This window comes from Equus caballus, chromosome 9 (assembly GCF_041296265.1).
Source record: "Equus caballus isolate H_3958 breed thoroughbred chromosome 9, TB-T2T, whole genome shotgun sequence".
NCBI lineage: Eukaryota > Metazoa > Chordata > Mammalia > Perissodactyla > Equidae > Equus > Equus caballus.
The window spans coordinates 42,341,490-42,481,501 of NC_091692.1; positions in this window are offsets into that span (position 1 = coordinate 42,341,490).

The window sequence follows — 140,012 nt, forward strand, 5'->3', positions numbered from 1 at the left end:
CGCCACATTGGCCTAGAACTGAAAGCTACAACGTGCAATCTGCTTTCCAAAGTGCGAGTTGGGCCCCAGAGCATCTTGCTTCCAGCTCTTTGGTAAGCTAAGAAACAACTCGCTCTGCACAGTGCTCTTACAGCCTACCGGGAACATCTCTTACAAAGGCCTGTGAAACGCAGTTTCTTTGCAGGCCTGATCTGGCTGAAGTAGAACTTCTGCCCTGGGTGTGCCACATTGCCCTAGAGCTGAAAGGCACAACGTGCGGGCTTCTTGACAAAGGGCGAGTTGGGCCCCAGAGCATCTTGCTTCCAGCTCTTTGGGAAGCTAAGAAACAACTCGCTCTGCACAGTGCTCTTACAGGCTACCGGGAACATCTCTTACAAAGGCCTGTGAAACGCAGTTTCTTTGCAGGCCTGATCTGGCTGAAGTAGAACTTCTGCCCTGGGTGTGCCACATTGCCCTAGAGCTGAAAGGCACAACGTGCAGGCTTCTTAACAAAGGGCGATTTGGGCCCCAGAGCATCTTGCTTCCAGCTCTTTGGGAAGCTAAGAAACAACTCGCTCTGCACAGTGCTCTTACAGCCTAAGGGGAACATCTCTTACAAAGGCCTGTGAAACGTAGTTTCTTTGCAGGCCTCATCTGGCTGAAGTAGAACTTCTGCCCTGGGTGTGCCACATTGCCCTAGAGCTGAAAGGCACAACGTGCGGGCTTCTTGACAAAGGGCGAGTTGGGCCCCAGAGCATCTTGCTTCCAGGTCTTTGGGAAGCTAAGAAACAACTCGCTCTGCACAGTGCTCTTACAGCCTACCGGGAACATCTCTTACAAAGGCCTGTGAAACACGGTTACCTTGCAGGCCTGATCTGGCTGAAGTAGAACTTCTGCCCTGGGTGTGCCACATTGCCCTAGAGCTGAAAGGCACAACGTGCAGGCTTCTTCACAAAGGGCGAGTTGGGCCCCAGAGCAGCTTGCTTCCAGCTCTTTGGGAAGCTAAGAAACAACTCGCCCTGCACAGTGCTCTTACAGCCTAAGGGGAACATCTCTTACAAATGCCTGTGAAACGCAGTTTCTTTGCAGTCCTGATCTGGCTGAAGTAGAACTTCTGCCCTGGGTGTGCCACATTGCCCTATAGCTGAAAGGCACAACGTTCAGGCTTCTTAACAAAGCGCGAGTTGGGCCGCAGAGCATCTTGCTTCCAGCTCTTTGGGAAGCTAAGAAACAACTCGCTCTGCACAGGGCTCTTACAGCGTACCGGGAACATCTCTTACAAAGGCCTGTGAAACGCAGTTTCTTTGCAGGCCTGATCAGGCTGAAGTAGAACTTCTGCCATGGGTGTGGCACATTGCCGTAGAGCTGAAAGGCACAACGTGCAGGCTTCTTAACAAAGGGCAAGTTTTGCCCCAGAGCATCTTGCTTCCAGCTCTTTGGGAAGCTAAGAAACAACTCGCTCTGCACAGTGCTCTTACAGCCTACCGGGAACATCTCTTACAAAGGCCTGTGAAACGCAGTTTCTTTGCAGGCCTGATCTGGATGAAGTAGAACTTCTGCCCTGGGTGTGGCACCTAGCCCTAGAGCGGAAAGGCACAACGTGCAGTCTGCATTCGAAAGGGCGAGTTTGGCGCCAGAGCATCTTGCTTCCAGCTCTTTGGGAACCTAAGAAACAACTCGCTCTGCACAGTGCTCTTACAGCCTACCGGGAACATCTCTTAAAAAGGCCTGTGAAACGCAGTTTCTTTGCAGGCCTGATAAGGCTGAAGTAGAACTTCTGCCCTGGGTGTGCCACATTGCCCTAGAGCTGAAAGGCACAACGTGCAGGCTTCTTAACAAAGGGCGAGTTGGGCCCCCGAGGATCTTCCTTCCAGCTCTTTGGGAAGCTAAGAAACAACTCGCTCTGCACAGTGCTCTTACAGCCTACCGGGAACATCTCTTACAAAGGCCTGTGAAACGCAGGTTCTTTGCAGGCCTGATCTGGCTGAAGTAGAACTTCTGCCCTGGGTGTGCCACATTGCCCTAGAGCTGAAAGGCACAACGTGCAGGCTTCTTAACAAAGGGCGAGTTGGCCCCAGAGCATCTTGCTTCCAGATCTTTGGGAAGCTAAGAAACAACTCGCTCTGCACAGTGCTCTTACAGCCTACCGGGAACATCTCTTACAAAGGCCTGTGAAACGCAGTTTCTTTGCAGGCCTGATCTGGCTGAAGTAGAACTTCTGCCCTGGGTGTGCCACATTGCCCTAGAGCTGAAAGGCACAACGTGCAGGTTTCTTAACAAAGGGCAAGTTTTGCCCCAGAGCATCTTGCTTCCAGCTCTTTGGGAAGCTAAGAAGCAACTCGCTCTGCACAGTGCTCTTACAGCCTACTGGGAACATCTCTTACAAAGGCCTGTGTGATACACTTTCTTTGCAGGCCTCATCTGGCTGCAGTAGAACTTCTGCTCTGGGTGTGCCACATTGCCCTAGTGCTGAAAGCTACAACGTGCCGTCTGCTTTCCAAAGGGCGAGTTGGGCCCCAGAGCATCTTGCTTCCAGCTCTTTGGGAAGCTAAGAAACAACTCGCTCTGCACAGTGCTCTTACAGCCTACCGGGAACATCTCTTACAAAGGCCTGTGAAACGCACTTTCTTTGCAGGCCTGATCAGGCTGAAGTAGAACTTCTGCCCTGGGTGTGGCACCTAGCCCCAGAGCTGAAAGGCACAACGTGCAGGCTTCTTAACAAAGGGCGAGTTGGGCCCCACAGCATCTTGCTTCCAGCTCTTTGGGAAGCTAAGAAACAACTCGCTCTGCACAGTGCTCTTACAGCCTACTGGGAACATCTCTTACAAAGGCCTGTGAAACGCAGTTTCTTTGCAGGCCTGATCTCGATGAAGTAGAACTTCTGCCCTGGGTGTGGCACCTAGCCCTAGAGCGGAAAGGCACAACGTGCAGTCTGCATTCGAAAGGGCGAGTTGGGCGCCAGAGCATCTTGCTTCCAGCTCTTTGGGAACCTAAGAAACAACTCGCTCTGCACAGTGCTCTTACAGCCTACCGGGAACATCTCTTAAAAAGGCCTGTGAAACGCAGTTTCTTTGCAGGCCTGATAAGGCTGAAGTAGAACTTCTGCCCTGGGTGTGCCACATTGCCCTAGAGCTGAAAGGCACAACGTGGAGGCTTCTTAACAAAGGGCGAGTTGGGCCCCAGAGCATCTTGCTTCCAGCTCTTTGGGAAGCTAAGAAACAACTCGCTCTGCACAGTGCTCTTACAGCCTACCGGGAACATCTCTTACAAAGGCCTGTGTGATGCAGTTTCTTTGCAGGCCTGATCTGGCTGCAGTAGAACTTCTGCTCTGGTTGCTCCACATTGCCTTAGAGCTGAAAGTCACAACGTGCAGGCTTCTTAACAAAAGGCGAGTTTGGCCCCAGAGCATCTTGCTTCCAGCTCATTGGGAAGCTAAGAAACAACTCGCTCTGCACAGTGCTCTTACAGCCTACCGGGAACATCTCTTACAAAGGCCTGTGAAACGCAGTTTCTTTGCAGGACTGATAAGGCTGAAGTAGAAGTTCTACCCTGGGTGAGCCACATTGCCCTAGAGCTGAAAGGCACAACGTGCAGGCTTCTTAACAAAGGGCGAGTTGGGCCCCAGAGCATCTTGCTTCCAGCTCTTTGGGAAGCTAAGAAACAACTCGCTCTGCACAGTGCTCTTACAGCCTACCGGGAACATCTCTTACAAAGGCCTGTGAAACGCAATTTCTTTGCAGGCCTGATCTGGCTGAAGTAGAACTTATGCGCTGGGTGTGCCACACTGCCCTAGACCTGAAAGCTACAACGTGCAGTCTCCTTTCCAATGTGCGAGTTGGGCCCCAGAGCATCTTGCTTCCAGCTCTTTGGGAAGCTAAGAAACAACTCGCTCTGCACAGTGCTCTTACAGCCTACCGGGAACATCTCTTACAAAGGCCTGTGAAACACAGTTTCCTTGCAGATCTGATCTGGCTGAAGTAGAACTTCTGCCCTGGGTGTGCCACATTGCCCTAGAGCTGAAAGGCACAACGTGCAGGCTTCCTCACAAAGGGCGAGGTGGGCCCCAGAGCTTCTTGCTTCCAGCTCTTTGGGAAGCTAAGAAACAACTCGCTCTGCACAGTGCTCTTGCAACCTACCGGGAACATCTCTTACAAAGGCCTGTGAAACGCAGTTTCTGTGCAGGCCTGATCAGGCTGAAGTAGAACTTCTGCCCTGGGTGTGGCACATTGCCCTAGAGGTGAAAGGCACAACGTGCAGGCTTCTTAACAAAGGGCACGTTGGGCCCCAGAGCATCTTGCTTCCAGCTCTTTGGGAAGCTCAGAAACAACTCCCTCTGCACAGTGCTCTTACAGCCTACCGGGAACATCTCTTACAAAGGCCTGTGAAACGCAGTTTCTGTGCAGGCCTGATCAGGCTGAGGTAGAACTTCTGCCCAGGGTGTGCCACATTGCCCTAGAGCTGAAAGGCACAACGTGCAGGCTTCTTAACAAAGGGCGAGTTGGGCCCCAGAGCATCTTGCTTCCAGCTCTTTGGGAAGCTAAGAAACAACTCGCTCTGCACAGTGCTCTTACAGCCTACCGGGAACATCTCTTACAAAGGCCTGTGAGACGCAGTTTCTTTGCAGGCCTGATCTGGCTGAAGTATAACTTCTGCTCTGGTTGCGCCACACTGGCCTAGAACTGAAAGCTACAACGTGCAATCTGCTTTCCAAAGTGCGAGTTGGGCCCCAGAGCATCTTGCTTCCAGCTCTTTGGGAAGCTAAGAAACAACTCGCTCTGCACAGTGCTCTTACAGCCTACCGGGAACATCTCTTACAAAGGCCTGTGAAACACGGTTACCTTGCAGGCCTGATCTGGCTGAAGTAGAACTTCTGCCCTGGGTGTGCCACATTGCCCTAGAGCTGAAAGGCACAACGTGCAGGCTTCTTCACAAAGGGCGAGTTGGGCCCCAGAGCAGCTTGCTTCCAGCTCTTTGGGAAGCTAAGAAACAACTCGCCCTGCACAGTGCTCTTACAGCCTAAGGGGAACATCTCTTACAAATGCCTGTGAAATGCAGTTTCTTTGCAGTCCTGATCTGGCTGAAGTAGAACTTCTGCCCTGGGTGTGCCACATTGCCCTAGAGCTGAAAGGCACAACGTTCAGGCTTCTTAACAAAGCGCGAGTTGGGCCCCAGAGCATCTTGCTTCCAGCTCTTTGGGAAGCTAAGAAACAACTCGCTCTGCACAGGGCTCTTACAGCCTACCGGGAACATCTCTTACAAAGGCCTGTGAAACGCAGTTTCTTTGCAGGCCTGATCAGGCTGAAGTAGAACTTCTGCCATGGGTGTGGCACATTGCCCTAGAGCTGAAAGGCACAACGTGCAGGCTTCTTAACAAAGGGCAAGTTTTGCCCCAGAGCATCTTGCTTCCAGGTCTTTGGGAAGCTAAGAAACAACTCGCTCTGCACAGTGCTCTTACAGCCTACCGGGAACATCTCTTACAAAGGCCTGTGAAACGCAGTTTCTTTGCAGGCCTGATCTGGATGATGTAGAACTTCTGCCCTGGGTGTGGCACCTAGCCCTAGAGCGGAAAGGCACAACGTGCAGTCTGCATTCGAAAGGGCGAGTTGGGCGCCAGAGCATCTTGCTTCCAGCTCTTTGGGAACCTAAGAAACAACTCGCTCTGCACAGTGCTCTTACAGCCTACCGGGAACATCTCTTAAAAAGGCCTGTGAAACGCAGTTTCTTTGCAGGCCTGATAAGGCTGAAGTAGAACTTCTGCCCTGGGTGTGCCACATTGCCCTAGAGCTGAAAGGCACAACGTGCAGGCTTCCTCACAAAGGGCGAGGTGGGCCCCAGAGCAGCTTGCTTCCAGCTCTTTGGGAAGCTAAGAAACAACTCGCTCTGCACAGTGCTCTTGCAACCTACCGGTAACATCTCTTACAAAGGCCTGTGAAACGCAGTTTCTGTGCAGGCCTGATCAGGCTGAAGTAGAACTTCTGCCCTGGGTGTGGCACATTGCCCTAGAGCTGAAAGGCACAACGTGCAGGCTTCGTAACAAAGGGCACGTTGTGCCCCAGAGCATCTTGCTTCCAGCTCTTTGGGAAGCTAAGAAACAACTCGCTCTGCACAGTGCTCTTACAGCCTACCGGGAACATCTCTTACAAAGGCCTGTGAAACACAGTTTCCTTGCAGGCCTGATCTGGCTGAAGTAGAACTTCTGCCCTGGGTGTGCCACATTGCCCTAGAGCTGAAAGGCACAACGTGCAGGCTTCCTCACAAAGGGCGAGGTGGGCCCCAGAGCTTCTTGCTTCCAGCTCTTTGGGAAGCTAAGAAACAACTCGCTCTGCACAGTGCTCTTGCAACCTACCGGGAACATCTCTTACAAAGGCCTGTGAAACGCAGTTTCTGTGCAGGCCGGATCAGGCTGAAGTAGAACTTCTGCCCTGGGTGTGGCACATTGCCCTAGAGCTGAAAGGCACAACGTGCAGGCTTCTTAACAAAGGGCACGTTGGGCCCCAGAGCATCTTGCTTCCAGCTCTTTGGGAAGCTCAGAAACAACTCGCTCTGCACAGTGCTCTTACAGCCTACCGGGAACATCTCTTACAAAGGCCTGTGAAACGCAGTTTCTGTGCAGGCCTGATCAGGCTGAGGTAGAACTTCTGCCCTGGGTGTGCCACATTGCCCTAGAGCTGAAAGGCACAACGTGCAGGCTTCTTAACAAAGGGCGAGTTGGGCCCCAGAGCATCTTGCTTCCAGCTCTTTGGGAAGCTAAGAAACAACTCGCTCTGCACAGTGCTCTTACAGCCTACCGGGAACATCTCTTACAAAGGCCTGTGAGACGCAGTTTCTTTGCAGGCCTGATCTGGCTGAAGTATAACTTCTGCTCTGGTTGCGCCACATTGGCCTAGAACTGAAAGCTACAACGTGCAATCTGCTTTCCAAAGTGCGAGTTGGGCCCCAGAGCATCTTGCTTCCAGCTCTTTGGTAAGCTAAGAAACAAGTCGCTCTGCACAGTGCTCTTACAGCCTACCGGGAACATCTCTTACAAAGGCCTGTGAAACGCAGTTTCTTTGCAGGCCTGATCTGGCTGAAGTAGAACTTCTGCCCTGGGTGTGCCACATTGCCCTAGAGCTGAAAGGCACAACGTGCGGGCTTCTTGACAAAGGGCGAGTTGGGCCCCAGAGCATCTTGCTTCCAGCTCTTTGGGAAGCTAAGAAACAACTCGCTCTGCACAGTGCTCTTACAGCCTACCGGGAACATCTCTTACAAAGGCCTGTGAAACACGGTTACCTTGCTGGCCTGATCTGGCTGAAGTAGAACTTCTGCCCTGGGTGTGCCACATTGCCCTAGAGCTGAAAGGCACAACGTGCAGGCTTCTTCACAAAGGGCGAGTTGGGCCCCAGAGCAGCTTGCTTCCAGCTCTTTGGGAAGCTAAGAAACAACTCGCCCTGCACAGTGCTCTTACAGCCTAAGGGGAACATCTCTTACAAATGCCTGTGAAATGCAGTTTCTTTGCAGTCCTGATCTGGCTGAAGTAGAACTTCTGCCCTGGGTGTGCCACATTGCCCTATAGCTGAAAGGCACAACGTTCAGGCTTCTTAACAAAGCGCGAGTTGGGCCCCAGAGCATCTTGCTTCCAGCTCTTTGGGAAGCTAAGAAACAACTCGCTCTGCACAGGGCTCTTACAGCCTACCGGGAACATCTCTTACAAAGGCCTGTGAAACGCAGTTTCTTTGCAGGCCTGATCAGGCTGAAGTAGAACTTCTGCCATGGGTGTGGCACATTGCCCTAGAGCTGAAAGGCACAACGTGCAGGCTTCTTAACAAAGGGCAAGTTTTGCCCCAGAGCATCTTGCTTCCAGCTCTTTGGGAAGCTAAGAAACAACTCGCTCTGCACAGTGCTCTTACAGCCTACCGGGAACATCTCTTACAAAGGCCTGTGAAACGCAGTTTCTTTGCAGGCCTGATCTGGATGAAGTAGAACTTCTGCCCTGGGTGTGGCACCTAGCCCTAGAGCGGAAAGGCACAACGTGCAGTCTGCATTCGAAAGGGCGAGTTGGGTGCCAGAGCATCTTGCTTCCAGCTCTTTGGGAACCTAAGAAACAACTCGCTCTGCACAGTGCTCTTACAGCCTACCGGGAACATCTCTTAAAAAGGCCTGTGAAACGCAGTTTCTTTGCAGGCCTGATAAGGCTGAAGTAGAACTTCTGCCCTGGGTGTGCCACATTGCCCTAGAGCTGAAAGGCACAACGTGCAGGCTTCTTAACAAAGGGCGAGTTGGGCCCGATAGGATCTTCCTTCCAGCTCTTTGGGAAGCTAAGAAACAACTCGCTCTGCACAGTGCTCTTACAGCCTACCGGGAACATCTTTTCCAAAGGCCTGTGAAACGCAGTTTCTTTGCAGGCCTGATCTGGCTGAAGTAGGACTTCTGCTCTGGGTGTGCTACTTTGCCCTAGAGCTGAAAGGCACAACGTGCAGGCTTCTTAACAAAGGGCGAGTTGGCCCCAAAGCATCTTGCTTCCAGCTCTTTGGGAAGCTAAGAAACAACTCGCTCTGCACAGTGCTCTTACAGCCTACCGGGAACATCTCTTACAAAGGCCTGTGAAACGCAGTTTCTTTGCAGGCCTGATCTGGCTGAAGTAGAACTTCTGCCCTGGGTGTGCCACATTGCCCTAGAGCTGAAAGGCACAACGTGCAGGCTTCTTAACAAAGGGCAAGTTTTGCCCCAGAGCATCTTGCTTCCAGCTCTTTGGGAAGCTAAGAAGCAACTCGCTCTGCACAGTGCTCTTACAGCCTACCGGGAACATCTCTTACAAAGGCCTGTGTGATGCACTTTCTTTGCAGGCCTCATCTGGCTGCAGTAGAACTTCTGCCCTGGGTGTGCCACATTGCCCTAGAGCTGAAAGCTACAACGTGCCGTCTGCTTTCCAAAGGGCGAGTTGGGCCCCAGAGCATCTTGCTTCCAGCTCTTTGGGAAGCTAAGAAACAACTCACTCTGCACAGTGCTCTTACAGCCTACCGGGAACATCTCTTACAAAGGCCTGTGAGACGCAGTTTCTTTGCAGGCCTGATCTGGCTGAAGTATAACTTCTGCTCTGGTTGCGCCACATTGGCCTAGAACTGAAAGCTACAACGTGCAATCTGCTTTCCAAAGTGCGAGTTGGGCCCCAGAGCATCTTGCTTCCAGCTCTTTGGTAAGCTAAGAAACAACTCGCTCTGCACAGTGCTCTTACAGCCTACCGGGAACATCTCTTACAAAGGCCTGTGAAACGCAGTTTCTTTGCAGGCCTGATCTGGCTGAAGTAGAACTTCTGCCCTGGGTGTGCCACATTGCCCTAGAGCTGAAAGGCACAACGTGCGGGCTTCTTGACAAAGGGCGAGTTGGGCCCCAGAGCATCTTGCTTCCAGCTCTTTGGGAAGCTAAGAAACAACTCGCTCTGCACAGTGCTCTTACAGGCTACCGGGAACATCTCTTACAAAGGCCTGTGAAACGCAGTTTCTTTGCAGGCCTGATCTGGCTGAAGTAGAACTTCTGCCCTGGGTGTGCCACATTGCCCTAGAGCTGAAAGGCACAACGTGCAGGCTTCTTAACAAAGGGCGATTTGGGCCCCAGAGCATCTTGCTTCCAGCTCTTTGGGAAGCTAAGAAACAACTCGCTCTGCACAGTGCTCTTACAGCCTAAGGGGAACATCTCTTACAAAGGCCTGTGAAACGTAGTTTCTTTGCAGGCCTCATCTGGCTGAAGTAGAACTTCTGCCCTGGGTGTGCCACATTGCCCTAGAGCTGAAAGGCACAACGTGCGGGCTTCTTGACAAAGGGCGAGTTGGGCCCCAGAGCATCTTGCTTCCAGGTCTTTGGGAAGCTAAGAAACAACTCGCTCTGCACAGTGCTCTTACAGCCTACCGGGAACATCTCTTACAAAGGCCTGTGAAACACGGTTACCTTGCAGGCCTGATCTGGCTGAAGTAGAACTTCTGCCCTGGGTGTGCCACATTGCCCTAGAGCTGAAAGGCACAACGTGCAGGCTTCTTCACAAAGGGCGAGTTGGGCCCCAGAGCAGCTTGCTTCCAGCTCTTTGGGAAGCTAAGAAACAACTCGCCCTGCACAGTGCTCTTACAGCCTAAGGGGAACATCTCTTACAAATGCCTGTGAAACGCAGTTTCTTTGCAGTCCTGATCTGGCTGAAGTAGAACTTCTGCCCTGGGTGTGCCACATTGCCCTATAGCTGAAAGGCACAACGTTCAGGCTTCTTAACAAAGCGCGAGTTGGGCCGCAGAGCATCTTGCTTCCAGCTCTTTGGGAAGCTAAGAAACAACTCGCTCTGCACAGGGCTCTTACAGCGTACCGGGAACATCTCTTACAAAGGCCTGTGAAACGCAGTTTCTTTGCAGGCCTGATCAGGCTGAAGTAGAACTTCTGCCATGGGTGTGGCACATTGCCGTAGAGCTGAAAGGCACAACGTGCAGGCTTCTTAACAAAGGGCAAGTTTTGCCCCAGAGCATCTTGCTTCCAGCTCTTTGGGAAGCTAAGAAACAACTCGCTCTGCACAGTGCTCTTACAGCCTACCGGGAACATCTCTTACAAAGGCCTGTGAAACGCAGTTTCTTTGCAGGCCTGATCTGGATGAAGTAGAACTTCTGCCCTGGGTGTGGCACCTAGCCCTAGAGCGGAAAGGCACAACGTGCAGTCTGCATTCGAAAGGGCGAGTTTGGCGCCAGAGCATCTTGCTTCCAGCTCTTTGGGAACCTAAGAAACAACTCGCTCTGCACAGTGCTCTTACAGCCTACCGGGAACATCTCTTAAAAAGGCCTGTGAAACGCAGTTTCTTTGCAGGCCTGATAAGGCTGAAGTAGAACTTCTGCCCTGGGTGTGCCACATTGCCCTAGAGCTGAAAGGCACAACGTGCAGGCTTCTTAACAAAGGGCGAGTTGGGCCCCCGAGGATCTTCCTTCCAGCTCTTTGGGAAGCTAAGAAACAACTCGCTCTGCACAGTGCTCTTACAGCCTACCGGGAACATCTCTTACAAAGGCCTGTGAAACGCAGGTTCTTTGCAGGCCTGATCTGGCTGAAGTAGAACTTCTGCCCTGGGTGTGCCACATTGCCCTAGAGCTGAAAGGCACAACGTGCAGGCTTCTTAACAAAGGGCGAGTTGGCCCCAGAGCATCTTGCTTCCAGATCTTTGGGAAGCTAAGAAACAACTCGCTCTGCACAGTGCTCTTACAGCCTACCGGGAACATCTCTTACAAAGGCCTGTGAAACGCAGTTTCTTTGCAGGCCTGATCTGGCTGAAGTAGAACTTCTGCCCTGGGTGTGCCACATTGCCCTAGAGCTGAAAGGCACAACGTGCAGGTTTCTTAACAAAGGGCAAGTTTTGCCCCAGAGCATCTTGCTTCCAGCTCTTTGGGAAGCTAAGAAGCAACTCGCTCTGCACAGTGCTCTTACAGCCTACTGGGAACATCTCTTACAAAGGCCTGTGTGATACACTTTCTTTGCAGGCCTCATCTGGCTGCAGTAGAACTTCTGCTCTGGGTGTGCCACATTGCCCTAGTGCTGAAAGCTACAACGTGCCGTCTGCTTTCCAAAGGGCGAGTTGGGCCCCAGAGCATCTTGCTTCCAGCTCTTTGGGAAGCTAAGAAACAACTCGCTCTGCACAGTGCTCTTACAGCCTACCGGGAACATCTCTTACAAAGGCCTGTGAAACGCACTTTCTTTGCAGGCCTGATCAGGCTGAAGTAGAACTTCTGCCCTGGGTGTGGCACCTAGCCCCAGAGCTGAAAGGCACAACGTGCAGGCTTCTTAACAAAGGGCGAGTTGGGCCCCACAGCATCTTGCTTCCAGCTCTTTGGGAAGCTAAGAAACAACTCGCTCTGCACAGTGCTCTTACAGCCTACTGGGAACATCTCTTACAAAGGCCTGTGAAACGCAGTTTCTTTGCAGGCCTGATCTCGATGAAGTAGAACTTCTGCCCTGGGTGTGGCACCTAGCCCTAGAGCGGAAAGGCACAACGTGCAGTCTGCATTCGAAAGGGCGAGTTGGGCGCCAGAGCATCTTGCTTCCAGCTCTTTGGGAACCTAAGAAACAACTCGCTCTGCACAGTGCTCTTACAGCCTACCGGGAACATCTCTTAAAAAGGCCTGTGAAACGCAGTTTCTTTGCAGGCCTGATAAGGCTGAAGTAGAACTTCTGCCCTGGGTGTGCCACATTGCCCTAGAGCTGAAAGGCACAACGTGGAGGCTTCTTAACAAAGGGCGAGTTGGGCCCCAGAGCATCTTGCTTCCAGCTCTTTGGGAAGCTAAGAAACAACTCGCTCTGCACAGTGCTCTTACAGCCTACCGGGAACATCTCTTACAAAGGCCTGTGTGATGCAGTTTCTTTGCAGGCCTGATCTGGCTGCAGTAGAACTTCTGCTCTGGTTGCTCCACATTGCCTTAGAGCTGAAAGTCACAACGTGCAGGCTTCTTAACAAAAGGCGAGTTTGGCCCCAGAGCATCTTGCTTCCAGCTCATTGGGAAGCTAAGAAACAACTCGCTCTGCACAGTGCTCTTACAGCCTACCGGGAACATCTCTTACAAAGGCCTGTGAAACGCAGTTTCTTTGCAGGACTGATAAGGCTGAAGTAGAAGTTCTACCCTGGGTGAGCCACATTGCCCTAGAGCTGAAAGGCACAACGTGCAGGCTTCTTAACAAAGGGCGAGTTGGGCCCCAGAGCATCTTGCTTCCAGCTCTTTGGGAAGCTAAGAAACAACTCGCTCTGCACAGTGCTCTTACAGCCTACCGGGAACATCTCTTACAAAGGCCTGTGAAACGCAATTTCTTTGCAGGCCTGATCTGGCTGAAGTAGAACTTATGCGCTGGGTGTGCCACACTGCCCTAGACCTGAAAGCTACAACGTGCAGTCTCCTTTCCAATGTGCGAGTTGGGCCCCAGAGCATCTTGCTTCCAGCTCTTTGGGAAGCTAAGAAACAACTCGCTCTGCACAGTGCTCTTACAGCCTACCGGGAACATCTCTTACAAAGGCCTGTGAAACACGGTTACCTTGCAGGCCTAATCTGGCTGAAGTAGAACTTCTGCCCTGGGTGTGCCACATTGCCCTAAGCTGAAAGGCACAACGTGCAGGCTTCTTCACAAAGGGCGAGTTGGGCCCCAGAGCAGCTTGCTTCCAGCTCTTTGGTAAGCTAAGAAACAACTCGCCCTGCACAGTGCTCTTACAGCCTAAGGGGAACATCTCTTACAAATGCCTGTGAAATGCAGTTTCTTTGCAGTCCTGATCTGGCTGAAGTAGAACTTCTGCCCTGGGTGTGCCACATTGCCCTATAGCTGAAAGGCACAACGTTCAGGCTTCTTAACAAAGCGCGAGTTGGGCCCCAGAGCATCTTGCTTCCAGCTCTTTGGGAAGCTAAGAAACAACTCGCTCTGCACAGGGCTCTTACAGTCTACCGGGAACATCTCTTACAAAGGCCTGTGAAACGCAGTTTCTTTGCAGGCCTGATCAGGCTGAAGTAGAACTTCTTCAGTGTGTGTGCCACATTGCCCAAGAGCTGAAAAGCACAACGTGCAGGCTTCTTAACAAAGGGCAAGTTGGGCCCCAGAGCATCTTGCTTCCAGCTCTTTGGGAAGCTAAGAAACAACTCGCTCTGCACAGTGCTCTTACAGCCTACCGGGAACATCTCTTACAAAGGCCTGTGAAACGCAGTTTCTTTGCAGGCATGATCTGGCTGAAGTAGAACTTCTGCCCTGGGTGTGCCACATTGCCCTAGAGCTGAAGGGCACAACGTGCAGGCTTCTTAACAAAGGGCGAGTTGGGCCCCAGAGCTTCTTGCTTCCAGCTCTTTGGGAAGCTAAGAAACAACTCGCTCTGCACAGTGCTCTTACAACCTACCGGGAACATCTCTTACAAAGGCCTGTGAAACGCAGTTTCTTTGCATGCCTGATCTGGCTGAAGTAGAACTTCTGCCCTGGGTGTGGCACATTGCCGAGAGCTGAAAGGCACAACGTGCAGGCTTCTTAACAAAGGGCGAGTTGGCCCCAGAGCATCTTGCTTCCAGCTCTTTGGGAAGCTAAGAAACAACTCGCTCTGCACAGTGCTCTTACAGCCTACCGGGAACATCTCTTACAAAGGCCTGTGAAACGCAGTTTCTTTGCAGGCCTGATCTGGCTGAAGTAGAACTTCTGCCCTGGGTGTGCCACATTGCCCTAGAGCTGAAAGGCACAACGTGCAGTCTTCTTAACAAAGGGAGAGTTGGGCCCCAGAGCATCTTGCTTCCAGCTCTTTGGGAAGCTAAGAAACGACTCGCTCTGCACAGTGCTCTTACAGCCTACCGGGACCATCTCTTACAAAGGCCTGTGAGACACAGTTTCTTTGCAGGCCTGATCTGGCTGAAGTAGAACTTCTGCTCTGGTTGCACCACATTGGCCTAGAACTGAAAGCTACAACGTGCAATCTGCTTTCCAAAGTGCGAGTTGGGCCCCAGAGCAACTTGCTTCCAGCTCTTTGGTAAGCTAAGAAACAACTCGCTCTGCACAGTGCTCTTACAGCCTACCGGGAACATCTCTTACAAAGGCCTGTGAAACGCAGTTTCTTTGCAGGCCTGATCTGGCTGAAGTAGAACTTCTGCCCTGGGAGTGCCACATTGCCCTAGAGCTGAAAGGCACAACGTGGGGGCTTCTTGAAAAAGGGCGAGCTGGGCCCCAGAGCATCTTGCTTCCAGCTCTTTGGGAAGCTAAGAAACAACTCGCTCTGCACAGTGCTCTTACAGCCTACCGGGAACACCTCTTACAAAGGCCTGTGAAACGCAGTTTCTTTGCAGGCCTGATCTGGCTGAAGTAGAACTTCTGCCCTGGGTGTGCCACATTGCCCTAGAGCTGAAAGGCACAAAGTGCAGGCTTCTTAACAAAGGGCGAGTTGGGCCCCAGAGCATCTTGCTTCCAGCTCTTTGGGAAGCTAAGAAACAACTCGCTCTGGACAGTGCTCTTACAGCCTACCGGGAACATCTCTTACAAAGGCCTGTGAAACGCAGTTTCTTTGCAGGCCTGATCTGGCTGTAGTAGAACTTATGCTCTGGGTGTCCCACACTGCCCTAGACCTGAAAGCTACAACGTGCAGTCTCCTTTCCAATGTGCGAGTTGGGCCCCAGAGCATTTTGCTTCCAGCTCTTTGGGAAGCTAAGAAACAACTCGCTCTGCACAGTGCTCTTACAGCCTACCGGGAACATCTCTTACAAAGGCCTGTGAAACACGGTTACCTTGCAGGCCTGATCTGGCTGAAGTAGAACTTCTGCCCTGGGTGTGCCACATTGCCCTAGAGCTGAAAGGCACAACGTGCAGGCTTCTTAACAAAGGGCAAGTGGGGCCCCAGAGCATCTTGCTTCCAGCTCTTTGGGAAGCTAATAAACAACTCGCTCTGCACAGTGCTCTTACAGCCTAGCGGGAACATCTCTTACAAAGGCCTGTGAAACGCAGTTTCTATGCAGGCCTGATTTGGCTGAAGTAGAACTTCTGCCCTGGGTGTGGCACCTAGCCCTAGAGCTGAAAGGCACAACGTGCAGTCTGCATTCGAAAGGGCGAGTTGGGAGCCAGAGCATCTTGCTTCCAGCTCTTTGGGAAGCTAAGAAACAACTCGCTCTGCACAGTGCTCTTACAGCCTACCGGGAACATCTCTTACAAAGGCCTGTGAAACACAGTTTCCTTGCAGGCCTGATCTGGCTGAAGTAGAACTTCTGCCCTGGGTTTGCCACATTGCCCTAGAGATGAAAGGCACAACGTGCAGGCTTCCTAACAAAGGGCGAGTTGGGCCCCAGAGCAGCTTGCTTCCAGCTCTTTGGGAAGCTAAGAAACAACTCGCTCTGCACAGTGCTCTTACAGCCTACCGGGAACATCTCTTACAAAGGCCTGTGAAACGCAGTTTCTTTGCAGGCCTGATCAGGCTGAAGTAGAACTTCTGCCCTGGGTGTGGCACATTGCCCTAGAGCTGAAAGGGACAACGTGCAGGCTTCCTAACAAAGGGCACGTTGGGCCCCAGAGCATCTTGCTTCCAGCTCTTTGGGAAGCTAAGAAACAACTCGCTCTGCACAGTGCTCTTACAGCCTACCGGGAACATCTCTTACAAAGGCCTGTGTGATGCAGTTTCTTTGCAGGCCTGATCTGGCTGCAGTAGAACTTCTGCTCTGGTTGCGCCACATTGCCTTGAAGATGAAAGGCACAACGTGCAGGCTTCTTAACAAAGGGCGAGTTGGGCCCCAGAGCATCTTGCTTCCAGCTCATTGGGAAGCTAAGAAACAACTCGCTCTGCACAGTGCTCTTACAGCCTACCGGAAACATCTCTTACAAAGGCCTGTGAAACGCAGTTTCTTTGCAGGCCTGATCTGGCTGAAGTAGAACTTCTGCCCTGGGTGTGCCACATTGCCCTAGAGCTGAAAGGCACAACGTGCGGGCTTCTTAACAAAGGGCGAGTTGGGCCCCAGAGCATCTTGCTTCCAGCTCTTTGGGAAGCTAAGAAACAACTCGCTCTGCACAGTGCTCTTACAGCCTACCGGGAACATCTCTTACAAAGGCCTGTGAAACGCAGTTTCTTTGCAGGCCTGATCAGGCTGTAGTAGAACTTCTGCTCTGGGTGTGCCACACTGCCCTAGACCTGAAAGCTACAAGGTGCAGTCTCCTTTCCAATGTGCGAGTTGGGCCCCAGAGCATCTTGCTTCCAGCTCTTTGGGAAGCTAAGAAACAACTCGCTCTGCACAGTGCTCTTACAGCCTACCGGGAACATCTCTTACAAAGGCCTGTGAAACGCAGGTTCTTTGCAGGCCTGATCTGGCTGAAGTAGAACTTCTGCCGTGGGTGTGCCACATTGCCCTAGAGCTGAAAGGCACAACGTGCAGGCTTCTTAACAAAGGGCGAGTTGCGCCCCAGAGCATCTTGCTTCCAGCTCTTTGGGAAGCTAAGAAACAGCTCGCTCTGCACAGTGCTCTTACAGCCTACCAGGAACATCTCTTACAAAGGCCTGTGAAACGCAGTTTCTTTGCAGGCCTGATCTAGATGAAGAAGAACTTCTGCCCTGGGTGTGGCACCTAGCCCTAGAGCTGAAAGGCACAACGTGCAGTCTGCATTCGAAAGGGCGAGTTGGGCGCCAGAGCTTCTTGCTTCCAGCTCTTTGGGAAGCTAAGAAACAACTCGCTCTGCACAGTGCTCTTACAGCCTACCGGGAACATCTCTTACAAAGGCCTGTGAAACGCAGTTTCCTTGCAGGCGTGATCTGGCTGAAGTAGAACTTCTGCCCTGGGTGTGGCACCTAGCCCTAGAGCTGAAAGGCACAACGGGCAGTCTGCATTCCAAAGGGCGAGTTGGGCGCGAGAGCATGTTGCTTCCAGCTCTTTGGGAAGCTAAGAAACAACTCGCTCTGCACAGTGCTCTTACAGCCTACCGGGAACATCTCTTAAAAAGGCCTGTGAAACACAGTTTCCTTGCAGGCCTGATCTGGCTGAAGTAGAACTTCTGCCCTGGGTGTGCCACATTGCCCTAGAGCTGAAAGGCACAACGTGCAGGCTTCCTAACAAAGGGCGAGTTGGGCCCCAGAGCAGCTTGCTTCCAGCTCTTTGGGAAGCTAAGAAACAACTCGCTCTGCACAGTGCTCTTACAGCCTACCGGGAACATCTCTTACAAAGGCTTGTGAAACGCAGTTTCTTTGCAGGCCTGATCAGGATGAAGTAGAACTTCTGCCCTGGGTGTGCCACATTGCCCTAGAGCTGAAAGGCACAACGTGCAGGCTTCTTAGAAAAGGGCGAGTTGGGCCCCAGAGCATCTTGCTTCCAGCTGTTTGGGAAGCTAAGAAACAACTCGCTCTGCACAGTGCTCTTACAGCCTACTGGGAACATCTCTTACAAAGGCCTGTGAAACGCAGTTTCTTTGCAGGCCTGATCTGGCTGAAGTAGAACTTCTGCCCTGGGTGTGCCACATTGCCCTAGAGCTGAAAGGCACAACGTGCAGGCTTCTTAACAAAGGGCGAGTTGGGCCCCAGAGCTTCTTGCTTCCAGCTCTTTGGGAAGCTAAGAAACAACTCGCTCTGCACAGTGCTCTTACAGCCTACCGGGAACATCTCTTACAAAGGCCTGTGAAACGCAGTTTCTTTGCAGGCCTGATCTGGCTGAAGTAGAACTTCTGCCCTGGGTGTGCCACATTGCCCAGAGCTGAAAGGCACAACGTGCAGTCTTCTTAACAAAGGGCGAGTTGGGCCCCAGAGCATCTTGCTTCCAGCTCTTTGGGAAGCTAAGAAACAACTCGCTCTGCACAGTGCTCTTACAGCCTACCGGGAACATCTCTTACAAAGGCCTGTGAGACGCAGTTTCTTTGCAGGCCTGATCTGGCTGAAGTAGAACTTCTGCTCTGGTTGCGCCACATTGGCCTAGAACTGAAAGCTACAACGTGCAATCTGCTTTCCAAAGTGCGAGTTGGGCCCCAGAGCATCTTGCTTCCAGCTCTTTGTGAAGCTAAGAAACAACTCGCTCTGCACAGTGCTCTTACAGCCTACCGGGAACATCTCTTACAAAGGCCTGTGAAACGCAGTTTCTTTGCAGGCCTGATCTGGCTGAAGTAGAACTTCTGCCCTGGGTGTGCCACATTGCCCTAGAGCTGAAAGGCACAACGTGGGGGCTTCTTGACAAAGGGCGAGTTGGGCCCCAGAGCATCTTGCTTCCAGCTCATTGGGAAGCTAAGAAACAACTCGCTCTGCACAGTGCTCTTACAGCCTACCGGGAACATCTCTTACAAAGGCCTGTGAAACGCAGTTTCTTTCCAGGCCTGATCTGGCTGAAGTAGAACTTATGCTCTGGGTGTGCCACACTGCCCTAGACCTGAAAGCTACAACGTGCAGTCTCCTTTCCAATGTGCGAGTTGGGCCCCAGAGCATCTTGCTTCCAGCTCTTTGGGAAGCTAAGAAACAACTCGCTCTGCACAGTGCTCTTACAGCCTACCGGGAACATCTCTTACAAAGGCCTGTGAAACACGGTTACCTTGCAGGCCTGATCTGGCTGAAGTAGTACTTCTGCCCTGGGTGTGCCACATTGCCCTAGAGCTGAAAGGCACAACGTGCAGGCTTCTTCACAAAGGGCGAGTTGGGCCCCAGAGCAGCTTGCTTCCAGCTCTTTGGTAAGCTAAGAAACAACTCGCCCTGCACAGTGCTCTTACAGCCTAAGGGGAACATCTCTTACAAATGCCTATGAAATGCAGTTTCTTTGCAGTCCTGATCTGGCTGAAGTAGAACTTCTGCCCTGGGTGTGTCACATTGCCCTATAGCTGAAAGGCACAACGTGCAGGCTTGTTAAGAAAGGGCGAGTTGGGCCCCAGAGCATCTTGCTTCCAGCTCTTTGGGAAGCTAAGAAAAAACTCGCTCTGCACAGGGCTCTTACAGCCTACCGGGAACATCTCTTACAAAGGCCTGGGAAACGCAGTTTCTTTGCATGCCTGATCAGGCTGAAGTATAACTTCTGCAGTGTGTGTGCCACATTGCACTAGAGCTGAAAGGCACAACGTGCAGGCTTCTTAACAAAGGGCAAGATGGGCCCCAGAGCATCTTGCTTCCAGCTCTTTGGGAAGCTAAGGAACAACTCGCTCTGCACAGTGCTCTTACAGCCTACCGGGAACATGTCTTACCAAGGCCTGTGAAACGCAGTTTCTTTGCAGGCCTGATCAGGCTGAAGTAGAACTTCTGCCCTGGGTGTGCCACATTGCCCTAGAGCTGAAAGGCACAACGTGCAGGCTTCTTAACAAAGGGCGAGTTGGGCCCCAGAGCATCTTGCTTACAGCTCTTTGCGAAGCTAAGAAACAACTCGCTCTGCACAGTGCTCTTACAGCCTACCGGGAACATCTCTTACAAAGGCCTGTGAAACACAGTTTCCTTGCAGGCCTGATCTGGCTGAAGTAGAACTTCTGCCCTGGGTGTGGCACCTAGCCCTAGAGCTGAAAGGCACAACGGGAAGTCTGCATTCCAAAGGGCGAGTTGGGCGCCAGAGCATCTTGCTTCCAGCTCTTTGGGAAGCTAAGAAACAACTCGCTCTGCACAGTGCTCTTACAGCCTACCGGGAACATCTCTTACAAAGGCCTGTGAAACACAGTTTCCTTGCAGGCCTGATCTGGCTGAAGTAGAACTTCTGCTCTGGTTGCGCCACATTGCCTTGGAGATGAAAGGCACAACGTGCAGGCTTCTTAACAAAGGGCGAGTTGGGCCCCAGAGCATCTTGCTTCCAGCTCATTGGGAAGCTAAGAGACAACTCGCTCTGCACAGTGCTATTACAGCCTACCGGAAACATCTCTTACAAAGGCCTGTGAAACGCAGTTTCTTTGCAGGCCTGATCTGGCTGAAGTAGAACTTCTGCCCTGGGTGTGCCACATTGCCCTAGAGCTGAAAGTCACAACATGCGGGCTTCTTAACAAAGGGCGAGTTGGGCCCCAGAGCATCTTGCTTCCAGCTCTTTGGAAAGCTAAGAAACAACTCGCTCTGCACAGTGCACTTACAGCCTACCGGGAACATCTCTTACAAAGGCCTGTGAAACGCAGTTTCTTGGTAGGCCTGATCTGGCTGAAGTAGAACTTCTGCCCTGGGTGTGCCACATTGCCCTAGAGCTGAAAGGCACAACGTGGAGGCTTCTTAACAAAGGGCGAGTTGGGCCCCAGAGCATCTTGCTTCCAGCTCTTTGGGAAGCTAAGAAACAACTCGCTCTGCACAGTGCTCTTACAGCCTACCGGGAACATCTCTTACAAAGGCCTGTGAAACGCAGTTTCTTTGCAGGCCTGATCAGGCTGAAGTAGAACTTCTGCTCTGGGTGTGCCACACTGCCCTAGACCTGAAAGCTACAAGGTGCAGTCTCCTTTCCAATGTGCGAGTTGGGCCCCAGAGCATCTTGCTTCCAGCTCTTTGGGAAGCTAAGAAACAACTCGCTCTGCACAGTGCTCTTACAGCCTACCGGGAGCATCTCTTACAAAGGCCTGTGAAACGCAGGTTCTTTGCAGGCCTGATCTGGCTGAAGTAGAACTTCTGCCGTGGGTGTGACACATTGCCCTAGAGCTGAAAGGCACAACGTGCAGGCTTCTTAACAAAGGGCGAGTAGGGCCCCAGAGCATCTTGCTTCCAGCTCTTTGGGAAGCTAAGAAACAACTCGCTCTGCACAGTGCTCTTACAGCCTACCGGGAACATCTCTTACAAAGGCCTGTGAAACGCAGTTTCTTTGCAGGCCTGATCTGGATGAAGTAGAACTTCTGCCCTGGGTGTGGCACCTAGCCCTAGAGCTGAAAGGCACAACGTGCAGTCTGCATTCGAAAGGGCGAGTTGGGCGCCAGAGTTTCTTGCTTCCAGCTCTTTGGGAAGCTAAGAAGCAACTCGCTCTGCACAGTGCTCTTACAGCCTACCGGGAACATCTCTTACAAAGGCCTGTGAAACACAGTTTCCTTGCAGGCGTGATCTGGCTGAAGTAGAACTTCTGCCCTGGGTGTGGCACCTAGCCCTAGAGCTGAAAGGCACAACGGGCAGTCTGCATTCCAAAGGGCGAGTTGGGCACGAGAGCATCTTGCTTCCAGCTCTTTGGGAAGCTAAGAAACAACTCGCTCTGCACAGTGCTCTTACAGCCTACCGGGAACATCTCTTAAAAAGGCCTGTGAAACACAGTTTCCTTGCAGGCCTGATCTGGCTGAAGTAGAACTTCTGCCCTGGGTGTGCCACATTGCCCTAGAGCTGAAAGGCACAACGTGCAGGCTTCCTAACAAAGGGCGAGTTGGGCCCCAGAGCAGCTTGCTTCCAGCTCTTTGGGAAGATAAGAAACAACTCGCTCTGCACAGTGCTCTTACAGCCTACCGGGAACATCTCTTACAAAGGCTTGTGAAACGCAGTTTCTTTGCAGGCCTGATCAGGCTGAAGTAGAACTTCTGCCCTGGGTGTGCCACATTGCCCTAGAGCTGAAAGGCACAACGTGCAGGCTTCTTAGAAAAGGGCGAGTTGGGCCCCAGAGCATCTTGCTTCCAGCTGTTTGGGAAGCTAAGAAACAACTCGCTCTGCACAGTGCTCTTACAGCCTACTGGGAACATCTCTTACAAAGGCCTGTGAAACGCAGTTTCTTTGCAGGCCTGATCTGGCTGAAGTAGAACTTCTGCCCTGGGTGTGCCACATTGCCCTAGAGCTGAAAGGCACAACGTGCAGGCTTCTTAACAAAGGGCGAGTTGGGCCCCAGAGCTTCTTGCTTCCAGCTCTTTGGGAAGCTAAGAAACAACTCGCTCTGCACAGTGCTCTTACAGCCTACCGGGAACATCTCTTACATAGGCCTGTGAAACGCAGTTTCTTTGCAGGCCTGATCTGGCTGAAGTAGAACTTCTGCCCTGGGTGTGCCACATTGCCCTAGAGCTGAAAGGCACAACGTGGGGGCTTCTTGACAAAGGGCGAGTTGGGCCCCAGAGCATCTTGCTTCCAGCTCATTGGGAAGCTAAGAAACAACTCGCTCTGCACAGTGCTCTTACAGCCTACCGGGAACATCTCTTACAAAGGCCTGTGAAACGCAGTTTCTTTCCAGGCCTGATCTGGCTGAAGTAGAACTTATGCTCTGGGTGTGCCACACTGCCCTAGACCTGAAAGCTACAACGTGCAGTCTCCTTTCCAATGTGCGAGTTGGGCCCCAGAGCATCTTGCTTCCAGCTCTTTGGGAAGCTAAGAAACAACTCGCTCTGCACAGTGCTCTTACAGCCTACCGGGAACATCTCTTACAAAGGCCTGTGAAACACGGTTACCTTGCAGGCCTGATCTGGCTGAAGTAGAACTTCTGCCCTGGGTGTGCCACATTGCCCTAGAGCTGAAAGGCACAACGTGCAGGCTTCTTCACAAAGGGCGAGTTGGGCCCCAGAGCAGCTTGCTTCCAGCTCTTTGGTAAGCTAAGAAACAACTCGCCCTGCACAGTGCTCTTACAGCCTAAGGGGAACATCTCTTACAAATGCCTGTGAAATGCAGTTTCTTTGCAGTCCTGATCTGGCTGAAGTAGAACTTCTGCCCTGGGTGTGTCACATTGCCCTATAGCTGAAAGGCACAACGTTCAGGCTTCTAAACAAAGCGCGAGTTGGGCCCCAGAGCATCTTGCTTCCAGCTCTTTGGGAAGCTAAGAAAAAACTCGCTCTGCACAGGGCTCTTACAGCCTACCGGGAACATCTCTTACAAAGGCCTGTGAAACGCAGTTTCTTTGCATGCCTGATCAGGCTGAAGTAGAACTTCTGCAGTGTGTGTACCACATTGCCCTAGAGCTGAAAGGCACAACGTGCAGGCTTCTTAACAAAGGGCAAGTTGGGCCCCAGAGCATCTTGCTTCCAGCTCTTTGGGAAGCTAAGAAACAACTCGCTCTGCACAGTGCTCTTACAGCCTACCGGGAACATGTCTTACCAAGGCCTGTGAAACGCAGTTTCTTTGCAGGCCTGATTTGGCTGAAGTAGAACTTCTGCCCTGGGTGTGCCACATTGCCCTAGAGCTGAAAGGCACAACGTGCAGGCTTCTTAACAAAGGGCGAGTTGGGCCCCAGAGCATCTTGCTTACAGCTCTTTGGGAAGCTAAGAAACAACTCGCTCTGCACAGTGCTCTTACAGCCTACCGGGAACATCTCTTAAAAAGGCCTGTGAAACACAGTTTCCTTGCAGGCCTGATCTGGCTGAAGTAGAACTTCTGCCCTGGGTGTGCCACATTGCCCTAGAGCTGAAAGGCAGAACGTGCAGGCTTCCTAACAAAGGGCGAGTTGAGCCCCAGAGCGTCTTGCTTCCAGCCCTTTGGGAAGCTAAGAAACAACTCGCTCTGCACAGTGCTCTTACAGCCTACCGGGAACATCTCTTCCAAAGGCCTGTGAAACGCAGTTTCTTTGCAGGCCTGATCTGGCTGAAGTAGAACTTATGCTCTGGGTGTGCCACACTGCCCTAGACCTGAAAGCTACAACGTGCAGTCTCCTTTCCAGTGTGCGAGTTGGGCCCCAGAGCATCTTGCTTCCAGCTCTTTGGGAAGCTAAGAAACAACTCGCTCTGCACAGTGCTCTTACAGCCTACCGGGAGCATCTCTTACAAAGGCCTGTGAAACGCAGGTTCTTTGCAGGCCTGATCTGGCTGAAGTAGAACTTCTGCCGTGGGTGTGACACATTGCCCTAGAGCTGAAAGGCACAACGTGCAGGCTTCTTAACAAAGGGCGAGTAGGGCCCCAGAGCATCTTGCTTCCAGCTCTTTGGGAAGCTAAGAAACAACTCGCTCTGCACAGTGCTCTTACAGCCTACCGGGAACATCTCTTACAAAGGCCTGTGAAACGCAGTTTCTTTGCAGGCCTGATCTGGATGAAGTAGAACTTCTGCCCTGGGTGTGGCACCTAGCCCTAGAGCTGAAAGGCACAACGTGCAGTCTGCATTCGAAAGGGCGAGTTGGGCGCCAGAGTTTCTTGCTTCCAGCTCTTTGGGAAGCTAAGAAGCAACTCGCTCTGCACAGTGCTCTTACAGCCTACCGGGAACATCTCTTACAAAGGCCTGTGAAACACAGTTTCCTTGCAGGCGTGATCTGGCTGAAGTAGAACTTCTGCCCTGGGTGTGGCACCTAGCCCTAGAGCTGAAAGGCACAACGGGCAGTCTGCATTCCAAAGGGCGAGTTGGGCACGAGAGCATCTTGCTTCCAGCTCTTTGGGAAGCTAAGAAACAACTCGCTCTGCACAGTGCTCTTACAGCCTACCGGGAACATCTCTTAAAAAGGCCTGTGAAACACAGTTTCCTTGCAGGCCTGATCTGGCTGAAGTAGAACTTCTGCCCTGGGTGTGCCACATTGCCCTAGAGCTGAAAGGCACAACGTGCAGGCTTCCTAACAAAGGGCGAGTTGGGCCCCAGAGCATCTTGCTTCCAGCTCTTTGGGAAGATAAGAAACAACTCGCTCTGCACAGTGCTCTTACAGCCTACCGGGAACATCTCTTACAAAGGCTTGTGAAACGCAGTTTCTTTGCAGGCCTGATCAGGCTGAAGTAGAACTTCTGCCCTGAGTGTGCCACATTGCCCTAGAGCTGAAAGGCACAACGTGCAGGCTTCTTAGAAAAGGGCGAGTTGGGCCCCAGAGCATCTTGCTTCCAGCTGTTTGGGAAGCTAAGAAACAACTCGCTCTGCACAGTGCTCTTACAGCCTACTGGGAACATCTCTTACAAAGGCCTGTGAAACGCAGTTTCTTTGCAGGCCTGATCTGGCTGAAGTAGAACTTCTGCCCTGGGTGTGCCACATTGCCCTAGAGCTGAAAGGCACAACGTGCAGGCTTCTTAACAAAGGGCGAGTTGGGCCCCAGAGCATCTTGCTTCCAGCTGTTTGGGAAGCTAAGAAACAACTCGCTCTGCACAGTGCTCTTACAGCCTACTGGGAACATCTCTTACAAAGGCCTGTGAAACGCAGTTTCTTTGCAGGCCTGATCTGGCTGAAGTAGAACTTCTGCCCTGGGTGTGCCACATTGCCCTAGAGCTGAAAGGCACAACGTGCAGGCTTCTTAACAAAGGGCGAGTTGGGCCCCAGAGCTTCTTGCTTCCAGCTCTTTGGGAAGCTAAGAAACAACTCGCTCTGCACAGTGCTCTTACAGCCTACCGGGAACATCTCTTACATAGGCCTGTGAAACGCAGTTTCTTTGCAGGCCTGATCTGGCTGAAGTAGAACTTCTGCCCTGGGTGTGCCACATTGCCCTAGAGCTGAAAGGCACAACGTGGGGGCTTCTTGACAAAGGGCGAGTTGGGCCCCAGAGCATCTTGCTTCCAGCTCATTGGGAAGCTAAGAAACAACTCGCTCTGCACAGTGCTCTTACAGCCTACCGGGAACATCTCTTACAAAGGCCTGTGAAACGCAGTTTCTTTCCAGGCCTGATCTGGCTGAAGTAGAACTTATGCTCTGGGTGTGCCACACTGCCCTAGACCTGAAAGCTACAACGTGCAGTCTCCTTTCCAATGTGCGAGTTGGGCCCCAGAGCATCTTGCTTCCAGCTCTTTGGGAAGCTAAGAAACAACTCGCTCTGCACAGTGCTCTTACAGCCTACCGGGAACATCTCTTACAAAGGCCTGTGAAACACGGTTACCTTGCAGGCCTGATCTGGCTGAAGTAGAACTTCTGCCCTGGGTGTGCCACATTGCCCTAGAGCTGAAAGGCACAACGTGCAGGCTTCTTCACAAAGGGCGAGTTGGGCCCCAGAGCAGCTTGCTTCCAGCTCTTTGGTAAGCTAAGAAACAACTCGCCCTGCACAGTGCTCTTACAGCCTAAGGGGAACATCTCTTACAAATGCCTGTGAAATGCAGTTTCTTTGCAGTCCTGATCTGGCTGAAGTAGAACTTCTGCCCTGGGTGTGTCACATTGCCCTATAGCTGAAAGGCACAACGTTCAGGCTTCTAAACAAAGCGCGAGTTGGGCCCCAGAGCATCTTGCTTCCAGCTCTTTGGGAAGCTAAGAAAACACTCGCTCTGCACAGGGCTCTTACAGCCTACCGGGAACATCTCTTACAAAGGCCTGTGAAACGCAGTTTCTTTGCATGCCTGATCAGGCTGAAGTAGAACTTCTGCAGTGTGTGTACCACATTGCCCTAGAGCTGAAAGGCACAACGTGCAGGCTTCTTAACAAAGGGCAAGTTGGGCCCCAGAGCATCTTGCTTCCAGCTCTTTGGGAAGCTAAGAAACAACTCGCTCTGCACAGTGCTCTTACAGCCTACCGGGAACATGTCTTACCAAGGCCTGTGAAACGCAGTTTCTTTGCAGGCCTGATTTGGCTGAAGTAGAACTTCTGCCCTGGGTGTGCCACATTGCCCTAGAGCTGAAAGGCACAACGTGCAGGCTTCTTAACAAAGGGCGAGTTGGGCCCCAGAGCATCTTGCTTACAGCTCTTTGGGAAGCTAAGAAACAACTCGCTCTGCACAGTGCTCTTACAGCCTACCGGGAACATCTCTTAAAAAGGCCTGTGAAACACAGTTTCCTTGCAGGCCTGATCTGGCTGAAGTAGAACTTCTGCCCTGGGTGTGCCACATTGCCCTAGAGCTGAAAGGCAGAACGTGCAGGCTTCCTAACAAAGGGCGAGTTGAGCCCCAGAGCATCTTGCTTCCAGCCCTTTGGGAAGCTAAGAAACAACTCGCTCTGCACAGTGCTCTTACAGCCTACCGGGAACATCTCTTCCAAAGGCCTGTGAAACGCAGTTTCTTTGCAGGCCTGATCTGGCTGAAGTAGAACTTATGCTCTGGGTGTGCCACACTGCCCTAGACCTGAAAGCTACAACGTGCAGTCTCCTTTCCAGTGTGCGAGTTGGGCCCCAGAGCATCTTGCTTCCAGCTCTTTGGGAAGCTAAGAAACAACTCGCTCTGCACAGTGCTCTTACAGCCTACCGGGAACATCTCTTACAAAGGCCTGTGAAACACGGTTACCTTGCAGGCCTGATCTGGCTGAAGTAGAACTTCTGCCCTGGGTGTGCCACATTGCCCTAGAGCTGAAAGGCACAACGTGCAGGCTTCTTCACAAAGGGCGAGTTGGGCCCCAGAGCAGCTTGCTTCCAGCTCTTTGGTAAGCTAAGAAACAACTCGCCCTGCAGAGTGCTCTTACAGCCTAAGGGGAACATCTCTTACAAATGACTGTGAAGTGCAGTTTCTTTGCAGTCCTGATCTGGCTGAAGTAGAACTTCTGCCCTGGGTGTGCCACATTGCCCTATAGCTGAAAGGCACAACGTTCAGGCTTCTTAACAAAGCGCGAGTTGGGCCCCAGAGCATCTTGCTTCCAGCTCTTTGGGAAGCTAAGAAACAACTCGCTCTGCACAGTGCTCTTACAGCCTACCGGGAACATCTCTTACAAAGGCCTGTGAAACGCAGTTTCTTTGCAGGCCTGATCAGGCTGAAGTAGAACTTCTGCCATGGGTGTGGCACATTGCCCTAGAGCTGAAAGGCACAACGTGCAGGCTTCTTAACAAAGGGCAAGTTTTGCCCCAGAGCATCTTGCTTCCAGCTCTTTGAGAAGCTAAGAAGCAACTCGCTCTGCACAGTGCTCTTACAGCCTACCGGGAACAACTCTTACAAAGGCGTGTGTGATGCACTTTCTTTGCAGGCCTCATCTGGCTGCAGTAGAACTTCTGCCCTGGGTGTGCTACTTTGCCCTCGAGCTGAAAGGCACAACGTGCAGGCTTCTTTCCAAAGGGCGAGTTCGGCCCCACAGCATCTTGCTTCCAGCTCTTTGGGAAGCTAAGAAACAACTCGCTCTGCACAGTGCTCTTACAGCCTACCGGGAACATGTCTTCCAAAGGCCTGTGAAACGCAGTTTCTTTGCAGGCCTGATCTGGCTGAAGTAGGACTTCTGCTCTGGGTGTGCTACTTTGCCCTAGAGCTGAAAGGCACAACGTGCAGACTTCTTTCCAAAGGGCGAGCTGGGCCCCACAGCATCTTGCTTCCAGCTCTTTGGGAAGCTAAGAAACAACTCGCTCTGCACAGTGCTCTTACAGCCTACCGGGAACATCTCTTCCAAAGGCCTGTGAAACGCAGTTTCTTTGCAGGCCTGATCTGGCTGAAGTAGGACTTCTGCTCTGGGTGTGCTACTTTGCCCTAGAGCTGAAAGGCACAACGTGCAGGCTTCTTTCCAAAGGGAGAGTTGGGCCCCACAGCATCTTGCTTCCAGCTCTTTGAGAAGCTAAGAAACAACTCGCTCTGCACAGTGCTCTTACAGCCTACCGGGAAATCTCTTCCAAAGGTCTGTGAAACGCACTTTCTTTGCAGTGCTGATCTGGCTGAAGTAGGACTTCTGCTCTGGGTGTGCTACTTTGCCCTAGAGCTGAAAGGCACAACGTGCAGGCTTCTTTCCAAAGGGCGAGTTGGGCCCCACAGCATCTTGCTTCCAGCTCTTTGGGAAGCTAAGAAACAACTCGCTCTGCTCAGTGCTCTTACAGCCTATTGGGAACATCTCTTACAAAGGCCTGTGAAACACGGTTACCTTGCAGGCCTGATCTGGCTGAAGTAGAACTTCTGCCCTGGGTGTGCCACATTGCCCTAGAGCTGAAAGGCACAACGTGCAGGCTTCTTCACAAAGGGCGAGTTGGGCCCCAGAGCAGCTTGCTTCCAGCTCTTTGGTAAGCTAAAAAACAACTCGCCCTGCACAGTGCTCTTACAGCCTAAGGGGAACATCTCTTACAAATGCCTGTGAAGTGCAGTTTCTTTGCAGTCCTGATCTGGCTGAAGTAGAACTTCTGCCCTGGGTGTGCCACATTGCCCTATAGCTGAAAGGCACAACGTTCAGGCTTCTTAACAAAGCGCGAGTTGGGCCCCAGAGCATCTTGCTTCCAGCTCTGTGGGAAGCTAAGAAACAACTCGCTCTGCACATGGCTCTAACAGCCTACCGGGAACATCTCTTACAAAGGCCTGTGAAACGCAGTTTCTTTGCAGGCCTGATCAGGCTGAAGTAGAACTTCTGCCATGGGTGTGGCACATTGCCCTAGAGCTGAAAGGCACAACGTGCAGGCTTCTTAACAAAGGGCAAGTTTTGCCCCAGAGCATCTTGCTCCCAGCTCTTTGGGAAGCTAAGAAACAACTCGCTCTGCACAGTGCTCTTACAGCCTACCGGGAACATCTCTTACAAAGGCCTGTGTGATGCACTTTCTTTGCAGGCCTCATCTGGCTGCAGTAGAACTTCTGCTCTGGGTGTGCCACATTGCCCTAGAGCTGAAAGCTACAACGTGCCGTCTGCTTTCCAAAGGGCGAGTTGGGCCCCAGAGCATCTTGCTTCCAGCTCTTTGGGAAGCTAAGAAACAACTCGCTCTGCACAGTGCTCTTACAGCCTACAGGGAACATCTCTTACAAAGACCTGTGAAACGCAGTTTCTTTGCAGGCCTGATCTGGATGAAGTAGAACTTCTGCCCTGGGTGTGGCACCTAGCCCTAGAGCAGAAAGGCACAACGTGCAGTCTCCATTCGAAAGGGCGAGTTGGGCGTCAGAGCATCTTGCTTCCAGCCCTTTGGGAACCTAAGAAACAACTCGCTCTGCACAGTGCTCTTACAGCCTACCGGGAACATCTCTTAAAAAGGCCTGTGAAACACAGTTTCCTTGCAGGCCTGATCTGGCTGAAGTAGAACTTCTGCCCTGGGTGTGCCACATTGCCCTAGAGCTGAAAGGCAGAACGTGCAGGCTTCCTAACAAAGGGCGAGTTTGGCCCCAGAGCATCTTGCTTCCAGCCCTTTGGGATGCTAAGAAACAACTCGCTCTGCACAGTGCTCTTACAGCCTACCGGGAACATCTCTTACAAAGGCCTGTGAAACGCAGTTTCTTTGCAGGCCTGATCTGGCTGAAGTAGAACTTATGCTCTGGGTGTGCCACACTGCCCTAGACCTGAAAGCTACAACGTGCAGTCTCCTTTCCAGTGTGCGAGTTGGGCCCCAGAGCATCTTGCTTCCAGCTCTTTGGGAAGCTAAGAAACAACTCGCTCTGCACAGTGCTCTTACAGCCTACCGGGAACATCTCTTACAAAGGCCTGTGAAACACGGTTACCTTGCAGGCCTGATCTGGCTGAAGTAGAACTTCTGCCCTGGGTGTGCCACATTGCCCTAGAGCTGAAAGGCACAACGTGCAGGCTTCTTCACAAAGGGCGAGTTGGGCCCCAGAGCAGCTTGCTTCCAGCTCTTTGGGAAGCTAAGAAACAACTCGCCCTGCACAGTGCTCTTACAGCCTAAGGGGAACATCTCTTACAAATGCCTGTGAAATGCAGTTTCTTTGCAGTCCTGATCTGGCTGAAGTAGAACTTCTGCCCTGGGTGTGCCACATTGCCCTATAGCTGAAAGGCACAACGTTCAGGCTTCTTAACAAAGCGCGAGTTGGGCCTCAGAGCATCTTGCTTCCATCTCTTTGGGAAGCTAAGAAAAAACTCGCTCTGCACCGGGCTCTTACAGCCTACCGGGAACATCTCTTACAAAGGCCTGTGAAACGCAGTTTCTTTGCAGGCCTGATCAGGCTGAAGTAGAACTTCTGCCATGGGTGTGGCACATTGCCCTAGAGCTGAAAGGCACAACGTGCAGGCTTCTTAACAAAGGGCAAGTTTTGCCCCAGAGCATCTTGCTTCCAGCTCTTTGGGAAGCTAAGAAGCAACTCGCTCTGCACAGTGCTCTTACAGCCTACCGGGAACATCTCTTACAAAGGCCTGTGTGATGCACTTTCTTTGCAGGCCTCATCTGGCTGCAGTAGAACTTCTGCCCTGGGTGTGCTACTTTGCCCTCGAGCTGAAAGGCACAACGTGCAGGCTTCTTTCCAAAGGGCGAGTTGGGCCCCACAGCATCTTGCTTCCAGCTCTTTGGGAAGCTAAGAAACAACTCGCTCTGCACAGTGCTCTTACAGCCTACCGGGATCATGTCTTCCAAAGGCCTGTGAAACGCAGTTTCTTTGCAGGCCTGATCTGGCTGAAGTAGGACTTCTGCTCTGGGTGTGCTACTTTGCCCTAGAGCTGAAAGGCACAACGTGCAGGCTTCTTTCCAAAGGGCGAGTTGGGCCCCACAGCATCTTGCTTCCAGCTCTTTGGGAAGCTAAGAAACAACTCGCTCTGCACAGTGCTCTTACAGCCTACCGGGAACATCTCTTCCAAAGGCCTGTGAAACGCAGTTTCTTTGCAGGCCTGATCTGGCTGAAGTAGGACTTCTGCTCTGGGTGTGCTACTTTGCCCTAGAGCTGAAAGGCACAACGTGCAGGCTTCTTTCCAAAGGGCGAGTTGGGCCCCACAGCATCTTGCTTCCAGCTCTTTGGGAAGCTAAGAAACAACTCGCTCTGCACAGTGCTCTTACAGCCTAGTGGGAACATCTCTTCCAAAGGCCTGTGAAACGCAGTTTCTTTGCAGGCCTGATGTAGCTGAAGTAGGACTTCTGCTCTAGGTGTGCTACTTTGCCCTAGAGCTGAAAGGCACAACGTGCAGGCTTCTTTCCAAAGGGCGAGTTGGGCCCCACAGCATCTTGCTTCCTTCTCTTTGGGAAGCTAAGAAACAACTCGCTCTGCACAGTGCTCTTACAGCCTAGTGTTAACATCTCTTCCAAAGGCCTGTGAAACGCAGTTTCTTTGCAGGCCTGATCTGGCTGAAGTAGGACTTCTGCTCTGGGTGTGCTACTTTGCCCTAGAGCTGAAAGGCACAACGTGCAGGCTTCTTTCCAAAGGGCGAGTTGGGCCCCACAGCATCTTGCTTCCAGCTCTTTGGGAAGCTAAGAAACAACTCGCTCTGCACAGTGCTCTTACAGCCTACCGGGAACATCTCTTACAAAGGCCTGTGTGATGCACTTTCTTTGCAGGCCTCATCTGGCTGCAGTAGAACTTCTGCTCTGGGTGTGCCACATTGCCCTAGAGCTGAAAGCTACAACGTGCCGTCTGCTTTCCAAAGGGCGAGTTGGGCCCCAGAGCATCTTGCTTCCAGCTCTTTGGGAAGCTAAGAAACAACTCGCTCTGCACAGTGCTCTTACAGCCTACAGGGAACATCTCTTACAAAGGCCTGTGAAACGCAGTTTCTTTGCAGGCCTGATCTGGATGAAGTAGAACTTCTGCCCTGGGTGTGGCACCTAGCCCTAGAGCAGAAAGGCACAACGTGCAGTCTCCATTCGAAAGGGCGAGTTGGGCGCCAGATCATCTTGCTTCCATCCCTTTGGGAACCTAAGAAACAACTCGCTCTGCACAGTGCTCTTACAGCCTACCGGGAACATCTCTTAAAAAGGCCTGTGAAACACAGTTTCCTTGCAGGCCTGATCTGGCTGAAGTAGAACTTCTGCCCTGGGTGTGCCACATTGCCCTAGGGCTGAAAGGCAGAACGTGCAGGCTTCCTAACAAAGGGCGAGTTGGGCCCCAGAGCATCTTGCTTCCAGCCCTTTGGGAAGCTAAGAAACAACTCGCTCTGCACAGTGCTCTTACAGCCTACCGGGAACATCTCTTACAAAGGCCTGTGAAACGCAGTTTCTTTGCAGGCCTGATCTGGCTGAAGTAGAACTTATTTTCTGGGTGTGCCACACTGCCCTAGACCTGAAAGCTACAACGTGCAGTCTCCTTTCCAGTGTGCGAGTTGGGCCCCAGAGCATCTTGCTTCCAGCTCTTTGGGAAGCTAAGAAACAACTCGCTCTGCACAGTGCTCTTACAGCCTACCGGGAACATCTCTTACAAAGGCCTGTGAAACACGGTTACCTTGCAGGCCTGATCTGGCTGAAGTAGAACTTCTGCCCTGGGTGTGCCACATTGCCCTAGAGCTGAAAGGCACAACGTGCAGGCTTCTTCACAAAGGGCGAGTTGGGCCCCAGAGCAGCTTGCTTCCAGCTCTTTGGGAAGCTAAGAAACAACTCGCCCTGCACAGTGCTCTTACAGCCTAAGGGGAACATCTCTTACAAATGCCTGTGAAATGCAGTTTCTTTGCAGTCCTGATCTGGCTGAAGTAGAACTTCTGCCCTGGGTGTGCCACATTGCCCTATAGCTGAAAGGCACAACGTTCAGGCTTCTTAACAAAGCGCGAGTTGGGCCCCAGAGCATCTTGCTTCCATCTCTTTGGGAAGCTAAGAAACAACTCGCTCTGCACCGGGCTCTTACAGCCTACCGGGAACATCTCTTACAAAGGCCTGTGAAACGCAGTTTCTTTGCAGGCCTGATCAGGCTGAAGTAGAACTTCTGCCATGGGTGTGGCACATTGCCCTAGAGCTGAAAGGCACAACGTGCAGGCTTCTTAACAAAGGGCAAGTTTTGCCCCAGAGCATCTTGCTTCCAGCTCTTTGGGAAGCTAAGAAGCAACTCGCTCTGCACAGTGCTCTTACAGCCTACCGGGAACATCTCTTACAAAGGCCTGTGTGATGCACTTTCTTTGCAGGCCTCATCTGGCTGCAGTAGAACTTCTGCCCTGGGTGTGCTACTTTGCCCTCGAGCTGAAAGGCACAACGTGCAGGCTTCTTTCCAAAGGGTGAGTTGGGCCCCACAGCATCTTGCTTCCAGCTCTTTGGGAAGCTAAGAAACAACTCGCTCTGCACAGTGCTCTTACAGCCTACCGGGAACATGTCTTCCAAAGGCCTGTGAAACGCAGTTTCTTTGCAGGCCTGATCTGGCTGAAGTAGGACTTCTGCTCTGGGTGTGCTACTTTGCCCTAGAGCTGAAAGGCACAATGTGCAGGCTTCTTTCCAAAGGGCGAGTTGGGCCCCACAGCATCTTGCTTCCAGCTCTTTGGGAAGCTAAGAAACAACTCGCTCTGCACAGTGCTCTTACAGCCTACCGGGAACATCTCTTTCAAAGGCCTGTGAAACGCAGTTTCTTTGCAGGCCTGATCTGGCTGAAGTAGGACTTCTGCTCTGGGTGTGCTACTTTGCCCTAGAGCTGAAAGGCACAACGTGCAGGCTTCTTTCCAAAGGGCGAGTTGGGCCCCACAGCATCTTGCTTCCAGCTCTTTGGGAAGCTAAGAAACAACTCGCTCTGCACAGTGCTCTTACAGCCTAGTGGGAACATCTCTTCCAAAGGCCTGTGAAACGCAGTTTCTTTGCAGGCCTGATGTAGCTGAAGTAGGACTTCTGCTCTAGGTGTGCTACTTTGCCCTAGAGCTGAAAGGCACAACGTGCAGGCTTCTTTCCAAAGGGCGAGTTGGGCCCCACAGCATCTTGCTTCCTTCTCTTTGGGAAGCTAAGAAACAACTCGCTCTGCACAGTGCTCTTACAGCCTAGTGGGAACATCTCTTCCAAAGGCCTGTGAAACGCAGTTTCTTTGCAGGCCTGATCTGGCTGAAGTAGGACTTCTGCTCTGGGTGTGCTACTTTGCCCTAGAGCTGAAAGGCACAACGTGCAGGCTTCTTTCCAAAGGGCGAGTTGGGCCCCACAGCATCTTGCTTCCAGCTCTTTGGGAAGCTAAGAAACAACTCGCTCTGCTCAGTGCTCTTACAGCCTACTGGGAACATCTCTTACAAAGGCCTGTGAAACACGGTTACCTTGCAGGCCTGATCTGGCTGAAGTAGAACTTCTGCCCTGGGTGTGCCACATTGCCCTAGAGCTGAAAGGCACAACGTGCAGGCTTCTTCACAAAGGGCGAGTTGGGCCCCAGAGCAGCTTGCTCCCAGCTCTTTGGTAAGCTAAAAAACAACTCGCCCTGCACAGTGCTCTTACAGCCTAAGGGGAACATCTCTTACAAATGCCTGTGAAGTGCAGTTTCTTTGCAGTCCTGATCTGGCTGAAGTAGAACTTCTGCCCTGGGTGTGCCACTTTGCCCTATAGCTGAAAGGCACAACGTTCAGGATTCTTAACAAAGCGCGAGTTGGGCCCCAGAGCATCTTGTTTAGAGCTCTTTGGGAAGCTAAGAAACAACTCGCTCTGCACAGTGCTCTTACAGCCTACCGGGAACATCTCTTACAAAGGCCTGTGTGATGCACTTTCTTTGCAGGCCTCATCTGGCTGCAGTAGAACTTCTGCTCTGGGTGTGCCACATTGCCCTAGAGCTGAAAGCTACAACGTGCCGTCTGCTTTCCAAAGGGCGAGTTGGGCCCCAGAGCATCTTGCTTCCAGCTCTTTGGGAAGCTAAGAAACAACTCGCTCTGCACAGTGCTCTTACAGCCTACAGGGAACATCTCTTACAAAGGCCTGTGAAACGCACTTTCTTTGCAGGCCTGATCAGGCTGAAGTAGAACTTCTGCCCTGTGTGTGCCACATTGCCCTAGAGCTGAAAGGCACAACGTGCAGGCTTCTTAACAAAGGGCGAGTTGGGCCCCACAGCATCTTGCTTCCAGCTCTTTGGGAAGCTAAGAAACAACTCGCTCTGCACAGTGCTCTTACAGCCTACCAGGAACATCTCTTACAAAGGCCTGTGAAACGCAGTTTCTTTGCAGGCCTGATCTGGATGAAGTAGAACTACTGCCCTGGGTGTGGCACCTAGCCCTAGAGCGGAAAGGCACAACGTGCAGTCTGCATTCGAAAGGGCGAGTTGGGCGCCAGAGCATCTTGCTTCCAGCTCTTTGGGAACCTAAGAAACAACTCGCTCTGCACAGTGCTCTTACAGCCTACCGGGAACATCTCTTACAAATGCCTGTGAAACGCAGTTTCTTTGCAGGCCTGATCTGGCTGAAGTAGAACTTCTGCCCTGGGTGTGCCACATTGCCCTAGAGCTGAAAGGCACAACGTGCAGGCTTCTTAACAAAGGGCGAGTTGGGCCCCAGAGCATCTTGCTTCCAGCTCTTTGGGAAGCTAAGAAACAACTCGCTCTGCACAGTGCTCTTACAGCCTACCGGGAACATCTCTTACAAAGGCCTGTGTGATGCAGTTTCTTTGCAGGCCTGATCTGGCTGCAGTAGAACTTCTGCTCTGGTTGCTCCACATTGCCTTAGAGCTGAAAGTCACAACATGCAGGCTTCTTAACAAAGCGCGAGTTGGGCCCCAGAGCATCTTGCTTCCAGCTCATTGGGAAGCTAAGAAACAACTCGCTCTGCACAGTGCTCTTACAGCCTACCGGGAACATCTCTTACAAAGGCCTGTGAAACGCAGTTTCTTTGCAGGACTGATAAGGCTGAAGTAGAAGTTCTACCCTGGGTGAGCCACATTGCCCTAGAGCTGAAAGGCACAACGTGCAGGCTTCTTAACAAAGGGCGAGTTGGGCCCCACAGCATCTTGCTTCCAGCTCTTTGGGAAGCTAAGAAACAACTCGCTCTGCGCAGTGCTCTTACAGCCTACCGGGAACATCTCTTACAAAGGCCTGTGAAACACGGTTACCTTGCAGGCCTGATCTGGCTGAAGTAGAACTTCTGCCCTGGGTGTGCCACATTGCCCTAGAGCTGAAAGGCACAACGTGCAGGCTTCTTCACAAAGGGCGAGTTGGGCCCCAGAGCAGCTTGCTTCCAGCTCTTTGGTAAGCTAAGAAACAACTCGCCCTGCACAGTGCTCTTACAGCCTAAGGGGAACATCTCTTACAAATGCCTGTGAAATGCAGTTTCTTTGCAGTCCTGATCTGGCTGAAGTAGAACTTCTGCCCTGGGTGTGCCACATTGCCCTATAGCTGAAAGGCACAACGTTCAGGCTTCTTAACAAAGCGCGAGTTGGGCCCCAGAGCATCTTGCTTCCATCTCTTTGGGAAGCTAAGAAACAACTCGCTCTGCACCGGGCTCTTACAGCCTACCGGGAACATCTCTTACAAAGGCCTGTGAAACGCAGTTTCTTTGCAGGCCTGATCTGGCTGAAGTAGAACTTCTGCCATGGGTGTGGCACATTGCCCTAGAGCTGAAAGGCACAACGTGCAGGCTTCTTAACAAAGGGCAAGTTTTGCCCCAGAGCATCTTGCTTCCAGCTCTTTGGGAAGCTAAGAAGCAACTCGCTCTGCACAGTGCTCTTACAGCCTACCGGGAACATCTCTTACAAAGGCCTGTGTGATGCACTTTCTTTGCAGGCCTCATCTGGCTGCAGTAGAACTTCTGCCCTGGGTGTGCTACTTTGCCCTCGAGCTGAAAGGCACAACGTGCAGGCTTCTTTCCAAAGGGCGAGTTGGGCCCCAGAGCATCTTGCTTCCAGCTCTTTGGGAAGCTAAGAAACAACTCGCTCTGCACAGTGCTCTTACAGCCTACCGGGAACATGTCTTCCAAAGGCCTGTGAAACGCAGTTTCTTTGCAGGCCTGATCTGGCTGAAGTAGGACTTCTGCTCTGGGTGTGCTACTTTGCCCTAGAGCTGAAAGGCACAACGTGCAGACTTCTTTCCAAAGGGCGAGTTGGGCCCCACAGCATCTTGCTTCCTTCTCTTTGGGAAGCTAAGAAACAACTCGCTCAGCACACTGCTCTTACAGCCTACCGGGAACATCTCTTCCAAAGGCCTGTGAAACGCAGTTTCTTTGCAGGCCTGATCTGGCTGAAGTAGGACTTCTGCTCTGGGTGTGCTACTTTGCCCTAGAGCTGAAAGGCACAACGTGCAGGCTTCTTTCCAAAGGGCGAGTTGGGCCCCACAGCATCTTGCTTCCAGCTCTTTGGGAAGCTAAGAAACAACTCGCTCTGCACAGTGCTCTTACAGCCTAGTGGGAACATCTCTTCCAAAGGCCTGTGAAACGCAGTATCTTTGCAGGCCTGATGTAGCTGAAGTAGGACTTCTGCTCTAGGTGTGCTACTTTGCCCTAGAGCTGAAAGGCACAACGTGCAGGCTTCTTTCCAAAGGGCGAGTTGGGCCCCACAGCATCTTGCTTCCAGCTCTTTGGGAAGCTAAGAAACAACTCGCTCTGCTCAGTGCTCTTACAGCCTACCGGGAACATCTCTTACAAAGGCCTGTGAAACACGGTTACCTTGCAGGCCTGATCTGGCTGAAGTAGAACTTCTGCCCTGGGTGTGCCACATTGCCCTAGAGCTGAAAGGCACAACGTGCAGGCTTCTTCACAAAGGGCGAGTTGGGCCCCAGAGCAGCTTGCTTCCAGCTCTTTGGTAAGCTAAAAAACAACTCGCCCTGCACAGTGCTCTTTCAGCCTAAGGGGAACATCTCTTACAAATGCCTGTGAAGTGCAGTTTCTTTGCAGTCCTGATCTGGCTGAAGTAGAACTTCTGCCCTGGGTGTGCCACATTGCCCTATAGCTGAAAGGCACAACGTTCAGGATTCTTAACAAAGCGCGAGTTGGGCCCCAGAGCATCTTGCTTCCAGCTCTTTGGGAAGCTAAGAAACAACTCGCTCTGCACATGGCTCTAACAGCCTACCGGGAACATCTCTTACAAGGGCCTGTGAAACGCAGTTTCTTTGCAGGCCTGATCAGGCTGAAGTAGAACTTCTGCCATGGGTGTGGCACATTGCCCTAGAGCTGAAAGGCACAACGTGCAGGCTTCTTAACAAAGGGCAAGTTTTGCCCCAGAGCATCTTGCTTCCAGCTCTTTGGGAAGCTAAGAAACAACTCGCTCTGCACAGTGCTCTTACAGCCTACCGGGAACATGTCTTCCAAAGGCCTGTGAAACGCAGTTTCTTTGCAGGCCTGATCTGGCTGAAGTAGGACTTCTGCTCTGGGTGTGCTACTTTGCCCTAGAGCTGAAAGGCACAACGTGCAGACTTCTTTCCAAAGGGCGAGTTGGGCCCCACAGCATCTTGCTTCCAGCTCTTTGGGAAGCTAAGAAACAACTCGCTCAGCACAGTGCTCTTACAGCCTACCGGGAACATCTCTTCCAAAGGCCTGTGAAACGCAGTTTCTTTGCAGGCCTGATCTGGCTGAAGTAGGACTTCTGCTCTGGGTGTGCTACTTTGCCCTAGAGCTGAAAGGCACAACGTGCAGGCTTCTTTCCAAAGGGCGAGTTGGGCCCCACAGCATCTTGCTTCCAGCTCTTTGGGAAGCTAAGAAACAACTCGCTCTGCACAGCGCTCTTACAGCCTAGTGGGAACATGTCTTCCATAGGCCTGTGAAACGCAGTTTCTTTGCAGGCCTGATCTGGCTGAAGTAGGACTTCTGCTCTGGGTGTGCTACTTTGCCCTAGAGCTGAAAGGCACAACGTGCAGGCTTCTTTCCAAAGGGCGAGTTGGGCCCCACAGCATCTTGCTTCCAGCTCTTTGGGAAGCTAAGAAACAACTCGCTCTGCACAGTGCTCTTACAGCCTAGTGGGAACATCTCTTCCAAAGGCCTGTGAAACGCAGTTTCTTTGCAGGCCTGATCTGGCTGAAGTAGGACTTCTGCTCTGGGTGTGCTACTTTGCCCTAGAGCTGAAAGGCACAACGTGCAGGCTTCTTTCCAAAGGGCGAGTTGGGCCCCACAGCATCTTGCTTCCAGCTCTTTGGGAAGCTAAGAAACAACTCGCTCTGCTCAGTGCTCTTACAGCCTACCGGGAACATCTCTTACAAAGGCCTGTGAAACACGGTTACCTTGCAGGCCTGATCTGGCTGAAGTAGAACTTCTGCCCTGGGTGTGCCACATTGCCCTATAGCTGAAAGGCACAACGTTCAGGATTCTTAACAAAGCGCGAGTTGGGCCCCAGAGCATCTTGCTTCCAGCTCTTTGGGAAGCTAAGAAACAACTCGATCTGCACATGGCTCTAACAGCCTACCGGGAACATCTCTTACAAAGGCCTGTGTGATGCACTTTCTTTGCAGGCCTCATCTGGCTGCAGTAGAACTTCTGCTCTGGGTGTGCCACATTGCCCTAGAGCTGAAAGCTACAACGTGCCGTCTGCTTTCCAAAGGGCGAGTTGGGCCCCAGAGCATCTTGCTTCCAGCTCTTTGGGAAGCTAAGAAACAACTCGCTCTGCACAGTGCTCTTACAGCCTACCAGGAACATCTCTTACAAAGGCCTGTGAAACGCAGTTTCTTTGCAGGCCTGATCTGGATGAAGTAGAACTACTGCCCTGGGTGTGGCACCTAGCCCTAGAGCGGAAGGCACAACGTGCAGTCTGCATTCGAAAGGGCGAGTTGGGCGCCAGAGCATCTTGCTTCCAGCTCTTTGGGAACCTAAGAAACAACTCGCTCTGCACAGTGCTCTTACAGCCTACCGGGAACATCTCTTACAAATGCCTGTGAAACGCAGTTTCTTTGCAGGCCTGATCTGGCTGAAGTAGAACTTCTGCCCTGGGTGTGCCACATTGCCCTAGAGCTGAAAGGCACAACGTGCAGGCTTCTTAACAAAGGGCAAGTTGGGCCCCAGAGCATCTTGCTTCCAGCTCTTTGGGAAGCTAAGAAACAACTCGCTCTGCACAGTGCTCTTACAGCCTACCGGGAACATCTCTTACAAAGGCCTGTGTGATGCAGTTTCTTTGCAGGCCTGATCTGGCTGCAGTAGAACTTCTGCTCTGGTTGCTCCACATTGCCTTAGAGCTGAAAGTCACAACGTGCAGGCTTCTTAACAAAAGGCGAGTTGGGCCCCAGAGCATCTTGCTTCCAGCTCATTGGGAAGCTAAGAAACAACTCGCTCTGCACAGTGCTCTTACAGCCTACCGGGAACATCTCTTACAAAGGCCTGTGAAACGCAGTTTCTTTGCAGGACTGATAAGGCTGAAGTAGAAGTTCTACCCTGGGTGAGCCACATTGCCCTAGAGCTGAAAGGCACAATGTGCAGGCTTCTTAACAAAGGGCGAGTTGGGCCCCAGAGCATCTTGCTTCCAGCTCTTTGGGAAGCTAAGAAACAACTCGCTCTGCACAGTGCTCTTACAGCCTACCGGGAACATCTCTTACAAAGGCCTGTGAAACACGGTTACCTTGCAGGCCTGATCTGGCTGAAGTAGAACTTCTGCCCTGGGTGTGCCACATTGCCCTAGAGCTGAAAGGCACAACGTGCAGGCTTCTTCACAAAGGGCGAGTTGGGCCCCAGAGCAGCTTGCTTCCAGCTCTTTGGTAAGCTAAGAAACAACTCGCCCTGCACAGTGCTCTTACAGCCTAAGGGGAACATCTCTTACAAATGCCTGTGAAATGCAGTTTCTTTGCAGTCCTGATCTGGCTGAAGTAGAACTTCTGCCCTGGGTGTGCCACATTGCCCTAGAGCTGAAAGGCACAACGTTCAGGCTTCTTAACAAAGCGCGAGTTGGGCCCCAGAGCATCTTGCTTCCATCTCTTTGGGAAGCTAAGAAACAACTCGCTCTGCACCGGGCTCTGACAGCCTACCGGGAACATCTCTTACAAAGGCCTGTGAAACGCAGTTTCTTTGCAGGCCTGATCAGGCTGAAGTAGAACTTCTGCCATGGGTGTGGCACATTGCCCTAGAGCTGAAAGGCACAACGTGCAGGCTTCTTAACAAAGGGCAAGTTTTGCCCCAGAGCATCTTGCTTCCAGCTCTTTGGGAAGCTAAGAAGCAACTCGCTCTGCACAGTGCTCTTACAGCCTACCGGGAACATCTCTTACAAAGGCCTGTGTGATGCACTTTCTTTGCAGGCCTCATCTGGCTGCAGTAGAACTTCTGCCCTGGGTGTGCTACTTTGCCCTCGAGCTGAAAGGCACAACGTGCAGGCTTCTTTCCAAAGGGCGAGTTGGGCCCCACAGCATCTTGCTTCCAGCTCTTTGGGAAGCTAAGAAACAACTCGCTCTGCACAGTGCTCTTACAGCCTAGTGGGAACATCTCTTCCAAAGGCCTGTGAAACGCAGTTTCTTTGCAGGCCTGATCTGGCTGAAGTAGGACTTCTGCTCTGGGTGTGCTACTTTGCCCTAGAGCTGAAAGGCACAACGTGCAGGCTTCTTTCCAAAGGGCGAGTTGGGCCCCACAGCATCTTGCTTCCAGCTCTTTGGGAAGCTAAGAAACAACTCGCTCTGCTCAGTGCTCTTACAGCCTACCGGGAACATCTCTTACAAAGGCCTGTGAAACACGGTTACCTTGCAGGCCTGATCTGGCTGAAGTAGAACTTCTGCCCTGGGTGTGCCACATTGCCCTAGAGCTGAAAGGCACAACGTGCAGGCTTCTTCACAAAGGGCGAGTTGGGCCCCAGAGCAGCTTGCTTCCAGCTCTTTGGTAAGCTAAAAAACAACTCGCCCTGCACAGTGCTCTTACAGCCTAAGGGGAACATCTCTTACAAATGCCTGTGAAGTGCAGTTTCTTTGCAGTCCTGATCTGGCTGAAGTAGAACTTCTGCCCTGGGTGTGCCACATTGCCCTATAGCTGAAAGGCACAACGTTCAGGATTCTTAACAAAGCGCGAGTTGGGCCCCAGAGCATCTTGCTTCCAGCTCTTTGGGAAGCTAAGAAACAACTCGCTCTGCACATGGCTCTAACAGCCTACCGGGAACATCTCTTACAAAGGCCTGTGAAACGCAGTTTCTTTGCCTTCCTGATCAGGCTGAAGTAGAACTTCTGCCATGGGTGTGGCACATTGCCCTAGAGCTGAAAGGCACAACGTGCAGGCTTCTTAACAAAGGGCAAGTTTTGCCCCAGAGCATCTTGCTTCCAGCTCTTTGGGAAGCTAAGAAACAACTCGCTCTGCACAGTGCTCTTACAGCCTACCGGGAACATCTCTTACAAAGGCCTGTGTGATGCACTTTCTTTGCAGGCCTCATCTGGCTGCAGTAGAACTTCTGCTCTGGGTGTGCCACATTGCCCTAGAGCTGAAAGCTACAACGTGCCGTCTGCTTTCCAAGGGCGAGTTGGGCCCCAGAGCATCTTGCTTCCAGCTCTTTGGGAAGCTAAGAAACAACTCGCTCTGCACAGTGCTCTTACAGCCTACAGGGAACATCTCTTACAAAGGCCTGTGAAACGCACTTTCTTTGCAGGCCTGATCAGGCTGAAGTAGAACTTCTGCCCTGGGTGTGGCACCTAGCCCTAGAGCTGAAAGGCACAACGTGCAGGCTTCTTAACAAAGGGCGAGTTGGGCCCCAGAGCATCTTGCTTCCAGCTCTTTGGGAAGCTAAGAAACAACTCGCTCTGCACAGTGCTCTTACAGCCTACCAGGAACATCTCTTACAAAGGCCTGTGAAACGCAGTTTCTTTGCAGGCCTGATCTGGATGAAGTAGAACTACTGCCCTGGGTGTGGCACCTAGCCCTAGAGCGGAAAGGCACAACGTGCAGTCTGCATTCGAAAGGGCGAGTTGGGCGCCAGAGCATCTTGCTTCCAGCTCTTTGGGAACCTAAGAAACAACTCGCTCTGCACAGTGCTCTTACAGCCTACCGGCAACATCTCTTACAAATGCCTGTGAAACGCAGTTTCTTTGCAGGCCTGATCTGGCTGAAGTAGAACTTCTGGCCTGGGTGTGCCACATTGCCCTAGAGCTGAAAGGCACAACGTGCAGGCTTCTTAACAAAGGGCGAGTTGGGCCCCAGAGCATCTTGCTTCCAGCTCTTTGGGAAGCTAAGAAACAACTCGCTCTGCACAGTGCTCTTACAGCCTACCGGGAACATCTCTTACAAAGGCCTGTGTGATGCAGTTTCTTTGCAGGCCTGATCTGGCTGCAGTAGAACTTCTGCTCTGGTTGCTCCACATTGCCTTAGAGCTGAAAGTCACAACGTGCAGGCTTCTTAACAAAAGGCGAGTTGGGCCCCAGAGCATCTTGCTTCCAGCTCATTGGGAAGCTAAGAAACAACTCGCTCTGCACAGTGCTCTTACAGCCTACCGGGAACATCTCTTACAAAGGCCTGTGAAACGCAGTTTCTTTGCAGGACTGATAAGGCTGAAGTAGAAGTTCTACCCTGGGTGAGCCACATTGCCCTAGAGCTGAAAGGCACAATGTGCAGGCTTCTTAACAAAGGGCGAGTTGGGCCCCAGAGCATCTTGCTTCCAGCTCTTTGGGAAGCTAAGAAACAACTCGCTCTGCACAGTGCTCTTACAGCCTACCGGGAACATCTCTTACAAAGGCCTGTGAAACACGGTTACCTTGCAGGCCTGATCTGGCTGAAGTAGAACTTCTGCCCTGGGTGTGCCACATTGCCCTAGAGCTGAAAGGCACAACGTGCAGGCTTCTTCACAAAGGGCGAGTTGGGCCCCAGAGCAGCTTGCTTCCAGCTCTTTGGTAAGCTAAGAAACAACTCGCCCTGCACAGTGCTCTTACAGCCTAAGGGGAACATCTCTTACAAATGCCTGTGAAATGCAGTTTCTTTGCAGGCCTGATCTGGCTGAAGTAGAACTTCTGCCCTGGGTGTGCCACATTGCCCTAGAGCTGAAAGGCACAACGTTCAGGCTTCTTAACAAAGCGCGAGTTGGGCCCCAGAGCATCTTGCTTCCATCTCTTTGGGAAGCTAAGAAACAACTCGCTCTGCACCGGGCTCTGACAGCCTACCGGGAACATCTCTTACAAAGGCCTGTGAAACGCAGTTTCTTTGCAGGCCTGATCAGGCTGAAGTAGAACTTCTGCCATGGGTGTGGCACATTGCCCTAGAGCTGAAAGGCACAACGTGCAGGCTTCTTAACAAAGGGCAAGTTTTGCCCCAGAGCATCTTGCTTCCAGCTCTTTGGGAAGCTAAGAAGCAACTCGCTCTGCACAGTGCTCTTACAGCCTACCGGGAACATCTCTTACAAAGGCCTGTGTGATGCACTTTCTTTGCAGGCCTCATCTGGCTGCAGTAGAACTTCTGCCCTGGGTGTGCTACTTTGCCCTCGAGCTGAAAGGCACAACGTGCAGGCTTCTTTCCAAAGGGCGAGTTGGGCCCCACAGCATCTTGCTTCCAGCTCTTTGGGAAGCTAAGAAACAACTCGCTCTGCACAGTGCTCTTATAGCCTAGTGGGAACATCTCTTCCAAAGGCCTGTGAAACGCAGTTTCTTTGCAGGCCTGATCTGGCTGAAGTAGGACTTCTGCTCTGGGTGTGCTACTTTGCCCTAGAGCTGAAAGGCACAACGTGCAGGCTTCTTTCCAAAGGGCGAGTTGGGCCCCACAGCATCTTGCTTCCAGCTCTTTGGGAAGCTAAGAAACAACTCGCTCTGCTCAGTGCTCTTACAGCCTACCGGGAACATCTCTTACAAAGGCCTGTGAAACACGGTTACCTTGCAGGCCTGATCTGGCTGAAGTAGAACTTCTGCCCTGGGTGTGCCACATTGCCCTAGAGCTGAAAGGCACAACGTGCAGGCTTCTTCACAAAGGGCGAGTTGGGCCCCAGAGCAGCTTGCTTCCAGCTCTTTGGTAAGCTAAAAAACAACTCGCCCTGCACAGTGCTCTTACAGCCTAAGGGGAACATCTCTTACAAATGCCTGTGAAGTGCAGTTTCTTTGCAGTCCTGATCTGGCTGAAGTAGAACTTCTGCCCTGGGTGTGCCACATTGCCCTATAGCTGAAAGGCACAACGTTCAGGATTCTTAACAAAGCGCGAGTTGGGCCCCAGAGCATCTTGCTTCCATCTCTTTGGGAAGCTAAGAAACAACTCGCTCTGCACATGGCTCTAACAGCCTACCGGGAACATCTCTTACAAAGGCCTGTGAAACGCAGTTTCTTTGCCTTCCTGATCAGGCTGAAGTAGAACTTCTGCCATGGGTGTGGCACATTGCCCTAGAGCTGAAAGGCACAACGTGCAGGCTTCTTAACAAAGGGCAAGTTTTGCCCCAGAGCATCTTGCTTCCAGCTCTTTGGGAAGCTAAGAAACAACTCGCTCTGCACAGTGCTCTTACAGCCTACCGGGAACATCTCTTACAAAGGCCTGTGTGATGCACTTTCTTTGCAGGCCTCATCTGGCTGCAGTAGAACTTCTGCTCTGGGTGTGCCACATTGCCCTAGAGCTGAAAGCTACAACGTGCCGTCTGCTTTCCAAGGGCGAGTTGGGCCCCAGAGCATCTTGCTTCCAGCTCTTTGGGAAGCTAAGAAACAACTCGCTCTGCACAGTGCTCTTACAGCCTACAGGGAACATCTCTTACAAAGGCCTGTGAAACGCACTTTCTTTGCAGGCCTGATCAGGCTGAAGTAGAACTTCTGCCCTGGGTGTGGCACCTAGCCCTAGAGCTGAAAGGCACAACGTGCGGGCTTCTTAACAAAGGGCGAGTTGGGCCCCAGAGCATCTTGCTTCCAGCTCTTTGGGAAGCTAAGAAACAACTCGCTCTGCACAGTGCTCTTACAGCCTACCAGGAACATCTCTTACAAAGGCCTGTGAAACGCAGTTTCTTTGCAGGCCTGATCTGGATGAAGTAGAACTACTGCCCTGGGTGTGGCACCTAGCCCTAGAGCGGAAAGGCACAACGTGCAGTCTGCATTCGAAAGGGCGAGTTGGGCGCCAGAGCATCTTGCTTCCAGCTCTTTGGGAACCTAAGAAACAACTCGCTCTGCACAGTGCTCTTACAGCCTACCGGCAACATCTCTTACAAATGCCTGTGAAACGCAGTTTCTTTGCAGGCCTGATCTGGCTGAAGTAGAACTTCTGGCCTGGGTGTGCCACATTGCCCTAGAGCTGAAAGGCACAACGTGCAGGCTTCTTAACAAAGGGCGAGTTGGGCCCCAGAGCATCTTGCTTCCAGCTCTTTGGGAAGCTAAGAAACAACTCGCTCTGCACAGTGCTCTTACAGCCTACCGGGAACATCTCTTACAAAGGCCTGTGTGATGCAGTTTCTTTGCAGGCCTGATCTGGCTGCAGTAGAACTTCTGCTCTGGTTGCTCCACATTGCCTTAGAGCTGAAAGTCACAACGTGCAGGATTCTTAACAAAAGGCGAGTTGGGCCCCAGAGCATCTTGCTTCCAGCTCATTGGGAAGCTAAGAAACAACTCGCTCTGCACAGTGCTCTTACAGCCTACCGGGAACATCTCTTACAAAGGCCTGTGAAACGCAGTTTCTTTGCAGGACTGATAAGGCTGAAGTAGAAGTTCTACCCTGGGTGAGCCACATTGCCCTAGAGCTGAAAGGCACAACGTGCAGGCTTCTTAACAAAGGGCGAGTTGGGCCCCACAGCATCTTGCTTCCAGCTCTTTGGGAAGCTAAGAAACAACTCGCTCTGCACAGTGCTCTTACAGCCTACCGGGAACATCTCTTAGAAAGGCCTGTGAAACACGGTTACCTTGCAGGCCTGATCTGGCTGAAGTAGAACTTCTGCCCTGGGTGTGCCACATTGCCCTATAGCTGAAAGGCACAACGTTCAGCCTTCTTAACAAAGCGCGAGTTGGGCCCCAGAGCATCTTGCTTCCATCTCTTTGGGAAGCTAAGAAACAACTCGCTCTGCACCGGGCTCTTACAGCCTACCGGGAACATCTCTTACAAAGGCCTGTGAAACGCAGTTTCTTTGCAGGCCTGATCAGGCTGAAGTAGAACTTCTGCCATGGGTGTGGCACATTGCCCTAGAGCTGAAAGGCACAACGTGCAGGCTTCTTAACAAAGGGCAAGTTTTGCCCCAGAGCATCTTGCTTCCAGCTCTTTGGGAAGCTAAGAAGCAACTCGCTCTGCACAGTGCTCTTACAGCCTACCGGGAACATCTCTTCCAAAGGCCTGTGAAACGCAGTTTCTTTGCAGGCCTGATCTGGCTGAAGTAGGACTTCTGCTCTGGGTGTGCTACTTTGCCCTAGAGCTGAAAGGCACAACGTGCAGGCTTCTTTCCAAAGGGCGAGTTGGGCCCCACAGCATCTTGCTTCCAGCTCTTTGGGAAGCTAAGAAACAACTCGCTCTGCACAGTGCTCTTACAGCCTAGTGGGAACATCTCTTCCATAGGCCTGTGAAACGCAGTTTCTTTGCAGGCCTGATCTGGCTGAAGTAGGACTTCTGCTCTGGGTGTGCTACTTTGCCCTAGAGCTGAAAGGCACAACGTGCAGGCTTCTTTCCAAAGGGCGAGTTGGGCCCCACAGCATCTTGCTTCCAGCTCTTTGGGAAGCTAAGAAACAACTCGCTCTGCACAGTGCTCTTACAGCCTACCGGGAACATGTCTTCCAAAGGCCTGTGAAACGCAGTTTCTTTGCAGGCCTGATCTGGCTGAAGTAGGACTTCTGCTCTGGGTCTGCTACTTTGCCCTAGAGCTGAAAGGCACAACGTGCAGACTTCTTTCCAAAGGGCGAGTTGGGCCCCACAGCATCTTGCTTCCAGCTCTTTGGGAAGCTAAGAAACAACTCGCTCAGCACACTGCTCTTACAGCCTACCGGGAACATCTCTTCCAAAGGCCTGTGAAACGCAGTTTCTTTGCAGGCCTGATCTGGCTGAAGTAGGACTTCTGCTCTGGGTGTGCTACTTTGCCCTAGAGCTGAAAGGCACAACGTGCAGGCTTCTTTCCAAAGGGCGAGTTGGGCCCCACAGCATCTTGCTTCCAGCTCTTTGGGAAGCTAAGAAACAACTCGCTCTGCACAGTGCTCTTACAGCCTAGTGGGAACATCTCTTCCATAGGCCTGTGAAACCCAGTTTCTTTGCAGGCCTGATCTGGCTGAAGTAGGACTTCTGCTCTGGGTGTGCTACTTTGCCCTAGAGCTGAAAGGCACAACGTGCAGGCTTCTTTCCAAAGGGCGAGTTGGGCCCCACAGCATCTTGCTTCCAGCTCTTTGGGAAGCTAAGAAACAACTCGCTCTGCACAGTGCTCTTACAGCCTACCGGGAACATCTCTTACAAAGGCCTGTGAAACGCACTTTCTTTGCAGGCCTGATCAGGCTGAAGTAGAACTTCTGCCATGGGTGTGCCACATTGCCCTAGAGCTGAAAGGCACAACGTGCAGGCTTCTTAACAAAGGGCGAGTTGGGCCCCACAGCATCTTGCTTCCAGCTCTTTGGGAAGCTAAGAAACAACTCGCTCTGCACAGTGCTCTTACAGCCTACCAGGAACATCTCTTACAAAGGCCTGTGAAACGCAGTTTCTTTGCAGGCCTGATCTGGATGAAGTAGAACTACTGCCCTGGGTGTGGCACCTAGCCCTAGAGCGGAAAGGCACAACGTGCAGTCTGCATTCGAAAGGGCGAGTTGGGCGCCAGAGCATCTTGCTTCCAGCTCTTTGGGAACCTAAGAAACAACTCGCTCTGCACAGTGCTCTTACAGCCTACCGGGAACATCTCTTACAAATGCCTGTGAAACGCAGTTTCTTTGCAGGCCTGATCTGGCTGAAGTAGAACTTCTGCCCTGGGTGTGCCACATTGCCCTAGAGCTGAAAGGCACAACGTGCAGGCTTCTTAACAAAGGGCGAGTTGGGCCCCAGAGCATCTTGCTTCCAGCTCTTTGGGAAGCTAAGAAACAACTCGCTCTGCACAGTGCTCTTACAGCCTACCGGGAACATCTCTTACAAAGGCCTGTGTGATGCAGTTTCTTTGCAGGCCTGATCTGGCTGCAGTAGAACTTCTGCTCTGGTTGCTCCACATTGCCTTAGAGCTGAAAGTCACAACGTGCAGGCTTCTTAACAAAAGGCGAGTTGGGCCCCAGAGCATCTTGCTTCCAGCTCATTGGGAAGCTAAGAAACAACTCGCTCTGCACAGTGCTCTTACAGCCTACCGGGAACATCTCTTACAAAGGCCTGTGAAACGCAGTTTCTTTGCAGGACTGATAAGGCTGAAGTAGAAGTTCTACCCTGGGTGAGCCACATTGCCCTAGAGCTGAAAGGCACAACGTGCAGGCTTCTTAACAAAGGGCGAGTTGGGCCCCACAGCATCTTGCTTCCAGCTCTTTGGGAAGCTAAGAAACAACTCGCTCTGCACAGTGCTCTTACAGCCTACCGGGAACATCTCTTACAAAGGCCTGTGAAACACGGTTACCTTGCAGGCCTGATCTGGCTGAAGTAGAACTTCTGCCCTGGGTGTGCCACATTGCCCTAGAGCTGAAAGGCACAACGTGCAGGCTTCTTCACAAAGGGCGAGTTGGGCCCCAGAGCATCTTGCTTCCAGCTCTTTGGTAAGCTAAGAAACAACTCGCCCTGCACAGTGCTCTTACAGCCTAAGGGGAACATCTCTTACAAATGCCTGTGAAATGCAGTTTCTTTGCAGTCCTGATCTGGCTGAAGTAGAACTTCTGCCCTGGGTGTGCCACATTGCCCTATAGCTGAAAGGCACAACGTTCAGGCTTCTTAACAAAGCGCGAGTTGGGCCCCAGAGCATCTTGCTTCCATCTCTTTGGGAAGCTAAGAAACAACTCGCTCTGCACCGGGCTCTTACAGCCTACCGGGAACATCTCTTACAAAGGCCTGTGAAACGCAGTTTCTTTGCAGGCCTGATCTGGCTGAAGTAGAACTTCTGCCATGGGTGTGGCACATTGCCCTAGAGCTGAAAGGCACAACGTGCAGGCTTCTTAACAAAGGGCAAGTTTTGCCCCAGAGCATCTTGCTTCCAGCTCTTTGGGAAGCTAAGAAGCAACTCGCTCTGCACAGTGCTCTTACAGCCTACCGGGAACATCTCTTACAAAGGCCTGTGTGATGCACTTTCTTTGCAGGCCTCATCTGGCTGCAGTAGAACTTCTGCCCTGGGTGTGCTACTTTGCCCTCGAGCTGAAAGGCACAACGTGCAGGCTTCTTTCCAAAGGGCGAGTTGGGCCCCACAGCATCTTGCTTCCAGCTCTTTGGGAAGCTAAGAAACAACTCGCTCTGCACAGTGCTCTTACAGCCTACCGGGAACATGTCTTCCAAAGGCCTGTGAAACGCAGTTTCTTTGCAGGCCTGATCTGGCTGAAGTAGGACTTCTGCTCTGGGTGTGCTACTTTGCCCTAGAGCTGAAAGGCACAACGTGCAGACTTCTTTCCAAAGGGCGAGTTGGGCCCCACAGCATCTTGCTTCCAGCTCTTTGGGAAGCTAAGAAACAACTCGCTCAGCACAGTGCTCTTACAGCCTACCGGGAACATCTCTTCCAAAGGCCTGTGAAACGCAGTTTCTTTGCAGGCCTGATCTGGCTGAAGTAGGACTTCTGCTCTGGGTGTGCTACTTTGCCCTAGAGCTGAAAGGCACAACGTGCAGGCTTCTTTCCAAAGGGCGAGTTGGGCCCCACAGCATCTTGCTTCCAGCTCTTTGGGAAGCTAAGAAACAACTCGCTCTGCACAGTGCTCTTACAGCCTAGTGGGAACATGTCTTCCATAGGCCTGTGAAACGCAGTTTCTTTGCAGGCCTGATCTGGCTGAAGTAGGACTTCTGCTCTGGGTGTGCTACTTTGCCCTAGAGCTGAAAGGCACAACGTGCAGGCTTCTTTCCAAAGGGCGAGTTGGGCCCCACAGCATCTTGCTTCCAGCTCTTTGGGAAGCTAAGAAACAACTCGCTCTGCACAGTGCTCTTACAGCCTAGTGGGAACATCTCTTCCAAAGGCCTGTGAAACGCAGTTTCTTTGCAGGCCTGATCTGGCTGAAGTAGGACTTCTGCTCTGGGTGTGCTACTTTGCCCTAGAGCTGAAAGGCACAACGTGCAGGCTTCTTTCCAAAGGGCGAGTTGGGCCCCACAGCATCTTGCTTCCAGCTCTTTGGGAAGCTAAGAAACAACTCGCTCTGCACAGTGCTCTTACAGCCTAGTGGGAACATCTCTTCCAAAGGCCTGTGAAACGCAGTTTCTTTGCAGGCCTGATGTAGCTGAAGTAGGACTTCTGCTCTAGGTGTGCTACTTTGCCCTAGAGCTGAAAGGCACAACGTGCAGGCTTCTTTCCAAAGGGCGAGTTGGGCCCCACAGCATCTTGCTTCCTTCTCTTTGGGAAGCTAAGAAACAACTCGCTCTGCACAGTGCTCTTACAGCCTAGTGGGAACATCTCTTCCAAAGGCCTGTGAAACGCAGTTTCTTTGCAGGCCTGATCTGGCTGAAGTAGGACTTCTGCTCTGGGTGTGCTACTTTGCCCTAGAGCTGAAAGGCACAACGTGCAGGCTTCTTTCCAAAGGGCGAGTTGGGCCCCACAGCATCTTGCTTCCAGCTCTTTGGGAAGCTAAGAAACAACTCGCTCTGCTCAGTGCTCTTACAGCCTACCGGGAACATCTCTTACAAAGGCCTGTGAAACACGGTTACCTTGCAGGCCTGATCTGGCTGAAGTAGAACTTCTGCCCTGGGTGTGCCACATTGCCCTAGAGCTGAAAGGCACAACGTGCAGGCTTCTTCACAAAGGGCGAGTTGGGCCCCAGAGCAGCTTGCTTCCAGCTCTTTGGTAAGCTAAAAAACAACTCGCCCTGCACAGTGCTCTTACAGCCTAAGGGGAACATCTCTTACAAATGCCTGTGAAGTGCAGTTTCTTTGGAGTCCTGATCTGGCTGAAGTAGAACTTCTGCCCTGGGTGTGCCACATTGCCCTATAGCTGAAAGGCACAACGTTCAGGATTCTTAACAAAGCGCGAGTTGGGCCCCAGAGCATCTTGCTTCCAGCTCTTTGGGAAGCTAAGAAACAACTCGCTCTGCACATGGCTCTAACAGCCTACCGGGAACATCTCTTACAAAGGCCTGTGTGATGCACTTTCTTTGCAGGCCTCATCTGGCTGCAGTAGAACTTCTGCTCTGGGTGTGCCACATTGCCCTAGAGCTGAAAGCTACAACGTGCCGTCTGCTTTCCAAAGGGCGAGTTGGGCCCCAGAGCATCTTGCTTCCAGCTCTTTGGGAAGCTAAGAAACAACTCGCTCTGCACAGTGCTCTTACAGCCTACCAGGAACATCTCTTACAAAGGCCTGTGAAACGCAGTTTCTTTGCAGGCCTGATCTGGATGAAGTAGAACTACTGCCCTGGGTGTGGCACCTAGCCCTAGAGCGGAAAGGCACAACGTGCAGTCTGCATTCGAAAGGGCGAGTTGGGCGCCAGAGCATCTTGCTTCCAGCTCTTTGGGAACCTAAGAAACAACTCGCTCTGCACAGTGCTCTTACAGCCTACCGGGAACATCTCTTACAAATGCCTGTGAAACGCAGTTTCTTTGCAGGCCTGATCTGGCTGAAGTAGAACTTCTGCCCTGGGTGTGCCACATTGCCCTAGAGCTGAAAGGCACAACGTGCAGGCTTCTTAACAAAGGGCGAGTTGGGCCCCAGAGCATCTTGCTTCCAGCTCTTTGGGAAGCTAAGAAACAACTCGCTCTGCACAGTGCTCTTACAGCCTACCGGGAACATCTCTTACAAAGGCCTGTGTGATGCAGTTTCTTTGCAGGCCTGATCTGGCTGCAGTAGAACTTCTGCTCTGGTTGCTCCACATTGCCTTAGAGCTGAAAGTCACAACGTGCAGGCTTCTTAACAAAAGGCGAGTTGGGCCCCAGAGCATCTTGCTTCCAGCTCATTGGGAAGCTAAGAAACAACTCGCTCTGCACAGTGCTCTTACAGCCTACCGGGAACATCTCTTACAAAGGCCTGTGAAACGCAGTTTCTTTGCAGGACTGATAAGGCTGAAGTAGAAGTTCTACCCTGGGTGAGCCACATTGCCCTAGAGCTGAAAGGCACAATGTGCAGGCTTCTTAACAAAGGGCGAGTTGGGCCCCAGAGCATCTTGCTTCCAGCTCTTTGGGAAGCTAAGAAACAACTCGCTCTGCACAGTGCTCTTACAGCCTACCGGGAACATCTCTTACAAAGGCCTGTGAAACACGGTTACCTTGCAGGCCTGATCTGGCTGAAGTAGAACTTCTGCCCTGGGTGTGCCACATTGCCCTAGAGCTGAAAGGCACAACGTGCAGGCTTCTTCACAAAGGGCGAGTTGGGCCCCAGAGCAGCTTGCTTCCAGCTCTTTGGTAAGCTAAGAAACAACTCGCCCTGCACAGTGCTCTTACAGCCTAAGGGGAACATCTCTTACAAATGCCTGTGAAATGCAGTTTCTTTGCAGGCCTGATCTGGCTGAAGTAGAACTTCTGCCCTGGGTGTGCCACATTGCCCTAGAGCTGAAAGGCACAACGTTCAGGCTTCTTAACAAAGCGCGAGTTGGGCCCCAGAGCATCTTGCTTCCATCTCTTTGGGAAGCTAAGAAACAACTCGCTCTGCACCGGGCTCTGACAGCCTACCGGGAACATCTCTTACAAAGGCCTGTGAAACGCAGTTTCTTTGCAGGCCTGATCAGGCTGAAGTAGAACTTCTGCCATGGGTGTGGCACATTGCCCTAGAGCTGAAAGGCACAACGTGCAGGCTTCTTAACAAAGGGCAAGTTTTGCCCCAGAGCATCTTGCTTCCAGCTCTTTGGGAAGCTAAGAAGCAACTCGCTCTGCACAGTGCTCTTACAGCCTACCGGGAACATCTCTTACAAAGGCCTGTGTGATGCACTTTCTTTGCAGGCCTCATCTGGCTGCAGTAGAACTTCTGCCCTGGGTGTGCTACTTTGCCCTCGAGCTGAAAGGCACAACGTGCAGGCTTCTTTCCAAAGGGCGAGTTGGGCCCCACAGCATCTTGCTTCCAGCTCTTTGGGAAGCTAAGAAACAACTCGCTCTGCACAGTGCTCTTACAGCCTAGTGGGAACATCTCTTCCAAAGGCCTGTGAAACGCAGTTTCTTTGCAGGCCTGATCTGGCTGAAGTAGGACTTCTGCTCTGGGTGTGCTACTTTGCCCTAGAGCTGAAAGGCACAACGTGCAGGCTTCTTTCCAAAGGGCGAGTTGGGCCCCACAGCATCTTGCTTCCAGCTCTTTGGGAAGCTAAGAAACAACTCGCTCTGCTCAGTGCTCTTACAGCCTACCGGGAACATCTCTTACAAAGGCCTGTGAAACACGGTTACCTTGCAGGCCTGATCTGGCTGAAGTAGAACTTCTGCCCTGGGTGTGCCACATTGCCCTAGAGCTGAAAGGCACAACGTGCAGGCTTCTTCACAAAGGGCGAGTTGGGCCCCAGAGCAGCTTGCTTCCAGCTCTTTGGTAAGCTAAAAAACAACTCGCCCTGCACAGTGCTCTTACAGCCTAAGGGGAACAACTCTTACAAATGCCTGTGAAGTGCAGTTTCTTTGCAGTCCTGATCTGGCTGAAGTAGAACTTCTGCCCTGGGTGTGCCACATTGCCCTATAGCTGAAAGGCACAACGTTCAGGATTCTTAACAAAGCGCGAGTTGGGCCCCAGAGCATCTTGCTTCCAGCTCTTTGGGAAGCTAAGAAACAACTCGCTCTGCACATGGCTCTAACAGCCTACCGGGAACATCTCTTACAAAGGCCTGTGAAACGCAGTTTCTTTGCCTTCCTGATCAGGCTGAAGTAGAACTTCTGCCATGGGTGTGGCACATTGCCCTAGAGCTGAAAGGCACAACGTGCAGGCTTCTTAACAAAGGGCAAGTTTTGCCCCAGAGCATCTTGCTTCCAGCTCTTTGGGAAGCTAAGAAACAACTCGCTCTGCACAGTGCTCTTACAGCCTACCGGGAACATCTCTTACAAAGGCCTGTGTGATGCACTTTCTTTGCAGGCCTCATCTGGCTGCAGTAGGACTTCTGCTCTGGGTGTGCCACATTGCCCTAGAGCTGAAAGCTACAACGTGCCGTCTGCTTTCCAAGCTCGAGTTGGGCCCCAGAGCATCTTGCTTCCAGCTCTTTGGGAAGCTAAGAAACAACTCGCTCTGCACAGTGCTCTTACAGCCTACAGGGAACATCTCTTACAAAGGCCTGTGAAACGCACTTTCTTTGCAGGCCTGATCAGGCTGAAGTAGAACTTCTGCCCTGGGTGTGGCACCTAGCCCTAGAGCTGAAAGGCACAACGTGCAGGCTTCTTAACAAAGGGCAAGTTGGGCCCCAGAGCATCTTGCTTCCAGCTCTTTGGGAAGCTAAGAAACAACTCGCTCTGCACAGTGCTCTTACAGCCTACCAGGAACATCTCTTACAAAGGCCTGTGAAACGCAGTTTCTTTGCAGGCCTGATCTGGATGAAGTAGAACTACTGCCCTGGGTGTGGCACCTAGCCCTAGAGCGGAAAGGCACAACGTGCAGTCTGCATTAGAAAGGGCGAGTTGGGCGCCAGAGCATCTTGCTTCCAGCTCTTTGGGAACCTAAGAAACAACTCGCTCTGCACAGTGCTCTTACAGCCTACCGGCAACATCTCTTACAAATGCCTGTGAAACGCAGTTTCTTTGCAGGCCTGATCTGGCTGAAGTAGAACTTCTGGCCTGGGTGTGCCACATTGCCCTAGAGCTGAAAGGCACAACGTGCAGGCTTCTTAACAAAGGGCGAGTTGGGCCCCAGAGCATCTTGCTTCCAGCTCTTTGGGAAGCTAAGAAACAACTCGCTCTGCACAGTGCTCTTACAGCCTACCGGGAACATCTCTTACAAAGGCCTGTGTGATGCAGTTTCTTTGCAGGCCTGATCTGGCTGCAGTAGAACTTCTGCTCTGGTTGCTCCACATTGCCTTAGAGCTGAAAGTCACAACGTGCAGGATTCTTAACAAAAGGCGAGTTGGGCCCCAGAGCATCTTGCTTCCAGCTCATTGGGAAGCTAAGAAACAACTCGCTCTGCACAGTGCTCTTACAGCCTACCGGGAACATCTCTTACAAAGGCCTGTGAAACGCAGTTTCTTTGCAGGACTGATAAGGCTGAAGTAGAAGTTCTACCCTGGGTGAGCCACATTGCCCTAGAGCTGAAAGGCACAACGTGCAGGCTTCTTAACAAAGGGCGAGTTGGGCCCCACAGCATCTTGCTTCCAGCTCTTTGGGAAGCTAAGAAACAACTCGCTCTGCACAGTGCTCTTACAGCCTACCGGGAACATCTCTTACAAAGGCCTGTGAAACACGGTTACCTTGCAGGCCTGATCTGGCTGAAGTAGAACTTCTGCCCTGGGTGTGCCACATTGCCCTATAGCTGAAAGGCACAACGTTCAGCCTTCTTAACAAAGCGCGAGTTGGGCCCCAGAGCATCTTGCTTCCATCTCTTTGGGAAGCTAAGAAACAACTCGCTCTGCACCGGGCTCTTACAGCCTACCGGGAACATCTCTTACAAAGGCCTGTGAAACGCAGTTTCTTTGCAGGCCTGATCAGGCTGAAGTAGAACTTCTGCCATGGGTGTGGCACATTGCCCTAGAGCTGAAAGGCACAACGTGCAGGCTTCTTAACAAAGGGCAAGTTTTGCCCCAGAGCATCTTGCTTCCAGCTCTTTGGGAAGCTAAGAAGCAACTCGCTCTGCACAGTGCTCTTACAGCCTACCGGGAACATCTCTTCCAAAGGCCTGTGAAACGCAGTTTCTTTGCAGGCCTGATCTGGCTGAAGTAGGACTTCTGCTCTGGGTGTGCTACTTTGCCCTAGAGCTGAAAGGCACAACGTGCAGGCTTCTTTCCAAAGGGCGAGTTGGGCCCCACAGCATCTTGCTTCCAGCTCTTTGGGAAGCTAAGAAACAACTCGCTCTGCACAGTGCTCTTACAGCCTAGTGGGAACATCTCTTCCATAGGCCTGTGAAACGCAGTTTCTTTGCAGGCCTGATCTGGCTGAAGTAGGACTTCTGCTCTGGGTGTGCTACTTTGCCCTAGAGCTGAAAGGCACAACGTGCAGGCTTCTTTCCAAAGGGCGAGTTGGGCCCCACAGCATCTTGCTTCCAGCTCTTTGGGAAGCTAAGAAACAACTCGCTCTGCACAGTGCTCTTACAGCCTACCGGGAACATCTCTTCCAAAGGCCTGTGAAACGCAATTTCTTTGCAGGCCTGATCTGGCTGAAGTAGGACTTCTGCTCTGGGTGTGCTACTTTGCCCTAGAGCTGAAAGGCACAACGTGCAGGCTTCTTTCCAAAGGGCGAGTTGGGCCCCACAGCATCTTGCTTCCAGCTCTTTGGGAAGCTAAGAAACAACTCGCTCTGCACAGTGCTCTTACAGCCTAGTGGGAACATCTCTTCCAAAGGCCTGTGAAACGCAGTTTCTTTGCAGGCCTGATGTAGCTGAAGTAGGACTTCTGCTCTAGGTGTGCTACTTTGCCCTAGAGCTGAAAGGCACAACGTGCAGGCTTCTTTCCAAAGGGCGAGTTGGGCCCCACAGCATCTTGCTTCCTTCTCTTTGGGAAGCTAAGAAACAACTCGCTCTGCACAGTGCTCTTACAGCCTACCGGGAACATCTCTTACAAAGGCCTGTGTGATGCACTTTCTTTGCAGGCCTCATCTGGCTGCAGTAGAACTTCTGCCCTGGGTGTGCTACTTTGCCCTCGAGCTGAAAGGCACAACGTGCAGGCTTCTTTCCAAAGGGCGAGTTGGGCCCCACAGCATCTTGCTTCCAGCTCTTTGGGAAGCTAAGAAACAACTCGCTCTGCACAGTGCTCTTACAGCCTACCGGGAACATGTCTTCCAAAGGCCTGTGAAACGCAGTTTCTTTGCAGGCCTGATCTGGCTGAAGTAGGACTTCTGCTCTGGGTCTGCTACTTTGCCCTAGAGCTGAAAGGCACAACGTGCAGACTTCTTTCCAAAGGGCGAGTTGGGCCCCACAGCATCTTGCTTCCAGCTCTTTGGGAAGCTAAGAAACAACTCGCTCTGCACACTGCTCTTACAGCCTACCGGGAACATCTCTTCCAAAGGCCTGTGAAACGCAGTTTCTTTGCAGGCCTGATCTGGCTGAAGTAGGACTTCTGCTCTGGGTGTGCTACTTTGCCCTAGAGCTGAAAGGCACAACGTGCAGGCTTCTTTCCAAAGGGCGAGTTGGGCCCCACAGCATCTTGCTTCCAGCTCTTTGGGAAGCTAAGAAACAACTCGCTCTGCACAGTGCTCTTACAGCCTAGTGGGAACATCTCTTCCATAGGCCTGTGAAACCCAGTTTCTTTGCAGGCCTGATCTGGCTGAAGTAGGACTTCTGCTCTGGGTGTGCTACTTTGCCCTAGAGCTGAAAGGCACAACGTGCAGGCTTCTTTCCAAAGGGCGAGTTGGGCCCCACAGCATCTTGCTTCCAGCTCTTTGGGAAGCTAAGAAACAACTCGCTCTGCACAGTGCTCTTACAGCCTACCGGGAACATCTCTTCCAAAGGCCTGTGAAACGCAGTTTCTTTGCAGGCCTGATCTGGCTGAAGTAGGACTTCTGCTCTGGGTGTGCTACTTTGCCCTAGAGCTGAAAGGCACAACGTGCAGGCTTCTTTCCAAAGGGCGAGTTGGGCCCCACAGCATCTTGCTTCCAGCTCTTTGGGAAGCTAAGAAACAACTCGCTCTGCACAGTGCTCTTACAGCGTAGTGGGAACATCTCTTCCAAAGGCCTGTGAAACGCAGTTTCTTTGCAGGCCTGATGTAGCTGAAGTAGGACTTCTGCTCTAGGTGTGCTACTTTGCCCTAGAGCTGAAAGGCACAACGTGCAGGCTTCTTTCCAAAGGGCGAGTTGGGCCCCACAGCATCTTGCTTCCTTCTCTTTGGGAAGCTAAGAAACAACTCGCTCTGCACAGTGCTCTTACAGCCTAGTGTTAACATCTCTTCCAAAGGCCTGTGAAACGCAGTTTCTTTGCAGGCCTGATCTGGCTGAAGTAGGACTTCTGCTCTGGGTGTGCTACTTTGCCCTAGAGCTGAAAGGCACAACGTGCAGGCTTCTTTCCAAAGGGCGAGTTGGGCCCCACAGCATCTTGCTTCCTTCTCTTTGGGAAGCTAGGAAACAACTCGCTCTGCACAGTGCTCTTACAGCCTACCGGGAACATCTCTTACAAAGGCCTGTGTGATGCACTTTCTTTGCAGGCCTCATCTGGCTGCAGTAGAACTTCTGCCCTGGGTGTGCTACTTTGCCCTCGAGCTGAAAGGCACAACGTGCAGGCTTCTTTCCAAAGGGCGAGTTGGGCCCCACAGCATCTTGCTTCCAGCTCTTTGGGAAGCTAAGAAACAACTCGCTCTGCACAGTGCTCTTACAGCCTACCGGGAACATGTCTTCCAAAGGCCTGTGAAACGCAGTTTCTTTGCAGGCCTGATCTGGCTGAAGTAGGACTTCTGCTCTGGGTGTGCTACTTTGCCCTAGAGCTGAAAGGCACAACGTGCAGACTTCTTTCCAAAGGGCGAGTTGGGCCCCACAGCATCTTGCTTCCAGCTCTTTGGGAAGGTAAGAAACAACTCGCTCAGCACACTGCTCTTACAGCCTACCGGGAACATCTCTTCCAAAGGCCTGTGAAACGCAGTTTCTTTGCAGGCCTGATCTGGCTGAAGTAGGACTTCTGCTCTGGGTGTGCTACTTTGCCCTAGAGCTGAAAGGCACAACGTGCAGGCTTCTTTCCAAAGGGCGAGTTGGGCCCCACAGCATCTTGCTTCCAGCTCTTTGGGAAGCTAAGAAACAACTCGCTCTGCACAGTGCTCTTACAGCCTAGTGGGAACATCTCTTCCATAGGCCTGTGAAACCCAGTTTCTTTGCAGGCCTGATCTGGCTGAAGTAGGACTTCTGCTCTGGGTGTGCTACTTTGCCCTAGAGCTGAAAGGCACAACGTGCAGGCTTCTTTCCAAAGGGCGAGTTGGGCCCCACAGCATCTTGCTTCCAGCTCTTTGGGAAGCTAAGAAACAACTCGCTCTGCACAGTGCTCTTACAGCCTAGTGGGAACAACTCTTCCAAAGGCCTTTGAAACGCAGTTTCTTTGCAGGCCTGATGTAGCTGAAGTAGGACTTCTGCTCTAGGTGTGCTACTTTGCCCTAGAGCTGAAAGGCACAACGTGCAGGCTTCTTTCCAAAGGGCGAGTTGGGCCCCACAGCATCTTGCTTCCTTCTCTTTGGGAAGCTAAGAAACAACTCGCTCTGCACAGTGCTCTTACAGCCTAGTGTTAACATCTCTTCCAAAGGCCTGTGAAACGCAGTTTCTTTGCAGGCCTGATCTGGCTGAAGTAGGACTTCTGCTCTGGGTGTGCTACTTTGCCCTAGAGCTGAAAGGCACAACGTGCAGGCTTCTTTCCAAAGGGCGAGTTGGGCCCCACAGCATCTTGCTTCCAGCTCTTTGGGAAGCTAAGAAACAACTCGCTCTGCACAGTGCTCTTACAGCCTACCGGGAACATCTCTTACAAAGGCCTGTGAAACACGGTTACCTTGCAGGCCTGATCTGGCTGAAGTAGAACTTCTGCCCTGGGTGTGCCACATTGCCCTAGAGCTGAAAGGCACAACGTGCAGGCTTCTTCACAAAGGGCGAGTTGGGCCCCAGAGCAGCTTGCTTCCAGCTCTTTGGTAAGCTAAAAAACAACTCGCCCTGCACAGTGCTCTTACAGCCTAAGGGGAACATCTCTTACAAATGCTTGTGAAGTGCAGTTTCTTTGGAGTCCTGATCTGGCTGAAGTAGAACTTCTGCCCTGGGTGTGCCACATTGCCCTATAGCTGAAAGGCACAACGTTCAGGATTCTTAACAAAGCGCGAGTTGGGCCCCAGAGCATCTTGCTTCCAGCTCTTTGGGAAGCTAAGAAACAACTCGCTCTGCACATGGCTCTAACAGCCTACCGGGAACATCTCTTACAAAGGCCTGTGAAACGCAGTTTCTTTGCCTTCCTGATCAGGCTGAAGTAGAACTTCTGCCATGGGTGTGGCACATTGCCCTAGAGCTGAAAGGCACAACGTGCAGGCTTCTTAACAAAGGGCAAGTTTTGCCCCAGAGCATCTTGCTTCCAGCTCTTTGGGAAGCTAAGAAACAACTCGCTCTGCACAGTGCTCTTACAGCCTACCGGGAACATCTCTTACAAAGGCCTGTGTGATGCACTTTCTTTGCAGGCCTCATCTGGCTGCAGTAGAACTTCTGCTCTGGGTGTGCCACATTGCCCTAGAGCTGAAAGCTACAACGTGCCGTCTGCTTTCCAAAGGGCGAGTTGGGCCCCAGAGCATCTTGCTTCCAGCTCTTTGGGAAGCTAAGAAACAACTCGCTCTGCACAGTGCTCTTACAGCCTACAGGGAACATCTCTTACAAAGGCCTGTGAAACGCACTTTCTTTGCAGGCCTGATCAGGCTGAAGTAGAACTTCTGCCCTGGGTGTGGCACCTAGCCCTAGAGCTGAAAGGCACAACGTGCAGGCTTCTTAACAAAGGGCGAGTTGGGCCCCACAGCATCTTGCTTCCAGCTCTTTGGGAAGCTAAGAAACAACTCGCTCTGCACAGTGCTCTTACAGCCTACCAGGAACATCTCTTACAAAGGCCTGTGAAACGCAGTTTCTTTGCAGGCCTGATCTGGATGAAGTAGAACTACTGCCCTGGGTGTGGCACCTAGCCCTAGAGCGGAAAGGCACAACGTGCAGTCTGCATTCGAAAGGGCGAGTTGGGCGCCAGAGCATCTTGCTTCCAGCTCTTTGGGAACCTAAGAAACAACTCGCTCTGCACAGTGCTCTTACAGCCTACCGGGAACATCTCTTACAAATGCCTGTGAAACGCAGTTTCTTTGCAGGCCTGATCTGGCTGAAGTAGAACTTCTGCCCTGGGTGTGCCACATTGCCCTAGAGCTGAAAGGCACAACGTGCAGGCTTCTTAACAAAGGGCGAGTTGGGCCCCAGAGCATCTTGCTTCCAGCTCTTTGGGAAGCTAAGAAACAACTCGCTCTGCACAGTGCTCTTACAGCCTACCGGGAACATCTCTTACAAAGGCCTGTGTGATGCAGTTTCTTTGCAGGCCTGATCTGGCTGCAGTAGAACTTCTGCTCTGGTTGCTCCACATTGCCTTAGAGCTGAAAGTCACAACGTGCAGGCTTCTTAACAAAAGGCGAGTTGGGCCCCAGAGCATCTTGCTTCCAGCTCATTGGGAAGCTAAGAAACAACTCGCTCTGCACAGTGCTCTTACAGCCTACCGGGAACATCTCTTACAAAGGCCTGTGAAACGCAGTTTCTTTGCAGGACTGATAAGGCTGAAGTAGAAGTTCTACCCTGGGTGAGCCACATTGCCCTAGAGCTGAAAGGCACAACGTGCAGGCTTCTTAACAAAGGGCGAGTTGGGCCCCACAGCATCTTGCTTCCAGCTCTTTGGGAAGCTAAGAAACAACTCGCTCTGCACAGTGCTCTTACAGCCTACCGGGAACATCTCTTACAAAGGCCTGTGAAACACGGTTACCTTGCAGGCCTGATCTGGCTGAAGTAGAACTTCTGCCCTGGGTGTGCCACATTGCCCTAGAGCTGAAAGGCACAACGTGCAGGCTTCTTCACAAAGGGCGAGTTGGGCCCCAGAGCATCTTGCTTCCATCTCTTTGGGAAGCTAAGAAACAACTCGCTCTGCACCGGGCTCTTACAGCCTACCGGGAACATCTCTTACAAAGGCCTGTGAAACGCAGTTTCTTTGCAGGCCTGATCTGGCTGAAGTAGAACTTCTGCCATGGGTGTGGCACATTGCCCTAGAGCTGAAAGGCACAACGTGCAGGCTTCTTAACAAAGGGCAAGTTTTGCCCCAGAGCATCTTGCTTCCAGCTCTTTGGGAAGCTAAGAAGCAACTCGCTCTGCACAGTGCTCTTACAGCCTACCGGGAACATCTCTTACAAAGGCCTGTGTGATGCCCTTTCTTTGCAGGCCTCATCTGGCTGCAGTAGAACTTCTGCCCTGGGTGTGCTACTTTGCCCTCGAGCTGAAAGGCACAACGTGCAGGCTTCTTTCCAAAGGGCGAGTTGGGCCCCACAGCATCTTGCTTCCAGCTCTTTGGGAAGCTAAGAAACAACTCGCTCTGCACAGTGCTCTTACAGCCTACCGGGAACATGTCTTCCAAAGGCCTGTGAAACGCAGTTTCTTTGCAGGCCTGATCTGGCTGAAGTAGGACTTCTGCTCTGGGTGTGCTACTTTGCCCTAGAGCTGAAAGGCACAACGTGCAGACTTCTTTCCAAAGGGCGAGTTGGGCCCCACAGCATCTTGCTTCCAGCTCTTTGGGAAGCTAAGAAACAACTCGCTCAGCACACTGCTCTTACAGCCTACCGGGAACATCTCTTCCAAAGGCCTGTGAAACGCAGTTTCTTTGCAGGCCTGATCTGGCTGAAGTAGGACTTCTGCTCTGGGTGTGCTACTTTGCCCTAGAGCTGAAAGGCACAACGTGCAGGCTTCTTTCCAAAGGGCGAGTTGGGCCCCACAGCATCTTGCTTCCAGCTCTTTGGGAAGCTAAGAAACAACTCGCTCTGCACAGTGCTCTTACAGCCTAGTGGGAACATCTCTTCCAAAGGCCTGTGAAACGCAGTTTCTTTGCAGGCCTGATGTAGCTGAAGTAGGACTTCTGCTCTAGGTGTGCTACTTTGCCCTAGAGCTGAAAGGCACAACGTGCAGGCTTCTTTCCAAAGGGCGAGTTGGGCCCCACAGCATCTTGCTTCCTTCTCTTTGGGAAGCTAAGAAACAACTCGCTCTGCACAGTGCTCTTACAGCCTAGTGGGAACATCTCTTCCAAAGGCCTGTGAAACGCAGTTTCTTTGCAGGCCTGATCTGGCTGAAGTAGGACTTCTGCTCTGGGTGTGCTACTTTGCCCTGAGCTGAAAGGCACAACGTGCAGGCTTCTTTCCAAAGGGCGAGTTGGGCCCCACAGCATCTTGCTTCCAGCTCTTTGGGAAGCTAAGAAACAACTCGCTCTGCTCAGTGCTCTTACAGCCTACCGGGAACATCTCTTATAAAGGCCTGTGAAACACGGTTACCTTGCAGGCCTGATCTGGCTGAAGTAGAACTTCTGCCCTGGGTGTGCCACATTGCCCTAGAGCTGAAAGGCACAACGTGCAGGCTTCTTCACAAAGGGCGAGTTGGGCCCCAGAGCAGCTTGCTTCCAGCTCTTTGGTAAGCTAAAAAACAACTCGCCCTGCACAGTGCTCTTTCAGCCTAAGGGGAACATCTCTTACAAATGCCTGTGAAGTGCAGTTTCTTTGCAGTCCTGATCTGGCTGAAGTAGAACTTCTGCCCTGGGTGTGCCACATTGCCCTAGAGCTGAAAGGCACAACGTTCAGGATTCTTAACAAAGCGCGAGTTGGGCCCCAGAGCATCTTGCTTCCAGCTCTTTGGGAAGCTAAGAAACAACTCGCTCTGCACATGGCTCTAACAGCCTACCGGGAACATCTCTTACAAGGGCCTGTGAAACGCAGTTTCTTTGCCTTCCTGATCAGGCTGAAGTAGAACTTCTGCCATGGGTGTGGCACATTGCCCTAGAGCTGAAAGGCACAACGTGCAGGCTTCTTAACAAAGGGCAAGTTTTGCCCCAGAGCATCTTGCTTCCAGCTCTTTGGGAAGCTAAGAAACAACTCGCTCTGCACAGTGCTCCTACAGCCTACCGGGAACATGTCTTCCAAAGGCCTGTGAAACGCAGTTTCTTTGCAGGCCTCATCTGGCTGAAGTAGGACTTCTGCTCTGGGTGTGCTACTTTGCCCTAGAGCTGAAAGGCACAACGTGCAGACTTCTTTCCAAAGGGCGAGTTGGGCCCCACAGCATCTTGCTTCCAGCTCTTTGGGAAGCTAAGAAACAACTCGCTCAGCACAGTGCTCTTACAGCCTACCGGGAACATCTCTTCCAAAGGCCTGTGAAACGCAGTTTCTTTGCAGGCCTGATCTGGCTGAAGTAGGACTTCTGCTCTGGGTGTGCTACTTTGCCCTAGAGCTGAAAGGCACAACGTGCAGGCTTCTTTCCAAAGGGCGAGTTGGGCCCCACAGCATCTTGCTTCCAGCTCTTTGGGAAGCTAAGAAACAACTCGCTCTGCACAGTGCTCTTACAGCCTACCGGGAACATCTCTTCCAAAGGCCTGTGAAACGCAGTTTCTTTGCAGGCCTGATCTGGCTGAAGTAGGACTTCTGCTCTGGGTGTGCTACTTTGCCCTAGAGCTGAAAGGCACAACGTGCAGGCTTCTTTCCAAAGGGCGAGTTGGGCCCCACAGCATCTTGCTTCCAGCTCTTTGGGAAGCTAAGAAACAACTCGCTCTGCACAGTGCTCTTACAGCCTACCGGGAACATCTCTTCCAAAGGCCTGTGAAACGCAGTTTCTTTGCAGGCCTGATCTGGCTGAAGTAGGACTTCTGCTCTGGGTGTGCTACTTTGCCCTAGAGCTGAAAGGCACAACGTGCAGGCTTCTTTCCAAAGGGCGAGTTGGGCCCCACAGCATCTTGCTTCCAGCTCTTTGGGAAGCTAAGAAACAACTCGCTCTGCACAGTGCTCTTACAGCCTAGTGTTAACATCTCTTCCAAAGGCCTGTGAAACGCAGTTTCTTTGCAGGCCTGATCTGGCTGAAGTAGGACTTCTGCTCTGGGTGTGCTACTTTGCCCTAGAGCTGAAAGGCACAACGTGCAGGCTTCTTTCCAAAGGGCGAGTTGGGCCCCACAGCATCTTGCTTCCAGCTCTTTGGGAAGCTAAGAAACAACTCGCTCTGCTCAGTGCTCTTACAGCCTACCGGGAACATCTCTTACAAAGGCCTGTGAAACACGGTTACCTTGCAGGCCTGATCTGGCTGAAGTAGAACTTCTGCCCTGGGTGTGCCACATTGCCCTAGAGCTGAAAGGCACAACGTGCAGGCTTCTTCACAAAGGGCGAGTTGGGCCCCAGAGCAGCTTGCTTCCAGCTCTTTGGTAAGCTAAAAAACAACTCGCCCTGCACAGTGCTCTTACAGCCTAAGGGGAACATCTCTTACAAATGCCTGTGAAGTGCAGTTTCTTTGGAGTCCTGATCTGGCTGAAGTAGAACTTCTGCCCTGGGTGTGCCACATTGCCCTATAGCTGAAAGGCACAACGTTCAGGATTCTTAACAAAGCGCGAGTTGGGCCCCAGAGCATCTTGCTTCCAGCTCTTTGGGAAGCTAAGAAACAACTCGCTCTGCACATGGCTCTAACAGCCTAACGGGAACATCTCTTACAAAGGCCTGTGAAACGCAGTTTCTTTGCCTTCCTGATCAGGCTGAAGTAGAACTTCTGCCATGGGTGTGGCTCATTGCCCTAGAGCTGAAAGGCACAACGTGCAGGCTTCTTAACAAAGGGCAAGTTTTGCCCCAGAGCATCTTGCTTCCAGCTCTTTGGGAAGCTAAGAAACAACTCGCTCTGCACTGTGCTCTTACAGCCTACCGGGAACATCTCTTACAAAGGCCTGTGTGATGCACTTTCTTTGCAGGCCACATCTGGCTGCAGTAGAACTTCTGCTCTGGGTGTGCCACATTGACCTAGAGCTGAAAGCTACAACGTGCCGTCTGCTTTCCAAAGGGCGAGTTGGGCCCCAGAGCATCTTGCTTCCAGCTCTTTGGGAAGCTAAGAAACAACTCGCTCTGCACAGTGCTCTTACAGCCTACAGGGAACATCTCTTACAAAGGCCTGTGAAACGCACTTTCTTTGCAGGCCTGATCAGGCTGAAGTAGAACTTCTGCCCTGGGTGTGGCACCTAGCCCTAGAGCTGAAAGGCACAACGTGCAGGCTTCTTAACAAAGGGCGAGTTGGGCCCCACAGCATCTTGCTTCCAGCTCTTTGGGAAGCTAAGAAACAACTCGCTCTGCACAGTGCTCTTACAGCCTACCAGGAACATCTCTTACAAAGGCCTGTGAAACGCAGTTTCTTTGCAGGCCTGATCTGGATGAAGTAGAACTACTGCCCTGGGTGTGGCACCTAGCCCTAGAGCGGAAAGGCACAACGTGCAGTCTGCATTCGAAAGGGCGAGTTGGGCGCCAGAGCATCTTGCTTCCAGCTCTTTGGGAACCTAAGAAACAACTCGCTCTGCACAGTGCTCTTACAGCCTACCGGGAACATCTCTTACAAAGGCCTGTGAAACACAGTTTCCTTGCAGGCCTGATCTGGCTGAAGTAGAACTTCTGCCCTGGGTGTGCCACATTGCCCTAGAGCTGAAAGGCACAACGTGCAGTCTTCTTAACAAAGGGCGAGTTGGGCCCCAGAGCATCTTGCTTCCAGCTCTTTGGGAAGCTAAGAAACAACTCGCTCTGCACAGTGCTCTTACAGCCTACCGGGAACATCTCTTACAAAGGCCTGTGTGATGCAGTTTCTTTGCAGGCCTGATCTGGCTGCAGTAGAACTTCTGCTCTGGTTGCTCCACATTGCCTTAGAGCTGAAAGTCACAACGTGCAGGCTTCTTAACAAAAGGCGAGTTGGGCCCCAGAGCATCTTGCTTCCAGCTCATTGGGAAGCTAAGAAACAACTCGCTCTGCACAGTGCTCTTACAGCCTACCGGGAACATCTCTTACAAAGGCCTGTGAAACGCAGTTTCTTTCCAGGACTGATAAGGCTGAAGTAGAAGTTCTACCCTGGGTGAGCCACATTGCCCTAGAGCTGAAAGGCACAACGTGCAGGCTTCTTAACAAAGGGCGAGTTGGGCCCCAGAGCATCTTGCTTCCAGCTCTTTGGGAAGCTAAGAAACAACTCGCTCTGCACAGTGCTCTTACAGCCTACCGGGAACATCTCTTACAAAGGCCTGTGAAACACGGTTACCTTGCAGGCCTGATCTGGCTGAAGTAGAACTTCTGCCCTGGGTGTGCCACATTGCCCTAGAGCTGAAAGGCACAACGTGCAGGCTTCTTCACAAAGGGCGAGTTGGGCCCCAGAGCAGCTTGCTTCCAGCTCTTTGGGAAGCTAAGAAACAACTCGCCCTGCACAGTGCTCTTTCAGCCTAAGGGGAACATCTCTTACAAATGCCTGTGAAATGCAGTTTCTTTGCAGTCCTGATCTGGCTGAAGTAGAACTTCTGCCCTGGGTGTGCCACATTGCCCTATAGCTGAAAGGCACAACGTTCAGGCTTCTTAACAAAGCGCGAGTTGGGCCTCAGAGCATCTTGCTTCCATCTCTTTGGGAAGCTAAGAAACAACTCGCTCTGCACCGGGCTCTGACAGCCTACCGGGAACATCTCTTACAAAGGCCTGTGAAACGCAGTTTCTTTGCCTTCCTGATCAGGCTGAAGTAGAACTTCTGCCATGGGTGTGGCACATTGCCCTAGAGCTGAAAGGCACAACGTGCAGGCTTCTTAACAAAGGGCAAGTTTTGCCCCAGAGCATCTTGCTTCCAGCTCTTTGGGAAGCTAAGAAGCAACTCGCTCTGCACAGTGCTCTTACAGCCTACCGGGAACATCTCTTACAAAGGCCTGTGTGATGCACTTTCTTTGCAGGCCTCATCTGGCTGCAGTAGAACTTCTGCCCTGGGTGTGCTACTTTGCCCTCGAGCTGAAAGGCACAACGTGCAGGCTTCTTTCCAAAGGGCGAGTTGGGCCCCACAGCATCTTGCTTCCAGCTCTTTGGGAAGCTAAGAAACAACTCGCTCTGCACAGTGCTCTTACAGCCTACCGGGAACATGTCTTCCAAAGGCCTGTGAAACGCAGTTTCTTTGCAGGCCTGATCTGGCTGAAGTAGGACTTCTGCTCTGGGTGTGCTACTTTGCCCTAGAGCTGAAAGGCACAACGTGCAGACTTCTTTCCAAAGGGCGAGTTGGGCCCCACAGCATCTTGCTTCCAGCTCTTTGGGAAGCTAAGAAACAACTCGCTCAGCACAGTGCTCTTACAGCCTACCGGGAACATCTCTTCCAAAGGCCTGTGAAACGCAGTTTCTTTGCAGGCCTGATCTGGCTGAAGTAGGACTTCTGCTCTGGGTGTGCTACTTTGCCCTAGAGCTGAAAGGCACAACGTGCAGGCTTCTTTCCAAAGGGTGAGTTGGGCCCCACAGCATCTTGCTTCCAGCTCTTTGGGAAGCTAAGAAACAACTCGCTCTGCACAGTGCTCTTACAGCCTAGTGGGAACATCTCTTCCATAGGCCTGTGAAACGCAGTTTCTTTGCAGGCCTGATCTGGCTGAAGTAGGACTTCTGCTCTGGGTGTGCTACTTTGCCCTAGAGCTGAAAGGCACAACGTGCAGGCTTCTTTCCAAAGGGCGAGTTGGGCCCCACAGCATCTTGCTTCCAGCTCTTTGGGAAGCTAAGAAACAACTCGCTCTGCACAGTGCTCTTACAGCCTACCGGGAACGTCTCTTCCAAAGGCCTGTGAAACGCAGTTTCTTTGCAGGCCTGATCTGGCTGAAGTAGGACTTCTGCTCTGGGTGTGCTACTTTGCCCTAGAGCTGAAAGGCACAACGTGCAGGCTTCTTTCCAAAGGGCGAGTTGGGCCCCACAGCATCTTGCTTCCTTTTCTTTGGGAAGCTAAGAAACAACTCGCTCTGCACAGTGCTCTTACAGCCTAGTGTTAACATCTCTTCCAAAGGCCTGTGAAACGCAGTTTTTTTGCAGGCCTGATCTGGCTGAAGTAGGACTTCTGCTCTGGGTGTGCTACTTTGCCCTAGAGCTGAAAGGCACAACGTGCAGGCTTCTTAACAAAGGGCGAGTTGGGCCCCACAGCATCTTGCTTCCAGCTCTTTGGGAAGCTAAGAAACAACTCGCTCTGCTCAGTGCTCTTACAGCCTACCGGGAACATCTCTTACAAAGGCCTGTGAAACACGGTTACCTTGCAGGCCTGATCTGGCTGAAGTAGAACTTCTGCCCTGGGTGTGCCACATTGCCCTAGAGCTGAAAGGCACAACGTGCAGGCTTCTTCACAAAGGGCGAGTTGGGCCCCAGAGCAGCTTGCTTCCAGCTCTTTGGTAAGCTAAAAAACAACTCGCCCTGCACAGTGCTCTTACAGCCTAAGGGGAACATCTCTTACAAATGCCTGTGAAGTGCAGTTTCTTTGAAGTCCTGATCTGGCTGAAGTAGAACTTCTGCCCTGGGTGTGGCACCTAGCCCTAGAGCTGAAAGGCACAACGTGCAGGCTTCTTAACAAAGGGCGAGTTGGGCCCCACAGCATCTTGCTTCCAGCTCTTTGGGAAGCTAAGAAACAACTCGCTCTGCACAGTGCTCTTACAGCCTACCAGGAACATCTCTTACAAAGGCCTGTGAAACGCAGTTTCTTTGCAGGCCTGATCTGGATGAAGTAGAACTACTGCCCTGGGTGTGGCACCTAGCCCTAGAGCGGAAAGGCACAACGTGCAGTCTGCATTCGAAAGGGCGAGTTGGGCGCCAGAGCATCTTGCTTCCAGCTCTTTGGGAAGCTAAGAAACAACTCGCTCTGCACAGTGCTCTTACAGCCTACCGGGAACATCTCTTACAAAGGCCTGTGAAACACAGTTTCCTTGCAGGCCTGATCTGGCTGAAGTAGAACTTCTGCCCTGGGTGTGCCACATTGCCCTAGAGCTGAAAGGCACAACGTGCAGGCTTCTTAACAAAGGGCGAGTTGGGCCCCAGAGCATCTTGCTTCCAGCTCTTTGGGAAGCTAAGAAACAACTCGCTCTGCACAGTGCTCTTACAGCCTACCGGGAACATCTCTTACAAAGGCCTGTGAAACGCAGTTTCTTTCCAGGACTGATAAGGCTGAAGTAGAAGTTCTACCCTGGGTGAGCCACATTGCCCTAGAGCTGAAAGGCACAACGTGCAGGCTTCTTAACAAAGGGCGAGTTGGGCCCCAGAGCATCTTGCTTCCAGCTCTTTGGGAAGCTAAGAAACAACTCGCTCTGCACAGTGCTCTTACAGCCTACCGGGAACATCTCTTACAAAGGCCTGTGAAACACGGTTACCTTGCAGGCCTGATCTGGCTGAAGTAGAACTTCTGCCCTGGGTGTGCCACATTGCCCTAGAGCTGAAAGGCACAACGTGCAGGCTTCTTCACAAAGGGCGAGTTGGGCCCCAGAGCAGCTTGCTTCCAGCTCTTTGGGAAGCTAAGAAACAACTCGCCCTGCACAGTGCTCTTACAGCCTAAGGGGAACATCTCTTACAAATGCCTGTGAAGTGCAGTTTCTTTGCAGTCCTGATCTGGCTGAAGTAGAACTTCTGCCCTGGGTGTGCCACATTGCCCTATAGCTGAAAGGCACAACGTTCAGGCTTCTTAACAAAGCGCGAGTTGGGCCCCAGAGCATCTTGCTTCCATCTCTTTGGGAAGCTAAGAAACAACTCGCTCTGCACCGGGCTCTGACAGCCTACCGGGAACATCTCTTACAAAGGCCTGTGAAACGCAGTTTCTTTGCAGGCCTGATCAGGCTGAAGTAGAACTTCTGCCATGGGTGTGGCACATTGCCCTAGAGCTGAAAGGCACAACGTGCAGGCTTCTTAACAAAGGGCAAGTTTTGCCCCAGAGCATCTTGCTTCCAGCTCTTTGGGAAGCTAAGAAGCAACTCGCTCTGCACAGTGCTCTTACAGCCTACCGGGAACATCTCTTACAAAGGCCTGTGTGATGCACTTTCTTTGCAGGCCTCATCTGGCTGCAGTAGAACTTCTGCCCTGGGTGTGCTACTTTGCCCTCGAGCTGAAAGGCACAACGTGCAGGCTTCTTTCCAAAGGGCGAGTTGGGCCCCACAGCATCTTGCTTCCAGCTCTTTGGGAAGCTAAGAAACAACTCGCTCTGCACAGTGCTCTTACAGCCTACCGGGAACATGTCTTCCAAAGGCCTGTGAAACGCAGTTTCTTTGCAGGCCTGATCTGGCTGAAGTAGGACTTCTGCTCTGGGTGTGCTACTTTGCCCTAGAGCTGAAAGGCACAACGTGCAGACTTCTTTCCAAAGGGCGAGTTGGGCCCCACAGCATCTTGCTTCCAGCTCTTTGGGAAGCTAAGAAACAACTCGCTCAGCACAGTGCTCTTACAGCCTACCGGGAACATCTCTTCCAAAGGCCTGTGAAACGCAGTTTCTTTGCAGGCCTGATCTGGCTGAAGTAGGACTTCTGCTCTGGGTGTGCTACTTTGCCCTAGAGCTGAAAGGCACAACGTGCAGGCTTCTTTCCAAAGGGCGAGTTGGGCCCCACAGCATCTTGCTTCCAGCTCTTTGGGAAGCTAAGAAACAACTCGCTCTGCACAGTGCTCTTACAGCCTAGTGGGAACATCTCTTCCATAGGCCTGTGAAACGCAGTTTCTTTGCAGGCCTGATCTGGCTGAAGTAGGACTTCTGCTCTGGGTGTGCTACTTTGCCCTAGAGCTGAAAGGCACAACGTGCAGGCTTCTTTCCAAAGGGCGAGATGGGCCCCACAGCATCTTGCTTCCAGCTCTTTGGGAAGCTAAGAAACAACTCGCTCTGCACAGTGCTCTTACAGCCTACCGGGAACATCTCTTCCAAAGGCCTGTGAAACGCAGTTTCTTTGCAGGCCTGATCTGGCTGAAGTAGGACTTCTGCTCTGGGTGTGCTACTTTGCCCTAGAGCTGAAAGGCACAACGTGCAGGCTTCTTTCCAAAGGGCGAGTTGGGCCCCACAGCATCTTGCTTCCAGCTCTTTGGGAAGCTAAGAAACAACTCGCTCTGCACAGTGCTCTTACAGCCTAGTGGGAACATCTCTTCCAAAGGCCTGTGAAACGCAGTTTCTTTGCAGGCCTGATGTAGCTGAAGTAGGACTTCTGCTCTAGGTGTGCTACTTTGCCCTAGAGCTGAAAGGCACAACGTGCAGGCTTCTTTCCAAAGGGCGAGTTGGGCCCCACAGCATCTTGCTTCCTTCTCTTTGGGAAGCTAAGAAACAACTCGCTCTGCACAGTGCTCTTACAGCCTAGTGGGAACATCTCTTCCAAAGGCCTGTGAAACGCAGTTTCTTTGCAGGCCTGATCTGGCTGAAGTAGGACTTCTGCTCTGGGTGTGCTACTTTGCCCTAGAGCTGAAAGGCACAACGTGCCGGCTTCTTTCCAAAGGGCGAGTTGGGCCCCACAGCATCTTGCTTCCAGCTCTTTGGGAAGCTAAGAAACAACTCGCTCTGCTCAGTGCTCTTACAGCCTACCGGGAACATCTCTTACAAAGGCCTGTGAAACACGGTTACCTTGCAGGCCTGATCTGGCTGAAGTAGAACTTCTGCCCTGGGTGTGCCACATTGCCCTAGAGCTGAAAGGCACAACGTGCAGGCTTCTTCACAAAGGGCGAGTTGGGCCCCAGAGCAGCTTGCTTCCAGCTCTTTGGTAAGCTAAAGAACAACTCGCCCTGCACAGTGCTCTTACAGCCTAAGGGGAACATCTCTTACAAATGCCTGTGAAGTGCAGTTTCTTTGCAGTCCTGATCTGGCTGAAGTAGAACTTCTGCCCTGGGTGTGCCACATTGCCCTAGAGCTGAAAGGCACAACGTTCAGGATTCTTAACAAAGCGCGAGTTGGGCCCCAGAGCATCTTGCTACCAGCTCTTTGGGAAGCTAAGAAACAACTCGCTCTGCACATGGCTCTAACAGCCTACCGGGAACATCTCTTACAAAGGCCTGTGAAACGCAGTTTCTTTGCCTTCCTGATCAGGCTGAAGTAGAACTTCTGCCATGGGTGTGGCACATTGCCCTAGAGCTGAAAGGCACAACGTGCAGGCTTCTTAACAAAGGGCAAGTTTTGCCCCAGAGCATCTTGCTTCCAGCTCTTTGGGAAGCTAAGAAACAACTCGCTCTGCACAGTGCTCTTACAGCCTACCGGGAACATCTCTTACAAAGGCCTGTGTGATGCACTTTCTTTGCAGGCCTCATCTGGCTGCAGTAGAACTTCTGCTCTGTGTGTGCCACATTGCCCTAGAGCTGAAAGCTACAACGTGCCGTCTGCTTTCCAAAGGGCGAGTTGGGCCCCAGAGCATCTTGCTTCCAGCTCCTTGGGAAGCTAAGAAACAACTCGCTCTGCACAGTGCTCTTACAGCCTACAGGGAACATCTCTTACAAATGCCTGTGAAACGCACTTTCTTTGCAGGCCTGATCAGGCTGAAGTAGAACTTCTGCCCTGGGTGTGGCACCTAGCCCTAGAGCTGAAAGGCACAACGTGCAGGCTTCTTAACAAAGGGCGAGTTGGGCCCCACAGCATCTTGCTTCCAGCTCTTTGGGAAGCTAAGAAACAACTCGCTCTGCACAGTGCTCTTACAGCCTACCAGGAACATCTCTTACAAAGGCCTGTGAAACGCAGTTTCTTTGCAGGCCTGATCTGGATGAAGTAGAACTACTGCCCTGGGTGTGGCACCTAGCCCTAGAGCGGAAAGGCACAACGTGCAGTCTGCATTCGAAAGGGCGAGTTGGGCGCCAGAGCATCTTGCTTCCAGCTCTTTGGGAACCTAAGAAACAACTCGCTCTGCACAGTGCTCTTACAGCCTACCGGGAACATCTCTTACAAATGCCTGTGAAACGCAGTTTCTTTGCAGGCCTGATCTGGCTGAAGTAGAACTTCTGCCCTGGGTGTGCCACATTGCCCTAGAGCTGAAAGGCACAACGTGCAGGCTTCTTAACAAAGGGCGAGTTGGGCCCCAGAGCATATGCTTCCAGCTCTTTGGGAAGCTAAGAAACAACTCGCTCTGCACAGTGCTCTTACAGCCTACCGGGAACATCTCTTACAAAGGCCTGTGAAACGCAGTTTCTTTCCAGGACTGATAAGGCTGAAGTAGAAGTTCTACCCTGGGTGAGCCACATTGCCCTAGAGCTGAAAGGCACAACGTGCAGGCTTCTTAACAAAGGGCGAGTTGGGCCCCAGAGCATCTTGCTTCCAGCTCTTTGGGAAGCTAAGAAACAACTCGCTCTGCACAGTGCTCTTACAGCCTACCGGGAACATCTCTTACAAAGGCCTGTGAAACACGGTTACCTTGCAGGCCTCATCTGGCTGAAGTAGAACTTCTGCCCTGGGTGTGCCACATTGCCCTAGAGCTGAAAGGCACAACGTGCAGGCTTCTTCACAAAGGGCGAGTTGGGCCCCAGAGCAGCTTGCTTCCAGCTCTTTGGGAAGCTAAGAAACAACTCGCCCTGCACAGTGCTCTTACAGCCTAAGGGGAACATCTCTTACAAATGCCTGTGAAATGCAGTTTCTTTGCAGTCCTGATCTGGCTGAAGTAGAACTTCTGCCCTGGGTGTGCCACATTGCCCTATAGCTGAAAGGCACAACGTTCAGGCTTCTTAACAAAGCGCGAGTTGGGCCCCAGAGCATCTTGCTTCCATCTCTTTGGGAAGCTAAGAAACAACTCGCTCTGCACCGGGCTCTGACAGCCTACCGGGAACATCTCTTACAAAGGCCTGTGAAACGCAGTTTCTTTGCAGGCCTGATCAGGCTGAAGTAGAACTTCTGCCATGGGTGTGGCACATTGCCCTAGAGCTGAAAGGCACAACGTGCAGGCTTCTTAACAAAGGGCAAGTTTTGCCCCAGAGCATCTTGCTTCCAGCTCTTTGGGAAGCTAAGAAGCAACTCGCTCTGCACAGTGCTCTTACAGCCTACCGGGAACATCTCTTACAAAGGCCTGTGTGATGCACTTTCTTTGCAGGCCTCATCTGGCTGCAGTAGAACTTCTGCCCTGGGTGTGCTACTTTGCCCTCGAGCTGAAAGGCACAACGTGCAGGCTTCTTTCCAAAGGGCGAGTTGGGGCCCACAGCATCTTGCTTCCAGCTCTTTGGGAAGCTAAGAAACAACTCGCTCTGCACAGTGCTCTTACAGCCTACCGGGAACATGTCTTCCAAAGGCCTGTGAAACGCAGTTTCTTTGCAGGCCTGATCTGGCTGAAGTAGGACTTCTGCTCTGGGTGTGCTACTTTGCCCTAGAGCTGAAAGGCACAACGTGCAGACTTCTTTCCAAAGGGCGAGTTGGGCCCCACAGCATCTTGCTTCCAGCTCTTTGGGAAGCTAAGAAACAACTCGCTCAGCACAGTGCTCTTACAGCCTACCGGGAACATCTCTTCCAAAGGCCTGTGAAACGCAGTTTCTTTGCAGGCCTGATCTGGCTGAAGTAGGACTTCTGCTCTGGGTGTGCTACTTTGCCCTAGAGCTGAAAGGCACAACGTGCAGGCTTCTTTCCAAAGGGCGAGTTGGGCCCCACAGCATCTTGCTTCCAGCTCTTTGGGAAGCTAAGAAACAACTCGCTCTGCACAGTGCTCTTACAGCCTAGTGGGAACATCTCTTCCATAGGCCTGTGAAACGCAGTTTCTTTGCAGGCCTGATCTGGCTGAAGTAGGACTTCTGCTCTGGGTGTGCTACTTTGCCCTAGAGCTGAAAGGCACAACGTGCAGGCTTCTTTCCAAAGGGCGAGATGGGCCCCACAGCATCTTGCTTCCAGCTCTTTGGGAAGCTAAGAAACAACTCGCTCTGCACAGTGCTCTTACAGCCTACCGGGAACATCTCTTCCAAAGGCCTGTGAAACGCAGTTTCTTTGCAGGCCTGATCTGGCTGAAGTAGGACTTCTGCTCTGGGTGTGCTACTTTGCCCTAGAGCTGAAAGGCACAACGTGCAGGCTTCTTTCCAAAGGGCGAGTTGGGCCCCACAGCATCTTGCTTCCAGCTCTTTGGGAAGCTAAGAAACAACTCGCTCTGCACAGTGCTCTTACAGCCTAGTGGGAACATCTCTTCCAAAGGCCTGTGAAACGCAGTTTCTTTGCAGGCCTGATGTAGCTGAAGTAGGACTTCTGCTCTAGGTGTGCTACTTTGCCCTAGAGCTGAAAGGCACAACGTGCAGGCTTCTTTCCAAAGGGCGAGTTGGGCCCCACAGCATCTTGCTTCCTTCTCTTTGGGAAGCTAAGAAACAACTCGCTCTGCACAGTGCTCTTACAGCCTAGTGGGAACATCTCTTCCAAAGGCCTGTGAAACGCAGTTTCTTTGCAGGCCTGATCTGGCTGAAGTAGGACTTCTGCTCTGGGTGTGCTACTTTGCCCTAGAGCTGAAAGGCACAACGTGCCGGCTTCTTTCCAAAGGGCGAGTTGGGCCCCACAGCATCTTGCTTCCAGCTCTTTGGGAAGCTAAGAAACAACTCGCTCTGCTCAGTGCTCTTACAGCCTACCGGGAACATCTCTTACAAAGGCCTGTGAAACACGGTTACCTTGCAGGCCTGATCTGGCTGAAGTAGAACTTCTGCCCTGGGTGTGCCACATTGCCCTAGAGCTGAAAGGCACAACGTGCAGGCTTCTTCACAAAGGGCGAGTTGGGCCCCAGAGCAGCTTGCTTCCAGCTCTTTGGTAAGCTAAAGAACAACTCGCCCTGCACAGTGCTCTTACAGCCTAAGGGGAACATCTCTTACAAATGCCTGTGAAGTGCAGTTTCTTTGCAGTCCTGATCTGGCTGAAGTAGAACTTCTGCCCTGGGTGTGCCACATTGCCCTAGAGCTGAAAGGCACAACGTTCAGGATTCTTAACAAAGCGCGAGTTGGGCCCCAGAGCATCTTGCTACCAGCTCTTTGGGAAGCTAAGAAACAACTCGCTCTGCACATGGCTCTAACAGCCTACCGGGAACATCTCTTACAAAGGCCTGTGAAACGCAGTTTCTTTGCCTTCCTGATCAGGCTGAAGTAGAACTTCTGCCATGGGTGTGGCACATTGCCCTAGAGCTGAAAGGCACAACGTGCAGGCTTCTTAACAAAGGGCAAGTTTTGCCCCAGAGCATCTTGCTTCCAGCTCTTTGGGAAGCTAAGAAACAACTCGCTCTGCACAGTGCTCTTACAGCCTACCGGGAACATCTCTTACAAAGGCCTGTGTGATGCACTTTCTTTGCAGGCCTCATCTGGCTGCAGTAGAACTTCTGCTCTGTGTGTGCCACATTGCCCTAGAGCTGAAAGCTACAACGTGCCGTCTGCTTTCCAAAGGGCGAGTTGGGCCCCAGAGCATCTTGCTTCCAGCTCCTTGGGAAGCTAAGAAACAACTCGCTCTGCACAGTGCTCTTACAGCCTACAGGGAACATCTCTTACAAATGCCTGTGAAACGCACTTTCTTTGCAGGCCTGATCAGGCTGAAGTAGAACTTCTGCCCTGGGTGTGGCACCTAGCCCTAGAGCTGAAAGGCACAACGTGCAGGCTTCTTAACAAAGGGCGAGTTGGGCCCCACAGCATCTTGCTTCCAGCTCTTTGGGAAGCTAAGAAACAACTCGCTCTGCACAGTGCTCTTACAGCCTACCAGGAACATCTCTTACAAAGGCCTGTGAAACGCAGTTTCTTTGCAGGCCTGATCTGGATGAAGTAGAACTACTGCCCTGGGTGTGGCACCTAGCCCTAGAGCGGAAAGGCACAACGTGCAGTCTGCATTCGAAAGGGCGAGTTGGGCGCCAGAGCATCTTGCTTCCAGCTCTTTGGGAACCTAAGAAACAACTCGCTCTGCACAGTGCTCTTACAGCCTACCGGGAACATCTCTTACAAAGGCCTGTGAAACGCAGTTTCTTTCCAGGACTGATAAGGCTGAAGTAGAAGTTCTACCCTGGGTGAGCCACATTGCCCTAGAGCTGAAAGGCACAACGTGCAGGCTTCTTAACAAAGGGCGAGTTGGGCCCCAGAGCATCTTGCTTCCAGCTCTTTGGGAAGCTAAGAAACAACTCGCTCTGCACAGTGCTCTTACAGCCTACCGGGAACATCTCTTACAAAGGCCTGTGAAACACGGTTACCTTGCAGGCCTGATCTGGCTGAAGTAGAACTTCTGCCCTGGGTGTGCCACATTGCCCTAGAGCTGAAAGGCACAACGTGCAGGCTTCTTCACAAAGGGCGAGTTGGGCCCCAGAGCAGCTTGCTTCCAGCTCTTTGGGAAGCTAAGAAACAACTCGCCCTGCACAGTGCTCTTACAGCCTAAGGGGAACATCTCTTACAAATGCCTGTGAAATGCAGTTTCTTTGCAGTCCTGATCTGGCTGAAGTAGAACTTCTGCCCTGGGTGTGCCACATTGCCCTATAGCTGAAAGGCACAACGTTCAGGCTTCTTAACAAAGCGCGATTTGGGCCCCAGAGCATCTTGCTTCCATCTCTTTGGGAAGCTAAGAAACAACTCGCTCTGCACCGGGCTCTGACAGCCTACCGGGAACATCTCTTACAAAGGCCTGTGAAACGCAGTTTCTTTGCAGGCCTGATCAGGCTGAAGTAGAACTTCTGCCATGGGTGTGGCACATTGCCCTAGAGCTGAAAGGCACAACGTGCAGGCTTCTTAACAAAGGGCAAGTTTTGCCCCAGAGCATCTTGCTTCCAGCTCTTTGGGAAGCTAAGAAGCAACTCGCTCTGCACAGTGCTCTTACAGCCTACCGGGAACATCTCTTACAAAGGCCTGTGTGATGCACTTTCTTTGCAGGCCTCATCTGGCTGCAGTAGAACTTCTGCCCTGGGTGTGCTACTTTGCCCTCGAGCTGAAAGGCACAACGTGCAGGCTTCTTTCCAAAGGGCGAGTTGGGCCCCACAGCATCTTGCTTCCAGCTCTTTGGGAAGCTAAGAAACAACTCGCTCTGCACAGTGCTCTTACAGCCTAGTGGGAACATCTCTTCCATAGGCCTGTGAAACGCAGTTTCTTTGCAGGCCTGATCTGGCTGAAGTAGGACTTCTGCTCTGGGTGTGCTACTTTGCCCTAGAGCTGAAAGGCACAACGTGCAGGCTTCTTTCCAAAGGGCGAGATGGGCCCCACAGCATCTTGCTTCCAGCTCTTTGGGAAGCTAAGAAACAACTCGCTCTGCACAGTGCTCTTACAGCCTACCGGGAACATCTCTTCCAAAGGCCTGTGAAACGCAGTTTCTTTGCAGGCCTGATCTGGCTGAAGTAGGACTTCTGCTCTGGGTGTGCTACTTTGCCCTAGAGCTGAAAGGCACAACGTGCAGGCTTCTTTCCAAAGGGCGAGTTGGGCCCCACAGCATCTTGCTTCCAGCTCTTTGGGAAGCTAAGAAACAACTCGCTCTGCACAGTGCTCTTACAGCCTAGTGGGAACATCTCTTCCAAAGGCCTGTGAAACGCAGTTTCTTTGCAGGCCTGATGTAGCTGAAGTAGGACTTCTGCTCTAGGTGTGCTACTTTGCCCTAGAGCTGAAAGGCACAACGTGCAGGCTTCTTTCCAAAGGGCGAGTTGGGCCCCACAGCATCTTGCTTCCTTCTCTTTGGGAAGCTAAGAAACAACTCGCTCTGCACAGTGCTCTTACAGCCTAGTGGGAACATCTCTTCCAAAGGCCTGTGAAACGCAGTTTCTTTGCAGGCCTGATCTGGCTGAAGTAGGACTTCTGCTCTGGGTGTGCTACTTTGCCCTAGAGCTGAAAGGCACAACGTGCAGGCTTCTTTCCAAAGGGCGAGTTGGGCCCCACAGCATCTTGCTTCCAGCTCTTTGGGAAGCTAAGAAACAACTCGCTCTGCTCAGTGCTCTTACAGCCTACCGGGAACATCTCTTACAAAGGCCTGTGAAACACGGTTACCTTGCAGGCCTGATCTGGCTGAAGTAGAACTTCTGCCCTGGGTGTGCCACATTGCCCTAGAGCTGAAAGGCACAACGTGCAGGCTTCTTCACAAAGGGCGAGTTGGACCCCAGAGCAGCTTGCTTCCAGCTCTTTGGTAAGCTAAAGAACAACTCGCCCTGCACAGTGCTCTTACAGCCTAAGGGGAACATCTCTTACAAATGCCTGTGAAGTGCAGTTTCTTTGCAGTCCTGATCTGGCTGAAGTAGAACTTCTGCCCTGGGTGTGCCACATTGCCCTAGAGCTGAAAGGCACAACGTTCAGGATTCTTAACAAAGCGCGAGTTGGGCCCCAGAGCATCTTGCTACCAGCTCTTTGGGAAGCTAAGAAACAACTCGCTCTGCACATGGCTCTAACAGCCTACCGGGAACATCTCTTACAAAGGCCTGTGAAACGCAGTTTCTTTGCCTTCCTGATCAGGCTGAAGTAGAACTTCTGCCATGGGTGTGGCACATTGCCCTAGAGCTGAAAGGCACAACGTGCAGGCTTCTTAACAAAGGGCAAGTTTTGCCCCAGAGCATCTTGCTTCCAGCTCTTTGGGAAGCTAAGAAACAACTCGCTCTGCACAGTGCTCTTACAGCCTACCGGGAACATCTCTTACAAAGGCCTGTGTGATGCACTTTCTTTGCAGGCCTCATCTGGCTGCAGTAGAACTTCTGCTCTGTGTGTGCCACATTGCCCTAGAGCTGAAAGCTACAACGTGCCGTCTGCTTTCCAAAGGGCGAGTTGGGCCCCAGAGCATCTTGCTTCCAGCTCCTTGGGAAGCTAAGAAACAACTCGCTCTGCACAGTGCTCTTACAGCCTACAGGGAACATCTCTTACAAATGCCTGTGAAACGCACTTTCTTTGCAGGCCTGATCAGGCTGAAGTAGAACTTCTGCCCTGGGTGTGGCACCTAGCCCTAGAGCTGAAAGGCACAACGTGCAGGCTTCTTAACAAAGGGCGAGTTGGGCCCCACAGCATCTTGCTTCCAGCTCTTTGGGAAGCTAAGAAACAACTCGCTCTGCACAGTGCTCTTACAGCCTACCAGGAACATCTCTTACAAAGGCCTGTGAAACGCAGTTTCTTTGCAGGCCTGATCTGGATGAAGTAGAACTACTGCCCTGGGTGTGGCACCTAGCCCTAGAGCGGAAAGGCACAACGTGCAGTCTGCATTCGAAAGGGCGAGTTGGGCGCCAGAGCATCTTGCTTCCAGCTCTTTGGGAACCTAAGAAACAACTCGCTCTGCACAGTGCTCTTACAGCCTACCGGGAACATCTCTTACAAATGCCTGTGAAACGCAGTTTCTTTGCAGGCCTGATCTGGCTGAAGTAGAACTTCTGCCCTGGGTGTGCCACATTGCCCTAGAGCTGAAAGGCACAACGTGCAGGCTTCTTAACAAAGGGCGAGTTGGGCCCCAGAGCATATGCTTCCAGCTCTTTGGGAAGCTAAGAAACAACTCGCTCTGCACAGTGCTCTTACAGCCTACCGGGAACATCTCTTACAAAGGCCTGTGTGATGCAGTTTCTTTGCAGGCCTGATCTGGCTGCAGTAGAACTTCTGCTCTGGTTGCTCCACATTGCCTTAGAGCTGAAAGTCACAACGTGCAGGCTTCTTAACAAAAGGCGAGTTGGGCCCCAGAGCATCTTGCTTCCAGCTCATTGGGAAGCTAAGAAACAACTCGCTCTGCACAGTGCTCTTACAGCCTACCGGGAACATCTCTTACAAAGGCCTGTGAAACGCAGTTTCTTTGCAGGACTGATAAGGCTGAAGTAGAAGTTCTACCCTGGGTGAGCCACATTGCCCTAGAGCTGAAAGGCACAACGTGCAGGCTTCTTAACAAAGGGCGAGTTGGGCCCCAGAGCATCTTGCTTCCAGCTCTTTGGGAAGCTAAGAAACAACTCGCTCTGCACAGTGCTCTTACAGCCTACCGGGAACATCTCTTACAAAGGCCTGTGAAACGCAGTTTCTTTGCAGGCCTTATCTGGCTGAAGTAGAACTTATGCTCTGCGTGTGCCACACTGCCCTAGACCTGAAAGCTACAACGTGCAGTCTCCTTTCCAATGTGCGAGTTGGGCCCCAGAGCATCTTGCTTCCAGCTCTTTGGGAAGCTAAGAAACAACTCGCTCTGCACAGTGCTCTTAGAGCCTACCGGGAACATGTCTTCCAAAGGCCTGTGAAACGCAGTTTCTTTGCAGGCCTGATCTGGCTGAAGTAGGACTTCTGCTCTGGGTGTGCTACTTTGCCCTAGAGCTGAAAGGCACAACGTGCAGACTTCTTTCCAAAGGGCGAGTTGGGCCCCACAGCATCTTGCTTCCAGCTCTTTGGGAAGCTAAGAAACAATTCGCTCAGCACAGTGCTCTTACAGCCTACCGGGAACATCTCTTCCAAAGGCCTGTGAAACGCAGTTTCTTTGCAGGCCTGATCTGGCTGAAGTAGGACTTCTGCTCTGGGTGTGCTACTTTGCCCTAGAGCCGAAAGGCACAACGTGCAGGCTTCTTTCCAAAGGGCGAGTTGGGCCCCACAGCATCTTGCTTCCAGCTCTTTGGGAAGCTAAGAAACAACTCGCTCTGCACAGTGCTCATACAGCCTAGTGGGAACATCTCTTCCATAGGCCTGTGAAACGCAGTTTCTTTGCAGGCCTGATCTGGCTGAAGTAGGACTTCTGCTCTGGGTGTGCTACTTTGCCCTAGAGCTGAAAGGCACAACGTGCAGGCTTCTTTCCAAAGGGCGAGTTGGGTCCCACAGCATCTTGCTTCCAGCTCTTTGGGAAGCTAAGAAACAACTCGCTCTGCACAGTGCTCTTACAGCCTACCGGGAACATCTCTTCCAAAGGCCTGTGAAACGCAGTTTCTTTGCAGGCCTGATCTGGCTGAAGTAGGACTTCTGCTCTGGGTGTGCTACTTTGCCCTAGAGCTGAAAGGCACAACGTGCAGGCTTCTTTCCAAAGGGCGAGTTGGGCCCCACAGCATCTTGCTTCCACCTCTTTGGGAAGCTAAGAAACAACTCGCTCTGCACAGTGCTCTTACAGCCTAGTGGGAACATCTCTTCCAAAGGCCTGTGAAACGCAGTTTCTTTGCAGGCCTGATGTAGCTGAAGTAGGACTTCTGCTCTAGGTGTGCTACTTTGCCCTAGAGCTGAAAGGCACAACGTGCAGGCTTCTTTCCAAAGGGCGAGTTGGGCCCCACAGCATCTTGCTTCCTTCTCTTTGGGAAGCTAAGAAACAACTCGCTCTGCACAGTGCTCTTACAGCCTAGTGGGAACATCTCTTCCAAAGGCCTGTGAAACGCAGTTTCTTTGCAGGCCTGATCTGGCTGAAGTAGGACTTCTGCTCTGGGTGTGCTACTTTGCCCTAGAGCTGAAAGGCACAACGTGCAGGCTTCTTTCCAAAGGGCGAGTTGGGCCCCACAGCATCTTGCTTCCAGCTCTTTGGGAAGCTAAGAAACAACTCGCTCTGCTCAGTGCTCTTACAGCCTACCGGGAACATCTCTTACAAAGGCCTGTGAAACACGGTTATCTTGCAGGCCTGATCTGGCTGAAGTAGAACTTCTGCCCTGGGTGTGCCACATTGCCCTAGAGCTGAAAGGCACAACGTGCAGGCTTCTTCACAAAGGGCGAGTTGGGCCCCAGAGCAGCTTGCTTCCAGCTCTTTGGTAAGCTAAAAAACAACTCGCCCTGCACAGTGCTCTTACACCCTAAGGGGAACATCTCTTACAAATGCCTGTGATGTGCAGTTTCTTTGCAGTCCTGATCTGGCTGAAGTAGAACTTCTGCCCTGGGTGTGCCACATTGCCCTAGAGCTGAAAGGCACAACGTTCAGGATTCTTAACAAAGCGCGAGTTGGGCCCCAGAGCATCTTGCTTCCAGCTCTTTGGGAAGCTAAGAAACAACTCGCTCTGCACAGTGCTCTTACAGCCTACCGGGAACATCTCTTACAAAGGCCTGTGTGATGCACTTTCTTTGCAGGCCTCATCTGGCTGCAGTAGAACTTCTGCTCTGGGTGTGCCACATTGCCCTAGAGCTGAAAGCTACAACGTGCCGTCTGCTTTCCAAAGGGCGAGTTGGGCTCCAGAGCATCTTGCTTCCAGCTCTTTGGGAAGCTAAGAAACAACTCGCTCTGCACAGTGCTCTTACAGCCTACAGGGAACATCTCTTACAAAGGCCTGTGAAACGCACATTCTTTGCAGGCCTGATCAGGCTGAAGTAGAACTTCTGCCCTGGGTGTGGCACCTAGCCCTAGAGCTGAAAGGCACAACGTGCAGGCTTCTTAACAAAGGGCGAGTTGGGCCCCACAGCATCTTGCTTCCAGCTCTTTGGGAAGCTAAGAAACAACTCGCTCTGCACAGTGCACTTACAGCCTACCAGGAACATCTCTTACAAAGGCCTGTGAAACGCAGTTTCTTTGCAGGCCTGATCTGGATGAAGTAGAACTACTGCCCTGGGTGTGGCACCTAGCCCTAGAGCGGAAAGGCACAACGTGCAGTCTGCATTCGAAAGGGCGAGTTGGGCGCCAGAGCATCTTGCTTCCAGCTCTTTGGGAACCTAAGAAACAACTCGCTCTGCACAGTGCTCTTACAGCCTACCGGGAACATCTCTTACAAATGCCTGTGAAACGCAGTTTCTTTGCAGGCCTGATCTGGCTGAAGTAGAACTTCTGCCCTGGGTGTGCCACATTGCCCTAGAGCTGAAAGGCACAACGTGCAGGCTTCTTAACAAAGGGCGAGTTAGGCCCCAGAGCATCTTGCTTCCAGCTCTTTGGGAAGCTAAGAAACAACTCGCTCTGCACAGTGCTCTTACAGCCTACCGGGAACATCTCTTACAAAGGCCTGTGAAACACGGTTACCTTGCAGGCCTGATCTGGCTGAAGTAGAACTTCTGCCCTGGGTGTGCCACATTGCCCTAGAGCTGAAAGGCACAACGTGCAGGCTTCTTCACAAAGGGCGAGTTGGGCCCCAAAGCAGCTTGCTTCCAGCTCTTTGGTAAGCTAAAAAACAACTCGCCCTGCACAGTGCTCTTACAGCCTAAGGGGAACATCTCTTACAAATGCCTGTGAAGTGCAGTTTCTTTGCAGTCCTGATCTGGCTGAAGTAGAACTTCTGCCCTGGGTGTGCCACATTGCCCTATAGCTGAAAGGCACAACGTTCAGGATTCTTAACAAAGCGCGAGTTGGGCCCCAGAGCATCTTGCTTCCAGCTCTTTGGGAAGCTAAGAAACAACTCGCTCTGCACATGGCTCTAACAGCCTACCGGGAACATCTCTTACAAAGGCCTGTGAAACGCAGTTTCTTTGCCTTCCTGATCAGGCTGCAGTAGAACTTCTGCCATGGGTGTGGCACATTGCCCTAGAGCTGAAAGGCACAACGTGCAGGCTTCTTAACAAAGGGCAAGTTTTGCCCCAGAGCATCTTGCTTCCAGCTCTTTGGGAAGCTAAGAAACAACTCGCCCTGCACAGTGCTCTTACACCCTAAGGGGAACATCTCTTACAAATGCCTGTGATGTGCAGTTTCTTTGCAGTCCTGATCTGGCTGAAGTAGAACTTCTGCCCTGGGTGTGCCACATTGCCCTAGAGCTGAAAGGCACAACGTGCAGGCTTCTTCACAAAGGGCGAGTTGGGCCCCAGAGCAGCTTGCTTCCAGCTCTTTGGTAAGCTAAAAAACAACTCGCCCTGCACAGTGCTCTTACACCCTAAGGGGAACATCTCTTACAAATGCCTGTGATGTGCAGTTTCTTTGCAGTCCTGATCTGGCTGAAGTAGAACTTCTGCCCTGGGTGTGCCACATTGCCCTAGAGCTGAAAGGCACAACGTTCAGGATTCTTAACAAAGCGCGAGTTGGGCCCCAGAGCATCTTGCTTCCAGCTCTTTGGGAAGCTAAGAAACAACTCGCTCTGCACAGTGCTCTTACAGCCTACCGGGAACATCTCTTACAAAGGCCTGTGTGATGCACTTTCTTTGCAGGCCTCATCTGGCTGCAGTAGAACTTCTGCTCTGGGTGTGCCACATTGCCCTAGAGCTGAAAGCTACAACGTGCCGTCTGCTTTCCAAAGGGCGAGTTGGGCTCCAGAGCATCTTGCTTCCAGCTCTTTGGGAAGCTAAGAAACAACTCGCTCTGCACAGTGCTCTTACAGCCTACAGGGAACATCTCTTACAAAGGCCTGTGAAACGCACATTCTTTGCAGGCCTGATCAGGCTGAAGTAGAACTTCTGCCCTGGGTGTGGCACCTAGCCCTAGAGCTGAAAGGCACAACGTGCAGGCTTCTTAACAAAGGGCGAGTTGGGCCCCACAGCATCTTGCTTCCAGCTCTTTGGGAAGCTAAGAAACAACTCGCTCTGCACAGTGCACTTACAGACTACCAGGAACATCTCTTACAAAGGCCTGTGAAACGCAGTTTCTTTGCAGGCCTGATCTGGATGAAGTAGAACTACTGCCCTGGGTGTGGCACCTAGCCCTAGAGCGGAAAGGCACAACGTGCAGTCTGCATTCGAAAGGGCGAGTTGGGCGCCAGAGCATCTTGCTTCCAGCTCTTTGGGAACCTAAGAAACAACTCGCTCTGCACAGTGCTCTTACAGCCTACCGGGAACATCTCTTACAAATGCCTGTGAAACGCAGTTTCTTTGCAGGCCTGATCTGGCTGAAGTAGAACTTCTGCCCTGGGTGTGCCACATTGCCCTAGAGCTGAAAGGCACAACGTGCAGGCTTCTTAACAAAGGGCGAGTTAGGCCCCAGAGCATCTTGCTTCCAGCTCTTTGGGAAGCTAAGAAACAACTCGCTCTGCACAGTGCTCTTACAGCCTACCGGGAACATCTCTTACAAAGGCCTGTGAAACACGGTTACCTTGCAGGCCTGATCTGGCTGAAGTAGAACTTCTGCCCTGGGTGTGCCACATTGCCCTAGAGCTGAAAGGCACAACGTGCAGGCTTCTTCACAAAGGGCGAGTTGGGCCCCAAAGCAGCTTGCTTCCAGCTCTTTGGTAAGCTAAAAAACAACTCGCCCTGCACAGTGCTCTTACAGCCTAAGGGGAACATCTCTTACAAATGCCTGTGAAGTGCAGTTTCTTTGCAGTCCTGATCTGGCTGAAGTAGAACTTCTGCCCTGGGTGTGCCACATTGCCCTATAGCTGAAAGGCACAACGTTCAGGATTCTTAACAAAGCGCGAGTTGGGCCCCAGAGCATCTTGCTTCCAGCTCTTTGGGAAGCTAAGAAACAACTCGCTCTGCACATGGCTCTAACAGCCTACCGGGAACATCTCTTACAAAGGCCTGTGAAACGCAGTTTCTTTGCCTTCCTGATCAGGCTGCAGTAGAACTTCTGCCATGGGTGTGGCACATTGCCCTAGAGCTGAAAGGCACAACGTGCAGGCTTCTTAACAAAGGGCAAGTTTTGCCCCAGAGCATCTTGCTTCCAGCTCTTTGGGAAGCTAAGAAACAACTCGCCCTGCACAGTGCTCTTACACCCTAAGGGGAACATCTCTTACAAATGCCTGTGATGTGCAGTTTCTTTGCAGTCCTGATCTGGCTGAAGTAGAACTTCTGCCCTGGGTGTGCCACATTGCCCTAGAGCTGAAAGGCACAACGTTCAGGATTCTTAACAAAGCGCGAGTTGGGCCCCACAGCATCTTGCTTCCAGCTCTTTGGGAAGCTAAGAAACAACTCGCTCTGCACAGTGCTCTTACAGCCTACCGGGAACATCTCTTACAAAGGCCTGTGTGATGCACTTTCTTTGCAGGCCTCATCTGGCTGCAGTAGAACTTCTGCTCTGGGTGTGCCACATTGCCCTAGAGCTGAAAGCTACAACGTGCCGTCTGCTTTCCAAAGGGCGAGTTGGGCTCCAGAGCATCTTGCTTCCAGCTCTTTGGGAAGCTAAGAAACAACTCGCTCTGCACAGTGCTCTTACAGCCTACAGGGAACATCTCTTACAAAGGCCTGTGAAACGCACATTCTTTGCAGGCCTGATCAGGCTGAAGTAGAACTTCTGCCCTGGGTGTGGCACCTAGCCCTAGAGCTGAAAGGCACAACGTGCAGGCTTCTTAACAAAGGGCGAGTTGGGCCCCACAGCATCTTGCTTCCAGCTCTTTGGGAAGCTAAGAAACAACTCGCTCTGCACAGTGCACTTACAGACTACCAGGAACATCTCTTACAAAGGCCTGTGAAACGCAGTTTCTTTGCAGGCCTGATCTGGATGAAGTAGAACTACTGCCCTGGGTGTGGCACCTAGCCCTAGAGCGGAAAGGCACAACGTGCAGTCTGCATTCGAAAGGGCGAGTTGGGCGCCAGAGCATCTTGCTTCCAGCTCTTTGGGAACCTAAGAAACAACTCGCTCTGCACAGTGCTCTTACAGCCTACCGGGAACATCTCTTACAAATGCCTGTGAAACGCAGTTTCTTTGCAGGCCTGATCTGGCTGAAGTAGAACTTCTGCCCTGGGTGTGCCACATTGCCCTAGAGCTGAAAGGCACAACGTGCAGGCTTCTTAACAAAGGGCGAGTTAGGCCCCAGAGCATCTTGCTTCCAGCTCTTTGGGAAGCTAAGAAACAACTCGCTCTGCACAGTGCTCTTACAGCCTACCGGGAACATCTCTTACAAAGGCCTGTGAAACACGGTTACCTTGCAGGCCTGATCTGGCTGAAGTAGAACTTCTGCCCTGGGTGTGCCACATTGCCCTAGAGCTGAAAGGCACAACGTGCAGGCTTCTTCACAAAGGGCGAGTTGGGCCCCAAAGCAGCTTGCTTCCAGCTCTTTGGTAAGCTAAAAAACAACTCGCCCTGCACAGTGCTCTTACAGCCTAAGGGGAACATCTCTTACAAATGCCTGTGAAGTGCAGTTTCTTTGCAGTCCTGATCTGGCTGAAGTAGAACTTCTGCCCTGGGTGTGCCACATTGCCCTATAGCTGAAAGGCACAACGTTCAGGATTCTTAACAAAGCGCGAGTTGGGCCCCAGAGCATCTTGCTTCCAGCTCTTTGGGAAGCTAAGAAACAACTCGCTCTGCACATGGCTCTAACAGCCTACCGGGAACATCTCTTACAAAGGCCTGTGAAACGCAGTTTCTTTGCCTTCCTGATCAGGCTGCAGTAGAACTTCTGCCATGGGTGTGGCACATTGCCCTAGAGCTGAAAGGCACAACGTGCAGGCTTCTTAACAAAGGGCAAGTTTTGCCCCAGAGCATCTTGCTTCCAGCTCTTTGGGAAGCTAAGAAACAACTCGCCCTGCACAGTGCTCTTACACCCTAAGGGGAACATCTCTTACAAATGCCTGTGATGTGCAGTTTCTTTGCAGTCCTGATCTGGCTGAAGTAGAACTTCTGCCCTGGGTGTGCCACATTGCCCTAGAGCTGAAAGGCACAACGTTCAGGATTCTTAACAAAGCGCGAGTTGGGCCCCACAGCATCTTGCTTCCAGCTCTTTGGGAAGCTAAGAAACAACTCGCTCTGCACAGTGCTCTTACAGCCTACCGGGAACATCTCTTACAAAGGCCTGTGTGATGCACTTTCTTTGCAGGCCTCATCTGGCTGCAGTAGAACTTCTGCTCTGGGTGTGCCACATTGCCCTAGAGCTGAAAGCTACAACGTGCCGTCTGCTTTCCAAAGGGCGAGTTGGGCCCCAGAGCATCTTGCTTCCAGCTCTTTGGGAAGCTAAGAAACAACTCGCTCTGCACAGTGCTCTTACAGCCTACAGGGAACATCTCTTACAAAGGCCTGTGAAACGCACATTCTTTGCAGGCCTGATCAGGCTGAAGTAGAACTTCTGCCCTGGGTGTGGCACCTAGCCCTAGAGCTGAAAGGCACAACGTGCAGGCTTCTTAACAAAGGGCGAGTTGGGCCCCACAGCATCTTGCTTCCAGCTCTTTGGGAAGCTAAGAAACAACTCGCTCTGCACAGTGCACTTACAGACTACCAGGAACATCTCTTACAAAGGCCTGTGAAACGCAGTTTCTTTGCAGGCCTGATCTGGATGAAGTAGAACTACTGCCCTGGGTGTGGCACCTAGCCCTAGAGCGGAAAGGCACAACGTGCAGTCTGCATTCGAAAGGGCGAGTTGGGCGCCAGAGCATCTTGCTTCCAGCTCTTTGGGAACCTAAGAAACAACTCGCTCTGCACAGTGCTCTTACAGCCTACCGGGAACATCTCTTACAAATGCCTGTGAAACGCAGTTTCTTTGCAGGCCTGATCTGGCTGAAGTAGAACTTCTGCCCTGGGTGTGCCACATTGCCCTAGAGCTGAAAGGCACAACGTGCAGGCTTCTTAACAAAGGGCGAGTTAGGCCCCAGAGCATCTTGCTTCCAGCTCTTTGGGAAGCTAAGAAACAACTCGCTCTGCACAGTGCTCTTACAGCCTACCGGGAACATCTCTTACAAAGGCCTGTGAAACACGGTTACCTTGCAGGCCTGATCTGGCTGAAGTAGAACTTCTGCCCTGGGTGTGCCACATTGCCCTAGAGCTGAAAGGCACAACGTGCAGGCTTCTTCACAAAGGGCGAGTTGGGCCCCAAAGCAGCTTGCTTCCAGCTCTTTGGTAAGCTAAAAAACAACTCGCCCTGCACAGTGCTCTTACAGCCTAAGGGGAACATCTCTTACAAATGCCTGTGAAGTGCAGTTTCTTTGCAGTCCTGATCTGGCTGAAGTAGAACTTCTGCCCTGGGTGTGCCACATTGCCCTATAGCTGAAAGGCACAACGTTCAGGATTCTTAACAAAGCGCGAGTTGGGCCCCAGAGCATCTTGCTTCCAGCTCTTTGGGAAGCTAAGAAACAACTCGCTCTGCACATGGCTCTAACAGCCTACCGGGAACATCTCTTACAAAGGCCTGTGAAACGCAGTTTCTTTGCCTTCCTGATCAGGCTGAAGTAGAACTTCTGCCATGGGTGTGGCACATTGCCCTAGAGCTGAAAGGCACAACGTGCAGGCTTCTTAACAAAGGGCAAGTTTTGCCCCAGAGCATCTTGCTTCCAGCTCTTTGGGAAGCTAAGAAACAACTCGCTCTGCACAGTGCTCTTACAGCCTACCGGGAACATCTCTTACAAAGGCCTGTGTGATGCACTTTCTTTGCAGGCCTCATCTGGCTGCAGTAGAACTTCTGCTCTGGGTGTGCCACATTGCCCTAGAGCTGAAAGCTACAACGTGCCGTCTGCTTTCCAAAGGGCGAGTTGGGCACCAGAGCATCTTGCTTCCAGCTCTTTGGGAAGCTAAGAAACAACTCGCTCTGCACAGTGCTCTTACAGCCTACAGGGAACATCTCTTACAAAGGCCTGTGAAACGCACTTTCTTTGCAGGCCTGATCAGGCTGAAGTAGAACTTCTGCCCTGGGTGTGGCACCTAGCCCTAGAGCTGAAAGGCACAACGTGCAGGCTTCTTTCCAAAGGGTGAGTTGGGCCCCACAGCATCTTGCTTCCAGCTCTTTGGGAAGCTAAGAAACAACTCGCTCTGCACACTGCTCTTACAGCCTACCAGGAACATCTCTTACAAAGGACTGTGAAACGCAGTTTCTTTGCAGGCCTGATCTGGATGAAGTAGAACTACTGCCCTGGGTGTGGCACCTAGCCCTAGAGCGGAAAGGCACAACGTGCAGTCTGCATTCGAAAGGGCGAGTTGGGCGCCAGAGCATCTTGCTTCCAGCTCTTTGGGAACCTAAGAAACAACTCGCTCTGCACAGTGCTCTTACAGCCTACCGGGAACATCTCTTACAAATGCCTGTGAAACGCAGTTTCTTTGCAGGCCTGATCTGGCTGAAGTAGAACTTCTGCCCTGGGTGTGCCACATTGCCCTAGAGCTGAAAGGCACAACGTGCAGGCTTCTTAACAAAGGGCGAGTTGGGCCCCAGAGCATCTTGCTTCCAGCTCTTTGGGAAGCTAAGAAACAACTCGCTCTGCACAGTGCTCTTACAGCCTACCGGGAACATCTCTTACAAAAGCCTGTGTGATGCAGTTTCTTTGCAGGCCTGATCTGGCTGCAGTAGAACTTCTGCTCTGGTTGCTCCACATTGCCTTAGAGCTGAAAGTCACAACGTGCAGGCTTCTTAACAAAAGGCGAGTTGGGCCCCAGAGCATCTTGCTTCCAGCTCATTGGGAAGCTAAGAAACAACTCGCTCTGCACAGTGCTCTTACAGCCTACCGGGAACATCTCTTACAAAGGCCTGTGAAACGCAGTTTCTTTGCAGGACTGATAAGGCTGAAGTAGAAGTTCTACCCTGGGTGAGCCACATTGCCCTAGAGCTGAAAGGCACAACGTGCAGGCTTCTTAACAAAGGGCGAGTTGGGCCCCAGAGCATCTTGCTTCCAGCTCTTTGGGAAGCTAAGAAACAACTCGCTCTGCACAGTGCTCTTACAGCCTACCGGGAACATCTCTTACAAAGGCCTGTGAAACGCAGTTTCTTTGCAGGCCTGATCTGGCTGAAGTAGAACTTATGCTCTGCGTGTGCCACACTGCCCTAGACCTGAAAGCTACAACGTGCAGTCTCCTTTCCAATGTGCGAGTTGGGCCCCAGAGCATCTTGCTTCCAGCTCTTTGGGAAGCTAAGAAACAACTCGCTCTGCACAGTGCTCTTACAGCCTACCGGGAACATGTCTTCCAAAGGCCTGTGAAACGCAGTTTCTTTGCAGGCCTGATGTAGCTGAAGTAGGACTTCTGCTCTAGGTGTGCTACTTTGCCCTAGAGGTGAAAGGCACAACGTGCAGGCTTCTTTCCAAAGGGCGAGTTGGGCCCCACAGCATCTTGCTTCCTTCTCTTTGGGAAGCTAAGAAACAACTCGCTCTGCACAGTGCTCTTACAGCCTAGTGGGAACATCTCTTCCAAAGGCCTGTGAAACGCAGTTTCTTTGCAGGCCTGATCTGGCTGAAGTAGGACTTCTGCTCTGGGTGTGCTACTTTGCCCTAGAGCTGAAAGGCACAACGTGCAGGCTTCTTTCCAAAGGGCGAGTTGGGCCCCACAGCATCTTGCTTCCAGCTCTTTGGGAAGCTAAGAAACAACTCGCTCTGCTCAGTGCTCTTACAGCCTACCGGGAACATCTCTTACAAAGGCCTGTGAAACACGGTTACCTTGCAGGCCTGATCTGGCTGAAGTAGAACTTCTGCCCTGGGTGTTCCACATTGCCCTAGAGCTGAAAGGCACAACGTGCAGGCTTCTTCACAAAGGGCGAGTTGGGCCCCAGAGCATCTTGCTTCCAGCTCTTTGGTAAGCTAAAAAACAACTCGCCCTGCACAGTGCTCTTACAGCCTAAGGGGAACATCTCTTACAAATGCCTGTGAAGTGCAGTTTCTTTGCAGTCCTGATCTGGCTGAAGTAGAACTTCTGCCCTGGGTGTGCCACATTGCCCTATAGCTGAAAGGCACAACGTTCAGGATTCTTAACAAAGCGCGAGTTGGGCCCCAGAGCATCTTGCTTCCAGCTCTTTGGGAAGCTAAGAAACAACTCGCTCTGCACATGGCTCTAACAGCCTACCGGGAACATCTCTTACAAAGGCCTGTGAAACGCAGTTTCTTTGCCTTCCTGATCAGGCTGAAGTAGAACTTCTGCCATGGGTGTGGCACATTGCCCTAGAGCTGAAAGGCACAACGTGCAGGCTTCTTAACAAAGGGCAAGTTTTGCCCCAGAGCATCTTGCTTCCAGCTCTTTGGGAAGCTAAGAAACAACTCGCTCTGCACAGTGCTCTTACAGCCTACCGGGAACATCTCTTACAAAGGCCTGTGTGATGCACTTTCTTTGCAGGCCTCATCTGGCTGCAGTAGAACTTCTGCTCTGGGTGTGCCACATTGCCCTAGAGCTGAAAGCTACAACGTGCCGTCTGCTTTCCAAAGGGCGAGTTGGGCACCAGAGCATCTTGCTTCCAGCTCTTTGGGAAGCTAAGAAACAACTCGATCTGCACAGTGCTCTTACAGCCTACCGGGAACATCTCTTACAAATGCCTGTGAAACGCAGTTTCTTTGCAGGCCTGATCAGGCTGAAGTAGAACTTCTGCCCTGGGTGTGGCACCTAGCCCTAGAGCTGAAAGGCACAACGTGCAGGCTTCTTAACAAAGGGCGAGTTGGGCCCCACAGCATCTTGCTTCCAGCTCTTTGGGAAGCTAAGAAACAACTCGCTCTGCACAGTGCTCTTACAGCCTACCAGGAACATCTCTTACAAAGGCCTGTGAAACGCAGTTTCTTTGCAGGCCTGATCTGGATGAAGTAGAACTTCTGCCCTGGGTGTGGCACCTAGCCCTAGAGCGGAAAGGCACAACGTGCAGTCTGCATTCGAAAGGGCGAGTTGGGCGCCAGAGCATCTTGCTTCCAGCTCTTTGGGAACCTAAGAAACAACTCGCTCTGCACAGTGCTCTTACAGCCTACCGGGAACATCTCTTACAAATGCCTGTGAAACGCAGTTTCTTTGCAGGCCTGATCTGGCTGAAGTAGAACTTCTGCCCTGGGTGTGCCACATTGCCCTAGAGCTGAAAGGCACAACGTGCAGGCTTCTTAACAAAGGGCGAGTTGGGCCCCAGAGCATCTTGCTTCCAGCTCTTTGGGAAGCTAAGAAACAACTCGCTCTGCACAGTGCTCTTACAGCCTACCGGGAACATCTCTTACAAAGGCCTGTGAAACGCAGTTTCTTTGCAGGCCTGATCTGGCTGAAGTAGAACTTATGCTCTGCGTGTGCCACACTGCCCTAGACCTGAAAGCTACAACGTGCAGTCTCCTTTCCAGTGTGTGAGTTGGGCCCCAGAGCATCTTGCTTCCAGCTCTTTGGGAAGCTAAGAAACAACTCGCTCTGCACAGTGCTCTTACAGCCTACCGGGAACATCTCTTACAAAGGCCTGTGAAACACGGTTACCTAGCAGGCCTGATCTGGCTGAAGTAGAACTTCTGCCCTGGGTGTGCCACATTGCCCTAGAGCTGAAAGGCAAAACGTGCAGGCTTCTTCACAAAGGGCGAGTTGGGCCCCAGAGCAGCTTGCTTCCAGCTCTTTGGTAAGCTAAGAAACAACTCGCCCTGCACAGTGCTCTTACAGCCTAAGGGGAACATCTCTTACAAATGCCTGTGAAATGCAGTTTCTTTGCAGGCCTGATCTGGCTGAAGTAGAACTTCTGCCCTGGGTGTGCCACATTGCCCTATAGCAGAAAGGCACAACGTTCAGGATTCTTAACAAAGCGCGAGTTGGGCCCCAGAGCATCTTGCTTCCAGCTCTTTGGGAAGCTAAGAAACAACTCGCTCTGCACCGGGCTCTTACAGCCTACCGGGAACATCTCTTACAAAGGCCTGTGAAACGCAGTTTCTTTGCAGGCCTGATCAGGCTGAAGTAGAACTTCTGCCATTGGTGTGGCACATTGCCCTAGAGCTGAAAGGCACAACGTGCAGGCTTCTTAAGAAAGGGCAAGTTTTGCCCCAGAGCATCTTGCTTCCAGCTCTTTGGGAAGCTAAGAAGCAACTCGCACTGCACAGTGCTCTTACAGCCTACCGGGAACATCTCTTACAAAGGCCTGTGTGATGCACTTTCTTTGCAGGCCTCATCTGGCTGCAGTAGACCTTCTGCCCTGGGTGTGCTACTTTGCCCTCGAGCTGAAAGGCACAACGTGCAGGCTTCTTTCCAAAGGGCGAGTTGGGCCCCACAGCATCTTGCTTCCAGCTCTTTGGGAAGCTAAGAAACAACTCGCTCTGCACAGTGCTCTTACAGCCTACCGGGAACATGTCTTCCAAAGGCCTGTGAAACGCAGTTTCTTTGCAGGCCTGATCTGGCTGAAGTAGGACTTCTGCTCTGGGTGTGCTACTTTGCCCTAGAGCTGAAAGGCACAACGTGCAGACTTCTTTCCAAAGGGCGAGTTGGGCCCCACAGCATCTTGCTTCCAGCTCTTTGGGAAGCTAAGAAACAACTCGCTCTGCACATTGCTCTTACAGCCTACCGGGAACACCTCTTCCAAAGGCCTGTGAAACGCAGTTTCTTTGCAGGCCTGATCTGGCTGAAGTAGGACTTCTGCTCTGGGTGTGCTACTTTGCCCTAGAGCTGAAAGGCACAACGTGCAGGCTTCTTTCCAAAGGGCGAGTTGGGCCCCACAGCATCTTGCTTCCAGCTCTTTGGGAAGCTAAGAAACAACTCGCTCTGCACAGTGCTCTTACAGCCTAGTGGGAACATCTCTTCCAAAGGCCTGTGAAACGCAGTTTCTTTGCAGTACTGATCTGGCTGAAGTAGGACTTCTGCTCTGGGTGTGCTACTTTGCCCTAGAGCTGAAGGGCACAATGTGCAGGCTTCTTTCCAAAGGGCGCGTTGGGCCCCACAGCATCTTGCTTCCAGCTCTTTGGGAAGCTAAGAAACAACTCGCTCTGCACAGTGCTCTTACAGCCTACCGGGAACATCTCTTCCAAAGGCCTGTGAAACGCAGTTTCTTTGCAGGCCTGATCTGGCTGAAGTAGGACTTCTGCTCTGGGTGTGCTACTTTGCCCTAGAGATGAAAGGCACAACGTGCAGGCTTCTTTCCAAAGGGCGAGTTGGGCCCCACAGCATCTTGCTTCCAGCTCTTTGGGAAGCTAAGAAACAACTCGCTCTGCACAGTGCTCTTACAGCCTACCGGGAACATCTCTTCCAAAGGCCTGTGAAACGCAGTTTCTTTGCAGGCCTGATCTGGCTGAAGTAGGACTTCTGCTCTGGGTGTGCTACTTTGCCCTAGAGCTGAAAGGCACAACGTGCAGGCTTCTTTCCAAAGGGCGAGTTGGGCCCCACAGCATCTTGCTTCCAGCTCTTTGGGAAGCTAAGAAACAACTCGCTCTGCACAGTGCTCTTACAGCCTAGTGGGAACATCTCTTCTATAGGCCTGTGAAACGCAGTTTCTTTACAGGCCTGATCTGGCTGAAGTAGAACTTCTGCCCTGGGTGTGCCACATTGCCCTATAGCTGAAAGGCACAACGTTCAGGCTTCTTAACAAAGCGCGAGTTGGGCCCCAGAGCATCTTGCTTCCAGCTCTTTGGGAAGCTAAGAAACAACTCGCTCTGCACATGGCTCTAACAGCCTACCGGGAACATCTCTTACAAAGGCCTGTGAAACGCAGTTTCTTTGCCTTCCTGATCAGGCTGAAGTAGAACTTCTGCCATGGGTGTGGCACATTGCCCTAGAGCTGAAAGGCACAACGTGCAGGCTTCTTAACAAAGGGCAAGTTTTGCCCCAGAGCATCTTGCTTCCAGCTCTTTGGGAAGCTAAGAAACAACTCGCTCTGCACAGTGCTCTTACAGCCTACCGGGAACATCTCTTACAAAGGCCTGTGTGATGCACTTTCTTTGCAGGCCTCATCTGGCTGCAGTAGAACTTCTGCTCTGGGTGTGCCACATTGCCCTAGAGCTGAAAGGCACAACGTGCAGGCTTCTTTCCAAAGGGCGAGTTGGGCCCCACAGCATCTTGCTTCCAGCTCTTTGGGAAGCTAAGAAACAACTAGCTCTGCACAGTGCTCTTACAGCCTACCGGGAACATGTCTTCCTAAGGCCTGTGAAACGCAGTTTCTTTGCAGGCCTGATCTGGCTGAAGTAGGACTTCTGCTCTGGGTGTGCTACTTTGCCCTGGAGCTGAAAGGCACAACGTGCAGGCTTCTTTCCAAAGGGCGAGTTGGGCCCCACAGCATCTTGCTTCCAGCTCTTTGGGAAGCTAAGAAACAACTCGCTCTGCACAGTGCTCTTATAGCCTAGTGGGAAAATCTCTTCCAAAGGCCTGTGAAACGCAGTTTCCTTGCAGGTCTGATCTGGCTGAAGTAGGACTTCTGCTCTTGGTGTGCTACTTTGCCCTAGAGCTGAAAGGCACAACGTGCAGGCTTCTTTCCAAAGGGCGAGTTGGGCCGCACAGCATCTTGCTTCCAGCTCTTTGGGAAGCGAAGAAACAACTCGCTGTGCACAGTGCTCTTACAGCCTAGTGGGAACATCTCTTCCATAGGCCTGTGAAACGCAGTTTCTTTGCAGGCCTGATCTGGCTGAAGTAGGACTTCTGCTCTGGGTGTGCTACTTTGCCCTAGAGCTGAAAGGCACAACGTGCAGACTTCTTTCCAAAGGGCGAGTTGGGCCCCACAGCATCTTGCTTCCAGCTCTTTGGTAAGCTAAGAAACAACTCGCCCTGCACAGTGCTCTTACAGCCTAAGGGGAACATCTCTTACAAATGCCTGTGAAATGCAGTTTCTTTGCAGGCCTGATCTGGCTGAAGTAGAACTTCTGCCCTGGGTGTGCCACATTGCCCTATAGCTGAAAGGCACAACGTTCAGGATTCTTAACAAAGCGCGAGTTGGGCCCCAGAGCATCTTGCTTCCAGCTCTTTGGGAAGCTAAGAAACAACTCGCTCTGCACCGGGCTCTTACAGCCTACCGGGAACATCTCTTACAAAGGCCTGTGAAACGCAGTTTCTTTGCAGGCCTGATCAGGCTGAAGTAGAACTTCTGCCCTGGGTGTGGCACCTAGCCCTAGAGCGGAAAGGCACAACGTGCAGTCTGCATTCGAAAGGGCGAGTTGGGCGCCAGAGCATCTTGCTTCCAGCTCTTTGGGAACCTAAGAAACAACTCGCTCTGCACAGTGCTCTTACAGCCTACCGGGAACATCTCTTACAAATGCCTGTGAAACGCAGTTTCTTTGCAGGCCTGATCTGGCTGAAGTAGAACTTCTGCCCTGGGTGTGCCACATTGCCCTAGAGCTGAAAGGCACAACGTGCAGGCTTCTTAACAAAGGGCGAGTTGGGCCCCAGAGCATCTTGCTTCCAGCTCTTTGGGAAGCTAAGAAACAACTCGCTCTGCACAGTGCTCTTACAGCCTACCGGGAACATCTCTTACAAAGGCCTGTGAAACGCAGTTTCTTTGCAGGCCTGATCTGGCTGAAGTAGAACTTATGCTCTGCGTGTGCCACACTGCCCTAGACCTGAAAGCTACAACGTGCAGTCTCCTTTCCAGTGTGTGAGTTGGGCCCCAGAGCATCTTGCTTCCAGCTCTTTGGGAAGCTAAGAAACAACTCGCTCTGCACAGTGCTCTTACAGCCTACCGGGAACATCTCTTACAAAGGCCTGTGAAACACGGTTACCTAGCAGGCCTGATCTGGCTGAAGTAGAACTTCTGCCCTGGGTGTGCCACATTGCCCTAGAGCTGAAAGGCAAAACGTGCAGGCTTCTTCACAAAGGGCGAGTTGGGCCCCAGAGCAGCTTGCTTCCAGCTCTTTGGTAAGCTAAGAAACAACTCGCCCTGCACAGTGCTCTTACAGCCTAAGGGGAACATCTCTTACAAATGCCTGTGAAATGCAGTTTCTTTGCAGGCCTGATCTGGCTGAAGTAGAACTTCTGCCCTGGGTGTGCCACATTGCCCTATAGCAGAAAGGCACAACGTTCAGGATTCTTAACAAAGCGCGAGTTGGGCCCCAGAGCATCTTGCTTCCAGCTCTTTGGGAAGCTAAGAAACAACTCGCTCTGCACCGGGCTCTTACAGCCTACCGGGAACATCTCTTACAAAGGCCTGTGAAACGCAGTTTCTTTGCAGGCCTGATCAGGCTGAAGTAGAACTTCTGCCATTGGTGTGGCACATTGCCCTAGAGCTGAAAGGCACAACGTGCAGGCTTCTTAAGAAAGGGCAAGTTTTGCCCCAGAGCATCTTGCTTCCAGCTCTTTGGGAAGCTAAGAAGCAACTCGCACTGCACAGTGCTCTTACAGCCTACCGGGAACATCTCTTACAAAGGCCTGTGTGATGCACTTTCTTTGCAGGCCTCATCTGGCTGCAGTAGACCTTCTGCCCTGGGTGTGCTACTTTGCCCTCGAGCTGAAAGGCACAACGTGCAGGCTTCTTTCCAAAGGGCGAGTTGGGCCCCACAGCATCTTGCTTCCAGCTCTTTGGGAAGCTAAGAAACAACTCGCTCTGCACAGTGCTCTTACAGCCTACCGGGAACATGTCTTCCAAAGGCCTGTGAAACGCAGTTTCTTTGCAGGCCTGATCTGGCTGAAGTAGGACTTCTGCTCTGGGTGTGCTACTTTGCCCTAGAGCTGAAAGGCACAACGTGCAGACTTCTTTCCAAAGGGCGAGTTGGGCCCCACAGCATCTTGCTTCCAGCTCTTTGGGAAGCTAAGAAACAACTCGCTCTGCACATTGCTCTTACAGCCTACCGGGAACACCTCTTCCAAAGGCCTGTGAAACGCAGTTTCTTTGCAGGCCTGATCTGGCTGAAGTAGGACTTCTGCTCTGGGTGTGCTACTTTGCCCTAGAGCTGAAAGGCACAACGTGCAGGCTTCTTTCCAAAGGGCGAGTTGGGCCCCACAGCATCTTGCTTCCAGCTCTTTGGGAAGCTAAGAAACAACTCGCTCTGCACAGTGCTCTTACAGCCTAGTGGGAACATCTCTTCCAAAGGCCTGTGAAACGCAGTTTCTTTGCAGTACTGATCTGGCTGAAGTAGGACTTCTGCTCTGGGTGTGCTACTTTGCCCTAGAGCTGAAGGGCACAATGTGCAGGCTTCTTTCCAAAGGGCGCGTTGGGCCCCACAGCATCTTGCTTCCAGCTCTTTGGGAAGCTAAGAAACAACTCGCTCTGCACAGTGCTCTTACAGCCTACCGGGAACATCTCTTCCAAAGGCCTGTGAAACGCAGTTTCTTTGCAGGCCTGATCTGGCTGAAGTAGGACTTCTGCTCTGGGTGTGCTACTTTGCCCTAGAGATGAAAGGCACAACGTGCAGGCTTCTTTCCAAAGGGCGAGTTGGGCCCCACAGCATCTTGCTTCCAGCTCTTTGGGAAGCTAAGAAACAACTCGCTCTGCACAGTGCTCTTACAGCCTACCGGGAACATCTCTTCCAAAGGCCTGTGAAACGCAGTTTCTTTGCAGGCCTGATCTGGCTGAAGTAGGACTTCTGCTCTGGGTGTGCTACTTTGCCCTAGAGCTGAAAGGCACAACGTGCAGGCTTCTTTCCAAAGGGCGAGTTGGGCCCCACAGCATCTTGCTTCCAGCTCTTTGGGAAGCTAAGAAACAACTCGCTCTGCACAGTGCTCTTACAGCCTAGTGGGAACATCTCTTCTATAGGCCTGTGAAACGCAGTTTCTTTACAGGCCTGATCTGGCTGAAGTAGAACTTCTGCCCTGGGTGTGCCACATTGCCCTATAGCTGAAAGGCACAACGTTCAGGCTTCTTAACAAAGCGCGAGTTGGGCCCCAGAGCATCTTGCTTCCAGCTCTTTGGGAAGCTAAGAAACAACTCGCTCTGCACATGGCTCTAACAGCCTACCGGGAACATCTCTTACAAAGGCCTGTGAAACGCAGTTTCTTTGCCTTCCTGATCAGGCTGAAGTAGAACTTCTGCCATGGGTGTGGCACATTGCCCTAGAGCTGAAAGGCACAACGTGCAGGCTTCTTAACAAAGGGCAAGTTTTGCCCCAGAGCATCTTGCTTCCAGCTCTTTGGGAAGCTAAGAAACAACTCGCTCTGCACAGTGCTCTTACAGCCTACCGGGAACATCTCTTACAAAGGCCTGTGTGATGCACTTTCTTTGCAGGCCTCATCTGGCTGCAGTAGAACTTCTGCTCTGGGTGTGCCACATTGCCCTAGAGCTGAAAGGCACAACGTGCAGGCTTCTTTCCAAAGGGCGAGTTGGGCCCCACAGCATCTTGCTTCCAGCTCTTTGGGAAGCTAAGAAACAACTAGCTCTGCACAGTGCTCTTACAGCCTACCGGGAACATGTCTTCCTAAGGCCTGTGAAACGCAGTTTCTTTGCAGGCCTGATCTGGCTGAAGTAGGACTTCTGCTCTGGGTGTGCTACTTTGCCCTGGAGCTGAAAGGCACAACGTGCAGGCTTCTTTCCAAAGGGCGAGTTGGGCCCCACAGCATCTTGCTTCCAGCTCTTTGGGAAGCTAAGAAACAACTCGCTCTGCACAGTGCTCTTATAGCCTAGTGGGAAAATCTCTTCCAAAGGCCTGTGAAACGCAGTTTCCTTGCAGGTCTGATCTGGCTGAAGTAGGACTTCTGCTCTTGGTGTGCTACTTTGCCCTAGAGCTGAAAGGCACAACGTGCAGGCTTCTTTCCAAAGGGCGAGTTGGGCCGCACAGCATCTTGCTTCCAGCTCTTTGGGAAGCGAAGAAACAACTCGCTGTGCACAGTGCTCTTACAGCCTAGTGGGAACATCTCTTCCATAGGCCTGTGAAACGCAGTTTCTTTGCAGGCCTGATCTGGCTGAAGTAGGACTTCTGCTCTGGGTGTGCTACTTTGCCCTAGAGCTGAAAGGCACAACGTGCAGACTTCTTTCCAAAGGGCGAGTTGGGCCCCACAGCATCTTGCTTCCAGCTCTTTGGTAAGCTAAGAAACAACTCGCCCTGCACAGTGCTCTTACAGCCTAAGGGGAACATCTCTTACAAATGCCTGTGAAATGCAGTTTCTTTGCAGGCCTGATCTGGCTGAAGTAGAACTTCTGCCCTGGGTGTGCCACATTGCCCTATAGCTGAAAGGCACAACGTTCAGGATTCTTAACAAAGCGCGAGTTGGGCCCCAGAGCATCTTGCTTCCAGCTCTTTGGGAAGCTAAGAAACAACTCGCTCTGCACCGGGCTCTTACAGCCTACCGGGAACATCTCTTACAAAGGCCTGTGAAACGCAGTTTCTTTGCAGGCCTGATCAGGCTGAAGTAGAACTTCTGCCATGGGTGTGGCACATTGCCCTAGAGCTGAAAGGCACAACGTGCAGGCTTCTTAAGAAAGGGCAAGTTTTGCCCCAGAGCATCTTGCTTCCAGCTCTTTGGGAAGCTAAGAAGCAACTCGCTCTGCACAGTGCTCTTACAGCCTACCGGGAACATCTCTTACAAAGGCCTGTGTGATGCACTTTCTTTGCAGGCCTCATCTGGCTGCAGTAGACCTTCTGCCCTGGGTGTGCTACTTTGCCCTCGAGCTGAAAGGCACAACGTGCAGGCTTCTTTCCAAAGGGCGAGTTGGGCCCCACAGCATCTTGCTTCCAGCTCTTTGGGAAGCTAAGAAACAACTCGCTCTGCACAGTGCTCTTACAGCCTACCGGGAACATGTCTTCCAAAGGCCTGTGAAACGCAGTTTCTTTGCAGGCCTGATCTGGCTGAAGTAGGACTTCTGCTCTGGGTGTGCTACTTTGCCCTAGAGCTGAAAGGCACAACGTGCAGACTTCTTTCCAAAGGGCGAGTTGGGCCCCACAGCATCTTGCTTCCAGCTCTTTGGGAAGCTAAGAAACAACTCGCTCTGCACATTGCTCTTACAGCCTACCGGGAACACCTCTTCCAAAGGCCTGTGAAACGCAGTTTCTTTGCAGGCCTGATCTGGCTGAAGTAGGACTTCTGCTCTGGGTGTGCTACTTTGCCCTAGAGCTGAAAGGCACAACGTGCAGGCTTCTTTCCAAAGGGCGAGTTGGGCCCCACAGCATCTTGCTTCCAGCTCTTTGGGAAGCTAAGAAACAACTCGCTCTGCACAGTGCTCTTACAGCCTACCGGGAACGTCTCTTCCAAAGGCCTGTGAAACGCAGTTTCTTTGCAGTACTGATCTGGCTGAAGTAGGACTTCTGCTCTGGGTGTGCTACTTTGCCCTAGAGCTGAAAGGCACAACGTGCAGGCTTCTTTCCAAAGGGCGAGTTGGGCCACACAGCATCTTGCTTCCAGCTCTTTGGGAAGCTAAGAAACAACTCGCTCTGCACAGTGCTCTTACAGCCTAGTGGGAACATCTCTTCCAAAGGCCTGTGAAACGCAGTTTCTTTACAGGCCTGATCTGGCTGATGTAGGACTTCTGCTCTGGGTGTGCTACTTTGCCCTAGAGCTGAAAGGCACAACGTGCAGGCTTCTTTCCAAAGGGCGAGTTGGGCACCACAGCATCTTGCTTCCAGCTCTTTGGGAAGCTAAGAAACAACTCGCTCTGCACAGTGCTCTTACAGCCTACCGGGAACATCTCTTCCAAAGGCCTGTGAAACGCAGTTTCTTTGCAGGCCTGATCTGGCTGAAGTAGGACTTCTGCTCTGGGTGTGCTACTTTGCCCTAGAGCTGAAAGGCACAACGTGCAGGCTTCTTTCCAAAGGGCGAGTTGGGCCCCACAGCATCTTGCTTCCAGCTCTTTGGGAAGCTAAGAAACAACTCGCTCTGCACAGTGCTCTTACAGCCTAGTGGGAACATCTCTTCCAAAGGCCTGTGAAACGCAGTTTCTTTGCAGGCCTGATCTGGCTGAAGTAGGACTTCTGCTCTGGGTGTGCTACTTTGCCCTAGAGCTGAAAGGCACAACGTGCAGGCTTCTTTCCAAAGGGCGAGTTGGGCACCACAGCATCTTGCTTCCAGCTCTTTGGGAAGCTAAGAAACAACTCGCTCTGCACAGTGCTCTTACAGAGTACCGGGAACATCTCTTCCAAAGGCCTGTGAAACGCAGTTTCTTTGCAGGCCTGATCTGGCTGAAGTAGGACTTCTGCTCTGGGTGTGCTACTTTGCCCTAGAGCTGAAAGGCACAACGTGCAGGCTTCTTTCCAAAGGGCGAGTTGGGCCCCACAGCATCTTGCTTCCAGCTCTTTGGGAAGCTAAGAAACAACTCGCTCTGCACAGTGCTCTTACAGACTACCGGGAACATGTCTTCCAAAGGGCTGTGAAACGCAGTTTCTTTGCAGGCCTTATCTGGCTGAAGTAGGACTTCTGCCCTGGGTGTGCTACTTTGCCCTAGAGCTGAAAGGCACAACGTGCAGGCTTCTTTCCAAAGGGCGAGTTGGGCCCCACAGCATCTTGCTTCCAGCTCTTTGGGAAGCTAAGAAACAACTCGCTCTGCACAGTGCTCTTACAGCCTACCGGGAACATCTCTTCCAAAGGCCTGTGAAACCCAGTTTCTTTGCAGGCCTGATCTGGCTGAAGTAGGACTTCTGCTCTGGGTGTGCTACTTTGCCCTAGAGCTGAAAGGCACAACGTGCAGGCTTCTTTCCAAAGGGCGAGTTGGGCCCCACAGCATCTTGCTTCCAGCTCTTTGGGAAGCTAAGAAACAACTCGCTCTGCACAGTGCTCTTACAGCCTACCGGGAACATCTCTTCCAAAGGCCTGTGAAACGCAGTTTCTTTGCAGGCCTGATCTGGCTGAAGTAGGACTTCTGCTCTGGGTGTGCTACTTTGCCCTACAGCTGAAAGGCACAACGTGCAGGCTTCTTTCCAAAGGGCGAGTTGGGCCCCACAGCATCTTGCTTCCAGCTCTTTGGGAAGCTAAGAAACAACTCGCTCTGCACAGTGCTCTTACAGCCTAGTGGGAACATCTCTTCCATAGGCCTGTGAAACGCAGTTTCTTTGCAGGCCTGATCTGGCTGAAGTAGAACTTCTGCCCTGGGTGTGCCACATTGCCCTATAGCTGAAAGGCACAACGTTCAGGCTTCTTAACAAAGCGCGAGTTGGGCCCCAGAGCATCTTGCTTCCAGCTCTTTGGGAAGCTAAGAAACAACTCGCTCTGCACATGGCTCTAACAGCCTACCGGGAACATCTCTTACAAAGGCCTGTGAAACGCAGTTTCTTTGCAGGCCTGATCAGGCTGAAGTAGAACTTCTGCCATGGGTGTGGCACATTGCCCTAGAGCTGAAAGGCACAACGTGCAGGCTTCTTAACAAAGGGCAAGTTTTGCCCCAGAGCATCTTGCTTCCAGCTCTTTGGGAAGCTAAGAAACAACTCGCTCTGCACAGTGCTCTTACAGCCTACCGGGAACATCTCTTACAAAGGCCTGTGTGATGCACTTTCTTTGCAGGCCTCATCTGGCTGCAGTAGAACTTCTGCTCTGGGTGTGCCACATTGCCCTAGAGCTGAAAGCTACAACGTGCCGTCTGCTTTCCAAAGGGCGAGTTGGGCCCCAGAGCATCTTGCTTCCAGCTCTTTGGGAAGCTAAGAAACAACTCGCTCTGCACAGTGCTCTTACAGCCTACAGGGAACATCTCTTACAAAGGCCTGTGAAACGCACTTTCTTTGCAGGCCTGATCAGGCTGAAGTAGAACTTCTGCCCTGGGTGTGGCACCTAGCCCTAGAGCTGAAAGGCACAACGTGCAGGCTTCTTAAAAAAGGGCGAGTTGGGCCCCACAGCATCTTGCTTCCAGCTCTTTGGGAAGCTAAGAAACAACTCGCTCTGCACTGTGCTCTTACAGCCTACCAGGAACATCACTTACAAAGGCCTGTGAAATGCAGTTTCTTTGCAGGCCTGATCTGGCTGAAGTAGAACTTCTGCCCTGGGTGTGCCACATTGCCCTAGAGCTGAAAGGCACAACGTGCAGGCTTCTTAACAAAGGGTGAGTTGGGCCCCAGAGCATCTTGCTTCCAGCTCTTTGGGAAGCTAAGAAACAACTCGCTCTGCACAGTGCTCTTACAGCCTACTGGGAACATCTCTTACAAAGGCCTGTGAAACGCAGTTTCTTTGCAGGCCTGATCTGGATGAAGTAGAACTTCTGCCCTGGGTGTGGCACCTAGCCCTAGAGCGGAAAGGCACAACGTGCAGTCTGCATTCGAAAGGGCGAGTTGGGCGCCAGAGCATCTTGCTTCCAGCTCTTTGGGAACCTAAGAAACAACTCGCTCTGCACAGTGCTCTTACAGCCTACCGGGAACATCTCTTAAAAAGGCCTGTGAAACGCAGTTTCTTTGCAGGCCTGATCTGTCTGAAGTAGAACTTATGCTCTGGGTGTGCCACACTGCCCTAGACCTGAAAGCTACAACGTGCAGTCTCCTTTCCAGTGTGCGAGTTGGGCCCCAGAGCATCTTGCTTCCAGCTCTTTGGGAAGCTACGAAACAACTCGCTCTGCACAGTGCTCTTACAGCCTACCGGGAACATGTCTTACAAAGGCCTGTGAAACACGGTTACCTTGCAGGCCTGATCTGGCTGAAGTAGAACTTCTGCCCTGGGTGTGCCACATTGCCCTAGAGCTGAAAGGCACAACGTGCAGGCTTCTTCACAAAGGGCGAGTTGGGCCCCAGAGCAGCTTGCTTCCAGCTCTTTGGTAAGCTAAGAAACAACTCGCCCTGCACAGTGCTCTTACAGCCTAAGGGGAACATCTCTTACAAATGCCTGTGAAATGCAGTTTCTTTTCAGGCCTGATCTGGCTGAAGTAGAACTTCTGCCCTGGGTGTGCCACATTGCCGTATAGCTGAAAGGCACAACGTTCAGGATTCTTAACAAAGCGCGAGTTGGGCCCCAGAGCATCTTGCTTCCAGCTCTTTGGGAAGCTAAGAAACAACTCGCTCTGCACCGGGCTCTTACAGCCTACCGGGAACATCTCTTACAAAGGCCTGTGAAACGCAGTTTCTTTGCAGGCCTGATCAGGCTGAAGTAGAACTTCTGCCATGGGTGTGGCACATTGCCCTAGAGCTGAAAGGCACAACGTGCAGGCTTCTTAAGAAAGGGCAAGTTTTGCCCCAGAGCATCTTGATTCCAGCTCTTTGGGAGGCTAAGAAGCAACTCGCTCTGCACAGTGCTCTTACAGCCTACCGGGAACATCTCTTACAAAGGCCTGTGTGATGCACTTTCTTTGCAGGCCTCATCTGGCTGCAGTAGACCTTCTGCCCTGGGTGTGCTACTTTGCCCTCGAGCTGAAAGGCACAACGTGCAGGCTTCTTTCCAAAGGGCGAGTTGGGCCCCACAGCATCTTGCTTCCAGCTCTTTGGGAAGCTAAGAAACAACTCGCTCTGCACAGTGCTCTTACAGCCTACCGGGAACATGTCTTCCAAAGGCCTGTGAAACGCAGTTTCTTTGCAGGCCTGATCTGGCTGAAGTAGGACTTCTGCTCTGGGTGTGCTACTTTGCCCTAGAGCTGAAAGGCACAACGTGCAGACTTCTTTCCAAAGGGCGAGTTGGGCCCCACAGCATCTTGCTTCCAGCTCTTTGGGAAGCTAAGAAACAACTCGCTCTGCACATTGCTCTTACAGCCTACCGGGAACACCTCTTCCAAAGGCCTGTGAAACGCAGTTTCTTTGCAGGCCTGATCTGGCTGAAGTAGGACTTCTGCTCTGGGTGTGCTACTTTGCCCTAGAGCTGAAAGGCACAACGTGCAGGCTTCTTTCCAAAGGGCGAGTTGGGCCCCACAGCATCTTGCTTCCAGCTCTTTGGGAAGCTAAGAAACAACTCGCTCTGCACAGTGCTCTTACAGCCTACCGGGAACGTCTCTTCCAAAGGCCTGTGAAACGCAGTTTCTTTGCAGTACTGATCTGGCTGAAGTAGGACTTCTGCTCTGGGTGTGCTACTTTGCCCTAGAGCTGAAGGGCACAACGTGCAGGCTTCTTTCCAAAGGGCGCGTTGGGCCCCACAGCATCTTGCTTCCAGCTCTTTGGGAAGCTAAGAAACAACTCGCTCTGCACAGTGCTCTTACAGCCTAGTGGGAACATCTCTTCCAAAGGCCTGTGAAACGCAGTTTCTTTGCAGGCCTGATCTGGCTGAAGTAGGTCTTCTGCTCTGGGTGTGCTACTTTGCCCTAGAGCTGAAAGGCACAACGTGCAGGCTTCTTTCCAAAGGGCGAGTTGGGCACCACAGCATCTTGCTTCCAGCTCTTTGGGAAGCTAAGAAACAACTCGCTCTGCACAGTGCTCTTACAGCCTACCGGGAACATGTCTTCCAAAGGCCTTTGAAACGCAGTTTCTTTGCAGGCCTGATCTGGCTGAAGTAGGACTTCTGCTCTGGGTGTGCTACTTTGCCCTAGAGCTGAAAGGCACAACGTGCAGGCTTCTTTCCAAAGGGCGAGTTGGGCCCCACAGCATCTTGCTTCCAGCTCTTTGGGAAGCTAAGAAACAACTCGCTCTGCACAGTGCTCTTACAGACTACCGGGAACATGTCTTCCAAAGGGCTGTGAAACGCAGTTTCTTTGCAGGCCTTATCTGGCTGAAGTAGGACTTCTGCCCTGGGTGTGCTACTTTGCCCTAGAGCTGAAAGGCACAACGTGCAGGCTTCTTTCCAAAGGGCGAGTTGGGCCCCACAGCATCTTGCTTCCAGCTCTTTGGGAAGCTAAGAAACAACTCGCTCTGCACAGTGCTCTTACAGCCTACCGGGAACATCTCTTCCAAAGGCCTGTGAAACGCAGTTTCTTTGCAGGCCTGATCTGGCTGAAGTAGGACTTCTGCTCTGGGTGTGCTACTTTGCCCTAGAGCTGAAAGGCACAACGTGCAGGCTTCTTTCCAAAGGGCGAGTTTGGCCCCACAGCATCTTGCTTCCAGCTCTTTGGGAAGCTAAGAAACAACTCGCTCTGCACAGTGCTCTTACAGCCTACCGGGAACATCTCTTCCAAAGGCCTGTGAAACGCAGTTTCTTTGCAGGCCTGATCTGGCTGAAGTAGGACTTCTGCTCTGGGTGTGCTACTTTGCCCTAGAGCTGAAAGGCACAACGTGCAGGCTTCTTTCCAAAGGGCGAGTTGGGCCCCACAGCATCTTGCTTCCAGCTCTTTGGGAAGCTAAGAAACAACTCGCTCTGCACAGTGCTCTTACAGCCTAGTGGGAACATCTCTTCCATAGGCCTGTGAAACGCAGTTTCTTTGCAGGCCTGATCTGGCTGAAGTAGAACTTCTGGCCTGGGTGTGCCACATTGCCCTAGAGCTGAAAGGCACAACGTGCAGGCTTCTTAACAAAGGGCAAGTTTTGCCCCAGAGCATCTTGCTTCCAGCTCTTTGGGAAGCTAAGAAACAACTCGCTCTGCACAGTGCTCTTACAGCCTACCGGGAACATCTCTTACAAAGGCCTGTGTGATGCACTTTCTTTGCAGGCCTCATCTGGCTGCAGTAGAACTTCTGCTCTGGGTGTGCCACATTGCCCTAGAGCTGAAAGCTACAACGTGCCGTCTGCTTTCCAAAGGGCGAGTTGGGCCCCAGAGCATCTTGCTTCCAGCTCTTTGGGAACCTAAGAAACAACTCGCTCTGCACAGTGCTCTTACAGCCTACAGGGAACATCTCTTACAAAGGCCTGTGAAACGCACTTTCTTTGCAGGCCTGATCAGGCTGAAGTAGAACTTCTGCCCTGGGTGTGGCACCTAGCCCTAGAGCTGAAAGGCACAACGTGCAGGCTTCTTAAAAAAGGGCGAGTTGGGCCCCACAGCATCTTGCTTCCAGCTCTTTGGGAAGCTAAGAAACAACTCGCTCTGCACAGTGCTCTTACAGCCTACCGGGAACATCTCTTACAAAGGCCTGTGAAACGCAGTTTCTTTGCAGGCCTGATCTGGCTGAAGTAGAACATCTGCCCTGGGTGTGCCACATTGCCCTAGAGCTGAAAGGCACAACGTGCAGGCTTCTTAACAAAGGGAGAGTTGGGCCCCAGAGCATCTTGCTTCCAGCTCTTTGGGAAGCTAAGAAACAACTCGCTCTGCACAGTGCTCTTACAGCCTACTGGGAACATCTCTTACAAAGGCCTGTGAAACGCAGTTTCTTTGCAGGCCTGATCTGGATGAAGTAGAACTTCTGCCCTGGGTGTGGCACCTAGCCCTAGAGCGGAAAGGCACAACGTGCAGTCTGCATTCGAAAGGGCGAGTTGGGCGCCAGAGCATCTTGCTTCCAGCTCTTTGGGAACCTAAGAAACAACTCGCTCTGCACAGTGCTCTTACAGCCTACCGGGAACATCTCTTAAAAAGGCCTGTGAAACGCAGTTTCTTTGCAGGCCTGATCTGGCTGAAGTAGAACTTATGCTCTGGGTGTGCCACACTGCCCTAGACCTGAAAGCTACAACGTGCAGTCTCCTTTCCAGTGTGCGAGTTGGGCCCCAGAGCATCTTGCTTCCAGCTCTTTGGGAAGCTACGAAACAACTCGCTCTGCACAGTGCTCTTACAGCCTACCGGGAACATCTCTTACAAAGGCCTGTGAAACACGGTTACCTTGCAGGCCTGATCTGGCTGAAGTAGAACTTCTGCCCTGGGTGTGCCACATTGCCCTAGAGCTGAAAGGCACAACGTGCAGGCTTCTTCACAAAGGGCGAGTTGGGCCCCAGAGCAGCTTGCTTCCAGCTCTTTGGTAAGCTAAGAAACAACTCGCCCTGCACAGTGCTCTTACAGCCTAAGGGGAACATCTCTTACAAATGCCTGTGAAATGCAGTTTCTTTGCAGGCCTGATCTGGCTGAAGTAGAACTTCTGCCCTGGGTGTGCCACATTGCCCTATAGCTGAAAGGCACAACGTTCAGGATTCTTAACAAAGCGCGAGTTGGGCCCCAGAGCATCTTGCTTCCAGCTCTTTGGGAAGCTAAGAAACAACTCGCTCTGCACCGGGCTCTTACAGCCTACCGGGAACATCTCTTACAAAGGCCTGTGAAACGCAGTTTCTTTGCAGGCCTGATCAGGCTGAAGTAGAACTTCTGCCATGGGTGTGGCACATTGCCCTAGAGCTGAAAGGCACAACGTGCAGGCTTCTTAAGAAAGGGCAAGTTTTGCCCCAGAGCATCTTGCTTCCAGCTCTTTGGGAAGCTAAGAAGCAACTCGCTCTGCACAGTGCTCTTACAGCCTACCGGGAACATCTCTTACAAAGGCCTGTGTGATGCACTTTCTTTGCAGGCCTCATCTGGCTGCAGTAGACCTTCTGCCCTGGGTGTGCTACTTTGCCCTCGAGCTGAAAGGCACAACGTGCAGGCTTCTTTCCAAAGGGCGAGTTGGGCCCCACAGCATCTTGCTTCCAGCTCTTTGGGAAGCTAAGAAACAACTCGCTCTGCACAGTGCTCTTACAGCCTACCGGGAACATGTCTTCCAAAGGCCTGTGAAACGCAGTTTCTTTGCAGGCCTGATCTGGCTGAAGTAGGACTTCTGCTCTGGGTGTGCTACTTTGCCCTAGAGCTGAAAGGCACAACGTGCAGACTTCTTTCCAAAGGGCGAGTTGGGCCCCACAGCATCTTGCTTCCAGCTCTTTGGGAAGCTAAGAAACAACTCGCTCTGCACATTGCTCTTACAGCCTACCGGGAACACCTCTTCCAAAGGCCTGTGAAACGCAGTTTCTTTGCAGGCCTGATCTGGCTGAAGTAGGACTTCTGCTCTGGGTGTGCTACTTTGCCCTAGAGCTGAAAGGCACAACGTGCAGGCTTCTTTCCAAAGGGCGAGTTGGGCCCCACAGCATCTTGCTTCCAGCTCTTTGGGAAGCTAAGAAACAACTCGCTCTGCACAGTGCTCTTACAGCCTACCGGGAACGTCTCTTCCAAAGGCCTGTGAAACGCAGTTTCTTTGCATTACTGATCTGGCTGAAGTAGGACTTCTGCTCTGGGTGTGCTACTTTGCCCTAGAGCTGAAAGGCACAACGTGCAGGCTTCTTTCCAAAGGGCGAGTTGGGCCACACAGCATCTTGCTTCCAGCACTTTGGGAAGCTAAGAAACAACTCGCTCTGCACAGTGCTCTTACAGCCTAGTGGGAACATCTCTTCCAAAGGCCTGTGAAACGCAGTTTCTTTGCAGGCCTGATCTGGCTGATGTAGGACTTCTGCTCTGGGTGTGCTACTTTGCCCTAGAGCTGAAAGGCACAACGTGCAGGCTTCTTTCCAAAGGGCGAGTTGGGCCCCACAGCATCTTGCTTCCAGCTCTTTGGGAAGCTAAGAAACAACTCGCTCTGCACAGTGCTCTTACAGCCTACCGGGAACATCTCTTCCAAAGGCCTGTGAAACGCAGTTTCTTTGCAGGCCTGATCTGGCTGAAGTAGGACTTCTGCTCTGGGTGTGCTACTTTGCCCTAGAGCTGAAAGGCACAACGTGCAGGCTTCTTTCCAAAGGGCGAGTTGGGCCCCACAGCATCTTGCTTCCAGCTCTTTGGGAAGCTAAGAAACAACTCGCTCTGCACAGTGCTCTTACAGCCTAGGGGGAACATCTCTTCCAAAGGCCTGTGAAACGCAGTTTCTTTGCAGGCCTGATCTGGCTGAAGTAGGACTTCTGCTCTGGGTGTGCTACTTTGCCCTAGAGCTGAAAGGCACAACGTGCAGGCTTCTTTCCAAAGGGCGAGTTGGGCACCACAGCATCTTGCTTCCAGCTCTTTGGGAAGCTAAGAAACAACTCGCTCTGCACAGTGCTCTTACAGAGTACCGGGAACATCTCTTCCAAAGGCCTGTGAAACGCAGTTTCTTTGCAGGCCTGATCTGGCTGAAGTAGGACTTCTGCTCTGGGTGTGCTACTTTGCCCTAGAGCTGAAAGGCACAACGTGCAGGCTTCTTTCCAAAGGGCGAGTTGGGCCCCACAGCATCTTGCTTCCAGCTCTTTGGGAAGCTAAGAAACAACTCGCTCTGCACAGTGCTCTTACAGACTACCGGGAACATGTCTTCCAAAGGGCTGTGAAACGCAGTTTCTTTGCAGGCCTTATCTGGCTGAAGTAGGACTTCTGCCCTGGGTGTGCTACTTTGCCCTAGAGCTGAAAGGCACAACGTGCAGGCTTCTTTCCAAAGGGCGAGTTGGGCCCCACAGCATCTTGCTTCCAGCTCTTTGGGAAGCTAAGAAACAACTCGCTCTGCACAGTGCTCTTACAGCCTACCGGGAACATCTCTTCCAAAGGCCTGTGAAACGCAGTTTCTTTGCAGGCCTGATCTGGCTGAAGTAGGACTTCTGCTCTGGGTGTGCTACTTTGCCCTAGAGCTGAAAGGCACAACGTGCAGGCTTCTTTCCAAAGGGCGAGTTGGGCCCCACAGCATCTTGCTTCCAGCTCTTTGGGAAGCTAAGAAACAACTCGCTCTGCACAGTGCTCTTACAGCCTAGTGGGAACATCTCTTCCAAAGGCCTGTGAAACGCAGTTTCTTTGCAGGCCTGATCTGGCTGAAGTAGGACTTCTGCTCTGGGTGTGCTACTTTGCCCTAGAGCTGAAAGGCACAACGTGCATTCTTCTTTCCAAAGGGCGAGTTGGGCCCCACAGCATCTTGCTTCCAGCTCTTTGGGAAGCTAAGAAACAACTCGCTCTGCACAGTGCTCTTACAGCCTAGTGGGAACATCTCTTCCATAGGCCTGTGAAACGCAGTTTCTTTGCAGGCCTGATCTGGCTGAAGTAGAACTTCTGCCCTGGGTGTGCCACATTGCCCTATAGCTGAAAGGCACAACGTTCAGGCTTCTTAACAAAGCGCGAGTTGGGCCCCAGAGCATCTTGCTTCCAGCTCTTTGGGAAGCTAAGAAACAACTCGCTCTGCACATGGCTCTAACAGCCTACCAGGAACATCTCTTACAAAGGCCTGTGAAACGCAGTTTCTTTGCAGGCCTGATCAGGCTGAAGTAGAACTTCTGCCATGGGTGTGGCACATTGCCCTAGAGCTGAAAGGCACAACGTGCAGGCTTCTTAACAAAGGGCAAGTTTTGCCCCAGAGCATCTTGCTTCCAGCTCTTTGGGAAGCTAAGAAACAACTCGCTCTGCACAGTGCTCTTACAGCCTACCGGGAACATCTCTTACAAAGGCCTGTGTGATGCACTTTCTTTGCAGGCCTCATCTGGCTGCAGTAGAACTTCTGCTCTGGGTGTGCCACATTGCCCTAGAGCTGAAAGCTACAACGTGCCGTCTGCTTTCCAAAGGGCGAGTTGGGCCCCAGAGCATCTTGCTTCCAGCTCTTTGGGAAGCTAAGAAACAACTCGCTCTGCACAGTGCTCTTACAGCCTACAGGGAACATCTCTTACAAAGGCCTGTGAAACGCACTTTCTTTGCAGGCCTGATCAGGCTGAAGTAGAACTTCTGCCCTGGGTGTGGCACCTAGCCCTAGAGCTGAAAGGCACAACGTGCAGGCTTCTTAACAAAGGGCGAGTTGGGCCCCACAGCATCTTGCTTCCAGCTCTTTGGGAAGCTAAGAAACAACTCGCTCTGCACAGTGCTCTTACAGCCTACCAGGAACATCTCTTACAAAGGCCTGTGAAACGCAGTTTCTTTGCAGGCCTGATCTGGCTGAAGTAGAACTTCTGCCCTGGGTGTGCCACATTGCCCTAGAGCTGAAAGGCACAACGTGCAGGCTTCTTAACAAAGGGCGAGTTGGGCCCCAGAGCATCTTGTTTCCAGCTCTTTGGGAAGCTAAGAAACAACTCGCTCTGCACAGTGCTCTTACAGCCTACCGGGAACATCTCTTACAAAGGCCTGTGAAACGCAGTTTCTTGGCAGGCCTGATCTGGCTGAAGTAGAACTTCTGCCCTGGGTGTGCCACATTGCCCTAGAGCTGAAAGGCACAACGTGGAGGCTTCTTAACAAAGGGCGAGTTGGGCCCCAGAGCATCTTGCTTCCAGCTCTTTGGGAAGCTAAGAAACAACTCGCTCTGCACACTGCTCTTACAGCCTACCGGGAACATATCTTACAAAGGCCTGTGAAACGCAGTTTCTTTGCAGGCCTGATCTGGCTGAAGTAGAACTTCTGCCGTGGGTGTGCCACATTGCCCTAGAGCTGAAAGGCACAACGGCAGGCTTCTTAACAAAGGGCGAGTTGGGCCCCAGAGCATCTTGCTTCCAGCTCTTTGGGAAGCTAAGAAACAACTCGCTCTGCACAGTGCTCTTACAGCCTACCGGGAACATCTCTTACAAAGGCCTGTGAAACGCAGTTTCTTTGCAGGCCTGATCTGGCTGAAGTAGAACTTCTGCCCTGGGTGTGCCACATTGCCCTAGAGCTGAAAGGCACAACGTGCAGGCTTCTTAACAAAGGGCGAGTTGGGGCCCAGAGCATCTTGCTTCCAGCTCTTTGGGAAGCTAAGAAACAACTCACTCTTCACAGTGCTCTTACAGCCTACTGGGAACATCTCTTACAAAGGCCTGTGAAACGCAGTTTCTTAGCAGGCCTGATCTGGATGAAGTAGAACTTCTGCCCTGGGTGTGGCACCTAGCCCTAGAGCTGAAAGGCACAACGTGCAGTCTGCATTCGAAAGGGCGAGTTGGGCGCCAGAGCTTCTTGCTTCCAGCTCTTTGGGAAGCTAAGAAACAACTCGCTCTGCACAGTGCTCTTACAGCCTACCGGGAACATCTCTTACTAAGGCCTGTGAAACACAGTTTCCTTGCAGGCGTGATCTGGCTGAAGTAGAACTTCTGCCCTGGGTGTGGCACCTAGCCCTAGAGCTGAAAGGCACAACGGGCAGTCTGCATTCCAAAGGGCGAGTTGGGCGCCAGAGCATCTTGCTTCCAGCTCTTTGGGAAGCTAAGAAACAACTCGCTCTGCACAGTGCTCTTACAGCCTACCGGGAACATCTCTTACAAAGGCCTGTGAAACACGGTTAACTTGCAGGCCTGATCTGGCTGAAGTAGAACTTCTGCCCTGGGTGTGCCACATTGCCCTAGAGCTGAAAGGCACAACGTGCAGGCTTCTTCACAAAGGGCGAGTTGGGCCCCAGAGCAGCTTGCTTCCAGCTCTTTGGGAAGCTAAGAAACAACTCGCCCTGCACAGTGCTCTTACAGCCTAAGGGGAACATCTCTTACAAATGCCTGTGAAATGCAGTTTCTTTGCAGTCCTGATCTGTCTGAAGTAGAACTTCTGCCCTGGGTGTGCCACATTGCCCTATAGCTGAAAGGCACTACGTTCAGGCTTCTTAACAAAGCGCGAGTTGGGCCCCAGAGCATCTTGCTTCCAGCTCTTTGGGAAGCTAAGAAACAACTCGCTCTGCACATGGCTCTAACAGCCTACCGGGAACATCTCTTACAAAGGCCTGTGAAACGCAGTTTCTTTGCAGGCCTGATCAGGCTGAAGTAGAACTTCTGCCATGGGTGTGGCACATTGCCCTAGAGCTGAAAGGCACAACGTTCAGGCTTCTTTCCAAAGGGCGAGTTGGGCACCACAGCATCTTGCTTCCAGCTCTTTGGGAAGCTAAGAAGCAACTCGCTCTGCACAGTGCTCTTACAGCCTACCGGGAACATGTCTTCCAAAGGCCTGTGAAACGCAGTTTCTTTGCAGGCCTGATCTGGCTGAAGTAGGACTTCTGCTCTGGGTGTGCTACTTTGCCCTAGAGCTGAAAGGCACAACGTGCAGGCTTCTTTCCAAAGGGCGAGTTGGGCCCCACAGCATCTTGCTTCCAGCTCTTTGGGAAGCTAAGAAACAACTCGCTCTGCACAGTGCCCTTATAGCCTAGTGTCAAAATCTCTTCCAAAGGCCTGTGAAACGCAGTTTCCTTGCAGGCCTGATCTGGCTGAAGTAGGACTTCTGCTCTGGGTGTGCTACTTTGCCCTAGAGCTGAAAGGCACAACGTGCAGGCTTCTTTCCAAAGGGCGAGTTGGGCACCACAGCATCTTGCTTCCAGCTCTTTGGGAAGCTAAGAAACAACTCGCTCTGCACAGTGCTCTTACAGCCTACCGGGAACATCTCTTCCAAAGGCCTGTGAAACGCAGTTTCTTTGCAGGCCTGATCTGGCTGAAGTAGGACTTCTGCTCTGGGTGTGCTACTTTGCCCTAGAGCTGAAAGGCACAACGTGCAGGCTTCTTTCCAAAGGGCGAGTTGGGCCCCACAGCATCTTGCTTCCAGCTCTTTGGGAAGCTAAGAAACAACTCGCTCTGCAAAGTGCTCTTACAGACTACCGGGAACATGTCTTCCAAAGGGCTGTGAAACGCAGTTTCTTTGCAGGCCTTATCTGGCTGAAGTAGGACTTCTGCCCTGGGTGTGCTACTTTGCCCTAGAGCTGAAAGGCACAACGTGCAGGCTTCTTTCCAAAGGGCGAGTTGGGCCCCACAGCATCTTGCTTCCAGCTCTTTGGGAAGCTAAGAAACAACTCGCTCTGCACAGTGCTCTTACAGCCTACCGGGAACATCTCTTCCAAAGGCCTGTGAAACGCTGTTTCTTTGCAGGCCTGATCTGGCTGAAGTAGGACGTCTGCTCTGGGTGTGCTACTTTGCCCTAGAGCTGAAAGGCACAACGTGCAGGCTTCTTTCCAAAGGGCGAGTTGGGGCCCACAGCATCTTGCTTCCAGCTCTTTGGGAAGCTAAGAAACAACTCGCTCTGCACAGTGCTCTTACAGCCTAGTGGGAACATCTCTTCCAAAGGCCTGTGAAACGCAGTTTCTTTGCAGGCCTGATCTGGCTGAAGTAGGACTTCTGCTCTGGGTGTGCTACTTTGCCCTAGAGCTGAAAGGCACAACGTGCAGGCTTCTTTCCAAAGGGCGAGTTGGGCCCCACAGCATCTTGCTTCCAGCTCTTTGGGAAGCTAAGAAACAACTCGCTCTGCACAGTGCTCTTACAGCCTAGTGGGAACATCTCTTCCATAGGCCTGTGAAACGCAGTTTCTTTGCAGGCCTGATCTGGCTGAAGTAGAACTTCTGCCCTGGGTGTGCCACATTGCCCTATAGCTGAAAGGCACAACGTTCAGGCTTCTTAACAAAGCGCGAGTTGGGCCCCAGAGCATCTTGCTTCCAGCTCTTTGGGAAGCTAAGAAACAACTCGCTCTGCACATGGCTCTAACAGCCTACCGGGAACATCTCTTACAAAGGCCTGTGAAACGCAGTTTCTTTGCAGACCTGATCAGGCTGAAGTAGAACTTCTGCCATGGGTGTGGCACATTGCCCTAGAGCTGAAAGGCACAACGTGCAGGCTTCTTAACAAAGGGCAAGTTTTGCCCCAGAGCATCTTGCTTCCAGCTCTTTGGGAAGCTAAGAAACAACTCGCTCAGCACAGTGCTCTTACAGCCTACAGGGAACATCTCTTACAAAGGCCTGTGAAACGCACTTTCTTTGCAGGCCTGATCAGGCTGAAGTAGAACTTCTGCCCTGGGTGTGGCACCTAGCCCTAGAGCTGAAAGGCACAACGTGCAGGCTTCTTAACAAAGGGCGAGTTGGGCCCCACAGCATCTTGCTTCCAGCTCTTTGGGAAGCTAAGAAACAACTCACTCTTCACAGTGCTCTTACAGCCTACTGGGAACATCTCTTACAAAGGCCTGTGAAACGCAGTTTCTTTGCAGGCCTGATCTGGATGAAGTAGAACTTCTGCCCTGGGTGTGGCACCTAGCCCTAGAGCTGAAAGGCACAACGTGCAGTCTGCATTCGAAAGGGCGAGTTGGGCGCCAGAGCTTCTTGCTTCCAGCTCTTTGGGAAGCTAAGAAACAACTCACTCTGCACAGTGCTCTTACAGCCTACCGGGAACATCTCTTACAAAGGCCTGTGAAACACAGTTTCCTTGCAGGCGTGATCTGGCTGAAGTAGAACATCTGCCCTGGGTGTGGCACCTAGCCCTAGAGCTGAAAGGCACAACGGGCAGTCTGCATTCCAAAGGGCGAGTTGGGCGCCAGAGCATCTTGGTTACAGCTCTTTGGGAAGCTAAGAAACAACTCGCTCTGCACAGTGCTCTTACAGCCTACCGGGAACATCTCTTAAAAAGGCCTGTGAAACACAGTTTCCTTGCAGGCCTGATCTGGCTGAAGTAGAACTTCTGCCCTGGGTGTGCCACATTGCCCTAAAGCTGAAAGTCACAACGTGCAGGCTTCCTAACAAAGGGCGAGTTGGGCCCCAGAGCAGCTTGCTTCCAGCTCTTTGGGAAGCTAAGAAACAACTCGCTCTGCACAGTGCTCTTACAGCCTACCGGGAACATCTCGTACAAAGGCTTGTGAAACGCAGTTTCTTTGCAGGCCTGATCAGGCTGAAGTAGAACTTCTGCCCTGGGTGTGCCACATTGCCCTAGAGCTGAAAGGCACAACGTGCAGGCTTCTTAGAAAAGGGCGAGTTGGGCCCCAGAGCATCTTGCTTCCAGCTGTTTGGGAAGCTAAGAAACAACTCGGTCTGCACAGTGCTCTTACAGCCTACTGGGAACATCTCTTACATAGGCCTGTGAAACGCAGTTTCTTTGCAGGCCTGATCTGGCTGAAGTAGAACTTCTGCCCTGGGTGTGCCACATTGCCCTAGAGCTGAAAGGCACAACGTGCAGGCTTCTTAACAAAGGGCGAGTTGGGCCCCAGAGCTTCTTGCTTCCAGCTCTTTGGGAAGCTAAGAAACAACTCGCTCTGCACAGTGCTCTTACAGCCTAGTGGGAACATCTCTTCCAAAGGCCTGTGAAACGCAGTTTCTTTGCAGGCCTGATCTGGCTGAAGTAGGACTTCTGCTCTGGGTGTGCTACTTTGCCCTAGAGCTGAAAGGCACAACGTGCAGGCTTCTTTCCAAAGGGCGAGTTGGGCCCCAGAGCATCTTGCTTCCAGCTCTTTGGGAAGCTAAGAAACAACTCGCTCTGCTCAGTGCTCTTACAGCCTACCGGGAACATCTCTTACAAAGGCCTGTGAAACACGGTTACCTTGCAGGCCTGATCTGGCTGAAGTAGAACTTCTGCCCTGGGTATGCCACATTGCCCTAGAGCTGAAAGGCACAACGTGCAGGCTTCTTCACAAAGGGCGAGTTGGGCCCCAGAGCAGCTTGCTTCCAGCTCTTTGGTAAGCTAAAAAACAACTCGCCCTGCACAGTGCTCTTACAGCCTAAGGGGAACATCTCTTACAAATGCCTGTGAAGTGCAGTTTCTTTGCAGTCCTGATCTGGCTGAAGTAGAACTTCTGCCCTGGGTGTGCCACATTGCCCTATAGCTGAAAGGCACAACGTTCAGGATTCTTAACAAAGCGCGAGTTGGGCCCCAGAGCATCTTGCTTCCAGCTCTTTGGGAAGCTAAGAAACAACTCGCTCTGCACATGGCTCTAACAGCCTACCGGGAACATCTCTTACAAAGGCCTGTGAAACGCAGTTTCTTTGCCTTCCTGATCAGGCTGAAGTAGAACTTCTGCCATGGGTGTGGCACATTGCCCTAGAGCTGAAAGGCACAACTTGCAGGCTTCTTAACAAAGGGCAAGTTTTGCCCCAGAGCATCTTGCTTCCAGCTCTTTGGGAAGCTAAGAAACAACTCGCTCTGCACAGTGCTCTTACAGCCTACCGGGAACATCTCTTACAAAGGCCTGTGTGATGCACTTTCTTTGCAGGCCTCATCTGGCTGCAGTAGAACTTCTGCTCTGGGTGTGCCACATTGCCCTAGAGCTGAAAGCTACAACGTGCCGTCTGCTTTCCAAAGGGCGAGTTGGGCCCCAGAGCATCTTGCTTCCAGCTCTTTGGGAAGCTAAGAAACAACTCGCTCTGCACAGTGCTCTTACAGCCTACCGGGAACATCTCTTACAAAGGCCTGTGAAACGCAGTTTCTTTGCAGGCCTGATCTGGATGAAGTAGAACTTCTGCCCTGGGTGTGGCACCTAGCCCTATAGCAGAAAGGCACAACGTGCAGTCTGCATTCGAAAGGGCGAGTTGGGCGCCAGAGCATCTTGCTTCCAGCCCTTTGGGAACCTAAGAAACAACTCGCTCTGCACAGTGCTCTTACAGCCTACCGGGAACATCTCTTACAAAGGCCTGTGAAACACGGTTACCTTGCAGGCCTGATCTGGCTGAAGTAGAACTTCTGCCCTGGGTGTGCCACATTGCCCTAGAGCTGAAAGGCACAACGTGCAGGCTTCTTCACAAAGGGCGAGTTGGGCCCCAGAGCAGCTTGCTTCCAGCTCTTTGGTAAGCTAAGAAACAACTCGCCCTGCACAGTGCTCTTACAGCCTAAGGGGAACATCTCTTACAAATGCCTGTGAAATGCAGTTTCTTTGCAGTCCTGATCTGGCTGAAGTAGAACTTCTGCCCTGGGTGTGCCACATTGCCCTATAGCTGAAAGGCACAACGTTCAGGCTTCTTAACAAAGCGCGAGTTGGGCCCCAGAGCATCTTGCTTCCAGCTCTTTGGGAAGCTAAGAAACAACTCGCTCTGCACCGGGCTCTTACAGCCTACCGGGAACATCTCTTACAAAGGCCTGTGAAACGCAGTTTCTTTGCAGGCCTGATCAGGCTGAAGTAGAACTTCTGACATGGGTGTGGCACATTGCCCTAGAGCTGAAAGGCACAACGTGCAGGCTTCTTAACAAAGGGCAAGTTTTGCCCCAGAGCATCTTGCTTCCAGCTCTTTGGGAAGCTAAGAAGCAACTCGCTCTGCTCAGTGCTCTTACAGCCTACCGGGAACATCTCTTACAAAGGCCTGTGTGATGCACTTTCTTTGCAGGCCGCATCTGGCTGCAGTAGAACTTCTGCCCTGGGTGTGCTACTTTGCCCTCGAGCTGAAAGGCACAACGTGCAGGCTTCTTTCCAAAGGGCGAGTTGGGCCCCACAGCATCTTGCTTCCAGCTCTTTGGGAAGCTAAGAAACAACTCGCTCTGCACAGTGCTCTTACAGCCTACCGGGAACATGTCTTCCAAAGGCCTGTGAAACGCAGTTTCTTTGCAGGCCTGATCTGGCCGAAGTAGGACTTCTGCTCTGGGTGTGCTACTTTGCCCTAGAGCTGAAAGGCACAACGTGCAGGCTTCTTTCCAAAGGGCGAGTTGGGCCCCACAGCATCTTGCTTCCAGCTCTTTGGGAAGCTAAGAAACAACTCGCTCTGCACAGTGCTCTTACAGCCTACCGGGAACATCTCTTCCAAAGGCCTGTGAAACGCAGTTTCTTTGCAGTACTGATCTGGCTGAAGTAGGACTTCTGCTCTTGGTGTGCTACTTTGCCCTAGAGCTGAAAGGCACAACGTGCAGGCTTCTTTCCAAAGGGCGAGTTGGGCCCCACAGCATCTTGCTTCCAGCTCTTTGGGAAGCTAAGAAACAACTCGCTCTGCACAGTGCTCTTACAGCCTAGTGGGAACATCTCTTCGAAAGGCCTGTGAAACGCAGTTTCTTTGCAGGCCTGATCTGGCTGAAGTAGGACTTCTGCTCTGGGTATGCTACTTTGCCCTAGAGCTGAAACGCACAACGTGCAGGCTTCTTTCCAAAGGGCGAGTTGGGCACCACAGCATCTTGCTTCCAGCTCTTTGGGAAGCTAAGAAACAACTCGCTCTGCACAGTGCTCTTACAGCCTACCGGGAACATCTCTTCCAAAGGCCTGTGAAACGCAGTTTCTTTGCAGGCCTGATCTGGCTGAAGTAGGACTTCTGCTCTGGGTGTGATACTTTGCCCTAGAGCTGAAAGGCACAACGTGCAGGCTTCTTTCCAAAGGGCGAGTTGGGCCCCACAGCATCTTGCTTCCAGCTCTTTGGGAAGCTAATAAACAACTCGCTCTGCACAGTGCTCTTACAGCCTACCGGGAATATCTCTTCCAAAGGCCTGTGAAACGCAGTTTCTTTGCAGGCCTGATCTGGCTGAAGTAGGACTTCTGCTCTGGGTGTGCTACTTTGCCCTAGAGCTGAAAGGCACAACGTGCAGTCTTCTTTCCAAAGGGCGAGTTGGGCCCCACAGCATCTTGCTTCCAGCTCTTTGGGAAGCTAAGAAACAACTCGCTCTGCACAGTGCTCTTACAGCCTACCGGGAACATCTCTTACAAAGGCCTGTGAAACGCAGTTTCTTTGCAGGCCTGATCTGGCTGAAGTAGAACTTATGCTCTGCGTGTGCCACACTGCCCTAGACCTGAAAGCTACAACGTGCAGTCTCCTTTCCAGTGTGCGAGTTGGGCCCCAGAGCATCTTGCTTCCAGCTCTTTGGGAAGCTAAGAAACAACTCGCTCTGCACAGTGCTCTTACAGCCTACCGGGAACATCTCTTACAAAGGCCTGTGAAACACGGTTACCTAGCAGGCCTGATCTGGCTGAAGTAGAACTTCTGCCCTGGGTGTGCCACATTGCCCTAGAGCTGAAAGGCAAAACGTGCAGGCTTCTTCACAAAGGGCGAGTTGGGCCCCAGAGCAGCTTGCTTCCAGCTCTTTGGTAAGCTAAGAAACAACTCGCCCTGCACAGTGCTCTTACAGCCTAAGGGGAACATCTCTTACAAATGCCTGTGAAATGCAGTTTCTTTGCAGGCCTGATCTGGCTGAAGTAGAACTTCTGCCCTGGGTGTGCCACATTGCCCTATAGCTGAAAGGCACAACGTTCAGGATTCTTAACAAAGCGCGAGTTGGGCCCCAGAGCATCTTGCTTCCAGCTCTTTGGGAAGCTAAGAAACAACTCGCTCTGCACCGGGCTCTTACAGCCTACCGGGAACATCTCTTACAAAGGCCTGTGAAACGCAGTTTCTTTGCAGGCCTGATCAGGCTGAAGTAGAACTTCTGCCATGGGTGTGGCACATTGCCCTAGAGCTGAAAGGCACAACGTGCAGGCTTCTTAAGAAAGGGCAAGTTTTGCCCCAGAGCATCTTGCTTCCAGCTCTTTGGGAAGCTAAGAAGCAACTCGCTCTGCACAGTGCTCTTACAGCCTACCGGGAACATCTCTTACAAAGGCCTGTGTGATGCACTTTCTTTGCAGGCCTCATCTGGCTGCAGTAGACCTTCTGCCCTGGGTGTGCTACTTTGCCCTCGAGCTGAAAGGCACAACGTGCAGGCTTCTTTCCAAAGGGCGAGTTGGGCCCCACAGCATCTTGCTTCCAGCTCTTTGGGAAGCTAAGAAACAACTCGCTCTGCACAGTGCTCTTACAGCCTACCGGGAACACCTCTTCCAAAGGCCTGTGAAACGCAGTTTCTTTGCAGGCCTGATCTGGCTGAAGTAGGACTTCTGCTCTGGGTGTGCTACTTTGCCATAGAGCTGAAAGGCACAACGTGCAGGCTTCTTTCCAAAGGGCGAGTTGGGCCCCACAGCATCTTGCTTCCAGCTCTTTGGGAAGCTAAGAAACAACTCGCTCTGCACAGTGCTCTTACAGCCTACCGGGAACGTCTCTTCCAAAGGCCTGTGAAACGCAGTTTCTTTGCAGTACTGATCTGGCTGAAGTAGGACTTCTGCTCTGGGTGTGCTACTTTGCCCTAGAGCTGAAGGGCACAATGTGCAGGCTTCTTTCCAAAGGGCGCGTTGGGCCCCACAGCATCTTGCTTCCAGCTCTTTGGGAAGCTAAGAAACAACTCGCTCTGCACAGTGCTCTTACAGCCTAGTGGGAACATCTCTTCCAAAGGCCTGTGAAACGCAGTTTCTTTGCAGGCCTGATCTGGCTGAAGTAGGTCTTCTGCTCTGGGTGTGCTACTTTGCCCTAGAGCTGAAAGGCACAACGTGCAGGCTTCTTTCCAAAGGGCGAGTTGGGCACCACAGCATCTTGCTTCCAGCTCTTTGGGAAGCTAAGAAACAACTCGCTCTGCACAGTGCTCTTACAGCCTACCGGGAACATGTCTTCCAAAGGCCTTTGAAACGCAGTTTCTTTGCAGGCCTGATCGGGCTGAAGTAGGACTTCTGCTCTGGGTGTGCTACTTTGCCCTAGAGCTGAAAGGCACAACGTGCAGGCTTCTTTCCAAAGGGCGAGTTGGGCCCCACAGCATCTTGCTTCCAGCTCTTTGGGAAGCTAAGAAACAACTCGCTCTGCACAGTGCTCTTACAGACTACCGGGAACATGTCTTCCAAAGGGCTGTGAAACGCAGTTTCTTTGCAGGCCTTATCTGGCTGAAGTAGGACTTCTGCCCTGGGTGTGCTACTTTGCCCTAGAGCTGAAAGGCACAACGTACAGGCTTCTTTCCAAAGGGCGAGTTGGGCCCCACAGCATCTTGCTTCCAGCTCTTTGGGAAGCTAAGAAACAACTCGCTCTGCACAGTGCTCTTACAGCCTACCGGGAACATCTCTTCCAAAGGCCTGTGAAACGCAGTTTCTTTGCAGGCCTGATCTGGCTGAAGTAGGACTTCTGCTCTGGGTGTGCTACTTTGCCCTAGAGCTGAAAGGCACAACGTGCAGGCTTCTTTCCAAAGGGCGAGTTGGGCCCCACAGCATCTTGCTTCCAGCTCTTTGGGAAGCTAAGAAACAACTCGCTCTGCACAGTGCTCTTACAGCCTAGTGGGAACATCTCTTCCATAGGCCTGTGAAACGCAGTTTCTTTGCAGGCCTGATCTGGCTGAAGTAGAACTTCTGCCCTGGGTGTGCCACATTGCCCTATAGCTGAAAGGCACAACGTTCAGGCTTCTTAACAAAGCGCGAGTTGGGCCCCAGAGCATCTTGCTTCCAGCTCTTTGGGAAGCTAAGAAACAACTCGCTCTGCACATGGCTCTAACAGCCTACCGGGAACATCTCTTACAAAGGCCTGTGAAACGCAGTTTCTTTGCAGGCCTGATCAGGCTGAAGTAGAACTTCTGCCATGGGTGTGGCACATTGCCCTAGAGCTGAAAGGCACAACGTGCAGGCTTCTTAACAAAGGGCAAGTTTTGCCCCAGAGCATCTTGCTTCCAGCTCTTTGGGAAGCTAAGAAACAACTCGCTCTGCACAGTGCTCTTACAGCCTACCGGGAACATCTCTTACAAAGGCCTGTGTGATGCACTTTCTTTGCAGGCCTCATCTGGCTGCAGTAGAACTTCTGCTCTGGGTGTGCCACATTGCCCTAGAGCTGAAAGCTACAACGTGCCGTCTGCTTTCCAAAGGGCGAGTTGGGCCCCAGAGCATCTTGCTTCCAGCTCTTTGGGAAGCTAAGAAACAACTCGCTCTGCACAGTGCTCTTACAGCCTAGTGGGAACATCTCTTCCATAGGCCTGTGAAACGCAGTTTCTTTGCAGTACTGATCTGGCTGAAGTAGGACTTCTGCTCTTGGTGTGCTACTTTGCCCTAGAGCTGAAAGGCACAACGTGCAGGCTTCTTCACAAAGGGCGAGTTGGGCCCCAGAGCAGCTTGCTTCCAGCTCTTTGGTAAGCTAAGAAACAACTCGCCCTGCACAGTGCTCTTACAGCCTAAGGGGAACATCTCTTACAAATGCCTGTGAAATGCAGTTTCTTTGCAGTCCTGATCTGGCTGAAGTAGAACTTCTGCCCTGGGTGTGCCACATTGCCCTATAGCTGAAAGGCACAACGTTCAGGCTTCTTAACAAAGCGCGAGTTGGGCCCCAGAGCATCTTGCTTCCAGCTCTTTGGGAAGCTAAGAAACAACTCGCTCTGCACCGGGCTCTTACAGCCTACCGGGAACATCTCTTACAAAGGCCTGTGAAACGCAGTTTCTTTGCAGGCCTGATCAGGCTGAAGTAGAACTTCTGACATGGGTGTGGCACATTGCCCTAGAGCTGAAAGGCACAACGTGCAGGCTTCTTAACAAAGGGCAAGTTTTGCCCCAGAGCATCTTGCTTCCAGCTCTTTGGGAAGCTAAGAAGCAACTCGCTCTGCTCAGTGCTCTTACAGCCTACCGGGAACATCTCTTACAAAGGCCTGTGTGATGCACTTTCTTTGCAGGCCGCATCTGGCTGCAGTAGAACTTCTGCCCTGGGTGTGCTACTTTGCCCTCGAGCTGAAAGGCACAACGTGCAGGCTTCTTTCCAAAGGGCGAGTTGGGCCCCACAGCATCTTGCTTCCAGCTCTTTGGGAAGCTAAGAAACAACTCGCTCTGCACAGTGCTCTTACAGCCTACCGGGAACATGTCTTCCAAAGGCCTGTGAAACGCAGTTTCTTTGCAGGCCTGATCTGGCCGAAGTAGGACTTCTGCTCTGGGTGTGCTACTTTGCCCTAGAGCTGAAAGGCACAACGTGCAGGCTTCTTTCCAAAGGGCGAGTTGGGCCCCACAGCATCTTGCTTCCAGCTCTTTGGGAAGCTAAGAAACAACTCGCTCTGCACAGTGCTCTTACAGCCTACCGGGAACATCTCTTCCAAAGGCCTGTGAAACGCAGTTTCTTTGCAGTACTGATCTGGCTGAAGTAGGACTTCTGCTCTTGGTGTGCTACTTTGCCCTAGAGCTGAAAGGCACAACGTGCAGGCTTCTTTCCAAAGGGCGAGTTGGGCCACACAGCATCTTGCTTCCAGCTCTTTGGGAAGCTAAGAAACAACTCGCTCTGCACAGTGCTCATACAGCCTAGTGGGAACATCTCTTCGAAAGGCCTGTGAAACGCAGTTTCTTTGCAGGCCTGATCTGGCTGAAGTAGGACTTCTGCTCTGGGTATGCTACTTTGCCCTAGAGTTGAAACGCACAACGTGCAGGCTTCTTTCCAAAGGGCGAGTTGGGCACCACAGCATCTTGCTTCCAGCTCTTTGGGAAGCTAAGAAACAACTCGCTCTGCACAGTGCTCTTACAGCCTACCGGGAACATCTCTTCCAAAGGCCTGTGAAACGCAGTTTCTTTGCAGGCCTGATCTGGCTGAAGTAGGACTTCTGCTCTGGGTGTGATACTTTGCCCTAGAGCTGAAAGGCACAACGTGCAGGCTTCTTTCCAAAGGGCGAGTTGGGCCCCACAGCATCTTGCTTCCAGCTCTTTGGGAAGCTAATAAACAACTCGCTCTGCACAGTGCTCTTACAGCCTACCGGGAATATCTCTTCCAAAGGCCTGTGAAACGCAGTTTCTTTGCAGGCCTGATCTGGCTGAAGTAGGACTTCTGCTCTGGGTGTGCTACTTTGCCCTAGAGCTGAAAGGCACAACGTGCAGGCTTCTTTCCAAAGGGCGAGTTGGGCCCCACAGCATCTTGCTTCCAGCTCTTTGGGAAGCTAAGAAACAACTCGCTCTGCACAGTGCTCTTACAGCCTACCGGGAACATCTCTTACAAAGGCCTGTGAAACGCAGTTTCTTTGCAGGCCTGATCTGGCTGAAGTAGAACTTATGCTCTGCGTGTGCCACACTGCCCTAGACCTGAAAGCTACAACGTGCAGTCTCCTTTCCAGTGTGCGAGTTGGGCCCCAGAGCATCTTGCTTCCAGCTCTTTGGGAAGCTAAGAAACAACTCGCTCTGCACAGTGCTCTTACAGCCTACCGGGAACATCTCTTACAAAGGCCTGTGAAACACGGTTACCTAGCAGGCCTGATCTGGCTGAAGTAGAACTTCTGCCCTGGGTGTGCCACATTGCCCTAGAGCTGAAAGGCAAAACGTGCAGGCTTCTTCACAAAGGGCGAGTTGGGCCCCAGAGCAGCTTGCTTCCAGCTCTTTGGTAAGCTAAGAAACAACTCGCCCTGCACAGTGCTCTTACAGCCTAAGGGGAACATCTCTTACAAATGCCTGTGAAATGCAGTTTCTTTGCAGGCCTGATCTGGCTGAAGTAGAACTTCTGCCCTGGGTGTGCCACATTGCCCTATAGCTGAAAGGCACAACGTTCAGGATTCTTAACAAAGCGCGAGTTGGGCCCCAGAGCATCTTGCTTCCAGCTCTTTGGGAAGCTAAGAAACAACTCGCTCTGCACCGGGCTCTTACAGCCTACCGGGAACATCTCTTACAAAGGCCTGTGAAACGCAGTTTCTTTGCAGGCCTGATCAGGCTGAAGTAGAACTTCTGCCATGGGTGTGGCACATTGCCCTAGAGCTGAAAGGCACAACGTGCAGGCTTCTTAAGAAAGGGCAAGTTTTGCCCCAGAGCATCTTGCTTCCAGCTCTTTGGGAAGCTAAGAAGCAACTCGCTCTGCACAGTGCTCTTACAGCCTACCGGGAACATCTCTTACAAAGGCCTGTGTGATGCACTTTCTTTGCAGGCCTCATCTGGCTGCAGTAGACCTTCTGCCCTGGGTGTGCTACTTTGCCCTCGAGCTGAAAGGCACAACGTGCAGGCTTCTTTCCAAAGGGCGAGTTGGGCCCCACAGCATCTTGCTTCCAGCTCTTTGGGAAGCTAAGAAACAACTCGCTCTGCACAGTGCTCTTACAGCCTACCGGGAACACCTCTTCCAAAGGCCTGTGAAACGCAGTTTCTTTGCAGGCCTGATCTGGCTGAAGTAGGACTTCTGCTCTGGGTGTGCTACTTTGCCATAGAGCTGAAAGGCACAACGTGCAGGCTTCTTTCCAAAGGGCGAGTTGGGCCCCACAGCATCTTGCTTCCAGCTCTTTGGGAAGCTAAGAAACAACTCGCTCTGCACAGTGCTCTTACAGCCTACCGGGAACGTCTCTTCCAAAGGCCTGTGAAACGCAGTTTCTTTGCAGTACTGATCTGGCTGAAGTAGGACTTCTGCTCTGGGTGTGCTACTTTGCCCTAGAGCTGAAGGGCACAATGTGCAGGCTTCTTTCCAAAGGGCGCGTTGGGCCCCACAGCATCTTGCTTCCAGCTCTTTGGGAAGCTAAGAAACAACTCGCTCTGCACAGTGCTCTTACAGCCTAGTGGGAACATCTCTTCCAAAGGCCTGTGAAACGCAGTTTCTTTGCAGGCCTGATCTGGCTGAAGTAGGTCTTCTGCTCTGGGTGTGCTACTTTGCCCTAGAGCTGAAAGGCACAACGTGCAGGCTTCTTTCCAAAGGGCGAGTTGGGCACCACAGCATCTTGCTTCCAGCTCTTTGGGAAGCTAAGAAACAACTCGCTCTGCACAGTGCTCTTACAGCCTACCGGGAACATGTCTTCCAAAGGCCTTTGAAACGCAGTTTCTTTGCAGGCCTGATCGGGCTGAAGTAGGACTTCTGCTCTGGGTGTGCTACTTTGCCCTAGAGCTGAAAGGCACAACGTGCAGGCTTCTTTCCAAAGGGCGAGTTGGGCCCCACAGCATCTTGCTTCCAGCTCTTTGGGAAGCTAAGAAACAACTCGCTCTGCACAGTGCTCTTACAGACTACCGGGAACATGTCTTCCAAAGGGCTGTGAAACGCAGTTTCTTTGCAGGCCTTATCTGGCTGAAGTAGGACTTCTGCCCTGGGTGTGCTACTTTGCCCTAGAGCTGAAAGGCACAACGTGCAGGCTTCTTTCCAAAGGGCGAGTTGGGCCCCACAGCATCTTGCTTCCAGCTCTTTGGGAAGCTAAGAAACAACTCGCTCTGCACAGTGCTCTTACAGCCTACCGGGAACATCTCTTCCAAAGGCCTGTGAAACGCAGTTTCTTTGCAGGCCTGATCTGGCTGAAGTAGGACTTCTGCTCTGGGTGTGCTACTTTGCCCTAGAGCTGAAAGGCACAACGTGCAGGCTTCTTTCCAAAGGGCGAGTTGGGCCCCACAGCATCTTGCTTCCAGCTCTTTGGGAAGCTAAGAAACAACTCGCTCTGCACAGTGCTCTTACAGCCTAGTGGGAACATCTCTTCCATAGGCCTGTGAAACGCAGTTTCTTTGCAGGCCTGATCTGGCTGAAGTAGAACTTCTGCCCTGGGTGTGCCACATTGCCCTATAGCTGAAAGGCACAACGTTCAGGCTTCTTAACAAAGCGCGAGTTGGGCCCCAGAGCATCTTGCTTCCAGCTCTTTGGGAAGCTAAGAAACAACTCGCTCTGCACATGGCTCTAACAGCCTACCGGGAACATCTCTTACAAAGGCCTGTGAAACGCAGTTTCTTTGCAGGCCTGATCAGGCTGAAGTAGAACTTCTGCCATGGGTGTGGCACATTGCCCTAGAGCTGAAAGGCACAACGTGCAGGCTTCTTAACAAAGGGCAAGTTTTGCCCCAGAGCATCTTGCTTCCAGCTCTTTGGGAAGCTAAGAAACAACTCGCTCTGCACAGTGCTCTTACAGCCTACCGGGAACATCTCTTACAAAGGCCTGTGTGATGCACTTTCTTTGCAGGCCTCATCTGGCTGCAGTAGAACTTCTGCTCTGGGTGTGCCACATTGCCCTAGAGCTGAAAGCTACAACGTGCCGTCTGCTTTCCAAAGGGCGAGTTGGGCCCCAGAGCATCTTGCTTCCAGCTCTTTGGGAAGCTAAGAAACAACTCGCTCTGCACAGTGCTCTTACAGCCTACAGGGAACATCTCTTACAAAGGCCTGTGAAACGCACTTTCTTTGCAGGCCTGATCAGGCTGAAGTAGAACTTCTGCCCTGGGTGTGGCACCTAGCCCTAGAGCTGAAAGGCACAACGTGCAGGCTTCTTAAAAAAGGGCGAGTTGGGCCCCACAGCATCTTGCTTCCAGCTCTTTGGGAAGCTACGAAACAACTCGCTCTGCACAGTGCTCTTACAGCCTACCGGGAACATGTCTTACAAAGGCCTGTGAAACACGGTTACCTTGCAGGCCTGATCTGGCTGAAGTAGAACTTCTGCCCTGGGTGTGCCACATTGCCCTAGAGCTGAAAGGCAAAACGTGCAGGCTTCTTCACAAAGGGCGAGTTGGGCCCCAGAGCAGCTTGCTTCCAGCTCTTTGGTAAGCTAAGAAACAACTCGCCCTGCACAGTGCTCTTACAGCCTAAGGGGAACATCTCTTACAAATGCCTGTGAAATGCAGTTTCTTTGCAGGCCTGATCTGGCTGAAGTAGAACTTCTGCCCTGGGTGTGCCACATTGCCGTATAGCTGAAAGGCACAACGTTCAGGATTCTTAACAAAGCACGAGTTGGGCCCCAGAGCATCTTGCTTCCAGCTCTTTGGGAAGCTAAGAAACAACTCGCTCTGCACCGGGCTCTTACAGCCTACCGGGAACATCTCTTACAAAGGCCTGTGAAACGCAGTTTCTTTGCAGGCCTGATCAGGCTGAAGTAGAACTTCTGCCATGGGTGTGGCACATTGCCCTAGAGCTGAAAGGCACAACGTGCAGGCTTCTTAAGAAAGGGCAAGTTTTGCCCCAGAGCATCTTGCTTCCAGCTCTTTGGGAAGCTAAGAAGCAACTCGCTCTGCACAGTGCTCTTACAGCCTACCGGGAACATCTCTTACAAAGGCCTGTGTGATGCACTTTCTTTGCAGGCGTCATCTGGCTGCAGTAGACCTTCTGCCCTGGGTGTGCTACTTTGCCCTCGAGTTGAAAGGCACAACGTGCAGGCTTCTTTCCAAAGGGCGAGTTGGGCCCCACAGCATCTTGCTTCCAGCTCTTTGGGAAGCTAAGAAACAACTCGCTCTGCACAGTGCTCTTACAGCCTACCGGGAACATCTCTTACAAAGGCCTGTGAAACACGGTTAACTTGCAGGCCTGATCTGGCTGAAGTAGAACTTCTGCCCTGGGTGTGCCACATTGCCCTAGAGCTGAAAGGCACAACGTGCAGGCTTCTTCACAAAGGGCGAGTTGGGCCCCAGAGCAGCTTGCTTCCAGCTCTTTGGGAAGCTAAGAAACAACTCGCCCTGCACAGTGCTCTTACAGCCTAAGGGGAACATCTCTTACAAATGCCTGTGAAATGCAGTTTCTTTGCAGTCCTGATCTGTCTGAAGTAGAACTTCTGCCCTGGGTGTGCCACATTGCCCTATAGCTGAAAGGCACTACGTTCAGGCTTCTTAACAAAGGGCGAGTTGGGCCCCAGAGCATCTTGCTTCCAGCTCTTTGGGAAGCTAAGAAACAACTCGCTCTGCACATGGCTCTAACAGCCTACCGGGAACATCTCTTACAAAGGCCTGTGAAACGCAGTTTCTTTGCAGGCCTGATCAGGCTGAAGTAGAACTTCTGCCATGGGTGTGGCACATTGCCCTAGAGCTGAAAGGCACAACGTTCAGGCTTCTTAACAAAGGGCAAGTTTTGCCCTAGAGCATCTTGCTTCCAGCTCTTTGGGAAGCTAAGAAACAACTCGCTCTGCACAGTGCTCTTACAGCCTACCGGGAACATGTCTTCCAAAGGCCTGTGAAACGCAGTTTCTTTGCAGGCCTGATCTGGCTGAAGTAGGACTTCTGCTCTGGGTGTGCTACTTTGCCCTAGAGCTGAAAGGCACAACGTTCAGACTTCTTTCCAAAGGGCGAGTTGGGCCCCACAGCATCTTGCTTCCAGCTCTTTGGGAAGCTAAGAAACAACTCGCTCTGCACATTGCTCTTACAGCCTACCGGGAACACCTCTTCCAAAGGCCTGTGAAACGCAGTTTCTTTGCAGGCCTGATCTGGCTGAAGTAGGACTTCTGCTCTGGGTGTGCTACTTTGCCCTAGAGCTGAAAGGCACAACGTGCAGGCTTCTTTCCAAAGGGCGAGTTGGGCCCCACAGCATCTTGCTTCCAGCTCTTTGGGAAGCTAAGAAACAACTCGCTCTGCACAGTGCTCTTACAGCCTACCGGGAACGTCTCTTCCAAAGGCCTGTGAAACGCAGTTTCTTTGCAGTACTGATCTGGCTGAAGTAGGACTTCTGCTCTGGGTGTGCTACTTTGCCCTAGAGCTGAAGGGCACAACGTGCAGGCTTCTTTCCAAAGGGCGCGTTGGGCCCCACAGCATCTTGCTTCCAGCTCTTTGGGAAGCTAAGAAACAACTCGCTCTGCACAGTGCTCTTACAGCCTAGTGGGAACATCTCTTAAAGGCCTGTGAAACGCAGTTTCTTTGCAGGCCTGATCTGGCTGAAGTAGGTCTTCTGCTCTGGGTGTGCTACTTTGCCCTAGAGCTGAAAGGCACAACGTGCAGGCTTCTTTCCAAAGGGCGAGTTGGGCCCCACAGCATCTTGCTTCCAGCTCTTTGGGAAGCTAAGAAACAACTCGCTCTGCACAGTGCTCTTACAGCCTACCGGGAACATGTCTTCCAAAGGCCTTTGAAACGCAGTTTCTTTGCAGGCCTGATCTGGCTGAAGTAGGACTTCTGCTCTGGGTGTGCTACTTTGCCCTAGAGCTGAAAGGCACAACGTGCAGGCTTCTTTCCAAAGGGCGAGTTGGGCCCCACAGCATCTTGCTTCCAGCTCTTTGGGAAGCTAAGAAACAACTCGCTCTGCAAAGTGCTCTTACAGACTACCGGGAACATGTCTTCCAAAGGGCTGTGAAACGCAGTTTCTTTGCAGGCCTTATCTGGCTGAAGTAGGACTTCTGCCCTGGGTGTGCTACTTTGCCCTAGAGCTGAAAGGCACAACGTGCAGGCTTCTTTCCAAAGGGCGAGTTGGGCCCCACAGCATCTTGCTTCCAGCTCTTTGGGAAGCTAAGAAACAACTCGCTCTGCACAGTGCTCTTACAGCCTACCGGGAACATCTCTTCCAAAGGCCTGTGAAACGCAGTTTCTTTGCAGGCCTGATCTGGCTGAAGTAGGACGTCTGCTCTGGGTGTGCTACTTTGCCCTAGAGCTGAAAGGCACAACGTGCAGGCTTCTTTCCAAAGGGCGAGTTGGGGCCCACAGCATCTTGCTTCCAGCTCTTTGGGAAGCTAAGAAACAACTCGCTCTGCACAGTGCTCTTACAGCCTAGTGGGAACATCTCTTCCAAAGGCCTGTGAAACGCAGTTTCTTTGCAGGCCTGATCTGGCTGAAGTAGGACTTCTGCTCTGGGTGTGCTACTTTGCCCTAGAGCTGAAAGGCACAACGTGCAGGCTTCTTTCCAAAGGGCGAGTTGGGCCCCACAGCATCTTGCTTCCAGCTCTTTGGGAAGCTAAGAAACAACTCGCTCTGCACAGTGCTCTTACAGCCTAGTGGGAACATCTCTTCCATAGGCCTGTGAAACGCAGTTTCTTTGCAGGCCTGATCTGGCTGAAGTAGAACTTCTGCCCTGGGTGTGCCACATTGCCCTATAGCTGAAAGGCACAACGTTCAGGCTTCTTAACAAAGCGCGAGTTGGGCCCCAGAGCATCTTGCTTCCAGCTCTTTGGGAAGCTAAGAAACAACTCGCTCTGCACATGGCTCTAACAGCCTACCGGGAACATCTCTTACAAAGGCCTGTGAAACGCAGTTTCTTTGCAGGCCTGATCAGGCTGAAGTAGAACTTCTGCCATGGGTGTGGCACATTGCCCTAGAGCTGAAAGGCACAACGTGCAGGCTTCTTAACAAAGGGCAAGTTTTGCCCCAGAGCATCTTGCTTCCAGCTCTTTGGGAAGCTAAGAAACAACTCGCTCTGCACAGTGCTCTTACAGCCTACAGGGAACATCTCTTACAAAGGCCTGTGAAACGCACTTTCTTTGCAGGCCTGATCAGGCTGAAGTAGAACTTCTGCCCTGGGTGTGGCACCTAGCCCTAGAGCTGAAAGGCACAACGTGCAGGCTTCTTAACAAAGGGCGAGTTGGGCCCCACAGCATCTTGCTTCCAGCTCTTTGGGAAGCTAAGAAACAACTCACTCTTCACAGTGCTCTTACAGCCTACTGGGAACATCTCTTACAAAGGCCTGTGAAACGCAGTTTCCTTGCAGGCCTGATCTGGATGAAGTAGAACTTCTGCCCTGGGTGTGGCACCTAGCCCTAGAGCTGAAAGGCACAACGTGCAGTCTGCATTCGAAAGGGCGAGTTGGGCGCCAGAGCTTCTTGCTTCCAGCTCTTTGGGAAGCTAAGAAACAACTCACTCTGCACAGTGCTCTTACAGCCTACCGGGAACATCTCTTACAAAGGCCTGTGAAACACAGTTTCCTTGCAGGCGTGATCTGGCTGAAGTAGAACATCTGCCCTGGGTGTGGCACCTAGCCCTAGAGCTGAAAGGCACAACGGGCAGTCTGCATTCCAAAGGGCGAGTTGGGCGCCAGAGCATCTTGGTTCCAGCTCTTTGGGAAGCTAAGAAACAACTCGCTCTGCACAGTGCTCTTACAGCCTACCGGGAACATCTCTTAAAAAGGCCTGTGAAACACAGTTTCCTTTCAGGCCTGATCTGGCTGAAGTAGAACTTCTGCCCTGGGTGTGCCACATTGCCCTAGAGCTGAAAGTCACAACGTGCAGGCTTCCTAACAAAGGGCGAGTTGGGCGCCAGAGCAGCTTGCTTCCAGCTCTTTGGGAAGCTAAGAAACAACTCGCTCTGCACAGTGCTCTTACAGCCTACCGGGAACATCTCGTACAAAGGCTGGTGAAACGCAGTTTCTTTGCAGGCCTGATCAGGCTGAAGTAGAACTTCTGCCCTGGGTGTGCCACATTGCCCTAGAGCTGAAAGGCACAACGTGCAGGCTTCTTAGAAAAGGGCGAGTTGGGCCCCAGAGCATCTTGCTTCCAGCTGTTTGGGAAGCTAAGAAACAACTCGGTCTGCACAGTGCTCTTACAGCCTACTGGGAACATCTCTTACATAGGCCTGTGAAACGCAGTTTCTTTGCAGGCCTGATCTGGCTGAAGTAGAACTTCTGCCCTGGGTGTGCCACATTGCCCTAGAGCTGAAAGGCACAACGTGCAGGCTTCTTAACAAAGGGCGAGTTGGGCCCCAGAGCTTCTTGCTTCCAGCTCTTTGGGAAGCTAAGAAACAACTCGCTCTGCACAGTGCTCTTACAGCCTACCGGGAACATCTCTTACAAAGGCCTGTGAAACGCAGTTTCTTTGCAGGCCTGATCTGGCTGAAGTAGAACTTCTGCCCTGGGTGTGCCACATTGCCCAGAGCTGAAAGGCACAACGTGCAGGCTTCTTAACAAAGGGCGAGTTGGCCCCAGAGCATCTTGCTTCCAGCTCTTTGGGAAGCTAAGAAACAACTCGCTCTGCACAGTGCTCTTACAGCCTACCGGGAACATCTCTTACAAAGGCCTGTGAAACGCAGTTTCTTTGCAGGCCTGATCTGGCTGAAGTAGAACTTCTGCCCTGGGTGTGCCACATTGCCCTAGAGCTGAAAGGCACAACGTGCAGTCTTCTTAACAAAGGGCGAGTTGGGCCCCAGAGCATCTTGCTTCCAGCTCTTTGGGAAGCTAAGAAACAACTCGCTCTGCACAGTGCTCTTACAGCCTACCGGGAACATCTCTTACAAAGGCCTGTGAAACGCAGTTTCTTTGCAGGCCTGATCTGGCTGAAGTAGAACTTATGCTCTGGGTGTGCCACACTGCCCTAGACCTGAAAGCTACAACGTGCAGTCTCCTTTCCAGTGTGCGAGTTGGGCCCCAGAGCATCTTGCTTCCAGCTCTTTGGGAAGCTAAGAAACAACTCGCTCTGCACAGTGCTCTTACAGCCTACCGGGAACATCTCTTACAAAGGCCTGTGAAACACGGTTACCTTGCAGGCCTCATCTGGCTGAAGTAGAACTTCTGCCCTGGGTGTGCCACATTGCCCTAGAGCTGAAAGGCACAATGTGCAGGCTTCTTCACCAAGGGCGAGTTGGGCCCCAGAGCAGCTTGCTTCCAGCTCTTTGGGAAGCTAAGAAACAACTCGCCCTGCACAGTGCTCTTACAGCCTAAGGGGAACATCTCTTACAAATGCCTGTGAAATGCAGTTTCTTTGCAGTCCTGATCTGGCTGAAGTAGAACTTCTGCCCTGGGTGTGCCACATTGCCCTATAGCTGAAAGGCACTACGTTCAGGCTTCTTAACAAAGCGCGAGTTGGGCCCCAGAGCATCTTGCTTCCAGCTCTTTGGGAAGCTAAGAAACAACTCGCTCTGCACATGGCTCTAACAGCCTACCGGGAACATCTCTTACAAAGGCCTGTGAAACGCAGTTTCTCTGCAGGCCTGATCAGGCTGAAGTAGAACTTCTGCCATGGGTGTGGCACATTGCCCTAGAGCTGAAAGGCACAACGTTCAGGCTTCTTAACAAAGGGCAAGTTTTGCCCCAGAGCATCTTGCTTCCAGCTCTTTGGGAAGCTAAGAAGCAACTCGCTCTGCACAGTGCTCTTACAGCCTACCGGGAACATCTCTTACAAAGGCCTGTGTGATGCACTTTCTTTGCAGGCCTCATCTGGCTGCAGTAGAACTTCTGCCCTGGGTGTGCTACTTTGCCCTAGAGCTGAAAGGCACAACGTGCAGGCTTCTTTCCAAAGGGCGAGTTGGGCCCCACAGCATCTTGCTTCCAGCTCTTTGGGAAGCTAAGAAACAACTAGCTCTGCACAGTGCTCTTACAGCCTACCGGGAACATGTCTTCCTAAGGCCTGTGAAACGCAGTTTCTTTGCAGGCCTGATCTGGCTGAAGTAGGACTTCTGCTCTGGGTGTGCTACTTTGCCCTAGAGCTGAAAGGCACAACGTGCAGGCTTCTTTCCAAAGGGCGAGTTGGGCCCCACAGCATCTTGCTTCCAGCTCTTTGGGAAGCTAAGAAACAACTCGCTCTGCACAGTGCTCTTACAGACTACCGGGAACATGTCTTCCAAAGGGCTGTGAAACGCAGTTTCTTTGCAGGCCTTATCTGGCTGAAGTAGGACTTCTGCCCTGGGTGTGCTACTTTGCCCTAGAGCTGAAAGGCACAACGTGCAGGCTTCTTTCCAAAGGGCGAGTTGGGCCCCACAGCATCTTGCTTCCAGCTCTTTGGGAAGCTAAGAAACAACTCGCTCTGCACAGTGCTCTTACAGCCTACCGGGAACATCTCTTCCAAAGGCCTGTGAAACGCAGTTTCTTTGCAGGCCTGATCTGGCTGAAGTAGGACTTCTGCTCTGGGTGTGCTACTTTGCCCTAGAGCTGAAAGGCACAACGTGCAGGCTTCTTTCCAAAGGGCGAGTTGGGCCCCACAGCATCTTGCTTCCAGCTCTTTGGGAAGCTAAGAAACAACTCGCTCTGCACAGTGCTCTTACAGCCTAGTGGGAACATCTCTTCCATAGGCCTGTGAAACCCAGTTTCTTTGCAGGCCTGATCTGGCTGAAGTAGAACTTCTGCCCTGGGTGTGCCACATTGCCCTATAGCTGAAAGGCACAACGTTCAGGCTTCTTAACAAAGCGCGAGTTGGGCCCCAGAGCATCTTGCTTCCAGCTCTTTGGGAAGCTAAGAAACAACTCGCTCTGCACATGGCTCTAACAGCCTACCGGGAACATCTCTTACAAAGGCCTGTGAAACGCAGTTTCTTTGCAGGCCTGATCAGGCTGAAGTAGAACTTCTGCCCTGGGTGTGGCACCTAGCCCTAGAGCGGAAAGGCACAACGTGCAGGCTTCTTAACAAAGGGCAAGTTTTGCCCCAGAGCATCTTGCTTCCAGCTCTTTGGGAAGCTAAGAAACAACTCGCTCTGCACAGTGCTCTTACAGCCTACC